The sequence below is a fragment of the Callospermophilus lateralis genome, chromosome X (assembly GCF_048772815.1).
Source record: "Callospermophilus lateralis isolate mCalLat2 chromosome X, mCalLat2.hap1, whole genome shotgun sequence".
Classification (NCBI taxonomy): Eukaryota; Metazoa; Chordata; class Mammalia; order Rodentia; family Sciuridae; genus Callospermophilus; species Callospermophilus lateralis.
In genome coordinates, this window is record NC_135325.1 from 74,774,686 (window position 1) to 74,918,864 (window position 144,179).

At 34.4% G+C, this 144,179-nt stretch overlaps 2 pseudogenes; both read left to right on the forward strand.

Moving 5' to 3' along the window:
• The first annotated feature begins 1,355 nt into the window (after window positions 1-1,355).
• LOC143638602 (small ribosomal subunit protein eS4-like) lies at window positions 1,356-70,803 on the forward strand (annotated as a pseudogene).
• A 46,513-nt stretch (window positions 70,804-117,316) lies between these two features.
• On the forward strand, window positions 117,317-117,632 carry LOC143638603 (cytochrome c, somatic pseudogene; annotated as a pseudogene).
• The last annotated feature ends 26,547 nt before the right edge of the window (window positions 117,633-144,179 follow it).

Consider the following 144,179-nt stretch of genomic DNA (forward strand, 5'->3'; position numbering starts at 1 on the left):
ATTCTGTTATTTGTCGTGGTTTGACTATTGCTTATATTCATTTTATTTAATCATCTAAAACCTAAAGATTTTTTAGTGCCACAAATGTTTTCAAATACTAGTATCACCATAATACTCCTTTGAGTTTTATATTACCAATATGGGCTAGAAGCAGAGGGGGAGTGTTGGAAATTAGGAAACTGAAGTATTTGTTTCTGTTCAGTTATTAAAATTTAATAATCTTGGAGAACCATTTAAAATTCCAAGATCTTAGTTTTTGTGACTATAAAATGTGATTTACTATTTTTAAAAGTTTTTGAATTTAACAATTATACTATTACCCCTAAAATAGCTTATATGCAACATCAGTACATTATAAAGAAAAAGCAACTGGGTGTTGTGGTGTATACTTGTAATCCAAGCAGCTTGGGAGGCTGAGGTAGGAGGATGGCTAGTTCAAAGCCAGCCTCAGCAAAAGCAAGGTGCTAAGCAACTCAGTGAGACCCTGTCTCTAAATAAAATACAAAATAGGGCTTGGGATGTGGCTCAATGGTTCAGTGCCCCTGAGTTCAATCCCCAGCACCCTAAATAAATGAATAAAATATAGAAAAAGCGGATTTACTGTGATTAAAGTAGGAATAGAGGGGCTTGGGATCAAACCTTTAATCTCCTCCTTCTCATTAACTCTTCAGAGTGGTTGAAGCATATGGATAGTCTCAAATGTATCTTTGCCTAACTATGACTTTGTGAAGCACATATGGAAAAACAATTATACTGAGTAATATAATTCTGATTTTAGGATTATACAAAATATAAGTGAAAGCTTCCCCTTATTTTTTAGAAGTTTGCACTAAATCCATTAGATGTGCCCATCAAAGAAAATATCCATAATGAGGATGGAAAGTAGGCTGAACTGTGATTCTTCAATATAGGATATAATAATATGAAAAAAAGTGAGGATAACAACTATGGTGGAAGTTTTCTTAGTATAGGATGTTCGAGCTTTTGAGTCATCTTCATAAGAGAGTGGCTTTAATAGGTACTAGAGTTTCAGTTGAAAAGGAGAACACTCACTGTGGAGGTGGGGGTTTGTCCTAGAGTCTCACAATCCAAATGAGATGAGGGTGGTTCTAATGTGTTGTTTCTAGCACAGGCAGAGGAAACAGGGCTTCCAAGTGTACTGTTGGATGTGTTTAAGTCTGAGTGGGAAAAGGAGAACATTTTTTCTGTGTACCAGACAGAATAATTTTTGATACATTGAGACTAAAAGAAAAAAAAATTCAAGAAGATGGAACCAAATTTTTCACTGAATTTAGAGCTAAGTTAATTTTCTGTACAGAGAAAAAGATAAAATTCTTTCCATGTCTTGAACAGCCATGGATTATGATCCCAAGAACCATCTGAAGAGAGTAGTAGCTCCAAAGCAGTGGATGCTAAATAATTTGGCTAGTGTGCTTGATCTTTATTCATCTTCTGGTCCCTAAAAACTAATAGAAAACTTCCTTTTATATTTTTTTCCTAAGGAACAGACTTAAGTATGCCCTGACATGAGGTGAAGTATAAAGAACATCTGCATGTAGTATTTCTTTAAGGTTGGTGGCAAAGTCTGAACTGATATAACCTACCTTGCTGCTTTTATGGATGTCATCAGGATTTAAAAGTCCACAGATAATTTATGCCAGATTATGATACTAAGGGTCACTTTGCTGTACATTATATTATATCTGAGGAGGTCGGGTACACATTGTATAAAATAAGAAAGAAATTGTGGACACAGAAGTGATCCTTCCCCTGATGACCTATGATGCTCACATCGTTCACTACCCTGCTTCCATCATCAAGGTAAATGACACCATTCAGATTAAATGGAAGCCTGGAAAGGATATTAATTTCACCAAATTTTACACTGGTAACCTGCATATGACTACTGGAAGAATTGGTCTGATCATCAACAAAGGGAGACATCTTAGCTCTTTTAATGACCATGAATTAGGCCACAAAATAAGTCTTAATAAATTTAAGAAAATAAACCACAAATTATGCCATTTATTTTCTCTTACCACAATGGAATAAAACTATAAATTAATAAGAAAAGAAACCGCAAAAACTGTGATAATTCATGAAGACTTAACAACATGCTACCAAACAAATCATGGGTCATTAAAGAAATCAAAATGAAATACAACATACGCAAACTTATAAGATACAGCAAAAGCAATACTGACATAAATTTATGGTAATAAACACCTACATAAAAAATAAGATTTCAAATATACAACCTAATCAAGCATCTCAAGGACCTAGGAAAGCAAAAGTAAAACAAAGTAAAATTAGTCAAAGACATAAATAACAAAGATAATAACAAAAATAAACACTAAAAAAGCAATACAAAAGATCATTAGATGAGGAATTGGTTGTTTGAAAATATAAACTCTACAAAACTAGCTAGATTAAGAAGAAAAGAGAAAAACCCAATAAATAAAATTAGAGATGAAAAAGGAGACATTACAACTGATATCACAGAAATAAAAGGATCATCAAAGACTGTTACAAACAACTATATGCCAATAAATTGGAAAACACAGAAGAAATGGGTAATTTATGGAAACATAAAATCAAGAAAACAAAATTAAACCATAAGGATGTGGAAAACATGAAAAGACCAATAAGGGATATTGTGATTGAATCCTTAATAAAAAGTCTCCCAATAAGAGAAGTCCAAGAAGAGCCCTTGAGCCCAGGAGTTGGAGATCAGCCTGGGCAACACAAAAAGACTCTATTTCAAAAATAAAAGAAATCAAAAACAAAACATTAAAAAGAAAACAAAAAAATTCAACTGGAAGTAATAGTTCATTGTTATATATATGACAGGCTAAGGAGTCCAAAAATAGTGTATGTCTTGTAATGTCATTGTGATATATATTGTAGTTGAGATAAATGTTAGTTTCATGTGTCAAAAATGATCAAAAAAGAAACTGTGTGCCCTTTTGTGCCCTTTGAAAATAAGTTGCTCAAATAGAAAACCAAGATAAATAACACAGTAAACTCTAATAATCAATGATCAAAAGTTGTTAATAAATCAATTGGGATTAAGATCTATCACAGATCTTTTATGTTTTGAAATCAGAATCCTTCAGGGATTTACTTTTTTAAATAAAGTCATAAATGGATAAAACAAAAGAACTGTTATTTCTACAACTGTTCTTTCATGGCATGATGGAAGGAAAACATTAATAAGTGCGGAAATGGTTTCCAATACTAAAACATGAGTGCATTTGTCTTATAATTTATATCCTCACATTTCAAGCTCCTTTCATTTAAGCAAAAAGCAACAGAATGAAGAGACAGGGCAAGTTTTCATGTTAGCATGTGTCAGATGAGAAAATGGTCAGTGTCCAAATTAAACACGTGATTCAAGATATGGCAATCAAACAGGAAAGTCCCAACAGAAACCTCATGCTCACTATCCAAGGTTACACTTGTTGGTAAAAATATGAACCTACTTAGCTGTGTGGATACCATCCATACAAGCCACATGTTGTGAAATTGTGTGTTTAATGAAGGTTAGATTGATCTATATGACAAAACCCTATATGATAAAAACTGAAACTTACAGTATACATTGAAGATGTTCATTCTGTTCAATGTTTTCTTAATACAAATATTGTGAGATTATGTTTTATTTTTAAAAAGTAAACTAAAATTGTTCATCATTACTTCTATGTAGTTATTTAATCTAGTGTGTAGTTATTGTTCATCTAAATGGGCAATTTTATTTACCCTGTGATGTTAATTAGATTTTTTTGGTAAAATTACATATACATAGTCAAAAATAATGAAAGAATATTTTTATAATAGGACTTTATTGTAGTTTTTCAGCACAAGGTTTGAACCCTGCAGTGCTTAACCACTGAGCCACATTCCCAGCCCTTTTTATTTTATTTTATTTTTTTAAATTTTGAGATAGGATCTTACTAAGTTGCTTAGGGCCTCACTAAGTTGCTGAGGCTTGCAATCCTCCTGCTTCAGCTTTCCAAGTTCCTGGGATTACAGGTGTATCCTACTATGTCTGGCTAAAAAACATATTTTAAATGATGAAAAATTTAAGAAATATTTCATATTTTCATATAAGAGGTCTTCTACCAAGGATAATTTTTGTAGAAAATAGAAAAACAGTTTAAGATAACCATTTATTTATACTTATATTTATTTATTTTGGCAAATATATGTATTTTATTTATAATAAAGAACTGATTTTTAAATAACCATTTTAGTATCCTTAACTTTTAACTACTAATTTGCTTAACTTGTCATCTGTTTGGAAGGAATAACTTGCTGAAATTTTACAAATATATTTTTCAAATTACACACAGTTGATTCAGTCAATATATGTATATAGACATGACTAGAGAATCTATTGGCATCATTAATAGTAGAAACAATTGACTATTTCATAATAAACTAGTCGCAACTGAATTTTATTCCACAATTAACCTAATTCATTATGAAAGAGGCCCTAAAGAACTATGCCAGTTTGCTTGACTTGAAGTAAATCATCAAAAGCTAAAGAATTTAATTTCAAGTCTTTCAAAACAGATCCTAGCTGCTGTTTTAAAAAGCAGAGGTACTATCTTCTTTATCTGAATGTCAATTAGTGTACTTGCAGTTAAGATATCAAATGTCAAAATTTTTATGTCTTCATAATAGTTAATTATTTCTGAGTTTAGTTTCTAGATTTTGTTTAAGGATGTAGAATAAAAAGTTACTGCCCATCAACATTTAATATAATCAAATTATACATGGGAATTGGGGGGAGAAAAGTAATTATCAGCCATGCAAACAAAATTAAAATAAATTTTGAAGCTTGTATAAAGCTCAAATATTGTTAATGCAAATATTTGATGTAAACATTTTTTATTTAAAACTAACACAAATAAGTATTTATCATCTTTAAATTTTCATATCTATTCATATAGAAAAAATATTCCTTTCATGGAGAAAATGCTACAGCATATGTTTCAAAGGGCCTCAATATATGCCAGCTAAATAGAAGAAGAAGTAATGAACTGCACAGAAGAGAATAGAAAGCAAATTTGCTCTGAATATTTTCTGATATGTTATGTCAACTTTTGACAGATGTGAATGTTGGCTAATCTGGTAAAGGAAACTTTTCAGAGAAGCTTCAGTTAATTATGCCTATGTGAATTGAAAAGATTGCTGCTGTCTTGATAACCATTCACCTACTTGGGTATTTCAAAATTGTTGATATCCATGAATGATTCTAAGGAACCAAGAACAATTTTTGCAATTTTTTTTGAAAATTAATATCACTTATTTAGAGTCAGATCATGTGTGTAGTCTGAATAATGTCAACAGAGTCAAAATTCAAACTACAGAATTTTGCAAAAAATAGGAAAATGTTGAATATATTGCATCCATTTATTTCCTGGAACCTAGATTCATTTGAAGAGGGGCTTTCTTCTTTTGTTTCATTTGTATTGATTTTGAAAATAAAATAAAACTAGATGCATAGCAATCATTTTGGAATTGCTCAGTTTGAAGAATAAATGCAGAAAAAAAAGAGAGGCCAGGGCAAAACTAAATAGTATCTAATACATGACCACTATCTAAAGAAAATTTTCTTGGATACATACTTTAGATAGTGGTCATATATTAGACCACATACACACATATATGTATATGTGTGTATGCATATATTTATATGCATATATATGCATATACATATATGTGTGTGTAATAAAATGGTCAATTTTACCTAGTAACTTTATATAATATTGACATATGAAGAATAATAGATGCTTCCTTTTCTAGTACTAAAATAAATGAAAGCAAAACATTTTTTTTTCATAGAAAAGACCTATAATGGATATTTTTATTATAACAATATGGAGAAGAATTTATTTTTACATCCTGATTAGCTCTAGAGGTAATTTAAATAAAAATTGGCAAATGGCTGTCTGGTTAAAGGCCTATAAAGAAGAGGATTGGAAGATTAGAAAATGGTATTTGGGATAGAAACATGTGAATAGACATTTGGGATTGGGTGGAAAGTGTGATGACTTATATAATACATAGTAACATCTACCATGAAGGAAGTACTGAAAAACTGAGTACATCAAATTCTTGACCAATTGATGTTCATCAGCTTTTATCACTGGTTACCCTAAAGCAAGCACAATGAGCATATGAATGGAATGGAGTGGCCATTAGGCAGATATGGTGGATTATGTGTATTTGAAAATATCAACTCTCAATTGTGAAAACTGATTTAGCTACTGCTGCCTCTGAATGCTCCACCTATCAGCCATAGAGAACAATGGTGAGTCCACCATATTACACTGTTCTTCAAGGAGACCAACCACTCATCTGATGGCAAGTTGACTAATTCAAGCCCCCCTATTCTGGAAAGGACAGAGATCAGTCATCATAGGGATAGACATATTTTCTGGGTATGGGTCTACCTTCCCTATCTGCAAAGCAACAGCCAGAACCACTATCTGGGAATGCCTCATTCATAGCAATGGAATCCCACATAGCTTAATATCCTACCAAGGAACCTAGTTTACAGTTTAAAAGTGTGTTCATGAACATGAAATCTATTGATAATTAATTATTTTATACTGTATCACTCAGAAACAACCCACATGGCAAAGTACCGAAAAGGTTTCCGGAGAATAGTTGAAGCACTAGCTTAGAAAGGAAGACTCTGAGAAGATGTGGCATTGAATAAGAGACCTCTATATGATGCTGTGTCCTTGGTAGGAAAAAAATTAACTCTGAGAACCAAGAAGTGGCAGGAGAATTGAGCCTTCATTATTTATATCAGTGATGCACTGGAGGATTTTGTGCTTCTTCAACCTGGAAACTCCAGGCTACTCAAGGTTAGTGGTCCTGGTTCAGGTACCATGACAAGAATCTCATTGAAACACAAGCTATAGCTGACCCAAGGCACTTTGGACTTTGAGTCTAATAACAATATGAAAAATAAGAGGCATTGAAGTAACAAGGAGGAACATATGTGGAACCCAGAAGATCCGTCTGGGTGGCTTTCAGTGCTTCCTTATTCCATTGTAACTATAACTGGACAGTTATAGTCTCTAAGTCTGAGAGGAGGAGTATGATTACCAATGATTCAGAACTCTAAGCAGTGAAGGTTTGGATCCATTTCCAGATGAGCCACCAAAATCTACTAAAGTCATAGCTGAAAGTGAAGGATATTTATACTAGACAATGGAGGAAAAGAAGGAAAATGAAGTATATCAGCTGTGGCTCCAAGACAAACTATGGTTACAGTAGTTGTAGTTCATCCCATTAATATACCTCTAATTCTTCCCCAAGGAAGGCAGGTCCACAGGAACTATGGAGAAACTAATTCTTCAAACTGCATGGAGAAATATCAGTGTACCATAAAGTGTGGCATTTGGAAGTCATGAAAATACCATTAAGATCCCCTGATATGGGAGCATATTAGAAAAAGGACCCTAGATACTGCAGCATCAAATCTACCATTGTGTTTACACCAAGGTCCATATTTCCCATGGGCTACTTCTAGCCACTGACCAAGCATAGAGAGGTTACTGGGATACTAAGGTGGATCATTTCCTCCAGTATATGAGACTTCTCTAACAGACAATTTGGGTTTAAGACTCCGCAGATTTGGTGAAATATTCTTTGAAGACTTACTATACAATCTTCCTTCCTTTCCACTATTATTATAGAGATATCAGAAATTCATTAATTATGAACACTCTTGATCTCTCCACTTTTTCTTGTTATCTCTTCTAATAAATGTCTTGCAAATCTAATCCTGGTTTGGCATCTGCTTCTCAGCTGATCCAGATTCTCATAATTTCTTTATCATTAATATTTTTTTCATCATGAAAAAACACAAAACTTCAGATTTTGAATATTCAGTTGAAGTTAAGCAGTAAATAACATAACTAATAAAAGAAGAATTTTTCTCTCTACTACTTACAATCAGTTCTCATTCAAATTTTCTTTTTGGCTTTTAGTGACTAGATAAAAATAAATTTCTTTCTGGAACACAGAAATAGATAACAACTTTAGTTAAATTATTTGGATAATTACTTAATATCCAAATTGAGGTCATTGTTGTTAAGGTCAGGATAAATTGTATCAATACTCAGAGTTTAAGTTTCCATTTACCCACTTGACCTGCTTTCTAGGGTTTGAGTATATTTTACAAGGGGGACTGTCATGGTAAATAATTGTGCAATTTTGAAAGTAAACTAATTGTCCCTTATTATCTATTCACAACTTTTTTCAATGATCCTGGTTTTTAGTGGAGCATATGTCTATTCTGAATATGTATGGCTTCCTTTTCAGGCATTTGTAAGGCAAAGAACTAGAGCAAATGTGCAAATGTGTTTTCAAATTATGAATAGTCATTGAAAGGAAAGAGTATGCCTATCTATTATGTAGTGAAAGTTTGTGTGGCCTCCCAAATCCATAGAGTGAATTCCTAATCCCTAATGTGTGATGTCCAAAGGAGAAGCTACTTAGATTTAGATGAGGTCATGAAGGTGAAGCCCCTCATTATGATAACAATGTTATTATGAAAGGATTCTACCCTCATAACCTAAAGATTATCTTTAAATACCATCACACTGGAATTAGAACTTAAACATATGAATTTTAGTAGGACATAAACATTCTGTCTACAACAGAGGTCATATATCTGATGACTTGCTGAAGTTACAGCATTAATCCTGTGTTCCTACCAATACATTTATTTGAAAGAAAATTAAAACTTTTGACGTGCTGTCATTCTCAGCCAAACACAGTATAAACTAACAAAATTATCAAAGTGTTGTTAGTGCAATCATCATGTTAAGTGTTTTAAAATACATGATCTCATTTTATTTCCAAAATGGTTATTTTACCTGAATGCTACTATAAGCTTAATTTTACACATGAAGACACTGAGACTTAAAGAAGTCAGCATAAGTGTCTAAAGCCACACTTCTAGTAACTATATGTGCCAGAGTTCAAATGCAGATAAGAAGTTGGGCATGATGACACATGCTTGTATTCCTAACAGCTTTGAAAGGCTGAGGCAGGACTGTAAGTTCAAGGGCAGCCTCAGCAACTTAGCCGACCTTGTCTCAAAATAAAATAAATTAAATAAAAAGGACTGGGGATGTAGATGAAGTAAAGCAGTTCTGGGTTAAATCCGTGGTATGTATGTATGAATAAAGAAAGAAAGAAAGAAAGAAAGAAAGAAAGAAAGAAAGAAAGAAAGAAAGAAAGAAAGAAAGAAAGCTGATTACACAAATGGAACACTGTCCATAATTCTCTAATAAATCAGTAACAGAGGAAAGTGATTATAAACATAGTTACTTAATCTGTTGACCTACTGAGACAAAATTCCTAGTGGATGCACTCTCCTATAAATTTCTTATATTGGTGTAGGAAACTGAAAAGCTTTTATTCCTACTTGGTTGAAGCACAAGTAAGGGAACCAGTAATAGAATACTGGAGAATATCATGCTTATCCAACTCAGTGTAAAGATATGTTGCAGGAAATTTGACCACTCTTTTATTCTTTCAGCACACCAATTTCTTACTCAGCATGGAATTATGAATTACTGTAATCTAATTCTAGAGCACTGGCTTAATGATTTTTCCTATATATCATTCAATTCTGTGTCATAATAATCCTGCTCAATGAGCATTACCATCTCTTTTACTGAAAATTTTTGGTATTAGTATACATATTAACTGACAAAGTCAATAAAGATATAAGGATTACATGATAATGAAAGGAACAATCTTAGAAATTGCAAAGGACAGAAATTCCAGCTTTGTAAAAAGCTGAACTTACAGAAGTAGAATAAGATAGTTGTTACCAGAGCATGACAACAGGGAGGGGATGGAGAGAGGATGGTTAAAGGTTATGGGATACAGTTGGATAGGAAGAATAATTTTGAATGTTCTACAGCACAGAAGGATAACTATGAGTTGACAACAATTATTTATTCTACACCTTGATCTTATCCTGTGTGACACTGAGCAGCAAACCCAGAGACATCAGGCCCAGATTTCTGACATACAAGTTTAGGAGATAATTAGTATCTATTGTATTAAGCCCTTAATTTTGTAGTAACTTGTTATTCAGTAATGAAAACTAATATTTAATTAACTATACATTCCAGAATAGCTAGAGAGAATTTTTTAAATTTTGCCAGGACAAATGTCTGAGGTGCTATATATGCCAATTACCCTCATCTGATAAAATTTGCATATTATATATTGTAATATTATACCATACCATATACTGTAATATAACATATGTTGTAATATTACACCATACCACATAAATATCTAAAACTATTATGTGCTATTAAAAACTAAAAATAGCCAGGCATAGTGGCACATGCCTATAATCCTAGCAGATATCTCAGGAGGCTGAGGCAGAGGGATCCAAGTTCAAGGCCAGCCTCAGCAACTTAACAAGGCCCTAATCACCTTTGTGAGACCCTGTCTCCAAATAAAACATGTTTTTAAAAATGGCTGGGGGTGCAGTTCAGTGGTTGAGTGTCCTGGGTGTTAAATCCTCAGGGCCAAAAAAATTTTTTAAATTATATATATATATATATATATATATATATATATATATATATACACACACACACACACACACACACACGCACACACGCACACACGCACACACACATATATGTAAACTATATTTATGTATATATATATATATAATATAATATATGTATATAAATTCAAACCTTCTTAATAATCATGTTACTTAAAATTCCTTAGCTATAAAGAGGAATTTTATTAGTTTTCTATTGCTGAATATCAAATTACTACAAACTTAAGGGCTGAAATCAACAGACATTTTTTTTATTATTTATTTATTTATTTATTTTTAGAGAGAGAGAGAGAGAGAGAGAGAGAGAGAGAGAGAGAGAAAATTTTTTAATATTGTTTAATCTTTGTTTTGTATGTGGTGCTGAGGATTGTAACCGGGCTCCAGGCATGCCAGGCGAGCGCGCTACGGCTTGAGCCACATCCCCAGCCCAACAGACATTTATTATGTTCTACTTCTATATGTCAGAAGTCTGAGCCTGATGCCTCTGAGCTTGTTGTTAAGTGCCACAAAAGGATAAAATCATGGTGTAGAATGAGATGCATTCTCATCTGAAGTTCACAAGCTTTTTTCAAACTCAAGCAGGTCACGGGCATAATTTGGTCACTTGACATTGAAAATGGAGGTCCGTGATTCTTACAGATTGTCAACTGGGAACCTATCTCAGCTCATACAGGTCCCTGATCTGCTTTTGTAAAGTGGCTCAGATTGGTTTTTGAAGTCTGAGAGAAGAGCATCTTTCTGAACTCTTGTTTAAAAAAATTTATACAATTTATTAGCAACATATTGATTGTACAAATTAGTGGGTTTCATTGTGATATTTCCAAACATGCATTTAACATGTTTTAATTGTATCCATACTCCTTTAATGCATACAAGTTAATTAATATAGTACTTGGCACTTTCAAATTGTTAGAAAGCTATTATAGAAAACTAATAAGTTAGAAAACTAATAAATTTTAGCTATTATAACTATTTTGTAAATTTTTTTCCTGTCCTAGTAAAGATGCTTTCAAATCATTGCTACTATTCGAATGAAATTTATTTGTATGATTCAGAGCTTTGCAATGTTTTCTCACCTTGAATATTTTGGATAATTCTTATTTCAGTTGTACAAACAGATGCAAAAATCTTATTTTAAATTTAAATATTCTAAGTAAATCATATGTTTAGAATTTGCAAGAAAATGCCTTAGAGATGCATATAGTCTATTGTACGTTTATTAAATCAAGACAATAGCATTGAGTTAATGGAGTTCACCAAGATATTACATAACATTCTATTCAACATACATTAGCTTTCTTTTACTCATTGTTTATATAAAATTTTAAATTAATTAGTAGACTTTACAGCAGTTATATGTTAATAGAAAATGACCAAAAAGAATTGTTCCCATATTACCCATCATTCCTTCAGTTTCCTATTATTAACATCTTGCATTAGTGTTTTGCATATATTACAATTAATCAGCCAATATTGATGCATTATAATAAAACTCATAATTTACATTATAATTTAAAATTTGTGTTTTACATCCTATGGGGTTTTCAAAGTATAGAATGAGATGTATTCACCAGGTATAGAATAGTTTCACCGCCCAAAGTATCCCTCATATTCTACTTGTTTATGTCTCCATTCTTCTGCCTAATCCATAGCAATGATTGATCTTTCTACTATTTCTATAGTTTTGTTTTTTCCCCCAAAGTGTAACATAGTTGTAATCACATAACATGTAGCCTTTTCATATTGACTTCTTTCATTTAACAGTAAGCATTCAACTTTTCCCACATCTTTTCATTGTTTAATAGCTATTTATTTTTTATCACTTAATAATATCCCATTACATGGATATTTCATAGTTTTATTAAAATCTATTTATCGGTTAAAGTATATCTTGGTTCTTCCAAGTTTGGGCAATTGTAAATAAAGTTTCTATAATCAACCATGTGCAGGTTTTTGTATGGACTGTTTTTTAGGTAACTCCTATGGGGAACAGTTGCTAGACAATATGGTATGAATATGCTTAATTTCGCAAGAAATTTCCAACCTGTCTTCCAAATTGGCTGTACCATTTTTGAATTCCCACTATCAAAGACAGCTTCTGTTGTTCCACCTCCTCAATAGCATTTTGTATTGCCAATGTTTTGGATTTTCACCATGCTACTAGATATGTATTGGTATCTTATTGCTGTTTTAATTTGCAAATCCATAATGGCATATAATATATAACATCCTTTAATATGCTTATTGGCTATTCATATAATTTAGGATCAGTTGTCTGTTCAGAAATTTACTCATTTTAAAATTTGGATTTTTTTTATTGTTGAATTTTAGGAGTTCTTTGTATACAAGTCCTTTATCAGATTTTTTAAAAATATTTTTTCTCAGTCTGGCTTGTCAAAATCATTTTCTGAGCATTGCCTTTTACACAGTGAAAGATTTTTTTTTAAGTTTTTTAAAATTTATTTGTTCTTTCTAGGTATACATGACAGTAGAGTTTATTTTGATATATTATACATGCATAGAATCAGTATAACTTGTTCCAATTAGGATACCATTATTGCATTCTACATGATGTGGAGTTAAATTGGTTGTGTATTCATAAATAAGGATAGGAAAGTTATGTCTTATTAATTCTATTATATTTCATATTCCCTCTCCTCTCCCATCCCTTAATTCCCCATTGCCTAATCCAACGAACTACTAATCTTCCCCTCCCTTTCTGTGGTTTATCATCCACAAAACAGAGAAAACATTCTGCCTTTGGTTTATTGGAACAAGTTTATTTCAATTAGCATGATATTCTCCAGTTCCATCCATTTACTGGCAAATGCCATAACTTCATTCTCCTTTATGGCTGAGTAATATCCCATTGTGTACATATACCACATTCTCTTTGTGCATCCTTCTGTTGAAGGACATCTATGTTGGTTCAATAGCTTGGCTATTCTGAATTGAGCTGCTATAAACAGTGAAGTGGCTGTGTCACTGCAGTATGCTGATTTTAAAACTTTGGGTGTATACCGAGGTGTGGGATAATTGGGTCAAATGGTGGTTCCATTCCAAGTTTTCTAAGGAATCTCCATACTGTTTTCCATAGTGGTTACACCAATTTGCAGTCTCACCAACAATGTATCAGTGAAATTTTTTCCCCACATCCTCACCAACATTCACTGTTACTTGTATTTTTTTTAATTGCCATTCTGATTGGGGTGAAATGGAATCTCAATGTAGTTCTAATTTGCATTTCTCTAATTGTTAGAGATATCAAACAATTTTTCATATATTTTTGACTAATCATATTTATTCTTCTGAGAAATGTCTGTTAATTTCTTAGCCCATTTATTGATTAGGTTATTTGTTTTTTTGATGTTATTTTTTTGAGTTCTTTGTATATCCTGGAGATTAATGCTCTATCTGAGGTGCAAGTGGAAAATATGTTCTACCATTCTGTAGGCTCTCTGTGTTCTTGGTGTTTCCTTTGCTGTGAAGAAGCTTTTAGTTTGATAACGTCCCATTTATTGATTCTTCATTGTACTTTTTTGTGCTTTAGGAGTCTTACTGAGGAAGTCTGTCCCTAAAATGACATGGTTAAGAATTGGGCCTACTTTTTCTTCTAGTGAGCACAGAGTCTCTGGTCCAAGGCCTAGGTCCTTGATCCACTTTGAGTTGAGTTTTTATGCAGCATAAGAGATAGAGGTTCAATTTCATTCTACTACATGTGGATTTCCAGTTTTCCCAGCACCATATATTGAAGAGGCTATCTTCTCTCTAATGTATGCTTACAGTGCCTTTGTCTAGCATGAAGTAACTGTATTTATGTGGCTATGTCTCTGTGTCTTCTATTCTGTTCCCTTGGTCTTTATGTCTGTTTTTGTGCCAACACCATGGCGTTTTTTTACTATAGCTCTGTAGTATAATTTAAGATCTGATATTGTGATGCCTCCTGCTTCACTTTTCTCATTAAGGATTGCTTTGGCTATTTTTGGCCTCTTATTTTTCCAGATGAATTTCATGACTGCTTTTTCTATTTCTATGAACAATGTCATTGGAATTTAATAGGAATTGCATTCAATCTGTATAGGGTTTTTGACAGTATGGCCATTTTGCTGTTATTAATTCTACCTATTCAAGAACTATGGTAGAATTTTCCATATTTTAAGGTCTTCTTCAATTTCTTTCTTTAGTGTTCTGTAGTTTTCATTGTAGAGATGTTTCATCTCTTTTGTTTGATTGATTCCCAAACATTTTCCTCTTTTGAGGCTATTGTGAATTGGATAGTTTTCCTGAATTCCTTTCAGCTGATTCATTGTTGCTGTATAGGAACACAACTGATTTGTGGGTGAAATTTTACACCTTGCAGAGCAGAAGATTTTAATTTTACTGAAGTTCAATTTATTAATTGTTTTTCATGTATTGTGCTTTTTATATTTTATCTAAATTCACTATTCATAATAATTTCCCTTGGATTTCATCCCATGTCATCTCTAGAAGTTTTATGATTTTGCACTTTACGTTGGTTGAGATCTTTGATCCATTTGGGGGTTAATATTTGTGAAAGAAGTAAAGTATATGTCTGTGTTTTAATTTTATTAGATGCTTAGTTTTTCAGCACAATTTGTTAGAAATATTATCTTTTATCATTTGTATTGCTTGTAGTCATTTTTCAAAGGTCAGGTAACTATGTTTATATGAATATATTTCTGAGATGTCTATTCTTCTCCATTGAGCTACTTATCTATTCTTTTTAAGTGTATCACACTATCTTGACTACCATAGCTATATAATAAATCTTAAGGATGACTAGTGGGAGTCCTCCATCTTTATTGTGATTCAATGTTTTCTTGCTTGTTTTTTTTTTTGTTTGATTGTTTGGAATCTCTACATAAATTTTAGAATCAGTTTGTTCATCTCCACAAAATAATTTGCTTGTATTTTTGAGTGTAAGCTCATTGAACATTTAGATCTATTTGGGCAGATCCAACATATTGATAAGACTGAGTCTTCCTACCCATGTATGTGGAAAATCTCTCCATTTATTTATTCTTTGAGTTTCATTTACAGTGTTTCATATTTTTCCTTATATAGAGGTTTTATAAATGCTGCAACATGTGACTAAATCAGTCAGAGTCACTCCAGGTAAATTGGGCTGGCTACTAAATAACCACACAGAGACAGAAAATACATTTTTTTCTTGGGATTCAGTGGTGGCTCTTTGACCTCAGCTCCCACAAGGGAGAGCAGAAAGGTAGGCAAAAGAGAGAGGGAGCATGCCTGAAACCATCCTATTTGTTGGGGGGAAAGACATTCAAGAAAGTCCAACCCAAATAAGGCAAGGGATTGGGTTTCAGGAAGTTTCTTGGTGATGTCTTGTGGTCAACAGATTAACTGACATCTTGGAAAGCCACACTCACCTCAGATTATATGTGGAATCAAAGGAAGAGTGAGTTAAAAGAACACATGTGTTATACAGCCCAGTCAGAGCAGCAACACCAGTCCAGTAAACTCATGTGCTCAGATGCTCATAGCTCACACACAGTCTATGGCTGACTCGTGACATATAAATATTCTCATTTTTATACCTAAGTGCTTCATTTTATCTGTTCTAATTTATATGGCACATGGTTTTTAATGCAAATTGCCTTATTCATCACAGATATAAAAGAGATTTTTATATATAATCTCTGTATTCTACAGCATTGTTAACATTTCCTATTAGTTCCACTTTGTTGTCATTTTATTTTTCCTTATTTGATGACTTTTGGGGGAATTTTCTAGATAGACAAATATGTCATTTGTAAGCAAAGCCAAATTTATATCTTCCTTCCTAATCTATGTACCTTTTATATTCTTAGCTTTTTTTCATTTTCTAGGATTTCCAGAGTAGTTTGAGTATTACTGCTATAAGCAGAAATCCTTGCCCTGGTTCCTGATTTTAAGAGGAAAGCATAGAGTTTTAAATCATTAAGTATGCCATTAGTGTTTCTGTAGTTGTTCTTTATCAAGCTGAGAAAGTTCCCCTCTATTCTTAGCTTCAGGGGTTTTAGTGTAAATGGACATTAAACTTTTTCCAATTTTTTTCCTGCACATGTTGATATGATCATATAATATTTCTTAATTACTGTATTGATGCGATGGATTACACAATTGTATTTCAAATCTTCAACCAGCCTTGTATACCTGGATCGTATCCATCTTCAGAGTGGTATAGAATTCCTTTTATACATGGTTGGAGTCAATTTGCTAATGTTTTGTTAAGAATATTTGTGTTAATTACCTGATAGGGCATTAGAGCAAGGTGTTTTTGATATCCTACCTAAGCATATCAAAACTTGTAATGATTTAGATGTGGTTTCCCCAAAAAACTCACATGTGAGACAATTGAAGGCTTGGAAGAGAAATGATTGCTTATATCCTTAACCTAATCAGTAAAATGACTTCCTGATGGGATAGCCGAGTGGTAACTGGAGGCAGGTGGGGTGTGGCTGGAGGAAGTGGTTCATTGAGGGCCTGGCTATGGGGTGTATATTTTGTATCTGGCAAGTGGAGTCTCTCTCTGCTTCCTGATGATATTGTGAGCTGCTTCCCTCATCTACACTCTTCCACTATCATGTTCTGCCTCACCTCAAGCTCCAAGGAATGGAAACTGCTGGTTGCAGATTGAGACCTTTGAAACAGTGAGCTTCCAAATAAACTTTTTCTTCTCTACAATTGTTTTGATCAGAACCCTTAGTCACAATGGTGGAAAAGCTGACTAAAACAAAACTTAACATAGAATTTAGAAGAAAATAAAGCAAAAGCTCAATGAATTACAGGTGGCTAAATGGGCATTAGTTATATTGTCTTGAACTTAATGCCACGATGGTCTAAATAAAGGAATTGCTCAAACTTTAACCAATCAAATAATTTCTTTGTTCTGTTTCTACCTTCACCCTATAAAAAACCTAGCTCTCATGCCCCTTCAATGAAGCTACAAATCACTTGCTATATGTTGCTACCCAATTTATGTTACTCAATTATTTGAAGTGAATCTATGTATAGTCAAACTCTTTTTGCAATAATGTCCTAATAATGGTAATGAAGTTGACTACAGAAAATTACAATAGCCACATAAAACATGTTTCCTCCAATCTGGAAAAACAGTTTACTTTTCTGTAAATACTAAATTACATATGAACTTAGAAAATACATCTTGATTTTAATTTCCTTTTAAAAATTATTTTAATTGATAAATAAAACAGAACTTATTCATATTTATGTGGTACCATGTGATGTTTGAATACATGAATACCCTGTGTAATGTTCAAGTCAAGGTAAACATCTGTCTTCTTAAATATCTATTACCTCTTTATAGTAAAAGTATTAAGAAATTATTTCTTCTTGATTTTTGAAATATGCAGGACCTTATAATTATCTCTAGTCATTTTATTGAGCAATAGCATACCAGAAATTCATAACCCTATTGAACTATAATTTATACCCATCCCAGGGATGAAGCCTTTCTCTATTCTTTATTCTACTCTTTACTTCTTAGAGATGAAATTTTTTAGATTCCACATGAGTGGCATTATGTGATAGTTGTCTTTCTGTCCTGTCCATGTTGTTGCAAATGACTGGATTTCACCCTTTTTTATGTATGCAAAATATTTCATTGTGTATGTGTGCCACATTTTCTTTCTCCATTTATCAGTTGATGAACACAGGTTGTTTCCATTTCTTGGCTATTATAAATAGTGCTACAATAAACATAGAGTTTAGATGTCTGTTTCACATACTGATTTCAGTTTTTTTGAAAATATAACTTGTAGTGGGATCAATGGATCCCAAGGTAGATTTTTTAAAATTTTTTTGAAGAACCTTCATTCTTAGAAGTGATTATCTTATTGTGGCTATGATTTTCATTTCCCTGATGATTAGTGATATTGAGCATTCTTTCACAAACCTGTTGGTAACTTGACCATTTGTATATCTTCTATTGAAGTGTTTATGAAAATTCTTTGCCTGTTTATTAACAAGATGTATAATAACCCAGTTATTATGTATACAGTATATATATATATATATATATATATATATATATATGTGTGTGTGTGTGTGTGTGTGTGTGTGTGTGTGTGTGTATGTGTGTGTGTGTGTGTGTGTGTGTGTGTATTCCCCTTATGGGTGGGTTTGCTTCTTGGCTCTTTATTCTGTTCCATTAGTTTATGTGTCTGTTTTTATGCCACTGGCATACTGTTTTGATTACTACAACATTTTAGTATATTTTAAAGTCAGGTATTGTAATGATTTCTGCTTTTTTTTTCTTTTCCAAAATGGCATGGGGTCTTCATTTTGTTTATTTTGTAATTCCATACAAACTTTAAAATTATTTTTTCTAGTTTCTGGAATATTGGTAAGGATTGCATTCAGTCTATAGATTGATTTGGGTAATATTGACAAAAGCAATGGGACCGACTGACCATAGTGAAACCTCTCAAACTGAGTCAAAATAAACCTTTTATTTTTATATATCTATCTCAAGTATTTTGTTATAACAACAGAAGATTGATTAATGTAGTGGCCAAGGGAGTGCCTTCATCAACACTACCCCCACATTGGGAAGCTTGGCATGGAAAAAGATTTCATATACTGGGTATAGGACAAAACAATAAGCATTGGACTTGCCTTGGTACTCAATGCTGGCCTGGAAAAACTTGATGATGTAATATAGTTTTTATAAAAGCTGTCTCTACCCAAATTTGAGGCCCTTATTAGAGACAGCTCAATGTCCTTTCATGAGCAGGGAACCTAATAGTGAGTCTGTAACCTCAACTCTCTCCCTAATCAAGTTCTGACACTCTGACCCACTATACATCTTGCATAATTGCTCCAGGACCAAGTTCTAGATGACCAGGGACAGACCCAATGTTCCTTATTCCACTATTTTTTTTTCAAATTTACCAATCCTAAACCTGCTTTCACTGCCTTGCCCATTTCTTCCGATAGAAGTTACAATAAATTCACTTGCCCACAATCTCCCCCAGCCCCTACTTCCCATTTAGTAAAGGACTCTAGTGATTCCCCTGAGTAGACTTACTTGATATGTCCTCCCTAGAGACCTGTGAGTATAAGAAAATGTAAAATCCTTTTCAGTTTCTCACTCTTTACCTGTATGTGGCTTTACCATACCTCCTTTAAGAAAGTATGGTTAAAATAAGAGGTTTGTTTAATTTATTGATCTTTTCAAATAAGTAGCTTTTGGTTCTGTTGTATTGCTCTATTGATTTCCTATTTTAAATTTTATTAATTGTGGAGGGAGAGGTAGATTGAACCCAGGGTATGATTTATCACTGAGCTATACCCTGAGTCTTTTTATATTTTATTTTGAGACAGGGTCTTTCTAAGTTACTGAGACTCTCACTGAATTGTTAAGACTGGCCTCAACTTTTAGTACTGTCTCAGCCTCTCGAGTCACTGAGATTACATTCATGCACCACTGTGCCCAGTCAATTGCATTGATTTGTACTGTAATTTTTATAATTTCTTTTTTTCTACTCATTTTAAATGCAATTCACTCTTATTTTTCTTGGTATAAACCTAGATCATTTATTTCAGATCTGTTTGTTTTACTATTGTGTTCATTCAATACCACAAACTTCTACCCAGGAGATTTTTGTTGTATCCCACAAAAGCTGATAAGTTATAGTTTCATTTCATTTAGTTCAACTTATTTTTAAATTTCTCTTCTAGTTTCTTTGACTCTTCAGTTTTTCATTATCCTCATATAGATATTTTGTATATTTTGTCACATTATCTTTTTTATTTGAAGTGATATTAATGAATATCATTGTGTTTTTAATTTAAAATTTCACTTGTTCTTTGCTGGAATATAGAAAATGTTTGATATTACTGTATTAATATTGTACACAGAAACTCTGGTATATTATATTAGTCTTTTTGTTGTTGTTCATTCTTTTGGATTTTCTACATAGATTATCTCATCATCTGTAAATGGTTTACTTATTCCATTCCCATGTGTAGATTTCTATTTCCTGTCCTTGTATTATACATTATCTAGGATTCTGGTATAGTGGTGAAAAGTAATGGTGAAAGGGAATATATTTAATGTTCATGATTTTATTTGGAAAGCTTTATATTTTTCAATTATTATTTTTAACTCATGCTGAAGATTTCCTGCAGGGGTGTAATAACTTTCTTAGAGAAGAGTAAATATTTAGAGATAAAAATACAATTTCCTACCCTTTATGTTTGAACAAACTACAATGGTAATTTGGAGAATTAAGATTACAAAATAAGCCCTATCTTACCTGTATTCAAAGTGAAATGTGTCTTTGAAAATTATTCAAAAACGATTTATTACATATTTCAAGACTATATTAAAAACTATCCAATAAATGATTTACATAGGAGTATCAAAAATATTACATAAAAATAACCAAATTTTTAGTTTTAAGCAGCCTGTACATCAGCTTCTCAAATATTATCCTCTAAATTGTCCAAAGTTGATCCAATTGCTTCAATAAGTGTTTCTCATATACTTATCTTACCATAGCAAGCCACTAGAAAATTCACTACTAAATTCTACACTCCCACTCTATAAATCTAAGGTTTACTATCATTCTACTTTCCATGACATTTCCCCTTATATAACACATTTCTTCTGCTTTATTCAAATTAATGTAGTGATATATTAAAAGTTTTGTTTCATAATAGCTATGCATAAATGTAATTCTTCTACTACCATTTTCCAAGTTATTTCTTTCTACGAACTTAAAATTATTATCAAACATTATATTAAAATCACAAAAAAATGCCAGAGTGAGGAAATGTTTTATTTATAATTACCTCTCCAATACAATTTCTTTTTATGTGCATTGCATATGCTAAAACATCCAAAATTTTTTCATAAGTAAAAAAAAATACAAATGAGCCCCAAAAGGCATAGGACATTAAAAGGATAAGTTACAACATCCATATTAAGACTTCTTCAAAAAAGAGGGAAGAAAGTTATCGAGGAATATTGTTTTAGATAGCTTTGTGTCTCTGTGACCAAAAGATCTGATAAGAACAACTGGAGGAGAAAAAATTGATTTGGAGCTCATGGTTTCAGGGATTCAGTCCATGGTCAGTGGACTCCATAACTCTGGGTCCAAGATAAGGCAGAACATTATGGTGGTAGGGTGTGGTTTGAGAAAGCAGCAGAAGATATGGGAACCAGGAAGCAGAAAGAGAAATCTACTTACCAGGAACAAAATATAAACTTCAAAGGTACATCCCCAGTGACCTACTTTTTCCACCCACATCTTACCTTCCTACAATTACTACTCAGTTAATTCATATCAGTGGATTAATCTATTGATCACATTACACCTCTCATAATCTAAACATTCCATCTCTGAAAATACTTGCATTGTCTCACACATGCACTTTTGGGGGACAACTTATATATAAATACTAACAAACACATATATCCCTGGAAACTCATATGTTTTTGAGGTATATGGGTGAATGCTGACAAGGTCCATTGCACTCTAGTTGAAATACAAGGGAAGAGAGATAACTCAAATTAATAAATATTTTATGAAAGCACACAGAAATCAGCGTAAAAACATGTAGGAGGTATGCTTATCTCTGCTTATAAATTGACAAGATTTCACAGATGAGAGAACAACTTATTGATCAATTATCTGTTCTCAGACATGTGTATTCAACCACCTACTCAACATCTCTACTTAGATTTACAATAAGCATACAAAAAAAAAAAACCTCAACATATTTCAAACTGGTCTCCTAAGTCCTGCACAAAATCGTGTTCTCCATACATATATGCCCTGATCTCAATCTTACAGACTCAAATCAGTAAATGACCCTTAATTCATTTTTATCACTCAGCCCCAGATGCAACCTGTCAGGAAGTTTTGCCACCTTTATTTCCCAAATATATCACCAATCCATCATGTTTCTTCACACATCTATCCTCCTCACTGTATTTCAGAGAAAATCATCTGTCAAATGAATTACTGAAGAGTCTCCAAGTGGATTTTCCACTTCACTTCCACACTTAACCATCAACAATCTCCTCTCCACAAAGAAGATATTATCTATGACATAAACTAAGCTACTATGAAAAAGGTACTTCAATTTGCAATGGTTTAAACACAATATGCCTCTATTTATGTTTATATTTCATAGGAAGGTAGTTGAAAGTTTATATTGTAAGTCTTCCATTCTCAATAGTTAGCTTCCATTTATTAGTTTAAAAGCATATATCCATGTTTTCATTATCTGTCAGTCATGTGGAAGAAAGGAAAAGCCCAGAAAAGTAAATATCCAACCCTTTTAAGAGGAACTACAAGTAATTTACATTCCTTCTCTTCCACTGGCCTGGATCAACATAAATGCAAAAATCCTCAACAAAATACCAACAAAAAAATTCAACACTACATAAAAAGAATATATGTGATCCAGGTGTGGTGGTGTCCATCTGTAATCCCAGCGCCTCTGGAGGCAGACGCAGGAGGATAGCGAGTTCACAGCCAGCCTTAGTAATTAAGCAAAGTGCTAAGTAACCCAGTGAGACCCTAATAAAATACAAAAATAGGGATTGGGATGTGACTCAGTGATTGAGTGTCCCTGAGTTCAATACCTGGTACCCTATCCCCCCAAAAAGATCATATGCCATGATAAGGTGAGATTTATCGTTTAAATGCAAAAGTGGTTCAACAAACCCAAATCAATAAATATAATACACTACATTAACAGAATGAAGGATCAAAATTTTATGATATAGAAAAAAAACATTCTACAAAATTTGACATTGTTTTATGATAAAAGTTCCAAAAAATTAGATATAGAAAGTACCTTAACATAGTAAAGCTTATAGGTGATAACCCTAGAGCTAATGCCATAGTCAATGATGAAAAGCTGAAAGCTTGTCTTTTAAGATCTGAAGGAAGACAAGGTTTTCCACTTTAACCATTTCTGTTTTATATAGTTTTGGCAGTACTACCTGAAGAAATGGGAAAGAAAAAAAATAAATAAAATGCATACAAATCTGGAAGAAGTTAAATTATCTGTTTGTAAATGATATGATCTTACATATAGAAAACCATGAAATCTCCACCCAAAACAACAATAAATAAAGACTTCAACTAATGAACAAATTCTGTAAATTTGTATGACAAAAAAATTAACATACAAAACTCCATCAACCACTGTGTTTCTCCCAGATCATTGGTTTCTCTTAAGCAGCTGCATTTGCTAATAGTTTCTGTTCTTTATTATGACAGCATATCAATGTGCAACAAGACATATGTAGCACTGACTCGACTACATGCTTTTATGATTTCAATTCCTTCTCTTAACTTCATTCCCTAAATTTTTAATTTCTAGATTCCTAAAACAAAAAGGGTTTGTTGTTGTTGTTGTTGTTGTTATTGTTTTGTACTAGGGATTGAGCCTAGGGGTTCTTAACCACTGAGCCCTATCCACAGCCCTTTTTGTATTTAATTTAAAGACAGGGTCTTCTTAAGTTGCTTAGGGCTTTGATAAATTGCTGAGGCTGGCTTTGAACTCTCTCTTCCTGCCTCAAGCACCTGAGCCACTGGGACTCCAGTGCACCACCATTCCTAGTCCCCTCAAAAAGGGTTTTGATATGGCATTATATCTTTCAATGCCAAACTATGAAGGTTATAAGTCTCTGAACAGATATTGTTGCAAAGTTTTATCAGTTTTTCTCCCTCTGTCCAATCATGTGTAGTTAGGAATGGAGTCAATTTGTCCACTTACCCATTAGAAGAGCCTGTTATTGTTTATGATACAACATTTTAAATAATGATATTAAAAATGGAACAAATGGTGAATTATATCTCACAATCAAGGGTATATATAAATATTAAAAGTTTTCATTTTAAGTTATATTAAACCAAGCTCAAATTGCTTTCTATAATAAAGTGAATTTATTGGCTTTCATAACTGAAAAGATTATAAGCAGACAAATTTTAGACATAGTTTATACAAGATTCTGGCACTATTTATTTGTGATCATATTCCCTTACATAGTGGCAATGGCTGTAGTAATTTCATTTGTACCCCATATCATGTTAAACAAGGAGTTCTTTGTTTCTCCATAGAAACAAAAATTTCATTCATTTTGCCCTCATTTGAACAATTTAAACTGATCCCTGAAATTCACCATTTGGATTACCAGGTCAAATGAGGAAGAGAGATACAATTAGAGAATCATGTACTGTACTGCCTGAACAAGGACAGCAAGCACTAAGAAAACATATCACATATGCTCTCTCTCACATCTAACAAATAAATTAAAGCCATTTAAATTGGTGAGACAAGTGATCATTGTTGAGAAGAAACTTTTTAGTTTGATTCCATCCCATTTATTGATTCTTGGTTTTACTTCTTGCGCTATAGAAGTCTTATTAAGGAAGTTGGGGCCTAATCCTACATGATGAAAATTAAGGCCTACTTTTTCTTCTATTAGATGCAGAGTTTCTGGTTTAATTTCTTGGTCCTTTATCCACTTTGAGTTGAGTTTTGTGCATGGTGAGAAATAGGGGTTTAATTTCATTTTGACGCATATGGATTTCCAGTTTTCCCAGCACCATTTGTTGAAGAGGCTATCTTTTCTCCAATGCATGTTTTTGGCACCTTTGTCTAATGTAAGATATTTATAATTTTCTGGGTTAGTCTGTGTGTCCTCTCTTCTTCTCAGCAAAAAAAAAAAAAAAAAAAAAAAAAAACAATCTGTGAGGTGAATAGAGAGCCTATATCCTGGGAGCAAATTTTTACCCCTCACACATCAGATACAGCACTAATCTCTATGGTATATAAATAACTCAAAAAGCTAAGCACCAAAAAAACAAAAAACCCAGTCAATAAATGGGCCCAGGATCTGAACAGACACTTCTCAGAAGAGGATATACAATCAGTCAACAAATATATGAAAAAATGTTCATCATCACTAGCAATCAGAGAAATGCAAATCAAAACTACTCTGATATATCATCTCACTCCAGTCAGAATGGCAGCTATTATGGAGACAAACAACAATAAGTGTTGGCAAGGATGTGGGGGAAAAAGTACACTCATACATTGCTGATGGGTCTGCAAATTGGGGCAGACAATATGGAAAGCAGTATGGAGATTTCTTGGAAAACTGGGAATGGAACCACCATTTGAGCCAGATACCCCTCTCCTTCATCTATACCCAAAGGACTTAAAATCAGCATACTACAAGGACCCAGCCACATCAATGTTTATAGCAGCACAATTCACAATAGCTCAACTGTGGAACCAACCTAGACGACCTTCAGTAGATGAATGGATAAAAAAAAATGTGGCATATATGCAATGGAATATTACTCAGTAATAAGAGAGAATAAAATGGCATTTGCAGGTAAATGGATGGCATTGGAGAATATAATGCTAAGTAAAGTTAGCCAATCCCTCAAGAAACAAATGCTGAATGTTTTCTCTGATATAAGAAGGCTGATTCATAGTGGGGTAGAGGGGGGCAGCATGGGAGAAATAGATGAACTCTAGATAGGGCAGAGGGGTAGGAGGGAAAGGGAGGAGGCAGGGGTTAAGCAAGGATGGTGGAATGTGATGGACATCATTATCCAAAGTACATGTATGCAGACACGAATTGGTGTGAACATACTTTATATAGAACCAGAAATACAAAGAATTGTGCCATGTATGTGTAATAAGAATTGTAATGCATTCCACTGTCATTTATTTTTTAAAAATCAATTTTAAAAAAGTGATCATTGACCTTTATGACATTAGTTAAACTTCCTGGCTGCAATAGCATCTAAAATTCAGAGAAGATAACAACAACAATTACATACAAACACACACACAGATACAAAACTGATTTTAAAAAATTCATATTTAGAGGGGCTGGGGTCGTGGCTTAGCGGGAGATGCTCTCATCTAGCATGTGTGAGGACCTGGGTTCTATCCTCAGCACCATATAAAAATAAATAAATAAAATAAAGCTATTGTGTCCATGCACAACTAAAAAATAAATATTAAAAAATTAATATTTAGAAATTAAACGAATACTTATATAAAAAATTGCTTACATATTTGTAGCACCTATAGATCAATATAATCATCCTGAGTTTTAATTATAAATTATATTGCAGAATTTCCTAAACCCTTTGTTGAATTATGCAAGCCTTGTAGTTACTTGCCAGTGTATTTCTCAATTCCTCAATCTTAGTTGTCTTTATAACATTCTTAATAATATTTTTAATATAGAAATGTCTGTAGCAGTGACGATAAGAGTGATTTTAGATTAAGGAATGCTGAATAGAAAGTTTTTGATAAATTATAGGCAAGCTTAGTAATTCAGCATGCTGACTGCCAGATCAATTGAAGTAACCTGCTTCATCTATTGGCAGGCTCCATTAAATAAGAGAAGTATGAAATATCTTAGACTTGGTTGTTCCTATTGATTTACAAAGTGTATTTTTAACAGCTAGAGTTTGAGCTGCAAAATCAAATTTAATATTTCTGGGGCATTTTTCCTAATTCATTTTCTGTCACTTAGGAATTTCAAAGTTTGTATTATCCACCAGATGTTATCACATAGTTATTTCCCACTAACAGAATAGGGTGTCAGAGTATATTTAGATTTTTTCACTTCTTAAATTGAAAGGGTAAATTAGCTAGAAGTTGTTTTGACAACATGTCCTTTTCTTTCTATGTTAAGGTTTACCTTTTATCTGTCGATTTTTTTCTTCTGAAACTTCCATTTACTTGGCCTTTCTTCCTCATATATTTTTAAAGTACATTTAAAATTTTTCAGTTAAATTAAATAAATATGTTTTACTATTATCATAAGGTAAATTATATATTACAAGAACTAACAAAGTAGCATAGTTAAAACCTATTATTTTTTTACTTTCAATCATTAAGGTGGATAGTGGAAATTGATCATTTGTTTTCATTGTGCAACACAGAGAAAAGAAAGTTTAAAATTAGTTTAAAATAAAGATAAGGCTTTATATATTTTTAAGACAATGTCCAAAGTCTTAGTCAAGAACAAAACAGGTAAATGCAAAAAGAAATAATTTTTCTTTGTATTTTTAACCTTCTATTACTCATATATAAACAGAGAAAATAAAAGAGGGCATTCAGGTAATTATCTAAATAAAGAAAAGTGTGAGATTTAAATTTGTTTACATTTCCACATTTTTAGTTATTGTTTGACTTATTAATTACATGGATTATTTTTATATCCTATTGAAACTAATTGCCATGAAGACCTTGTGATTCCTTATGTATTATTTTGAAGGAAAGCTGAGCACAAATACAGCTCTTACTAAAATGATATCTTTTTTCTTTTTTTTTTATTTTCTGTACTGGTGATCAAATCCAGGGTTGCTTTATAACTGGGCTATATCTCTTTAGTTTTTTTTTTTTTTTTAGTTGTACATGACAGTAGAATATATTTTGACATATTATACATACATGGAGAATAACTTCCCATTTTTGTGGTTGTACATGATGTAGAGTTACACTGGTCATTTATTCATATATGAACATTAGAAAGTTATGCCCAATTCATTCACTACATTGCAGAGACTGGCCTTGAATTATCAATCCTCCTGCCTTAGTCTCTTGATTTCTTCAGATGACACATGTGGCACCACTGTGCCCAGCTCACAAGAATCCTTTTAAAAAGGATACAGAAAAGTCTGAGAGTTCATTATGCTATGCTGGTGGCTTTGAGATGGGGAAAAGGGCCTTGAGACAAAAAATACAACTTACAGAGGCTAGAAAAAACAAGGAAATGGATTCTTCTTTAGAGCTTCAAGAAGAAATTCAACCTGACTGACAGGTTGTTTTTAGCTCTGGAACTCTTCTTCTGAACTTGTGACTTCCACATCTAGAAGACAATCTTAGGGTAAACACTAGTCAGTGCCTAGGAACAAGTTTATTGTTCCAAGAAGTGAGGTTAGAAGAACTCTAAAGAATGCAGTAACAAAGGAAATAGAAAGGGGAAACTGGCCACTTCTCTTGTTTCCAATCTTTAGCTGAAGTTGAAAACAGAGTGACCGTTAGTTGTAAAGCAAAACAATGCACTCATAAAACATCTGAAGAAACCCATCTGAACAGTGGATATGCAACGTATTTTATGCATTCCCCTTGCTTGTAGGAGTGGTGGGACCTTCCTGGCCTTCCACCTCCAAGGAATGCATGCATAATAAAATGTCCAAACCCTCTCCTTTGAGTCCTCTACATTTGTTTTTCTTTAGTATCCAAAAGAATATGTTGGAGCCTTTGCAGCCTTAGGGTTGAATAATTAGTGTAGTCATCAGGATCCCAAATAGAAATGTGTTGAATTAATTCTAGAGTTGAAAAAAGGCCATATAGGGTCTGCAGGGGAAATTGTGGGCTGGCTGCAAGCCTCAATGAGGTTTGAAGTAGGTTCCCTATTGGAGGGGTACAGACTACTGCATATATATGGGAACACCTCAAAAATGTAAAGTGGTGTGTTTCAAGTGTTGGAAGCAGCATCCAAAGTATTCTTGGATGGAAAAGTGAAAAAAAAAAAAAAAAAAAGAATGCCACTGCCATAGTGACAAGACCCCTGCTGTGTGCATTAAAATTAACCACAGACCAAGAGTTATGTACTCAGGTTCATCCCTGCAGGGAGTTAAAACAAGAAATATAAGTCTGAGGCTGGGGATATAGCTCATTTGGTAGAGTGTTTGCCCCACATGCCCCAGGTTCAATACGCAGAACAACAACAAAAAAATTAAAAAAGAAAGAGAAAGAAAGAAGTCTGTTTAGCACAGGTTGAGAACAACAAGGATGTGCTATCACAGCATTTAGAATTTTCAGGTGAGTGCCTACAGGACATGGAGTGTCATTACACTAAACTGAGGAGATATTATGGGCCTAGAGCCTAAATTAGGATGTTGGTGACTAGTGGAAACTGAGACACTCAGATGTTGGACCCTTTTAGATAGTCCACTAATTCCAGTGACTCAGAAGTTGAGGTGGAAGATGAGAATATAATAGAAGCTAGCGCTGTAATAGTCCAAAAGTTAAAAACCCAGCAGGAATGGCCTAGGGATTAATCCAGATTTGTTTCCAACTCAAGAGAGATATTTACATAGCACCATGAGATTATATACTCTGGAAGACTTGGAGAAACTGGGATCAAAGTTCAAGTAGAAGATGAAATTATAACATCATGGCTGCTCTGTTTGTGGGACACTGGTGCAGATGGGACAATATTGAATGGTATAAAATTGTCTAAAATGGCTTCAGTAACTGCTTTCTTTGCTTTGCATCAGCAATTTTACACCAGTGCCACTGATGAAAATGTGGGATCATTATATTAGCTTGACTGCTCTTTGCCACTCTCAATGTGTGGCCAAATTTTAGACATATCTCCATGCCTAGAGGCACCCTTGTCTCTATGGAAGTATTACAGGGCTATTTGCAGAAACTGATATGTATGTTCAGCCTTTCCCAGGACTAGAGAGAATAACTTGCTACCAGGGTTAAGGATGCAATGTTACACAGGGCCCCTCCATCCATTCATAGTTACTTGGTATCAATATTATCACCACTATTTGGAAAGCTGGTCCAGCAAGCAGCACAACTTATTGCAGACCTAGAACAGATAGAAAGATTGCAGAAAAGTGAAGTCTGTAAAACCCAGCCCAAACTGGAAGGTCCTATTTAAGTATCCCATAAACAGAGTTGGGTACACTTAATAGTCACAAGAGTGGATGAAAGGAAAATAGAAGAATGTCCTAACATCACCCTGGTACATATATGGAAGCAACTGACAAAGGACAAAATATTTTAGTAATTTTCTTTCAATAATAAAAAGAAAAGGGAGACAGTCAGAAAAGTTAGAATGGATTCATACTCCAAAAGGAGATAAAACCTCTCCTATTTGGAGATGTAATGAAAGTAAATCCTGTGCTCCCTCGGAGAAGTCTCTGAGCTTTTGGTCATAAGAGAGCTAGTGGGGAGGTCAAGGTTCAATGGTCTAACCCATGTCTTGGGACTAGAGGCAAAATATAAAATGTATAATGCAGTGGCCTTCAAAAACTACTCAGAGAGAGATCCAACATGGCAGCGGGCACAGAGAGATCAAGTCTCTGACCTCTTCAGCTGTGCAGGCATAGGGAGTCGTAAACCATCTAAATGCTGTTTGCTCAGGATCACTAGGTAATGCTGAGCTGACGTGGATCTGGGGCGAACAGTCTTGGCCTCTCAGAACACACACCAAGCCCCGATCGGCTGAATTCAAGCTCCCGTTCGCCTGCTTCTTGCAGACAAACTGCTGTGACTCAGCACTAAACGATCTTACTGAAACAACTGCTCGGCCCTTCTGAACCTATGGAGGTAAATGCCAACCGAGCCTTCATAGGCAGTGGCCACAGGATTGAAACTGGGTTTGGGAGAGCCAGTCAGGACCCACCCGTTGCATTGGTCACCCGGCAAAGGGAAACGAACTGTCGCCATTTGCATGGGATACCACCATGGCAGAGAACTGACATCACCAGAATGCGGTGGAGGAGATAACTTCATTGAAACCGGTGGCGACAGGTGTGTAACCCCCTAACCTTCCATTTCCACACAGCGGGGAAACCTTAAGGGCCCCTCCCAGCTCTCCCGTGAGCGCGATAGCCAGACCAAGGGAATCAGGAGTGGTGGGGGACTGGCAGTGCGGAACTCCCGGCTACCGCTCCCACCAGTGCTGACAACTGAGGTCTCTTGCACCAGCTCCCGGGGGCGTGGCTTTTGGAGGGCAAGCAAAATTTGCTGAGGGTTCTCAGCCCCAAGCTCTACAAACTTAGGGTCAGAGGGAATGGCAAACAGGGAGAGTGTGCCCAGGCGTTCATGAAAACTGGGCTCCCGGGAGCAGCAGACCTGGCATGTAGCCAGTATTGTGGTGAGCGTCACTGGTGAGCAGGGCCTGGCTTGAGGAAAAGTGGGGAAGTGACTAGAAACAAGAGAAGGCCCTAGGCACTCAGGATTGGAGACCCGCCCAGTCTGGGAGGAAGAGCTGCTGCACAGTGACTGGTTCCCACAAATTAAGAGGAGAAGCTTGGCCCGGTGGGCACAGCTCCACCTACTGGAAGAGAAGTTAATCAAACTCTAAGACTGCATTTATTATTATTTTTTTTTAAAATTTGGGTTTTTTGGGGGCTGGGGATGTGGCTCAAGTGGTAGCGCGCTCACCTGGCATGCATGAGGCCCAGGTTCGATCCTCAGCACCACATACAAAACAGGGATGTTGGGTCCGCCAATAACTAAAAAAAAAAAATATTAAAATTCTCTCTCTCTCTCTCTCCCTCTCTCTCTCTCTCACACTCTCTTTAAAAAAAAATTGGGTTTTTTTTTCACTTTCATTTTTGTTGTTGTTTTTTAAATTTTTTAAATATTTTTTTTAAATTTAAATTTTTATTTTTTTATTATTTTTAAATTTTTTTTCTTTTTTATTTTCTATTTTTTTCTTTTGTCTTTTCATTTATTTTCAATTTTCTTATTCCCCCTTCCTTGAATTCAACCTGCTTACTCTCATTCTCTTTAGTGACTTCTTCCCTTCCCTTCTAATACCTTTCCTCCCAAGCATCAAATAAATTTATAGGAGTAAACAGTAACTCAGCAAACAGAACAAGAAGTAACATGAGCAGCATGAAAAAGCAAGGAAGAAAAGGAGTACAAACAAGCAGGACAGCCAAATATTCAGGAGGACTTAGAGTCATCAGAAAAATGGTCAAATAAAGAACTCAAGGAATACCTTAGAAAGATGGAATGAGACCTTAAAGAGGATATGAGACAGCAAATTCAAACAGTGAAAGAACACATTGAAAATGAATTACATAAACAGATAAAAGAAGAAGTAAAGCATCTTTATCAGGAGATAGAGATTATAAAAAAATCAAACAATAATTGTAGAAATGAAGGAAATGATAAACTAAATTAAAAACTCAATCGAGAGTATCACTAACAGAGTGGAGCAAGTAGAAGCCAGAACGTCAGATAATGAAGACAAAATATATCATCTTGAAAAGAGTCTAGCCAACTCAGAAATGCTGGTAAAAAATCACGAGAAAAACATCCAAGAAATATGGGATAACATAAAAAAAAACAAACTTAAGAGTATAGATGAATAGAGGAAGGTATAGAGATTCAAACCAAGGGAATGGGTAACCTGCTGAATGAAATAATTACAGAAAACTTTCCAGAAATAAAAAAGGAAACAGATATACAAATTGTAGATGCATACAAAATCACAGTAGACCAATGACAAGACACATTGTTATGTAGATATCCAATATACAGAACAAAGAGAAAATATTAAAAGCTACAAGAGAAAGGAGGCAGATTACATTCAGGGGTAAATCAATAAGGTTAACAACGGATTTTTCATCTTAACAACGGATTTTTCATCACAGACGCTGAAAGCGAGAAGATCCTGGAACAACGTATTTCAAACACTGAAAGACAATGGATGCCAACCACGAATTCTGTATCCAGCAAAATTAAGCTTCAGGTACGACAATGAAATAAAAATCTTTCATGATAAACAAAAGTTAAAAGAATTTGCAGCCAGAAAACCAGCATTGCAAAGCATCTTGAGTAAAACACTACACGAGGAAGAAATGAAAAACAATAACCAAAACCATCAGTGGGAAGTGCCTCAGTAAAGACAGAGGGCGGGGGGAAAGCTAATCATGGAGAAACAAACTAATTTTTAAAAAAAAGATAAATAATCAAACATGGCTGGAAGTACAAACCATATATCAATAGTAACCCTGAACGTTAAGGGCTTAAACTCTCCAATAAAGTGACATAGGCTGGTAACATGGACTAAAAAAACAAATCCAACAATATGCTGTCTCCAGGAGACACATCTGATTGGAAAAGACATACACAGGCTGAAGGTGAAAGGTTGGGAAAAAATATACCACGCACACGGTCCTCGGAAGCAAGCAGGGGTGGCCATCCTCATATCAAATAAAATTGACTTCAAGACTAAGTTAATCAAAAGGGATAAGGAAGGACATTATATACTGTTAAAAGGAACCATTCACCAACAAGATATAACAATTATCAATATTTATGCACCAAACAATGGTGCTGCAACGTTCATAAAACAAATTCTTCTCAAGTTCAAGAATCAAATAGACCACAACACAATAATTACGGGTGACTTCAACACACCTCTCTCACCATTGGACAAATCCTCCAAACAAAAGTTGAATAAAGAGACTATAGAGCTCAATATCACAATCAATGACCTAGATTTAACTGACATATATAGAATATATCAACCATCATCAAGTGGATATACTTTTTTCTCAGCAGCACATAGATCCTTCTCAAAAATAGACCATATATTATGCCATAGGGCGATCCTCAGTAAATATAAAGGGGTGGAGATAATACCATGTATTTTATCTGATCATAATGGAATGAAACTGGAAATCAATGATAAAAGAAGGAAGGAAAATTCCTACATCACATGGAAAATGAACAATATGTTACTGAAAGATCAATGGGTTACAGAAGACATAAAGGAGGAAATCAAAAAATTCTTAGAGATAAATGAAAATACAGATACAACATATAGGAATCTATGGGACACAATGAAAGAAGTTTTAAGAGGGAAATTCATCGCCTGGAGGTCATTCCTCAAAAAAAGGAAAAACCAACAAATAAATGAGCTTACACTTCATCTCAAAGCCCTAGAAAAGGAAGAACAAAACAACAGCAAATGTAGCAGAAGGCAAGAAATAATTAAAATAAGAGCAGAAATCAACGAAATTGAAACAAAAGAAACTATTGAAAAAATTGACAAAACTAAAAGTTGGTTCTTCGAAAAAATAAATAAGATCGACAGACCCTTAGCCATGCTAACGAAGAGAAGAAGAGAGAGAGAACTCAAATTACTAACATACGGGATGAAAAAGGAAGATCACAACAGATGCTACAGAAATACAGAAGACAATTAGAAATTATTTTGAAAACCTATATTCCAATAAAATAGAAGAGAGTGAAGACATCGATAAACTTCTTAAATCCTATGATTTGCCCAGACTGAGTCAGGAGGATACACACAATTTGAACAGACCAATATCAATGGATGAGATTGAAGAAGCAATCAAAAGACTACCAACCAAGAAAAGCCCAGGACCGGATGGGTATACAGCAGAGTTTTACAAAACCTTTAAAGAAGAATTAATACCAATACTTTACAAGTTATTTCAGGAAATATAAAAAGAGGGAGCTCTTCCAAATTCATTCTATGAGGCCAACATCACCCTGATTCCGAAACCAGACAAAGACACCTCAAAGAAAGAAAACTACAGACCAATATCTCTGATGAACCTAGATGCAAAAATCCTCAATAAAATTCTGGCGAATCGGATACAAAGGCACATCAAAAAAATTGTGCACCATGATCAAGTAGGATTCATCCCTGGGATGCAAGGATGGCTTAATATACGGAAATCAATAAATGTTATTCACCACATCAATAGACTTAAATATAAGAACCATATGATCATCTCGATAGACGCAGAAAAAACATTCGACAAAGTACAGCATCCCTTTATGTTCAAAACATTAGAAAAACTAGGGATAACAGGAGCTTACCTCGACATTATAAAAGCTGTCTATGCTAAGCCTCAGGCTAGCATCATTCTGAATGGAGAAAAATTGAAGGCATTCCCTCTAAATCTGGAACAAGACAGGGATGCCCTCTCTCACCACTTCTATTCAATATAGTTCTCAAAACACTGGCCAGAGCAATTAGACAGATGAAAGAAATTAAAGGCATAAAAATAGGAAAAGAAGAACTTAAATTATCACTATTTGCGGACAACATGATTCTATACCTAGAAGACCCAAAAATGTCTACAAAAAAACTACTAGAACTAATAAATGAATTCACCAAAGTGGCATGATATAAAATCAACACACATAAATCAAAGGCATTTCTGTAAATCAGCGACAAAACTTCTGAAATGGAAATGAGGAAAAACATTCCATTCACAATATCCTCAAAAAAAAAATAAAATACTTCAGAATCAACCTAACAAAAGAGGTGCAAGATTTATAAAATGAAAACTACAGAACACAGAACTCTAAAGAGAGAACTAGAAGAAGTTCTTAGAAAATGGAAAAATATACCTTTTTCATGTATAGGCAGAACTAACATCATCAAAATGGCGATATTACCAAAAGTTCTCTATAGGTTTAATGCAATGCCAATCAAAATCCCAATGGCATTTCTTGTAGATAAAGCAATCATGAATTCATTTGGAAAAATAAAAGACCCAGAATAACAAAAGCAATTCTAAGCAGGAAGTGTGAATCAGGCGGTATAGTGATACTAGATTTCAAACTATATTACAGAGCAATAGTAACAAAAACAGCATGGTACTGGTACCAAAACAGGAGGGTGGACCAATGGTACAGAATAGAGGACACAGAGACTAATCCACAAAGTTACAACTATCTTATATTTGATAAAGGGGATAAAAGCATGCAATGGAGGAAGGATAGCATCTTCAACAAATGGTGTTGGGAAAACTGGAAATCCATATGCAACAAAATGAAACTGAATCCCCTCCTCTCGCCATGCACAAAAGTTAACTCAAAATGGATCAAGGAGCTTGATATCAAATCAGAGACTCTGCGTCTGATAGAAGAAAAAGTTGGCTCCGATCTACATATTGTGGGGTCAGGCTCCAAATTCCTTAATAGGACACCCATAGCACAAGAGTTAATAACAAGAATCAACAAATGGGACTTACTTATACTAAAAAGTTTTTTCTCAGCAAGAGAAACAATAAGAGAGGTAAATAGGGAGCCTACATCCTGGGAACAAATCTTTACTCCTCACACTTCAGATAGAGCCCTAATATCCAGAGTATACAAAGAACTCAAAAAATTAGACAATAAGTTAACAAACAACCCAATCAACAAATGGGCCAAGGACCTGAACAGACACTTCTCAGAGGAGGACATACAATCAATCAACAAGTACATGAAAAAATGCTCACCATCTCTAGCAGTCAGAGAAATGCAAATCAAAACCACCCTAAGATACCATCTCACTCCAGTAAGATTGGCAGCCATTCTGAAGTCAAACAACGTCAAGTGCTGCCGAGGATGTGGGGAAAAGAGTACTCTTGTACATTGCTGGTGGGACTGCAAATTGGTGCGGCCAATTTGGAAAGCAGTATGGAGACTCCTGGGAAAGATGGGAATGGAACCACCATTTGACCCAGCTAATGCCCTTCTTGGACTATTCTCTGAAGACCTTAAAAGAGCGTACTATAGGGATACTGCCACATCGATGTTCATAGCAGCACAATTCACAATAGCTAGACTGTGGAACCAACCTAGATGCCCTTCAATAGATGAATGGATTAAAAAATGTGGCATTTATACACCATGGAGTATTATGCAACACTAAAAAATGACAAAATCATGGAATTTGGAGGGAAATGGATGGCACTAGAGCAGATTATGCTAAGTGAAGCTAGCCAATCCCTAAAAAAACAAATTCCAAATGTCTTCTTTGATATAATGAGAGCAACTAAGAACAGAGTAGGGAGGAAGAGCAGGAAGAAAAGATTAACATTAAACAGAGACGTGAGGTGGGAGGGAAAGGGAGAGAAAAGGGAAATTGCATGGAAATGGAAGGAGACCTTCATTGTTATACAAAATTACATATAAGAGGTTGTGAGGGAAATGGGAAAATAAACAAGGAGAGAAATGAATTACAGTAGATGGGGTAGAGAGAGAAGATGGGAGGGGAGGGGAGGGGGGATAATTGAGGATAGGAAAGGTAGCAGAATATAACAGTCACTAATATGGCATTATGTAAAAATGTGGATGTGTAACCGATGTGATTCTGCAATCTGTATATGGGGTAAAAATGGGAGTTCATAACCCACTTGAATCTAATGTATGAAATATGATATGTCAAGAGCTTTGTAATGCTTTGAAGAACCAATTAAAAAAAGAAAAAAAAAGAAAAAAAAACTACTCAGAGAATAACAGCTTTGATATCCACAGGAGCTGAATGTACATTGATATATGGTATCCCAGACACATTCTCAGGTGGATTTGATGTATGTGGGGGAAAAGCAGTGAGAATTCATTCTGTAATATTGACACTGCAGCTTGGACACCTGCCACTCATTCCCTACCTGGTGTGCATAGCTCACATTTCTAAATACATTTTAGGTGTTGATATTGTAGGGACAAATGTCTATGAACTAACATGGAAGAGTTCCATTTGTGTTGCAATGAGATTAACCATGTGTCAGATGTAAAGCCAATATTAGTGGAGTATGCTAAATATTCCGCTGTTGTTTTGCTTGCACCCCACCAAACCACTGCCACCAAACAATATCATCAATCTATTGGTCACCAAGAGATAATGGAGACCATACATAAATCATCTAAGATAAACACAGTTCACCCAGCCCATAGTTCTTTTAACTCCTCTGTGTGGCCAGTAAAAAAAAAAATATGAATGAAACTTGGTGCATGACACTGGATTATAGGGAATTAAATAGGGTGATCCCTCTATTGTATGCATCCATTTCCAGTGTAGCCATAATTGTAGAAGAGCTCAGCACTCAATTCGAAGAGTATCATTGTGTATTAGATCCTGCTATTTCATTCTTTAGCATAGATATAGCCTCTGAAAGCCAAGACCCATTTGCCTTCACATGGGAATGCCAACAATGGATGTCTATGGTTGTACCTCAAGGATATAGACCCACCATGAGTAATGATATGGTAATGAACCTGGTCCTAACCTTCTCTGGTAAAAATCTTTCATTATATTTATAACTTTCTGTTCATTTCCTATTATTTTTTATTTTTTATTCTGGTGATTGAACCTAGAGGCACTTTCAGTGAGCCCTGTTTAATTTTTTTTTTTTTAATTTCAAGACAGGGTCTCACTAAATTGCTTAGGACCTAGCTGAATTACCAATGCTGGCCTCAAACCTGCAATCCTGCTTCAGTCTCCTGAGTCACTGAGAGTAGAGGCATGTGCCACCACAATCAGCATATTTCTGAATCTTTTCCAATACTCCCTGAAGCTACACGGATGCTTCTGACTCATTTGCAAGGGAGATATGGGCCATAAATCCTGACTGATGAAGTACAGAATATTGATATATCATAAAATTCATGGGTATTGTCTGGTCAGGTAAGACAAAGATTGTACCTCAGACTGCATTTCCACTTCCCAATGGAGTAAAGGAAGTTCAAGTATTTGTTTGGTTACTAGGTTATGGAAGTGCTTTTCATCCTTCGTCTGGTTCACTGATTATGATACCTAAATTTAGTCATCTGTTTATTGCTGTGACAAAAATACCTGACCGGAACAAATTAGAGGAGGAAAAGTTTGTTTGGGGTTCATGGTTTTAGAGGTCTTAGTCCATGGTCAGTCAACTGTACCACTGTGAACCTGATATGAAACAGAACATCATGATGGGAAATAGCTTCTCAGCTTATTGAAGCTGGGAGGGAGAGGAGTGGGAAAGCAGTCACAAGGAAGAAGAACACTTCTAAGGCAGTCCCCCAGTGACCCACCTCCTCTAGCCATACACCACCTGCCTAAAGTTACAACCCAGTTAGCTTATTCAAACTAAGAAGGGTTAATTAGATTACAGCTTTCATAATTTAATTAATCCACCTCTGAATATTCCTGCACTAACATAGGAGCTTTTGGGGAACATGGCATAGCTAAACCATAATGACTATATAGTTTGTGTAGGAGGGGCAAAGTATGAGCTGAACTGACCAGAATACTGAGGCATTAAATATGGCCAAATAAATAGTAAAACAGGAACAAACCCTTGGGATTCTAGATATATCAAAACCTGCTGAATTTACTATTCATATCACTTCAGATGGTTTTGCACTGGGCTTATGGCAATGGATTAAGAAACCTAAGACCCCCTTATATTATTAACAGTTATATAAAGGAGCAAAAGAACAACATAGCCTATTGGAAAAACAACTATGTGCCATATATGCTGCCCTTCTTGCCATAGAGCCCATCACCAGAGAAGCATCAAAGTCATACAACTGGGAAAGACAGGATGGCTGGAGGAAGTCCCAACAAAGATGTTGCCATTTGGTTACATGATAGATTAAAGCATGCAGATCAGAGACTAAGGGGGAAGCTGTGGTACTCTAGGGACTGCCCATAAAGATATCTTATGTATTACTGCATGTCAAACTTGTGTTGACTGTTCTCAGTGCTTCCCACAAAATTTGATGCTACCAAGGGGCATATAAAATGAAGTATCTTCCCTCTTCAGTGCTACCAAATACACTACATTGCTCCCCTTCCATTACCATCAAGGACGAAATATGCTCTGACTTTTGTGGATACAGTTATAGGCTTGATGCAAGACTTTATCAACAAAAGAGCCAATAAAAAGACAACTATTAAGGGATTGATCCTGCTGAGAGCCATATATGGCATACAACAGGTAATCAAAAGTGACCAAGGAATTCATTTCCCAGGCCATGACATAGAACAGTTGGCTCAAAACCAGGACATATTATTGATTTTCCACCTGCCATACAATTCAACAGGAGCTGGGTTAATTGAAAGAATGAATGGCCTGCAAGCCTTAAAGAACAAAAATAACTTCATGAGGGAGTGGGGACTGTTTTCATGCCTGAAGAACTGAGGGCATTAAATGAGAAATCCAGACATTTGTTTGTTAACTCACCAATGGCCACTAGCATTAAAGTTACAGATAAATGACACATCCACTGACATTTTTTCTTAAGCAGTCCTGGGGCCTAAGTGACAATTCACTGTAGCAGGCTACTCACCACATCATCGACAAAGAGCATTAACTGGCAATGGACAGTATGTGTAATCCCCTGGTGGTTTATCTGACTGACCCCTTCGAGGGAGGGAGAGTATCTAATTTACAAGTAAAGCCTACTGTGTTGAAAACCTGGGTCTTCACAAGTACAGGTAATACTACCATTTGATCTCATCACCCAAGGAACACTTTGTATCAGTTTATAACACTTATTTATTCTAGAGGATCTCATTCTTTTTATACCTCTGAAGTACGAACAGAGAGATTGGTATTGTACATTTGCCCAGGAAAGCTTACTGTGCAGGCTACTTTATTAACACAAGATTTTACAGTGACCTGTATACTGTCTTGTGGAGCTGATTTGCCATTATTGGTGCCTATTAAACATTTTCATATTCTCCACAGGCTAACAACAAGTAATCTATTTCTGAACTAGGCACTAGAAGTTACATATCATGCCAACCAGACTATTGAATCTGCTCAGAACTCACTGTGACTATAGCATGAGGACTTCCCTGGGTAGCCTAATCTGCAAATGAGATGGAATAGACTTGCTATCTTAATTACTTTAACATGCTTGCTGACAGGTCCTTGTTCTTTGTACTGATATTGCAAAATATGGATGTAATGTGCCTCTGGCCCCAGTCCTGAGTGTTTCACAGAGAGGCACCACAAAATTGTGAGGGGATATTAAGGAACTTCTGAAGCACCAAAGAGGTGGAGCATTGGGGTAAACACTACACTACTCAATGCTTAGAAAAGCTTGTTTTTTGTTTTTGTTTTTTTTCTGGCAGTGAGATTAGAAGGACTCTAAAGGATATGATCATGAAGGATGTGGGAGGGGAAACTGACCATTTCCCTTGTTTTCAATATTTAGATAATAATAGAAACAGAATGACCTTGGTTGTAAAATAAGATTGTACTCATGAAACATCTGAAAATATTTATCTGTGTATTGGGTATGCAACTTATTTTATATGTTCCACCACTTATAGGCCCAGTGAAGTCCTCCATTTTATCCTGGCTTGCCACAACCAAGATGCATGTGAATAATAAAATGTCCAAACCCTCTTCATTGAATTCTACTTTGGGATTGGAAAATAGTATGCTGGGGTCTTTCCAACCCTGAGCTGGATACCACATAATAACAATCATCCTGTTGAGTTATAAATTCTAAATTTTGCTTCTAAAGGAAAGGATAACTTATTATATATAATTATATATATACATGTGTGTGTGACTTCTATATAGCTGTGATGCTAATTATTACCAACTTCTATGTATGTTAAATATATTTATGCTCCCAAGCCTACAAACCTAAAATACAAAGCTTAGAAAAACACTTTATCAAATTGGGGTGCTCTAAATTAAAAATGTTTTTAGGGAGGGATAGCCTTTTCCAGGTTGTATTTGTGTGCTTCTAATTGTATTATGAATATTGATTTTTAAACAAAGATAATTAAATGTGTCCAAACACTCTGCACTCCAAACAGTGCCACATTAACAAATTGGGCATTGTTCACCCAGGAAATATACTTGTAAAAAATCTACTTTATTTTTAAAACTTTTCATTTACTCTTAAAAAATAAATTAGCTGGATATTTATTTATTCAATTTACTATTTTATAATTAGATAAAAATAAATGTTATTGTTAAGATACAAATTTTGAAATTATTCGATTTTTTACACTAAAATGAATATATTTGTGTATTTCTGGAGAAATAAGGAGAGCTTGATGGTCATAATGTAATGGTATTAGTCATCATTATTCGAAAATGCTGTATACAGTGGAAATAACTAGATTGCTTAGTGATTTGATAAACTTTTGTCAAAATTCTAATCATGGTTGCTCTGAAATTTTATCATCCACAGTTTTTACTCCTTTCTAAAGCATTTGCTATCAGATTCATGGAAAATAAAACTCTCAAGTACTCTTCAATAAAACGTTCTAACAAAACTAGATTTATTTTTCAAACAAATTGGCTTTTGCTTAAATTTATTGGATAAAAATCCATGTTACTATAAAATTTGCTTTTTGGTTCAGAATTATTCTATTTTAGATTTGTTTTGCACTTATTAATTTTGTTTTATATTTTCCTTTGAAAACTTTGTATCTGTTCCCTTTTAACATTGTGTAGAATTACAATCAATTTCTAACAGAACAAATTGAACAATATTATGAGCTAATAGTCATTACCTATAATAGGCTATGATGCTGTGACTCCCAGTACTAGTACTGACACTTATTTGATGGAAGGGGTAACTATAAGATTACAAAAGAAAACCCTCTACTTTCACTTAAAGATTGGTAGAATTAGCATTCTGGGTGTTCAACAACAGAGACTTAAGATGGCCAATATTTTGGCCCTTACCCTTCAAGGTCAACTTAACAAAAGAGGAGAAAGACCTCTACAATGAAAAGTACAGAATACTAAAAAAAGAAATTGAAGAAGACTTTAGAAGATGGAAAGATCCCCTATGCTCTTTGATAGGCAAAATTAATATTGTCAAAATGGTCATACTACCCAAAGCACTATACAGATTCAATGCAATTTCAATTAAAATCCTAACATCATTCCTTATAGAAATTGAAAAAGCAACCATGAAATTTATTTGGAAAAATAAGAGAGCCAGAAGAGCCAAAGCAATCCTTAGCAAGAAGAGTGAAGCAAGAGGCATCACAATACCAGACCTTAAACTATACTACGAAGCTATAGTAACAAAAACAGCATGATATTGGCACCAGAATACACGTGTAGACCAAAAGTACAGAACAGAATACACAGAGACAAACCCACGTAAATGCAGTTATCTCATTAGAACAAGGTGCCAAAAACATACAATGGAGAAAAGATAGCCTCTTAAACAAATGGTGCTCGTAGAACTGGAAATCCATCTGCAGCAAAATGAAAATAAACCCTTATCTCTCACCGTGCCCAAAACTCAACTCAAAGTGGATCAAGGACCTAGGAATTAGTCCAGAAACTCTGCACTTAATAGAGGAAAAAGTAGGCCTAAATTTTCATCATGTCAGATTAGGCCAAAACTTCATTAAAAAGACTCCTTGTCAGGGAGTCTGACCGGCAGGAGAAGCGGGGGGGGGGGGGGGGGGGGGTGCGGAACGCCAGGAGCAGCCAAGAAAGCTAAAGGTCGAGTGGCAGCCCACACCCAGCGCTCCCTCGCCAGAGGACAATCAGACGCGCCAGGGAGACAAGTCAAAGCAGGATCTCATTTATTGAGGAAGTAGGCACAAATCAGAATAAAGGTCAGAAGGGTGGAGCGAGTTCATGTGTACACCCATCCCATCGTCTGTAAGGGAAGGCACGAGCTGTCCAAGAGGGCGGAAGAGTCCTGGACCTAACTTGGAGGTGGTCCGCCTTTTCCGTCACCACCCATAGCACCGCCTCCTGGCTGATCACCACAGCGCCATCTCAGCCACATGTGCGGCCCCAAGACCGGGAAGCAGGCAGCAAGTCATGCCCTACAACTCCTAAAGCACAACACATAAAATCAAGAATCAATAAATGGGATGAACTCAGACTAAAATGCTTCCTCTCAGCAAAAGAAACAATCAATGAAGTGAACAGAGAGCCTACATTTGGGGAGCAAATTTTTGCCACACACACACACACACACACACACATCAGATAGAGCACTAATCTCCTGGGTATATAAAGAACTCAAAAAACTTAACACCAAAAAAACAAGCAATCAATAAATGGGCTAAGGAGCCGAACAGACACTTCAGAAGAAGATATTCAACAAATATATGAAAAATGTTCAGCATCTCTAGTAATTAGAGAAGTAAAAAAAAATACTATAAGAATTCATCTCACACCAGTCAGAATGGCACCTATCAAGAATACAGACAAGAATAAATGATGACAAGGATGTGGAGGAAAAGGAACACTCATACATTGCTGGTGGGACTGCAAATTTGTGCAACCACTCTGGAAAGCAGTATGAAGATTCCTAACAAAAACTTGGAATGGAACCACCATTTGACCCAGCTATTCCTCTCTTCCGTCTATACCCAAAGGACTTAAAATCAGCATACTATAGTATTACAGCCATACCAATGTTCATAGCAGCTCAATTCACAATAGGTAAAGTGTGGAAACAAACTAGATGTCCTTCAATCAATGAATGGATAAAGAAACTGTGGTATATATACACAATGAAATATTACTCAGCCTTAAAATCAAATAAGATCATGACACTTGCAGGTAAATGGATGAAGTGGGAAAATATCAGGCTAAGCAAACTAAGCCAATCCCAAAAAAGCAAAGGCAAATGTTCTGATAAGTGGATGCTGATCCATAATGGGGAGGGGGAAGGCATGGAAAAAATAGAGGAACTTTGATTGGGCAAAGGGGAAGGAGGGAAGGTAGGGTGCATGGGGGCAGGAAGGATGGTGGAATGAGATAGACATCATTACCCTAGGTATATGTATGACTGCACATATGGTGTGATGCTACATTGTGTACAACCAGAGAAATGTAAAGTTATGCTGCAATTGTGTACATTGAATCAAAATGTATTCTACTGTCATGTGTAACTAATTAAAATCATTAATTAAAAAATAATTTATAAATTTAAACTTTTTTCTTCTGCTTATCACCTGTCTATAATAAAATATCTACTGATATCTTGGCATGTTTTATATTCTTATGAGATTTGTGTCTTCTATATTTTACCAGTTCTAAGCCAAGATGATATGTGCTTCAATTTTCAACTGTCCTAAACCAAAAGTCTGTGTTGCCAATCCTGTCCTCTTTAGATGAGGCAATAAGAGATCATATAACTTCCATGGATAGGTAGAATCAACATGTATGTGTCAACCCAAAGTAGCTACAAGAAGTAGGAGATACATGTCTCTTTCCCCTTAAGGATAAGGAAGATAAAATCTTTCCATCTCTGAGTGGTGGGGGATTGAGATAGGGACTAAACCAGGTAAAAAATGTCAGGGGACACAATTGTGAACAAAATCTTGGACATTCATTCATAATCTGTTGCTAAATGTCCTTTCTCACTCTCCAACACTCTCAGTATACTGAAAGTACCCTTTCTTACCCTCTGATTGTTAATTAATTCAACTGTAAACATCAGATGTATGGCCATGCCAAGAGATTCAAGAATCTCTTTCATGAGAAATTTCTTGAAGGAATTATAATAAAAACAACAGACACTTCCTACCCCAGGCACTCCATAAAATGTTGAATCATTCCTTTGTTTGTGATCAGTTTTGACTACTCTCTCAGTCAGGGCTATCCCCTTCACCCTGAGGTCAAGAACCCTATCAGTTTTCTAGATATAAGCTTTGCCTGTACAATCATGCTCACTCACTTGACTTGATTTTTTTTTATCAACATCAAGCCAAAACTTCTATCCCTGGTATCAAAACTAGCCACTATTTTTCATAAAATAACATTTTCAATTGAAATAATGACTTAAAGACAGACTAGGGTATATTATTTTACTATGATACCATAACAAAGTACCAAACATTAGTGGCTCTAAAAAAGAAAAAATAATATTGTGTCGCATTTCTAGTTTCTGGTTTTTACCAATAACCACCATATTCCTTGGTATGGAGATGCATCACTCCAGTCATATTGTCATATTCTTCCTGTGTGTCTTCACATGATCTTCCATCTATGTTTATCTATCTCTGTCCAAATTTCCCTTTCTCATAATTTACATTAGATTAGGGTCCACGTAATTGACCTCTTCTTAGCTTGATAACTTCGATACAGACACCAAATTTTATATTAACTTTTTAGTTTTTAGGTGGACACAACTTTATTATTTTATTTTTATATGATGCTAAGGTTTAAATCCAATGCCTCATGTATGCTAGGCAAGTGCTCTACCACTGAGCCACAACCTCAGCTCCCCAATTTTTTTAAATGTCATATTTTTATTTACTGGGGTTAGGATTTCAACATATCTTCTTTAGGGTATACTATTTAATTCAAAACATATAATTATTTAGAGATGAGTATTTAACAGACATGTTTTCTAAAAGGGATAAGATAAGCATGTCGAGCAAGTTGCTTTAATTAAAGCAAATCATAGTGTATGTTGCAAATTATGAAATTTGTGCTTTCAAAAAAATGATGGTAACATTTTACATCTTCAACACAAAAATATGAGTGATCCACTTTCTCTGAATCTTTGCCAGTATTTTGTGACATTACTTCTTTTTAAAGTTTTGCTATTCTGATAGGCTTGTAGATTCCTGGCAGTGTGGTTTTAATTTGCATATGAAAGACTTATTTGTTTCTTATTGTCTCTAAAAATTGGCTAGTCTGGGGAAGTGCAGTCTTTCAGATTTTTTAAGAGGTTAAAACATAATATGCAGAAAATTTTTACACACACACATTAATTGTAATCAATCCCCTGATTAAATTAGATAAATTTTGAGGTGATTGAAGGATATGGAAAATGATAAGCCCCAAGATAGGGAAATGACAACCCCCCAAACTCTCTGACCCAGAAAAAGAGGGAGGAGGAAGGTAATCATTAATCCTCTCCCAGTAAATCCTTTCCCAGTAACAGTGGTCACCAAGGAAAGAAAGAAAAATTTCATCCCTTCCCAGGTTCATCTTGGATGGCAATAAGTAAAGATATTGTCTGGAAAGATATTGTACCATGGCAAAGCTGTTGAGCTACCTTTGGGTGTCAGGAGTGGTGACTGAATTATGGGTCTTAAACTGTCCTGTGACAGAGGCAATGCCTCTCTTGGGAACTCTTGTTGTGAATAAACTTGGTGGATTTGAGACTACCCAGTTGCTATGGTGATGCCCTGTTCAATAAGAGGTACTATGCTAGCCACAAAGCTATTCAGTTCTTGACCTTGAAGTTCAAATGTCAGCTGCTGGTGCAGAGTTAGAAAGTTATGAGCACAAGCTGATAATCATAATCAAGCTGCTCATACTCATGTCTTTGGTTCTGTTTACTTTGAAGGAACTTTTTCACAATAAGTATGCTGAGCTTGTTGTATGTCATTACATCCCTATCAGGATTATAGTCAACCACCAAGACCCAGCTTTTTCTCTATTTGTGTGTCTGTCTTTTCTCCATCCCCTCACCACCTTATTGGAGACCCTAAATTAATGGCCATGCAGGTTGCAACACTTGGGTAGCCTGCAAAGGATATATTATGTTCTTCCCATAAAGAGATTTAAGGAGGTCTCTCCAGAAGCAGAGGATATATCTACTTCATATTTTCAGGCTCTTCACAAATTACAGAAACTAATTTAAGAATGTATCAGGTTTTAGCAAATAGAGGAGCAGCTTTATTAAAAGAAGGATGAAGAGTAAAAAGAAGGAGGAGGAGAAAAGATGGAAGGAAGGAAGGAAGGAAGGAAGGAAGGAAGGGAGGGAGGGAGGGAAGGGAAAATGTAATGATATGCACTGTCAGTGAAGAATGTGGGCTATTTCCAGAGTTTAAAGTCAGTTTTGTTTGTTTGTTTGTTTTGTTTGTTTGTTTTTGGGTTTTATTAAGGTATATGACTAAGGGGGATATTTGTGATCCAAAGGAGCTGGACTTCCCTTGGGATTTAGAAATATTGAACATGATCCTGTTTTCCCATTGAGGAGTCAGGTTTATCATGTAGATTTTAGCTTACATCAATATCTTTGGAAGTTTGCCCATCAGGTGATCTTCCAATCAAATGTTAGCCCCTGGCTTCAAAAGGTTTATGGTCTCTTTCTATTCCTTTTGCTCCTTTGTCTGGTAATTATTCATAAGCCACCATTCCATATTCCAACAGGGTTATTTCTCCTTTAGACTCAGTTTTCTCTCTGTATTTTAACATTTCTAACTCATTGGATATTGGTTATGGGGTAATGACTACAGTGTTATGGTTGTAGTAAACCACTGTGAAACCATGTTCATTTCTCTGATTTAATAAGATTTAAAAATGAGATGTCAAGTAGAGAAGCAGTGGATAATCACTCTTATATTCATCATGTTTTGTACAATATACTTTAATCCACAAATATTCTATTTTAGTTTATATTGGGCCATATTAATTATTTTATTTTTATTTTAACTGGAGGAGCATGCCAGAGGCTGTTGGTGTTCTGAACTTGTTTTGGTCATCTACTAGTATCAGAAATAAAAGAAAACAATATAAAAAGCAAAAATAAATTTAATTGCAGCTGGGCCCCAAATGGGAAGATAGCTAATCTGCCTTCGCCCAACAGATAAGTTAAAATTTTTAGGAATAAAAACCAAGGAAATATAGACATGTAGATTTAGCCAGGCCTTACTAGCTCGAAATATATTAGCCTGGGCCAGAGTTCTTGGGGGCAGTTACTTCTTCTTCTCAGTATGAGATGATGACCTGTAGGGAGTTGGTATAGAGAAAATAGCTTAACAAACAGGTTAGCAAGAAATGGCTGGGGATCAGGGGCAAAAAATACTTTGGGGCTTCTTTTTTTTTTTAAAGAGAGAGTGAGAGAGGGAGAGAGAGAGAATTTTAATATTTATTTTTTAGTTTTCGGTGGACACAACATCATTGTTTGTATGTGGTGCTGAGGATCAAACTCGGGCCACAGGCATGCCAGGCGAGCGCGCTACTGCTTGAGCCACATCCCCAGCCCCTTGGGGCTTCTTTTTAAATGGGTGACATTAAAAACAAAAGGAGTCCCATTTTATCAAATTAATTTGTAACTGTCAAAGACATAATATAATTTTAATTTATTATTTATTATATTAGAGCATTTATACCCAGTGTGAGATATTTTAGGACAATGGACATCATGACTGTGAAAAAATTTATGCAAAGCTATGGTTAAAATGAAACATACCTAGTTTTCTGCTATTCTATATTAAGTTACTTTTTTTAAGGTTTTAAGGGTATAATGTTTAAATTGAATGAGCTCCCTAGGTATAATTAGAACTTTAGCCCCAAAATTAAATCTATGAATTGTTTGTTAAATAAAACTTATGTTTTAGAAATGCAAAAGTCAATCTGAATCCTTTTAATATTTGTGTTTAATACATTCTTTAGTATATAATTTCGTATATAAGCTTGCCGCTAGGATTACACCCAGTTTATACTTTTCTTAAAAATGGCAGCTGTCACTTCAGATGACCATCCAGATGCTAAGCAAGGACCTTATAGGTATTGAAAGGATAGGAAAAGGGGAAGGGGATACTCTGAGAGATTGGATCCTCTCAGAGAGGAAAGAGACAATGTGCATCTCCTGTACTCCAGTTTTATTGGGGATCCCAGAGAAGTTTCCAGAGAGTCCCATACAGTTTCATCTCTTGACTTTTGCCTGACAGCAGGGTGACATCATACTTTCAAGACTTTCATGACAACTCTGGGTCAACTGGACTCATGCTGACCAGTTCTAACTGGATTCTTGACAGTATATATTCTTACAGATTTTATGGTTAGGAGGAACTATCCTTACCTCTCAGAGTTTCAGGATATAGTCACAAAAATCTCCTGGGTTCCTCCCATCAACATTATTTGGGGCATGCATTTCTCCTGCAGTGAACAGATAGTTTGCTTAGCAATGTGCCATATACTGTAGGCCAGGAAGGGCTTCAGATAAATGCTTCTTAGAAAAGAAAGCATGTAGGGGTCAGTAGAGTAGGCTCATTCTATAAAATTAGTGTTTTAACCTCATTTGCCAACCATCCTCATCTGTCTGTTCCCCAACAATATCAGTGAGAAACTTCTTCTATTATCTTAGGAGAGAGAACAAAATGTTTTTTTTTCCATTGTCAACATAAATAAAAGAATCAACCAGAGGAAGATTACCTCCACCCCCCCCCCCAAAAAAAATACTGATATTTATTTGGGAATAGCGAAGCATTGCAATGGGAACATTCATGCCAGAGTGAACTATGGGTCTTTTCAAAGGGGTTGGGGTAAGGGAAGTTTTCAAAGACAAAAATGAAGAAGATTACCTTGTCATGGGAGAAAGGGGAGCTGAAACTCCAAACCTTTGTTTTTGTATTCCAAGGAAAGAAAATTTAAACTCAGACTTGAAAAGTCAGCTGATGAAATTCATTACAAGTGAAAGTAAAGTAATGCTTAAGCTAAAAGCCCTCTGGAGAAAGTAAATCTCCAAGCAGAGAACAACCAAAGAAACTAATGCTGCTTCCAAATTTATTACTGTTTGAAGTTTTCCAGGGCTCCACCTTCTGTAGGCTTTACCAGTTAGATATTTATCTCCTACTTCATATTGTGTGTAGGAATTTTCAACCTCAGTTTGTCCTCTCTTAAACTGTCATGGCAAGCATCCTATTTAAGAAGGCTTCATCTACAAGTCAATCCTGTGTTAATGAGGGTACTTGAATCAGGCAGACTTCATCTTACACATCTGCAGTATTAAAGAAATTCCCTCCTAAAATACATTGAGAAACCCATGGCCATAAATTCTAACTTCACAATGATCACAGTATACCCTGTTAGGAGTTAGCCCCATTGATTTTTCCTGTTTTGATGTATTTCTTAATTGACTCCCTTTGTTTCTTACTGTTTATTCTCAGAGTTAGTATACCTATTGTTCTTCTACAAGTTACTAGATTGTTAATTAAAACAACTTCAAAGAAACCCTGAGACCTGAGGCTGGGGCTGTAGTTTAGTGGCACAGTGCTTGCATAGCAAGTGTGAGGCACTGGGTTCAATCCTTAGCACAACATAAAATAAATAGAATGAAGGCATGCTGCCAATGTACAGCTATTAAAAAAATAAAATAAACAAACTCTATGATCCTGCCACATTACTGGTTCACATTTCACTGCTCATTACTAATTACTACCTAACAACATCAGATATTTTGAAACATTAATCCTTGGCTACAATGATTAATAAAAGGGGACATTGATAAGGGACAGACAGCTGTGAGCAATTGGGACATAAGATTCAGGAAATAATTCTATAAACATTCCCACTGTGCTGACCCTCCACATGTTTTTCTTATAAGAAGCAATTTACCTGCAGCCCTGCATGGATTAAATAGACAGGATATGTTACTTTCCTCAGCAAACTACCTTTTATCTATGGGAGGAATGTAGGCCCAGAGTGCCAATAAGAACACAAGTTATTGTGAAGGAGGGAGATTTTTGTGACCTTCACACAGACCAGATCCCACATATCCTATACTTTGGTGACTTGAATTATGTCATTCTGTGGCCAGTCAAAAGCCAGAAGGTGAAGTTGGAAAGATTGCTGGATATTTCCCTGAGACCCCCAATAAAACTGGTGGGCAGAGGGGCATGTTGTACATCTCCTCTCTGAGAGGACCCACTATCTCCTTTTGAAATTGTCCCCTTTACCTTTTCCTATGTCTTATAATGAACTCATGCCTGTTATTCTGAGTTGCATGGCTGAAATGTTTTTGGCCTGATAACAAGAATCACAAGAATCAAGGTGAAGAATGGGAGGCCTTCTCACTGCCTTAGTTTCATGGAGTGTCCATGTTCTGTAACAGTATCAGTTGAAGGTTAATCTAACAGTTGCTGGGCAGATGTCCTTGTAAAAGTACTTTTGTTTATAAAGTTTATAAGTTTTGGTCTTGTAATGCAGCAATTCAGTGAGGCATTTTTAAAATAAAATTATTTTCTCCAATTCCTTTAAGAAGATCTTAAAAAACATCTTTTTCACAATGTATTATAAATCCTAAAGAGAGTCATCTGTAATGCCTTGCTTGTTTTCTCCTCAGCATAAAAGTTAACTGTCTCTAACTAAAAAGAAAATGTAGATGCTGCACCCAGGGGGTCGAGGTTCAATTTGATGTAGTAAGAAAACAGAGATTCAGAGGGAGGCAGTGGAGGCCTTGATAGTTTTTGAAAGAAGATAGCCTGGTTTGTGTATTTCCTGACTTTTGTCCAATCACACTCCCTTTTTCACCCATAAAAGCTGTTTATACCCCACAGCCAACAAAGATAGAGATTTGTCTCTTCTTCAAGGCTGACTCTGAATAAACCTGTTCTCCTTCAACAACCTTTTTCTCTGGAGTTTTTGATTGAACAGAGGAGAAAGAGGAGAGGCTCAGGAAAAAAATAACCTTAAAAATCAAAACAAAACAACATATATTATGCTCACAGGTCCTATAATCAAGAGACATTGAAACCCGAGTTTTGAGATGAAACTAAATTCCCCACTTTGCTGATTTCTTCTGGGTTCTTGTATTGCAAATTTTGAAGAATAAAATCTGTAATCAAAATAATCAAAATGGTTTCTGCAGGATTATGAAAGCACAAATAACCTCTGGAAGACCTCAAATGGATCAGCAGGCAAGCTATTCTTTATTCCACAGTGGAGCCAATCAATCAGGAGCTGGAGGTGCTCATTTTCTGGGTAGAAAATGGCCACAGTTACTGAAGGGTGTGGATTTTATAGGGTAAAATGAGGGTGGTTTAATCATTGGAAACTGAGGACGTGCTGATCAGATAGTCAGGAAGCTAGTTGTGCAGGTTAAAAATTTAACACTTGAAAGCAGTTGAAAAAAATTTGAAACTCATTGTTATAAGGAAGACATAAAAGCTCAGATTCTGAGAGATGAAAGCTCAAAACTCCACCCTCACTGTTTATTTCCAGGATTATTACCCAAAGCTTCACAATTTACTTTTTTTTCCCTCCAGGACTCATCAGCAATGGGAGAGGGTTAAAGTTCAGTGTTGGGTACTCAGTATTGCCTCCTCCCTCCAGGACCCATTTTTGTTGGGAGAGGAGGAATATCTGCCCTTTTCTCTTGGGGCCCACTGTTACTGGAAAAAGATTTACTGGAAGGGGTCTAATGTTTGCCTTCCTCCTCCACCAAGTCAGACAGTTTTGAGGGATCATCATTTTTCATTTTGTATATCCTTCAAAATCCAGGGACAATCATGGAAGGAAAGAAAAGTAAACAGAGTCGGATTTATTTAAGCAAGAAGAAAAAGAAACCCTGCCATGAAAGAGAGGGCCTGATAGCTGAAAAGCCATTTTGGTGTGCCATCTTACATATTCGATTCTGGATAGATCATGGAGCAAAATGTATGTAAAATAGGCACTGAAAAAGAATCAAGACTATCATCTGAGTTCACCTTCATTCTCCTTTTTGTAATCCATCCTCTTTTCTGTAACTTCCATCTGGGTTCACCCACATCTTCTGTTTTCTACCTCTGGGACAAAGGAGTTGGCTGGAGGTGTTCCCACAGGTGAGCCTCAAAGCCTTCCACATTTGAAATAGGACTTTATAGTGCTTAATAACATGTCTAGGGATTAACCTCCAGGTGTGCTTAAATGGGACTCATTATCTTGACTGCTTGGTCATTTTAGTATGTATTATTTTATCTTCATTCAGCATTCAGTATGAGAAGCTACACAGGGTAAATGGTTTATGATTTGCAAATTTAAATACTTCTCTGGGCTGCTAAAATATACTGGTGGGCCCCAGTTGTCTGGTAGTTATCCCTGAAAGGATTAAGGCAGAAGAATATTGTCTCCTGGAATATAAGGTTCAAATAGAAGACATGCTCTGGGTTGGTTAATTTGCTTATTAAAGGCATGCCCTTTGATATCTCTAAGAATTGGCTACCCCAAGGAAAATCAATCTCACCATTCAGAAAGGTACCCCCAAGGCCCTTGGTACTGGGGATTAAACTCAGGAGTATTCCACCACTGACTTATAACACAGAACTTCTCATTCTTTATTTTGAGATAGGGTCTCATTATGTTTCTCAGATTGGCTTAGAATGTGCTATCCTCCTGTCTCAACCGCCTCAGTAGCTTGAATTACAGACATGAGCTACCAAGTCCACCTCAGAAACATTTTCTTAAGTCAAAACCTCATATATACATAAAAACAACCACACACAAACACACACACACACACACACACACACACACACACACACTGCATTTTTCAGTCAAATGTCCCTTCACATATTTGCTTATTTCTTTCAGTCCACATCTTGTGTTTCCATTATCTTATCATAATATTTCTCAGAAAAAAACATTTTAATTTTGATGAGATTAATTTATGAGTTCTCCTTTAACAGACTATTTTTTGGTGTTTTTTTAAATATTTTTATAGTTGTCAATGGACTTTTTTTTTTTCTGTTATGTTGTGCTGAGAATCGAACCCAGTACCTCACACATGCTAGGCAAGCACTCTGCCACTGAGCCACAACCCCAGCCCTATTTTTGATGTTTTACTAAGAACTCTTTGTTTAGTCCTACATCCCATGAATTAAGCTCTATGTTGTTTTTTTCCCTATATTTTTCACTTTTATGTTTTTTAATCTATCTGTGACCCTTTGAGTGAGATTTTCTGTAAAATGTGTGATTTAGGTAAAGATTCATTTCTTTGCTTATGGATGTACAATTGTTCCAGGAGCATTTACTGAGAAAGTTTATTTCCTCCTCCACTGAATTATTTTTGCACCTTTATCAAAAATCAGCTTGCCATACTTGTTAGGGGATATTTCTTGGATCTTTATTTTGTTTGATTGATCTATGCATCAATTTCTCTGCCAATATCACTCACTCTGAAAATCATATAGACTGATTCCGCATAACTCACATACACATTTTTTTAAAAAATTGATTTACCTATTTTAATTATTTACTTTTTTATACAAAGAAAAATAACAAATAATCTTGCTTATATCTTAAAAAATCTTACTAGGGATTTTGTTAGGAATTTGTTCAACCTATATTCAATGTGGGGACAATTGATATCATTATATATTGAGTATTATGATACATGAATACAATATATATCTCTATTTATTTAAACCCTCTTAATGTGTTTCATAAAAGTTTTGAAGCTTTTTTGCATATAAATACTGTACATGTTGTCTTAGTCACTGTTCTCTGGTTAAAATCATGCTACCACAGACTGGTGTAGTTATAAGAAAAAGAGGTTTATTTTGAGTTACAGTCCTGGTTCGATGTCAAGAAACTACATCTGTTAGTGTCCTTCTTGCTGGCAGAGTCCCAACATAGCACAGAGCATCACATGTTGAAAGATAGGGACTTTATGAGAGACCTAGCCAAATTAGCTTGCATAGCAGAACCATTTCAAAGATAACCTATTAGCCCATTTATCTATTAATCTATTAGTTGCATGGAAAGCTCAATCCCTTCATGAGGAGAGAATCATGATCACCTCTTAAAACCCAACCTGGTTTTATCTCAACATAATGAAAATAAAATTTCAACATGAGTTTTGGAAGGAACAATTCATACTCAAACCATTGGTCAAATTTTGTTAGATTTATGCCAAAGTAATTGCCCTTCTTCCTCCTCCTTCTTTCTTCCTCTTCCTCTTCCTTCTCCTCTTCCTCCTTCTCTTGTTTTTTTTTTCTTTCTTCTCTTTCTTTCAACTCTCTCCCTTTATGAGATATTGTAACTACACATGGGGGAGGGTCATACTACTCCTTGCAAAGATAGAGTTACTGGCCTTATTAAGTCTTTTTATAAATATATGCTTAGTTGTGGATGGACATAATACCTTTATTTTATTTATTTATTTTTATGTGGTGCTGAGGATTGAACCCAGGGCCTCATACATGCTAGGCAAGCCCCCTGCCACTGAGCCCCAGCCCCAGCCTCCTTGTTCAGTCTTTTATGAATAAAGTTGTAAGTAGTAAAGAACTTGGCTTTGTAATCAAAACACTTTCCTCAAAGAAAAGCCTAGGCAATGATAGCCTGTTAAATTTAACCAAACTTTTAAAGAATTGACAGCAAGTTTTCAAAAAGTTTTAAAAAATAGAAGAGGGAGAATACTTGTCATTGAAGTTTTAGCCAGGGCAATTGGGAAATTAAATGAAATAGAAAACATCCATGGGCTGGGGATATGGCTCAAGCGGTAACACGCTTGCCTGGCATGCACGTGGCGCTGGGTTCGATCCACAGCACCACAAACAAATGAAGATGTTGTGTCCGCTGAAAACTAAAAAAAATAAATATTAAAAAAATTCCCCCCCGTCTCTCTCTCAAAAAAGAAAAAAAAAGAAAACATCCAATTTTTTTTATTGGTGGTTCAAAACATTACAAAGCTCTTGACATATCATATTTCATACTTTAGATTCAAGTGGGTTATGAACTCCCATTTTTACCCCAAATACAGATTGCAGAATCACATTGGTTATACATCCACATTTTTACATAATGCCATATTAGTAACTGTTGTATTCTGCTACCTTTCCTATCCTCTACTATCTCCCCTCCCCTCCCCTCCCATCTTCTCTCTCTACCCCATCTACTGTAATTCATTTCTCTCCTTGTTTTTTTCCCATTTCCCTTACAACCTCTTAAATGTAATTTTGTATAACAATGAGGGTCTCCTTCCATTTCCATGCAATTTCCCTTTTCTCTCCTTTTCCCTCCCACCTCATGTCTCTGTTTAATGTTAATCTTTTCCTCTTGCTCTGCCTCCCTGCTCTGTTCTTAGTTGCTCTCATTATATCAAAAAAGACATTTGGAATTTGTTTTTTTAGGGATTGGCTAGCTTCACTTAGCATAATCTGCTCTAATGCCATCCATTTCCCTGCAAATTCCATGATTTTGTCATTTTTTAGTGCTGCGTAATACTCCATGGTGTATAAATGCCACATTTTTTTTTATCCATTCATCTATTGAAGGGCATCTGGGTTGGTTCCATAGTCTAGCTATTGTGAATTGTGCTGCTAGGAACATCGATGTGGCAGTATCCCTGTAGTACGCTCTTTTAAGGTCTTCAGGGAATAGTCCGAGAAGGGCAATAGCTGGGTCAAATGGTGGTTCCATTAAGGATAGCATCTTCAACAAATGGTGCTGGGAAAACTGGAAATGCATATGTAACAAAATGAAGCTGAATCCCTTTCTCTTGCCATGCACAAAAGTTAAGTCAAAATGGATCAAAGAGCTTGATATCAAATCAGAGACTCTGTGCCTGATAGAAGAAAAAGTTGGCTCCTATCTACATATTGTGGGTCCGGGCTCCAAATTCCTTAATAGGACGCCCATAGCACAAGAGTTAATAACTAGAATCAACAAATGGGACTTACTCAAACTAAAACATCTAAATTTGACATAAAAACATGAAACTATCTCTATATCCACATGACATGATCTCTTATATATAAAATAATAAGGTATCCACTAAAAATCTCCCTATTAGAACTAATAAATGTCATCAATGAAATTATAGGATACAATATTAAAAAGCTAGTGTCTTTTAAAGAATTACTGCAATCTCAATCAAAATCTTAGCTGACTTTTTACTGGAGAAATTGTCAAGCAGATCACAACATTTTTGTGAAAATTTTATGGACATAAAGAGCAAAACAACCTTGAAAAAGAACTAAATTAGAATAATTAAACTTGTGATTTTAAGACTCATGACCTATGTGTGTTAATAAAAGGCAGTGTGGAATTGGCATAATGATAGTCATAAAGATTAAATACAATAGAAATGATAATTCAAGAATATGTTTTCACATTTACAGACATCTGGATTTTGAAAGTTTCCAAGACATGGGGGGAAAACTTGTATTTTCAACTAATGATCCTAGGACAACTGTGTGTGCGAAAGAATATGAAGTTGAAATTCTACCTCACACCACAAAAAAAAGAATTGGTCCAAAGGGATCAAGAACCTAAATTTCAGAATTAAATATATAAAAATCTTAGAAAAAACAGATGTTAATCTACATGTATTTGGATAAGGAGATGATTTCTCACATATGACTTCAAAAGATCAAGCAACAAAAGAAACTATATGGAAATTATAGATAATATTTAAAATTGTACTGTGAATCAAATAATACCATAAAGAAAAGGAAATGGCAACCTAAGGAATGCCACAATTTTTGTAAAAATAAATAATATGATAATATATTTTATATGTTGAGTATATAAAAATTATTATAATTAAAAAATAAAAAGACAAATAACCTGGTTAAAAATGGGCAAAGTATATAAATAGACATTTTTCTAAAGCAAACATTATTAACCAGTAGGGAAATGCAAATCAAACCACAATGAAATATTACATATTCATGTCTAAGAGTAAATAATTATCTCCATTAATCATCAGGGAAATGTAATAATACACCACATTGAAATATCCCTATACATACCTAAATTCCTAAAATTAAAAGGAGTAGTAACAGTATACAAGTAACAGTATAGAAAAGTAACAGTATAGAATAGTAAATTAGTGCAAATGGTTTGGTAAACTGGAAGTTTTGCTGACATTTTTCTATGCATTTTCTATGCATCAAAATTTCAATTTTATTCATATTCCCAGAAGAAATGCATACAAGGATACCTCAAAGTTTTTGAAGACACATGATTTGTAATGTCTTTAATTTGGACATGATCACCACTGGTCCATCAATAGCAGACTAAAAACAAATTTCTGCATATTCTAGCAATGATTGTGACTACACTACATATACTGGCAGAATCACAAACATATTTCACACATGATGCCAAATAAATAATAAAATAACTTAGTTTCATGTATGCAAGTCTTTACACAAAGCAAAATACATCTATGATTTTTATGCCAGGATGATTGCAACCTTTAGGGACATATTTGTTGGTAGTGATGGAGGGGAAAAGAGATTCTAGCTTATAGCTAATGTTTGATTTGAGGGAATAAATTAGAGGTTCCATGGTTATGTACAATTTTGGATATACTGATGTACACACTTTTCTGTGTGTTTATTTTATTTCAGTTACAAAATTGTAAGATAAAAGTTTAAGTAGATCAATATTTTAGTCAATATTTCACCACTGTGACCAAAAACCTGACAAAAACAATTTTTGATGAGGAGACATTTATTTGGCACTCATAGTTTCAGAAGTTGCTATCCATAGACAGCCAACTCCATTGCTCTCAGCCTGGGGTGAGGAAGATGATTGTGGCAGAAGTGAATGATGGAGGGAATCCACTCAAGACACTGTAATGAAACAGAGAGAACTTAACTAACAGGAACAAAATATAACCCCCAAAGGCAAACTCCCATTAACCAACCTCCTCCAGCCACACCCTACCTGCCTACTGCTGATTAGGTTAAGGCTCCAATAACCTAATCCTTTTACCTCGGAAAATCCTTGCATTGTCTAACACATGAGATTTTAGGGAAAACCTGTTTTCAAAACCATAACAATTAGTTAATAGCAACTTATATACAGAATAAAAGAAAAATAGTTAATTGGAGTACAGGTTAGAAGAAAATATTTGGAATGAATACAAGAAAAAAAAAAAAAACAAGATGAAATCAGTTGTTAAGCCATTTGTAAGCTAGAAAGAGAAGCTTTAAGCTCCTGTTGCCTAAGAAGATTAGGAAGACAGTGTTTTCTTCTGCTAGTTAATTGTTCTTGAATATATCCACTACAGGAAGGAGATGCCTGCAGAGGATCTAGGAAGTAAATATCTTCCAAATTAACCAGTGAATCCTAACAGGCCTTCAGAGAGCACCTGTGCAAGCACCTGGGACCCCCTAGCAGAACACACCTGGAATATAAACCTTGAAGAGTTCTTTTAAAATCCCCTTGTTCCTTCTGATGGACAGAATCACAGCCTCAGAATCAGGAGTCCCTTATATTTCTCCTATGCTAGCAAAGCAATAAAACAACTTTTTCCTTTTTCTCAAAAGGCATTAACTGGCATTGGGTACAAGGATGGACTTTTTGGTTATAATTCCATTTATATGAAATATGTGAGTAAAAATAATACATTTTTTGTTCATTGTCAGGATGTGTCATCTATTCATGAGCTTGTGAAGTCATCATGTTGTTCATAAACTTTATATTCAACTTAAACCTGAAAAACATCTGAACTTGTTGATTTTTGGAATGTTATGATTTTTTTGTTTCTTTACTTTCAATAATTTTCCTTATTACTTATCATCAGTCTAAGTTCTACTTACCTTATCATCAGTCTAAGTTCTCTTTTCTGCTGCCAAATTTGGTAACCAAATTGCTCAGAGAGAAAAATTTCATCATGTCATGTGACATAGCTCCCATACATGATTGTCTACTTCCTACATGTTGATGAGTATTCCCTACACCATTCATGCATATGTAGATCTCCTTCATTTTGTTTCAAATTCCAAGTATCATATGTATTTCATTTCAAAGGTTTCATTTTGTTAATTTTGTATTCCCTAAATATTTTAATTGCTATTTCTTTAAATATGTTAATTTTTTTTGGTCCTGGGAATTGAACTCAAGGGCCCTCGACCACTGAGTCACATCCCCAGCCCAATTTTGTATTTTATTTAGAGAAAAGGTCTCACTGAGTTGCTTAGTGCCTCCATAAATTGCCCAGGCTAACTTTAAACTCATAATCCTCCTGCCTCTGCCTCCTAAGCAGCTGGGATTACATGCCTGGCCTAAATATTTTTATTTTAAGTTCTATGCTTGATGATTCTAATATATGATGTCTTTAAGGGTCTGTATATACCTTGTATTGTTTTTTCCTTATTATTAATAGTGCTTTGTTTCTTTATGTAATTTTTTAACTGAATTTTATAAATTCCTTGGAATATAATTTTTAGAAAATCACTGAGGCCTGGAATAAAGCAATGCTCTTTCCTTAAATGTTTTTATTTGTTCCTTAAAATGCTACACATCTAGAGTCATTTAAAACTAACTGTAAAGAAAAGTGATTCTAAAATTTTACTTTTAAACAATGAATATCCCCATATCAAAATTTTAGTCACTTATGAGTATGTCTAAATACAGGTAGAAAACGTAGTGACTAAATCTGTTGAAGTTAATGTTTTTTTTTTTTTAATTCTACCAAATTTACCTTCAAGACCACTAAGATTGTCTCAAGAAATCCTCACATAATGCTTTTATTTTAGCAACAGCTTCCAAATGGTTTCTCATCTGCAATTTTATCTCATTGTGATTCATTATCTGAACTTCACACAGTGTTCTTTCTCTCTAAAGTACAAATTGTATTGTCCTATATATTGGTACTGCTGTGCAAGTGAAAATAATCATAACATACTTTCAAAATGGTGATAAATGTTCTTTCTTTTCCCATCTTTTCTTACTCTGTTTCTCTTGGTTACATACTTAATGGAAATAAACTTGTTTCTTGAGGGTGATGAAGATGAATTTGAATGAAATCCTTGAACTATTAATCATTTGATTGTTTAAAAAGGATAAGATGCTCATCTGCAAAAAGAGCCACAACTATGAATAATTTCAAAGTTAAAGCACTGTTTGAAATATAGCCATTTCATATACCCAAGTAAAATGTAAATTAAGTGAAAAGCGATTCCCAAATTACCAGTTACTACCCTACATTCTATGGGGATGGTTTCAGGAAGATTGACTTAGTCATTCTACTTCCTCCTGACATTTTTTCATTCTATGTTGCCTTTTACCCAGACTATACTCTTTGTTTAAAATGTAAGCCAAGTCTCATACTACCAGATTGGACCACACTTCAGAGTTATCCTTAGCTTAAAAAGATCATAGAAAGACTGAAACAGTATCTGAGACGATTCCCAAGAGCTAGTGTTTCAAAGCTGAGTCTTTTCAAGTTACAATAGCTTGGGAAATATCTTGGAATGCTACAGAGCCACACTAACAAAATATAAAGCAAAGTCAATACAAACACGTTCATGGCACAATTAGTTATCAATTAAACCAGTCACCTGTTAGAACATGAATATTTTTTCAGAAGATAATATATCCCAAAATCTGTATAACATATCATACATGATGTTCAATATTAATTTAAAAACTATAGATACACAAAAGACTGGAAAATATGATTCACAATTAAGGAAACAACAATAATAACAAAATCCTGTCAATAAAAAACAAGTCTACTATGCATAATATTTGTACTTAAAACTGTTAAAATAAAATGATATATCCATGAATAAATAAAAAATAAATTAAGTAAAATATTTCTTGTAGAAATATAAATACAAGAACCAAATAGTGTAATAAGTGAAATGAAAATGACATGGGGTCTGTTTAAAGGAAGCTTTCAGTTGGCAAAAATAGTTAGTGAATTCAGAATCAAATTAATAGTAATTATTCAATCTAAAAACAGAGAGACAAAAAAAAATTAGAGAGTCACAGGGAATTGTTGCACAATATCAAATAATCTAATATACATACAATCAGAGTCAGCAAAAGAGTAAAAGTGAGATTATTGCTGAAAAACATGTTAGGAAATAATGGCCAAAACATTGCCAAACTTAATGAAAAACACAGACTTGTAGACCCAAGATGCTCAATGAACCCCTTAACAGTACAAATGGAAAGACATGTATGTATATGTACTATACGTATCAGATAAAAATCAAAGAGAGAAAATTTTCAAAGAAGACAATAGAGGGAAAACATGCATAGAGGAACAAGGATAAAAATTCCACTGAATTCTCTTCAGAAACCAAGGAGGCCATAATTTTACAAAGGGTTTCTTTATCGGCCTCTAACATGCCATGTGACAGATAAGTTAACTTCTTAGGGCCACCTTAGGTCTTTACTTGATTAATATAATTATGAATTCACAGGCCAAATTAAGAAATAGAGCATGGTCAATACCTTAGAAGCATTGTACTTACTCTTAATCATATTCCCCTCTTTCCAACAAAAAATAAACCTTAACATGAATACACCATTCTTTTTAGTTTTACTCTGTTGTTTGATATCACAAAGTCACATATTGCTCAAAATTGTATGCTTTGGAACTTTTCATAAATATAACCATGTATTGTTTTCTTTTTCTATAGCTTTTTCACTCAACATAATGTTTGTGAGAATATCCTCATTAATGTCTTCTGGTACAGCTAATTAATTTGCACAATTTTATGCTTCCATCATAAACCACAATTTATGCATTCTACTGCTAATGGTCATTTGTTTTCCCTTCCAATTAAATTGTCATAAACACCATTGCTGAAATTACCATCATACAATTAAAACTCTGGGGGTGGGGGACAGGAAGCACATGACATATTTCACTTAGTTGGCTTATCGTAAACACCAGTTGCACAATCTGTTTTGATTTTGAATAATCCTACTTTTGTAGATTGGTACATCCAACTCTAAATTAGGTCATCTTGTCCCTGAATTTCCATTTTGTACCAAGGAAAAAGAAGAAACAGCTAAACTATTTTTCTGTGATCTTGAATCTGACTTGGTTCTTATAAAAATCTCAGGGAAAAAAAGTTTATTGTATTAATATGGAAATCGCTAAAATAACATAATTTCTTAAATTTAGAATCTTTTTATCAAGAATTCTGCAACAGGCTAGTTAAAATGTTTTATTCCTATAAAATTATTAAAAATAAAATAAAACTGATTTCTGCTTTGACATTCTGTCAGTGTATATTTAAATGAAAACTTACCATTCTGTTTTGTGCCTCTTTAGATTTGTCTTTCATATTACATTTATAATAGATGGATATTCTGAAAAAAGTTTTAAATATGAATTATAAGCCTATTCTGATATATTTTTAAGTCAGATATAAGGGAAATATATATGTTGTATTGTCAAAATTGAACATGCAAATTTTTGTATATAAACAATATTAAATAAAATATAGACATATATCAATTGATATTATATATAAAATATACTATATATAAAAATTTTATATGACATATTCCATATTCAATACTCTTATTCTAACCTATGGTTGAGAGTAAAATTTTGTTTCTTTTCTGGAATTTTGCATAATCCAAAATTGTTAAAGTATTTTTAGTGGAATTAACATAACTATGAATATTTCTTTCTTAACAAAATATAGGTAGTTCTTGTTCTATTTACATTTAGCAATTGTTAAGGTAAATGCATCTTTAAAAATCATGTACATTTTTCTTTTTATTTAAAACAACTTTGTTTCTCTTCATATGTGTTATCCCTAGGAAAAATGAATAGGATTAAAACAAACAAACAAACAAAGTCAGCCTGAGAAAATTCATGTTAGACTTCATAGAAACTAGAATATTTGAAGGGCTATTGATTTCTATTATGTATTTTGCTCCATGTAATTGAACTGTTTCAGGGATAAAGAATCTCCTTTAATGTAAAATTATTAGGGAACCATCAACTCACATTGCTGAGAAAAATTACAATTTCATGAGGGATAAATAATAATTCATATATTTTTCAGAGCACAAATTTCACAAAAGTTGCATAATCTTTGTAAAAACAAATGTACTGAGGCTGGGGCATAACTCAGTGGCAGAGCACTTGCCTAGCACGAGTGAAGCATTGGGTTTGATCCTTAGCATCACATAACAAATAAAGTAAAGGCATTCTGTCCATCTACAATAAAAAAAATTAAAAACAAAAAATTCATAAATTTTCTAAATAAATCATCATTTTTATTTCTAAGATAAAGATTAAAAAATCAGATAGCCAAGGATTTCATGCAATGTTACAGCTATGCATAATTCCTGGAGATTTCAATTTTAATATTAAGTTCCATGTAATTGTGTATATTCAGTATGAACACTTCAATGAAAAATTTAGGGGTTGAAGATATAACTCAGTTGGTATAGTGCTTGCCTTGCATTCACAAGGTCCTGGGTTCAATCCCCAATACCACAGGGAAAAAAAAAATTGAAGACAGAGTAAAGAAATAACATCTTATTTATAAGACTGTAACACTATCTTCTTAGTAGCAGATGCATTAACATTACAGGATCAATTCACTTACCTAATTTTTTTCTAAAGGAAAACACTATTTTTAAAGTTAGACATTCATTTGTGCATTTCATAATACCTGATTTCATACATCTAAGTTAAATGGAAACATGTACACTGTAGTAACTGTCTTAGTCTCTTTATGTTACTATAACATTATCATAGACTTGGAAATTTATAACCAAAAATGTTTTATTTCTCACAGTTCTAGAAGCTGAGAAGTCCACAGCAGGGGCACTGCATTTGGTGAAGGTATTACTACTTCTAAAGAGTCTAGTGTCTCAGGGAAGCCCAGGATATTAAATAGTGACCAGGCTAACAAAAGAAGGCCAAATGGGCTTTTGTAAAAGTCCCAATCTTGTGACAATTAACGGACTCCCTTGATAATCCATTAATCCATGGATGAGAGTAGAGCCCTCATGACTCAAATGCCTCCCAAAGGACCTACTTCTCAGCCATGCTGCACAGGGCACCAAATTTTCAACCCATCAAATTTGGAGAGATGCACTGAAACCATAACAATCTCCCCTGGGAAAAGTATCTTTTTCACTTTCCCTTTCAGCGTTTGTCTAAGCCAAATTAGTCACATTTTCCCAATAAATTATCCATTGCCTACAAAGATTTAGGAAATAGATACATCTTATTATTATGCAATTTTTATTATTTTTTTCCATTTCTTGATCCATAAATATTTTTGTGATTTTATTTATTTTAGCTCTGTATTACATTTTATCTATTTAAAATTGAAAGCTAAAGAACTTTTTTTGTGATTTTCAAAACTGCACCTAGATAAGCATCAACTCCAGTGAAGAGGGAGTTTGACTCATACACAAACTTCCAAAGTCGATAGTTTAGGGATGCAAAATAATTCAAAGATTGATCTAATCAATGTTATCATTCACCTTTTTGGAGAAAATAAAATAATGTTGTTATAAAATTTATACCAGGCACTCATAATCATGTACAATTTAGGGAAATTTCGGGTATGTAAACCAGGTGGCATGATTATACTTTCAGCTATTCAAAGTATAGATCATCTGAGATCACAAAGCATGTGGAACCCTTATTTACTTCTGATAGAAAGATAAAACAGTGAAGCTAATTTGTAAAATCATTTGACTGTTTCTTATAAATGTAAACACATGTCTACTGTATAACCCTGCAATCTCACTGCTTGAGATCTACCCAAGAGAAATAAAAGCATACTCACACTAATGCATTACATTAATGATTATGGAAGTTATATTCATATCTATGAAAAATATAGCAATCAGTAAGTAGAAAAAAAAATATGCTGCAATCACACTATGGAATAATAGCAATATAGAAGATGAACTATTGGTTTGTGTGATATGAATTAACCTAAAATGTGTTATGTTAACTGAAAAACAAGCCAGATTATAATGGCTACATACTGTATAATTTCATTTACATGACACCTTACAAAAGGCAAAAATTTAGAAATGGAAAAGACATCAGTGATGCCAAGGGTTATAGGATGGGAGTAAGGATTGAATATATGGTAGCACTATGAGGGAGTTTGGGGTAAGATAGATTATTTTGTATGAAGCTTTGTTGTGTATACATGATTCTATGCATTTTTCAAAACCCATAGGATTGTTGTTATGATTTAGATCTGAAATGTCTGCCAAAGTCCATGTGCTAAAGGTTTGGTCAACATCCTGTATTATTATTGGGAGATGGTGAAAACTTTAGGATGTAGGGCCTAGTTGGTGGGAATGGGTGACTGAGGGCATGCCCTTGAAGAGGGTATTTTGTCCCTTTCCCCTTTCTTTCTGTTTCCCAGCAGTTTCACTCCACCATGTACCCCCTGTCCTAATGTTCTGCCTCAACACATGCCTAAAAGCAGTGAAGCCAGCTGACCATGGGGTGAAAGCTTTGAAACTTTGAGCTAAAAAATGTTTCTCTTAAATTGCCTTTCTCAGATATTTTGTTATATTGATGGAAAACTAACAACTGTATACCAGAAATAGAAAAATTTTCTGTGTATAATTAAAAAAAAAACTAGGAAATGTATGCAGGAATAGAGTTCAGACATTTACAAACTAATCTCAGTGCATTACAAATATAAGATAACTACACAGAAAAGTTTGGTATGGGGTAGAGGAACTCACTTAAGTAACATTTGAGAGTGGTGTTTTGACTAGACACTGTAAAGCTAATGGTCAAAAGAAGTGCACACATACACATTGTGCTATATTGGTAAATTTCTTTTTTAGAAGTATATAATATGGAAATTCTAAAACTATAGGAGGTTTGAAAAACTATGTAACTACACTTAGATAATGAGAGGCAGGTTTCTTTGTTTTGTTTTGTTTCTATTGGAGAAAGATGCTACAAAGAAGTAAAAACATAAAAGATTTCTTTTAAAGAGAGAGAGAGAGAGAATTTTAATATTTATTTTTTCGTTTTCGGTGGACACAACATCTTTGTTTGTATGTGAGGATTGAATTTAGGCGGCACGCATGCCAGGAGAGCATGCTACCGCTTGAGCCACATCCCCAGCCCAAAACATAAAAGATTTTAGAGGGCTCAGTGGCCCATGCCTGTAATCCCAGAGTCTTGGGAAGCTAAGGCAGGAGGATCATGAGTTCAAAGCCAACCTCAGCAAAAGTGAGGCATTAAGCAACTCAGTGACACCCTGTCTCTAAATAACATACATAAAAAGGGCTAGAGATATGCCTCAGTGGATGAGTGCTCCTGAGATTAATCCCTGGTTACCCCCCACACGAAAAAGAAAAGATTTTTAAAAGTAAGAATTAATCCTAGGTTGCTGGATGGATTTAATTATATCAATACTGAAATAATTTAAAAAATATGTATATAGATATGTAATAAGGAATATAGATGTATGTAAGCATAGTTAGTATAGATGCATGTATTTCAAATACTACTTACCAAAAGGGAGTAGAATAAGTTAACTCTAGTAAAAATGAAGAAACCTAGTGCCCATATGTTATTTCTAAATACCATTCCCCAATAAAAGGAACCAGGACACGAATGAAAACTTGCATCAAACAACAGAAAATTATCATTTTCACAGTTCTGGATGCCACAAGTCTGAAACCAAACTTCTCTGCTCCTTCTGAAGGCTCCAGGGAGAATCTTTCTTTGTCTCTTCCAGCTTCTGGTGGCTTCAGGTGCTCCTTGTGTCAGTTTCACTCCCATTTTTCCCTCAATCTTTGTATAGCCTTCCTTTATTTGTCCTCTCACCTTCTGTCTCTTATAAGGACACGTAGGGCCCACCTTAAAAAGCAGGATGACTTGGGGCAGGGGCTGGGGCTCAACAGCAGAGCACTAGCCTAGCATGTGTGAGGCCCTGGGTTCAATTCTCAGCACCACATAAAAATAAATAAAAATTAAAATAAAGAAGGCAGGATGACCCTATTTTGGGATTACAAAGATGCTTTTCCAAATAAGGTTACATTCACAGGTCCTGGGGTAAGGATTGGACAGCTCTTTAAGAGGTATCATTTAACACTGTACAGCCTGTATCCAAAAATAAGTTGAGATAATAGATACATTATATCTCATTTACACATTATATAATGTATACATGTATTGAAATATCAAATTACCTCATGTGTAATTTTTATATTTTTGTGTATTAATTTAAAAAATATATTTAGCCAGTTGGAGTGATGCTCTCCTATAGTTCCATCTACTCCAGAAGCTGACATAAAACAACTGCTTGAGTCCAGGAGACCTGGTCCTGACTGGGCAACATAGCAAGACCCTATATCTGAAAACAAACAAACAATAAATAAGATTTCATTAAAGTTATACAATCCAGGAAAAAAAAAACAAGTTAAAGTGACTCCAAATCATGTTTCATTTCTTTCCAAGGAAGAAAGACAGTGCCTCACAGGATGCACCTATGCATGGATGAGCTGCTAGGTGACAATGGAGACCTGGTTCTGATGAACTTCCAAGACCCACTCTGATTTCTTGTCCTGCTTTGGCTTCTTGGTGAGAGCACAAGTCCAAGTATTTCTGTTAAAGTCATTGCTCCTGTTTGCTGCTGAGTCAATCTGACAAGACCTGGCACCTGGGAAAATGATTATCCAAAGAAACTGTTTGCTTCTGTTTTAAGTTTTGTTTCTATGGAAACCTCAGACTCTCAGAGCCCACTGGCTTGAAGGCAGATGCCTTTCACCATGTGGCAGGAAGTGCCTGACACCCAGCCAGGGTTGAGGAAGGAAAACTGCTCAACTAGAGAACTGTAAGAAACAAGGGGCAAAAGACAAGTAGAAGCAATATCACCTCCTATGTCCCAGAGACACTGCTGAAGCCTCAGTTTCTCAGCATGGGTCTCTTGGGAAGGAACACACTGTCTTTCCTCCTTGTTTTTTTGTGCCTATATATCTACATGGGGCTTCATCTTAGGAAGACTGCCCAGACAGGCAAAGAAAACTGTTGTTTGAGAGACTCTATAGACTACAAAAGAAGGTAGGGGTATCACTCTTGGAGTTGCAGATTTAAAAATATGGCAATAGATGAAGGATGAATATCACAGAAACAGAGCTGTGGAAATAAATATGCAGTTGGTGACTCTTGATAGCAGCTAACAGTATTCTCACTTGCTTGGGTTTCACTCTGAAGATCAACCAGCTTATGTGTGGATAGCAGGGACTGGAAACAGGAAGGATACTCTGGAAAGCCCAAGAAGCCCAGTAGCAGGGGTCTGGGTTGCTGATTGTGTAGAAGTGTCACTGGGTATGGGAACTGTGAGCTCATTAGCTCACCTCAAAACAGAGGGTGTATATAACTCCTGGCGGAGTTTGTATACAGTTTTCCAATGCTAAGCACTTCCTGCTTTGATCCTCTTAAAGTGCTCATGTAGTTCATCCTGCTGGCCCCTCTGTTCACAGAGAGGACCCTAAGGGTCACATCAGTGAACCAATTCACTGTGGCCAGTCAGTGTGTGTGGTGTGGGCCTGGAACCCTGGTTGTGGGCCTGGAGTTCACATCCCATATCGTGCGGCTGTGAGACCTTGGTTCAGTCACCCTCACTGTGCTCAGCCCCATTGAACTAGTTGTAGTAATTTGCCCACATCTTCTAGTATTGTGACGAAGATCAAATTGGTCAATCAATATGCAATGCTGACCATAGGTCCAGCATGACTGGTCCTCCTGGAGTGTGAGCAGGAAGCATTTGTCTCAGTCCCTCCCAGTACCTCCCAGTTCCCACCCTCATAATTGCTGTCTTTTTTACAGTTTCAGAGATTTCAAAAAGTGAAGTTAACACATCTGCAGGGCATTGCCAACAACTACAAGGCATCCCACAACATCTCTGCCTGATTCCAGAGCCTACCAGGAAAGGCACAGGTCATGAGTCTGGTGGTCAACCTGCCACAGGTTGCTATTCAGGGGTCCTGGCCTACATGAAGGCCTGGTTGAGGAAGATGAAGCTTAGAAGCCAGAAGGTGTATACACTGATGCAGGCCTTGGACCTTGCCCTTAAAAAAAACGCAGGCACTAAGAATGAGAAAGGAAGGAGCCGAAGGTACAGATGCTATCTGGGCTTGGCCCTGTACATGCTGGCTCTGCAGGATGTGTTCACCCACCTGACATATGAAATCAACAACCTGTCTGCTTTTGAGGACAAGGATAGGGAAATAACAGGATAAAATGGGAGTATCTATGATACTAGAAAATAATAAAATATCCTAGCCCTATTCCTCCCAAAATAAGTAAAATAAAGGTGGAAACACCTCAAAAAAGCAAAGAAACCAATCTAAAAGAACTCCAATGGTCAAACAAATAAATCATATTTTATACTCCTAAATAAAATCAATATCTGAGTGTCTACTGTTAAAAATAAATGATTGAATAAATACATGAAGAGAATAAACAAATCTTCCTTACAAATTCACATCATCAAATGATGTGAAGCCCTTAAAAGTCAAGTTTCCAGATGTCATCTAACTTGTTCTCTAGAACGAGTGAATTAAATTTGTTGAAATTGTATTTTCAGGGGCTGGAGTTTTGGCTCAGTGGTACAGCACTTGCCTGGAATGTGTGAGGCCCTGGGTTTGATCCTTAGCACTTCATATAAATAAATAAGATAAAAATCTATTGACAGCTAATCCAATTTCATATATGTATACACACACACACACACACACACACACATATATATTGTTTATACATATATGCCTTCTCCAGCTATAATCTACAAGCCTTCAATTAGCACTCATATAATCTGTATCAGGGGATTAATGCACTAATCAGATTAAGGCTTTCATAATCCAATTGTTTCACCTCTAAATATATATATATATATAAAGAAATTGGATTTTCAGAGGATCTTCTACTACTTCTAAAGCTTCATTTTATTTTATTTCCTTAGAAGCCTCTAGGGAATTTGCTAGACTCTATCAGTTTAAAAACTGAATGTTGTATAATAAAAGACACTATCATGAAAGTTACGGTATCTGAAAAAGTTCTTTGAATTTGTTTCTATTTTCAAGTCCCAAATTTCAATAAGATATTGAAGGCCTAAATTTGTTACCAAAAAATGGCAATTTTTGATAGGATAAGTAACTCTGTTAGGTTTTAAATCAGGGCAGACACAGACAAAATATTTGCACTTTATAGCTGTGATTTAAAATTAAGAATACAGGTACAGAAGATACCAGGTAGAAATAATCCAATTAAATTAGTAAACTATAATTGAAAAGAATAAATACATATGAACAGAAACACATAAACTGTGGTCATGATATTTATTTGGACACTTTATATTGCAAAGTAAAATGCATTAAACTTGTTTACCAATATTTGTAACGGAAATTAAGTGGGCTATAGGAAATAAAGAAAATAAATGTAAGATAAAACAAAAAACGGAGTTTTGCATAGATCAGTGGTGATAACATACCATGAACAGAGGAGAATGATTGATCAGTGGTGATAACATACCATGAACAGAGGAGAATGATTGATTCAACTCCATGCATTTGAAAAATTCTATACCCATGCTAATGAAATAAATACTAGTCATTTGAATACAGAATTCTAAGAAATGGTATTTTATTATAAAACCTAGAAAATAAATAATAAGTTACATGATGTCATATTCTATTTTTATCTCTAAAATTTGATTATTAGTTTCCAACATTTACATTGTCTTTACATGTTCATTTAATCACTAGACTATGGAAAGAAACAGACATATATTTCTACAGATACAATGACTTGATTTTCTCTGATTTTCATTACCATAAAAATACACATATAAACAGATTACCTTTAGGATTTTCTCAGTGATGATTTCTTCCCTCACATATGCTCAATATGCCACATTTTTTTAGCTCTAAACCTGGGTCAGAGCTTTTAGGATTGCCTTAATTTAGTTTACACTAACTGAAATTACGAGATATTAAGGGGAGAAAAAAAGATGCAGAGTGGGGAGACAGAAAGAGAATCCCCACATATGGTTGTTTTAGTTAGCTTTTTTTTTTTTTTTCTACTATGACTAAAGAACCTAAGAAGAATAGTTTTAAGGAGGAAAAGCTTATTTGGGGGCTCATACTTTCAGTGGTCTCTCCATAGCTGGCCAACATCATGGTGCAAGAGTGTGGTGGAGGATAGCAGTTCAAGACATGGTTAGGAAGCAGAGAGAGAGAGAGAGAGAGAGAGAGGGTGCTAAGCTTAATGAACAAACTATATATCTCAAAGGTCGGCCTCTGGGCACCCATCTCCTCCAGATATACCCTACCGAACTTCAATTAACATCATATAATTTGTATCAGGGGATTAATGCACTGATTAGATTAAGGCTTTCATAACCCAATTGTTTCACCTCTAAACTCTCATGAATTTTCTGACACATCAGCTTTTGGGGGATTCTTAATATCTAAAATATAACAATGGTCTTTGATAAACAATTGCAAAATAATAATAATAATAATAATAATAATAATAATAATCACCTGAAGTCCTGATGTATTAGCTTCCAGAGAATTCCATAACAAACTACTATAAATGGCATGGCTTAAAAAGCAGAAATGTATCCTCTCACATTTCTGCAATCAAGAAATCCAAAATCAAGATATCACCACCACATTCTCTTTGTAGTTATAGGGAAGAATTTGTTCTTTGTCTTTTCCGGCTTCTGGTGGTTGTGGTCTTCTTAGTTTGTGACCAAATCTCTCTCCTCCATGCTCACATTGTCTTCTCCTGTGTCGGGTTCTTTCTCCCTTGTGTTTCTTTCTTTTTGGGAGGGGAGTGACTGGTGATTGAACTCAAGGGCACTTGACTACTGAGCCACATCCCCAATCTTATTTTGTATTTTTTATTTAAAGACAGGGTCTCACTGAGTTGCTTAGCACCTTGCCATTGCTGAGGCTGGCTTTGAAGTTGCAATCCTCCTGCCTCGGCCTACTGAGACATTGGTATTACAGGCATGTGCCACTGCTCCTGGAACTCTTGTGTTTCTTATAAGAGCCTTTGATATCAAATTAATGGCCCATATGGATAATCCATGATGATCTCATCTCAAAATCCTTAATGATAGCTTCAAAGATCCTTCAAACATTTCCCATTCATTGATCCCAGTGATTTTTGACATAAACATATCTTTGAGGAGAGGGTACTCTCCAACCCAATGGAGTTGGCATTCTGATTCTCAAAAAGTTATATCTGTCCCATATGCAAAATACATTCATTTCATCCCAACATACTCAAAGGTCTCAACCCATTAAACCAACTATAAATCCAAAGTCTAATCTAAATATTATTAGTTCAAAAGTCCTAAATCTTAACACCTAAATCATCTAAAAAAGTGATGGATGAAACTCAGAGTATGGCTTATTTAAGGATAGAATTTCTCTCCATCTGTGGACCTAAACTAAAATGCAAGTTATCTGCTCTCCAGAACAACTGATGGTATAGGTGGGCTTACAATAACAGTTTCAGACATTCCCATTTAAAAAGGGAGAAAGAGAAGCAATAAAGAAGTAAGTGGTTCAAGTAAGCTGGAAATCCATCAGGACTAATTTCAAGAAATTGCAAGGTCTGAGAATGATCTTCTATTGCTGTGTTCCTGATCCCTGCTGCTTTTGTGGGCCATGTCTACACTCATATGTTTGACTTTTCCTGTCTATGTGCCTGTGTGTTGAAGCCAGTCTTCCTTTTCCTTAAATAGTAGAAAGTTTGCTTTCGAGTAGCTCTATAAGCCTAATTCTTGCTTGTATAATTTTGGAAATGCAATACCCTTCTCTTATTTCATCTTGCCTTTGTCCTTTGCAATCCAACAGTGGTTCTGCAGATATGTTTAAAATTTTCAAGGATTCTTGTCTATATCTTGGAGTTCTATACACAAGACAATAAGGCCCTCCAAATATCTTTCTTAGATAACCCCATCATTATTTCTGGCTTCCTCTTAGATGTGGAATGAATCTATTAGTCATACAGCCTTAACTTTTTCTCCAGAGAATATTATCCTAATAGTGAATTTCCTAATTTTATCAGCCTTTACTATCTGAATGGGCCAAGAACTTTCTATATCATCAAGTTTGGGATCTTTTTTGCTTTATAATACCTTTCCCAAATTATCTCTTTAACTCTCACATTTTATTATAAGCAACATTCACCTTCAACATTCTGCTTGAAAATTTCAGCTAAATAAAAACTTCATTGATTAAAGTCCTGTTTTGCAAGGAGTATAGAACACAATCTGGATACATTTTCTGCCACTACATGACAATGATTACCTTCCCTCTAGTTTCTAAAAATGCATCCCTCATTTTCTTCTGAGCTCCCTTGGGTGGAACCCTTAATGCTCATATTTCTTCTAGCATTTTGTTTATAACATCATACGTTTTCTCTCAGAAGACAGAAGATTTTTCTACTATGTTCCTCATCTTTTCCTAATCTCTCACCAGTATTGCCTTTAGCCTCATATTTCTATCAAGTTTTTTCCAGATATTTTCTAGATGTTTTCTATCATGCTTCTCAATATTCTCCCATTCTCTACCCATTATTTCATCGCAAAGTCACTACCAAAGTTTTAGGTGTTTTTCTAGTAGCACCCACTTCTCTATATTAGTTTCCTGAGGTGTCCATAAAAAAGAAAAAATGAGACTAGGAAAAAACTGACAACAACATAAAAACATAAAATCAAGGTATCAGCAGGAGTGCACTCTCTGAGGCTCTAAAGGAGAATCCATTCTTTGTCCTTTGAAGTTCTGGTAGTTGCTTTTTTCCAAGGCTAAATATCATATCATGCTTTAGATCAACTTCTCTGTGTGTTTATGCCTTCTCATCAATATTTCATAAAACACTTGTCTTTGACTTTAGAATATATTTGAGTAATCCTAGATAATCTCAACAGCCTTAACTGAATTAGATCTATAAAGACACTTTTTTTCAAAGAAGGTTATATTTACAGATTTCAAAGATTTCAACATGGACATAAATTGTGGGGAGACCCCATTTGACTCACCACACCAGAAAACCCCAATAGTAGAAAATTGAGTGGATTATTAAGGATAAATAAACATCCTGAGAGAGAAAGAGAAAGAGGGGGAGAGAGAGAGAGAGAGAGAGAGAGAGAGAGAGAGAGAGAGAGAGAGAGAGAAAATGCAAGCACTGATTAAGAGCTAGCATTGTTGGGCCTAAGAATGAAAATAGTAAAATTTTATCCTTCCACGAAGGCTTCCACTTTAGTTTTTGTTTGTCTACATTTTGAGGGAACTTAACATATAAATAACTTAACACACTGAATATTATTAATGATCAGATGAATAATCCTGGCTCCAAATAGGTTGTACTCACTTGTGTTCCAAATAACTGTCTTCCAAGATGAGGTAAAGCTCCAAATTCAATGATTTCAATTCCTGGCTACCTATTACAAACACCTTGGGAGGTTTTTATATATTTTTTTTTCTTTCTGGGCTCCATCCCAGACCTATTAAATTAGAATTTCTGGGGGCTGGGCCAAAAAATTTGTATTTTTGAAAGCTCTTCAGGTAATTCTAATGTGCAGTCAAAAATGAAAACCTGCCTAAAATCTTCATTTGATAGAAAATCAAGCACTAAAAATGGTAACCCTTTAAAACAATTTACCAAAAGGGCTTGAAGAAGATTTTTGGGGAAATGAATTATCATAAGTAAATACATATAAGAAGTCATTAAATGGAGCCATATAGTAGAACTGACATATTCTTGCTATCCCTTCACAGTTTATAAATTCTAAATGTATTTGAATCTCCCAAGGTTGGAGTCTTCTTAAAACAAAACAAAAGCTTATTTAAATTGACTTATTTAAAAAGTCAATTTGTGCCAGGTACAATGGCACATGCCTGTAATCCAAGTAGTCTAGGAGACTGAGACAGGAGAATTGCAAGATCAAAGCCAGCCTCAGCAACTCAGTGAGGCCCTAAGCAACTTAGCAAGACTCTGTTTCTAAATATAAATTAAAAACGTTTGCAGATGTGGTTCAGTGGTTAAGTGCCCTGGTGCTCAATCCCTGGTACCAAAAAAATGCCAATTTATGAAGAAGTGCAATGCAGCAGTTAAGAGGGTTTAGGTTGGAGGTAAATAGCTTAAGTTTAAATACTGGCTGATCACTTACTACCTAAGTCTCCTTGGCAAATTAACATACTTCATTTTCTGTACTATAAAATTGGAATAAAAATCGAACCTGCCCCTATGCTATTGTTGCAAGTGTTAGTAAAACTAATACAAATAAAATGCTTAAAATGCTTAAATGTACACTTTCTAAGCATGTTAAGCACAATGGACTAGGGAAGAGCAGGGATCTAAGGAAGAGTCAAGAAAATGTTCAATTTAAAAGCTTCAAAGATTCTAAAACTTCTATAAACACTTCCACATCAAATATGCATTTTTATATAAATGAATGAAGCTCAAAATAATGTCTTTGAATTAAAACACTAAATGGTTAAATACTTTCAGAATTTTAAATATATCAAATTATGCTTAAAACAATCATTTAATAGAAATGATTAAATGTCCCAAAAGAGATCATCAAATTGAGCTGTAGAATTCCAATCCAATCAAAACAGTTAGCAGACATCGTAAATATCTCTAAATCTAATTATTTCCCACAAATAATTTGTTTTATTTGAGGTGTTGGAACCTTAAAAAAAGCATTCAGTATGTTCTATGAATCGAGGATGCAGTTAGCGTTCAATAGGCTCCGCTCAACCTCTCTGAGCATACATTTTCTAATATGCATAATAGGAATGATGACAGGTTTTTATTTCATAAGCATGTGCAGAAGCTTAAATGAAGCAATTCTGGTACATCAGTTAACACAGAACATAGCATATTTAAGCACCTAATAAATGGTAGAATTCATTATCTCATTAAGTCTCTATAGTAACACTATGACTTTAATTTTTAATTCTTATTACACAAAATGAGGACACTAAGCTAAGAAATGTTAAGTGACTTCTTGAAGTGCAGTCAATTAATAATTGATAAAGGTCTTTGAACACTAAGACCAGTTTATTTTGTTTCTAAATAGTATCTGCTTTTTCTTTTTCTCTGAATATTTTTGGCAATTGATAATGGGAGCGGGGATATATAAAAAGATTAATCCAATAATATTTTTCTCTGGTCTTGGTAATGAGCAATATAGTACTGCTAGAGAAAAATCATAGAACAAGGATGATTCAGTAACTCATATTCCTGTGTATGTGCTTGTAAAATTGTATATTTATATATATATTATACATGATTGCATATAAATTTATGTATATTTTTTCAAGCATCTAAATTCTCGATGTAATTATATATTTAAATTCTTCTCAGTGACTGAAAAACCTTAATAGTCTCTGTGGATCATGTACCCTCAGTCTTCTTTTCCAGGAAAGATCCTCCTGAGGTTAAGTAATGACTAGGATAATGAAAAATCACAATGTAGAAAATGCCTATTTAAAACTATGCTTTATGGTTTATTTCAATTATTTTATTTAATTTATTTAACTAATCCTACTAGACTGGCATTATCCTCATCTTACATCTGAGGAAACTGAGTCTCAATTAAATGAAATAATTTGCCCAAAGTCAATAATTAATAAATATTACATGTCTTTTTCAACTTGAAAGAGAAATAGGAGCCAACAGTATGAGGGACATTTATTTTTTTAGACCTCCATTTCTAAAATCACATATCCTTTGTTATTTCCCCATGTCTCAAAGAAAAGACATTCAGAAATTCATTTCAATAAGGACCCTGAGGAGATGGCATTGGAATATAAAATAAGAATAATGTAAGAGCCCAGTAATTCCATATTCTAATCTTTAAGATGTACTTCATGGACCTTCTACTCTAGTACCAGTTTCACTGTAAATGCTCACAAATATGGACTAAGTGACAAAGAATCTGCTGGAAGGTGTTCTGTATGGACAAAAGTCTGACCAAATGAGAACAGTCAACTATAAAATTAACGTGTCTATGTGGCAGAAAGAGCATCATTTAAATAGAAGATACTTCATTCAAAAGGTATATTTTGGAAAGCAATCTGCAAAGCTAGTGTGATAGTCATCTATTGATTCTGAGGTCCTCCTCTGTTCCTGTTTCTTCCTGTAGCAGTAATCTTTTATTGCAGATCTTGCTCTGATAAACTTGGGTGATTTATTAGGATGCCCTGATTGGCCTGTCCATGAGACAGATATAGGAGCCATGCTAAGCCAATGAATCTAATATCTAAAATATGTGATCCTCCCCATATGTTCCAAAACAGGACCCAATGGATATTTAAAAAAAAAAAAAAAAAAAAAAAACCTTTATACTGGAGTTGCTATCATCTTACACATTACATTGTGTATCATCTTACATTCTTCAAGACATTTCACTTCTGTCTACTATGAAATTGTTTTCATAGATTATCTTTGATGGCTATATTATGAATGGAACATCTCCTTAGATATGGTGCCAATCTGCTCAGCTGTACATAGTTCACCTCTCTGGAAAATTCCTTCTTAGCAGACTGATATAGTGAAAATGCTCCCGCCCGCTCTGATCTCCAGCAATGTAATCCTACAATTCTGTGAACAGCACATAAACACTAACTGATGTTCTGCCTCCTTTTTCAGATAGCACTTTGGTAAGCAGGGTGTAATTTATTGCTTTGAATAAATAAAAAGCAGTAGAAAATGAAATTTCTAAGCATTTTAAATAGGGGTCTTTATTTGATCACCTAGGAATCAGATGCTTTATAATCAACACGTCCACAACAAAAAAAGCAGTTGAAAGGTTAAAGAGTATTTCATTATTTAACCACAAGTCTCTGTGCATATACTTGCATTAATAGACTTATAAAAGCTGTTAGATGGCAGTTGCCATTGTCTTATCAAGTTGTAATTACCATAGACTATGTACTCAATGATAATTACTGCTTTATTGGTAACATTCTCTGGTGAAACTGTAATTGGATTAAACCAGAAAAGCAAGGTCATTAACCAGTGGCTTTCTGATGTCATTGCACTTTACTGGTTTAGTTTCATTTATATTTTAGTGCAGCACAATTATACCTCTTGAATTGTCTGTGTCTTCAGAAGGTAAGCGTTTCTTAAACTTGATGTTTTGAGTTATTCAGCAAAGAGTTTGCAAAATTGGTAGGCTCTTGGCAAAGTTGTAGAACAAATTTAGTGTATACAAAATATTCATGTTCACCTGTTTTTTCTAGTATTTTTCTCCTTTTTGTAATCCCTTATTATCTCTTGTGTTGTTAACAATGATGAGAATCTCATAAAATAATTTAAAAAAGGCCCCTGTGGTTTCTGTTGAAAGACACCTTGATTATCCCAAGATGTTTAGCTATTAAAAATAAAGCTGCTATGAATATTGTGTAAAGGTATTTAATGTGATTAATTTTTCTGGCATAAGTGCCCTGGAGTGCAATTGATAGTTTATATGGCAGTTACATATTTTGTTTTTTTTTTTTAAGAAAATGTCAGTCTGTTTTCCAGAGGGGTTCTATCTTTTATATTTCCATCAGCCATGTATGCGGGATGAAGTTTCTCTCATTTCTTGCATCTGGTGCCATTAAAATTTTTGACTCCTCCATTTTGATCAATGTGCAGTGACATATCATTGTGGGTTTTTTTTTTTTTTTTTTTTTTTAGAGAGAGTGGAGAGAGAGAGAGAGAGAGAGAGAGAGAGAGAGAGAGAGAGAGAGAGAGAGAATCTTTTAATATTTATTTTTTAGTTTTTCGGCAGGCACATCTTTGTTTGTATGTGGTGCTGAGGATCGAACCCGGGCCGCACGCATGCCAGGCGAGCGCGCTACCACTTGAGCCACATCCCCAGCCCCTCATTGTGGTTTTTACTTTCATTTCCCTACTGATTAATATGTGCTATTTTCTTTTTGTATATCATGTTTAGTAAAATGTGTCTTCATGTCTTTTTCCCCATTTTCTAAATTGAGAAGATTTTCTGGTTTGTTTTTACTGCTGAGAATTCTTTATATATTCTATACACAAATAATTTGTCAGATATGTGGTTTGCAATGTTTTCTCCCAGATTATGTTTCCTTTTTGTACTCTTAATATGATTTTTCACACAACAGTAGATTTTAATTTTAATGAATTTCAGTGTATCAGTACTTTTTAATGGGCTATGCTTTTGATGTCAAGTCTAAGAATTCTGCAACTAAATCCAAAAGATCCCTCATATTTTTTTCTAAAGCTTTATAATTTTACATTTGGTATTGGAGTCTGTGGTCCATTTTGATTAAGGGGTGTGAGTGAGATTGTTGTTCACTTTTAAAAAAATATTTATTTTTTAGTTGTAGTTGGACACAATACCTTTATTTTATTTATTTATTTTTATGTGATGCTGAGGATCAAACCCAGGGCCTCACACGTGCTAGGTGAGTGCTCTACTGCTGAGCCACAACCCCAGCTCTGTGGTTAACTTTTTAAAATTGTTGTTCTAACATTATTTTTTTAAAAATTGTTGGTTGTAGATGGACAGCATCCCTTTATTTTATTTGTTTATGTGGTGCTAAGGGTTGAACCCAGTGCCTCAAATACTCTGTCCCTGAGCTATACCCCCAGGTCTAGCACCCTTTTTGACAAGATTATCTTTGTTGCATTGCACTATATTTGTACCTTTTCTGAAGTTACAAGGTTGACTATTCTTTATTTTATTTTATTTTATTTGCAGTGCTGGGGATTGAACCCAGAGCCTTGTTTATGCAAAGTAAGCACTCTACTAACTGAGCTATATTCCCAGCCCCCATTGGTTGACCATTCTTATCTGGACTATTTCTGGTGACTTTTTCTACTCCACTGATTTATGTGTCTATTCCTCCACTAATAACATACACTCATCTTTGCTAGAGCTGTATAATTAGTCTTAAAATGGCTCACAGGAAGATAATAGGAAAATCAGTGACTGCATTGAAAACCACTTTATTCTTATTTTTCAAAAAAATTTAGCCTGCTTGAATTTCCATATATTTTTTAAAACAAAATTGTTTTTTATATATAAAATATCTTGCTGTGATTTTGGTAGGAATCATCTTAAACCTATATCTCAATTTTGGAAGAATACATTGAGTCAAGTCTTCTAATCCATGATCACAGTATATGTCTCCATTTATTTAAATCTCTTTTGATTTATTTCATCATATTTTAGGTTTTATTACACAAGTCTTGTACAAGTTTTGTTAGGTTTAAACCTAAGAATTTCTCTTTCTTTTTAAAAATATTATTGGGGCTGGGATTGTGGCTCAACGGTAGAGTGCTTGCCTAGCAAGGGCGGGAACCGGGTTTGATCCTCAGCACCACATAAAAATAAAGGTATTGTGCTGTGTCCATCTACACAAAAAATAAATATTAAAAATATTATTGTATTTTAAATTTCTATGTCCACATTGATTGATCCTTATATAGAATCAAAATTTATTTTGTATATTAAACTTTTGTGATTTTTTTTTGGTGTGTGTGTGGTTTGTGCTCTACCACTGAGCTACATCCCCAGTACTGTATATTAATTTCATATTCTGAGATCTGTATAAATTCACTCATTAGTCTTTCTTTTTGTAGTTGTTTTTTGTTTGTTTTTGAAGACTGATTACAATTTTCTAAGCAATCATGTCATCTGTAAAATAGAGTTGTTTAATTTCTTCCTTTCCAATCTGTAAGACATTTATTTATTTATTTATTTATTTATTTATTTATTTATTTATTTATTTATTATTTTATTGTACTGGCTAGAGCTCCCTGCACAATGTTGAAGAGAATAAGGAGAGTGAATATTGACATTTCCTAGTCTTAGGTGAAAAGTGTTGGTCTTTTATTGTATTAAGAAACATAGCAGCAGCTGAGGTTTTGTAGATTCTCTTTATCTAGTAGAAGTTGTTCTTTACTTTTCCAATGTTGAGAATTTTTATCATTAATGAATGTTGATTTTTTCAAGTGCTTTTTCTGCATTAAGATAATTGTGTAATTTTTATTCATTATCCTGTTTTATGGTGGATAATTTTGATTAATTTTCAAATATCAGACCAGACTTTTAACACTGAAATAAGCTCTATTAGATCATGGTGTATAATTCTTTTCATTTATTATTAAGTTTTATATACTAATATTTTGTCAAGATTTTTTTCATCTATATTTATGAGGGATGTTGAACTATTGTATTCTTTTTATTCTTTCTTTATCTTGTTTTATTATCAAATTAATGCTACTCTCATAAAATTAATTGGGAATTTCCTTTGTTTTTCTGAAAGAGATTATACAGAATTGATGTTAATTTGTTTTTAAATGCTTAGTAGAATTTTCTAGTAAAACCATCTTTGACTGGAGATTTTGTTTTTGTGACTCTTTAACTAAAAATTCAATTTGCTTACTCATGGGTATTCAAATGATCAGTTTCATATTGAGTCAATTGCAGCATTTGTGGGGTTTTTTTGAGAAATTGATTCATTATATCTAATTTGCTAAGTTTAAGTGTTCATGATATTTATTTTTATTATTTCAATGTTTACAATGACTATAGTGATATCTCATGTTTCATAACCTCTGTTGGTGATTTACATCTTGCCATTTTTCTTGATTGTTAATTTTGCTAGAATTTTCTCAATTCTATGATCTTCATAAAGAATGAATTAATTTCAGATCTTTTCATGATCATTTTAGTTTTTTGGTTTTATCAGTTTATGTTCTTATCTTTATTTTTACTTTCTTCTGCTTGATTTGGATTTATTTTGACATTTTGTTGTAAGTTCTTGTGGTGAGAGCACATATTATTGATTTGAAAAATCTCTCTCTTTTATAAGAGATCAATTTAATGCTGTAAATCTCCTTCTTAGCACCACTCTGTTGTATATCACTAAATTTTATATATTGTATTCTCTTTTGATTTAGCTCTGTGTATTACTATTATTGTTTCATTTTCTTCTGGATTTTGTCTTTCACACATGAATTATTTAAAGTGTGATTTGTAGTTTCTGAGTGTTTGAGAGACTTTCCTACTGCTTTCTGCTTATGATCTTTAGTTTGCTTCTGTTCTGGTCAGAGGACAAACTCTGTGTCATATCTGTTATTTAAATTTGTTGATGTTTTTACATCCAAGGACATCTACACCAAGACACATCTGGTATGTGTGTACTACAGAACCTTGCATATCCTATTGCTGTTGGATGGAGTGTTCTATAAATATCTATTTGATCCTATTGTTTGATTATGATATTGACTTTTTCCATATCATTGCTGAATTCCAGTCTAATTGGTTCATCAATTGTTGAGAGAGGCTTTGTTGCAGCCATTAATACTGATTTGTTTTTTTTTCTTTTTCAGATCTATCATTTTTTGACTCATATGTTTGTAAGTTTATTGTTTAGTACATACACTATGAAGCTTGAGTGTTTTGAAAATTATGAGACTCTGGGTCTTACTTACTCAGTTGATATATACCTGGCTTTCTGTTATACTCCTGTGGAGGGGAAGAGGAGCTTCTACATCATTTCTATTTAACGAATGTGAGACTCTAAATTCCCAACTCAACATTTATTGACATTCATGAGACTAAATCTCCTCATTGTTTCTGAGTATTGGTGAAGGTTTTTGGGTACCCACTAGGCCTCCACTAATACCTTACCTGGGAATTATAAGAGATCTTGGTGCCTTCCCTTAAAACTTCATCTTTTAATATCTTTATTTTTATTTCATTTCTTAAGAATATATTCACTGCATCTAGAATTATGACTTGACAGTCTTTTAAGGAATTAAAAAAAGTGCCTCTTTCTTTGGCCTCCATGGTTTTAGATAAGTGATCAACTTTCATTTAAATTATTTCTTCTCTATTGGTAAAGTTTTTTTTCTCTCTTGCTGTTTAAACATTCTTTTTACTTAAGTTTTCAAAAGTTTGTCTATAAATGTTCTTGGAATGAATTCTATAACTTTAGCCTGCTTCAGTTTCACTTAGATTCTTAAATATGTAAAGTTATGGATTTTGCCACTTAAGGAAGTATTCAGTCATTATTTCTTCAAGAAGTATTACAGTCTCACTCCCCTCTACTCTTTTCTGGGACTCCAATAACAAGATTGTTAGATATTTATTATAGTCCCACAAATACTCAAGGTACTTGTCATTTTTTTCTAAGGCAATTTTCTTTCCATTTTCACATTGGGTAATTTCTATTGCTTCTGTCCTCAAGGTTTATTATTATTATTATTATTATTATTATTATTACTATTATTATTTCCTCTGTCCTATTGTTGAGTTCATCCACTAATCTTTTTATTTTAACAATGTACCTTTAGTTCTAAAATTTCCATTTGGTCTGTCTTTATTTGTTATATTTAATTCATGGACTTTCTAATTTTCAACTTATTTTAAGTGTGCTTCATAGTTGCTCATCAAAACATTTTCTTATAGTTGTTTTAAAATTTCTGATAACTCTAGAATTTTTGTCAATACATCACTAGCACTTATTATCTCTTTCATTCAGTTTGATAATTTCTTGGTTATTATTATTATGGTGAGTAATCTGCTATTGAAATCTGGGCATTTGGAGTATTAAAGTAAGATAGTTTGAATATTACTTAAATCTGTTTTGCTGATTTTCTGAAACTATTCTGACAATTGATAATAGAAGTGAAGATACTACCTCAAAATTGTCAGACCAGAGTAACAATTCATGTTCCCCACTCAGTCTCTGTCGAAAAGAAAGAATGTTTGCTACTGCTGAGTGGGTATAAAGGTCCTTGGTCTCCACTAAAACCATGCTGGGAGAGGATGTCTTTATTATTTGTTGCAGTGAAAGCCCCAACTTCCTATTCAGCTTTTCTTACCTCAATAGGGTCTTATGACATCTCACTACAGCTTGGCAAGGTTGAAAATGTAGGCTCCTCTCTCAGTCCTTGCTGCTATGGTTGGGAGTAAAGTCACAGTTTTTCTGTGTTGATTGCTTGGAACATCTATTCTCCTACCATTTCATGTCTTTGTAGGCTCCCCCTTTTTTTTTTTTACTAAAAAAGGTAGATTTATTTGGTCAATGTCCATAGTCATTTCTTGTTTTCCAGCTTGTCTGAATTACATAAGGTAATAAAAAAACTGAGGGATCTGGGCACCGTGTAATTCCAGTGGTTTGGAAGGCTGAGGCAGGAGGATAGAGAGTTCAAAACCAGCCTCAGTAAAAGTGAGGTGCTCAGCAACTCAATGATACCCTGTCTCTAAATAAAATACAAAATAGGGCTGGGGATGTGGCTCAGTGGTCGAGTGCCCCTGAGTTCAATATACCAGGTACCAAAATATGAACACAAAAACAAAAACAAAACAAAGGGAACTCACTACCAGGTCATTTATTATGATCCAATGTTCCTAGATTATCTGTTCTTTTCTTCACATTTCAGTCTTCTTATATTTGTTTTAATGTCCAGGGATTTCAGCTGTATTTGGAGGAATAAAAATAAATTTGTGTATTATATCTTTCAGAAACTGAATTTCCCTAAATATGCACTAAATACAGCTACCGTATACCTTTCAGCTTGCATTTCTCCTGTAATGGGAGTATAGCCTTTTAGTTATTTAGAATTCTGTGGTCTCCATTAGAAATTACTTGGTAAGGAAAGAAAGAGTTAGATTCACTGTGCCCTTTTAGAACAGAAACTAAAGACTGAATCTTTGCCATTGCATGGATAAAATGGAGAACTACATCATTATTTAGAAAAGATGTAATTGGAATTTGTCCCCCAATTTTAATCTTTGAGTCTCTATTCACAATTTTAATAGTCAAATATAAAACTTAATTGTCACAAAATTAAAATAAAATGTGCTAACAATGTCTGAAAATCATTTTTGGGGGGAGGGGGTGTGATACACCATTTCCATTTTCTTCAATATTTCTTTGCTTATCTCTCTCTCCAAGTGCTTGACTTCATAACTTAAGTGAAAGTTGTAAAATGTAAATATAATTACTTCCTTTTTATATTCTTAGTAATTTTGTACCTCCACCTATTCTCTCTTTACTTTCTGCTGATTTTAATGTAAAGCAATTTAAGTGCCAAGATTCCAGGCAGACATCTCAGTTTGAATTCTAGCTTTGTCTCTTACCTGATTTGTGATCTTAAGCAAACATTAACAGGTCTAATCTTCACTGTGCTGATGTGAGAAATGAAGATAATAATTGTACTTAGCTGCAATGGACATGAAAGTTAGAAACTATAGCAGCCATGAAAGTGACTGGCTTGTTTCTCCCTTCAATAAAAAAAAAATAAGTTCAATTGGAAGTTGTATATATTGCTGACAGTTTCCAAGCTGTTATTGTCTTGAAGATATGCCACAGATTTTCAGGTGAGGACACATCCTTTGTGAATGCCTCCAGTCAAAAAGTGTATGCTGAGATACTGAGAACAAGATCACCTTGCATCTGCTCCTATCTTGAGTTCCTTTCACAGGTCTCATATCTGTACTACAATCTGCATTATATTCTGAAAACTTTCATTGCCAGATCCTACTGTTCCCCATTTGATACTTAATAAACCTATCTGTCAATAAACTTGGAAATACTAACTCCATCACTGTATCTGCTTGACAAATGACTTAGCTGGCACACTACCTCATAAAAGGTGCAATAAAATTATATCAAATCATTTCTTCAGATAATACTTAACATATAATAATCAGTAAATAAAAGTTAGCTTTTATTATGCTTTTGAAAGCTTGACTTCCGCTCTTTCTTGGGTGTTCTTGACCATAGTTATGGTTTGGATTTGGAATTTCCCAACAAGGCTCATCTGTTGAAAGCATGGTCTCCAATGCAACAGTGTTCAGAGGCAAGGTTTGGGGGAAGTGACTGGATCATGAGGGCTCTTGTCTCATCAATGGATTGATAATTTTATGTTGTTACTAAGAAGTAATGAAAACTGCAGAAAATGAAATGTATCTTGGTGACTATATCTTTTCCCTCGCCCCTTCTCTCTTTCTGTTTCTTAGCTGCCATAGGGTGAGTAGCTTTCCTCCACTGCACCCTTCTGCCATGATGTTTCTGCAGTGGAGATATCTGAACATGGATTGTAACCACTGAAACTATGAGCCAAAATAAATCTTTCTTCCTCTAAGTTTATATCCTTAAGTATTGGTTACAATAATGGAAAGCTGACCAAGGCAACCATATTTTAACATTACTTATTAGCTTTTTTCCACCAATTATCTGTCTGCTTGCCTACAAACTGACAGTTTTTAGTGTCTCCTTAAGTAGTACTTTTCCCTAGTTTTATCAAATGTGTTTGTCTCCAAAGGCTTAAAACAACACCAGCAACACCCACATCTGCAGCAATAAAATACAATTTCTCTTTTTAGTTATTTCTCTGAACCATGCTTTATTGTTGGTTCTATTTATTTCCATATATATTTATTTCCATACCAGGGTTTGAACTTAGGGGCACTTGACCACTGAGCTGCATCCCCAGCCTTATTTTGCATTTTTTTAGAGACAAGTTCTCACTGACTTGTTTAGCATTTCGCTGGTGCTGAGGCTAGCTTTGAACTCTCAATCCTCCTGCCTTAGCCTCCTAAGCCACTAGGATTACAGGGATGCACCATCGCCCCCTGGTGGGTTTCCTAAATTCTTTTCAGCATTTCTGAGAAGTCATGCTTTACATAAATCTGATTCATTTTCATTTAACCCATTATTTGTCAAATCAATTCAATTCTATAACAAACACACAGCAGAGACACATACCTCTGATATTTTGGGGCATCAATATAAAAAATTTGCAAGTAAATATAACACCTTGATTATTAAATATGACTAATTAGAAATAAATGTGAGTAATCATCGGTATTCACTCAGAACTTTAAATTTCTTAGGCACATTAGAGTAATTGTGGATTATAAGAAAGAAGCCCAAGCTATGCTTAGTACACCTTAATAAATAGTCAAGAAAAAATTCAGGTACACACACACACACACACACACACAAAAAAAAATGAACAAACCTTAACTATCAATATGCTATGCATTCCAGGACAACTTAATGGCTTCTTAGGTAAATTAGAAAGTGTCAATTGTTCTGGAAGAGCAGAGAGGTGATAACTACTCATTCCAAGGATAAAGCTTGCTCTGTACCTGTCAAATAACATTAATCTCTACTTAATAATGTGAATTTCCCAAGAAAAAAGAGAGTCTAAATTTTCTCAACACATAGAAATAATAAATATTTAAGGACATGGAAATGGTAATTACTCTGATTTGGTCATTACACATTGCATACATGCCTTGAATTATCATACTCTTCCCCATAAATATACACAAATATAGTATGCCAATTAAAATGAAAAATAATCCAACTAAAAGAGCAAGAAATTTCAACATGCCATCAAATCTTCTGTTCATCTTGGTAGTTATATAATCTCTCAGATCCTCAGTTTCCTTATCTGGAATATAAGGTTAATAATAGTTATTATTAACTATTAATAATAATTAACATTTTAAATATTAAATTTTCTAATGAAAGTACAGCTCATAAAATAGTCCTAAGTACTGCCCAATGAATGTTAGTTATTATTAGCAGAAGTAACATTAATTAGTGATTAATACTATGACCTGATCCTACTGTCTATAACTTGGGTATAACATGAGTTATGAAGAAGTGAAAAACAAACTAGAAACAGTATTGCTACTTTGAAATGTTCTGAATATTTTTTCCTAACTTGAAACCTGAATCATGTCGTTCACTAGTTCAATGTCTGAAGTGTCCTCCTATTTCTATTAAAAGTAAATGAAAAATTAGATGGCTTACTACCACATTCAAGGCCATGCAGACTGTCCTTTAATCTAAATTTCACTTTAAATGCTGCCAATTTTCTAATGAAAAGCCTCTGCTCTGGGAGATTTTCGCTAGTAGATGGTTCCTAAACATCTCCTGTATTTGCTTATTGCTGTGCCTTTTTTCTTTACCTTTCTCTTGGGTTTCATGTCATTGTCTTTACCTGACATATTTCCACTCCTCAAACTTTCATAATCAGTTGACTATTCTTTTTCATGTACTCACTCATCCATTCTCCCAGCTATCAACAACTACTATGTAAGCAGCAGAAATATTCCTTATAAAGTAAAACTCCACTAAGAAATATAGTTATTTGAGCCAGTCACAGTGGCTCATGCCTGTAATTCCAGCGGCATTGGGAGGCTAAACAAGAAAAATTATGAGTTCAAAGCCAGCCTCAGCAACTTAGTGAGGCCCTAAGTAACAGTGAGACCCTGCCTCTAAAGAAAATATTTACAAGGGCTGGAGATGTGGCTCAGTGAATAAGTGCCCCTGGATTCAATTCCTTGCACCAAAACCAAAAAAGAAATGCAGTCATTTAACAACTCATGAAAAGTTCGACTCTTGTTTAAAAAAGAGAGGATATATATATATATATATATATATATATATATATATATATATATATATATGAATGATATATATACCATATATTGTATATAGTATATACATCATGTATAATGTACATCATATATATAATGTATATGGTATATTGTATATGATATATGATATATCATATATAATATATAACATCTCTCTCTGTCTCTCTCTCTCTCTCTCTCTCTCTCTCTATATATATATATATATATATATATATATATATATATATATTTTGCAGTTGAGCTAACCTACTTTGGGGATGAAAGATTTCTAAGAAAAGTACACATTTTTATTAACCCAAGTAGGAACAAATGTTCATTACAAGTTAGTAAAATGGTGTTAGCACTTGGGAGTGAAAGTAGGAGTTGGCATGGAGATGTCCCATGCAGAGTGAACAACTATGTGAAGGCTATAAGGTGAAAAAGAGCACAGATATTTACAAAGAATAAATTCAGTATGTTCATATTAAGTGTGATGAAGAGAATATATAATGTGAGGACAGTGCAACAAAAAAAAGACTTTTGACATAAAAATTATAATATCTTTGTTTTTCTGTTAGAATGTCCTGTATTGAGCTAGGAAAAATGTATCAATTGTCTTTGTTTTCAAAATTCCTAGTGCAACAAACGTGGACTCTAAGCAGATCAAATACCTGGGAATTAGACCAGAAACAATTCACATATTAGAAGGAAAATAGAGGCACAACACTTCAACATATTGTCACAGGAACTAACTTCCTGAGCAAACTCCTAAAGCACAAGACATAAAAAGAATCCATAAATGGGATGGCAGCAAATTAAAAAGCTTCTTCACAGCAAAAGAAATAATCAAGAGCATAAAGAGAGTACCTACAGAATGGGGAAAAAATCTTTACCACCTGCATCTCAGACAGGGCGTTAATTTCCAGGATATATAAAGAACACAAAAACCAATCAACAAATGGGCAAAGGAACTGAACAAGAACTTAACAGAAGAAGATGTATGACCAGTTTCAGCAAATATATGGAAAAATATTCAACATCTTTAGCGGTTAGAGAAATATAAATTAAAACTACACTGAGAGGCTGGAGCTGAAGCTCAGTGGTAGAGTGGCTGCTTCACAGGTGTGAGGGACTGGGTTCGATCCTCAGTACTACATAAAAATAGATAAATAAATATATTGTGTCCATCTACTGCTGGGAGCCACAGCCAATTAATATGATGCATGGCATTTTTGATTGAAAGGTGATGCCAGCTAGCCATTGAGATGATATGATTATGTTAAAAATTACATTCATATGGATACCGGATTCCTGCTGCGGGATTCCTGGAGAGTTCCCATTGGTTGGGAAAGTACAATAGGAGGGAATTCCGGGGGAGGCGCTTGCGCTGGGGTTCTGGGAAGGAACCGGCGGAACGCCGCGTGGGTGGATCGGGAATCTTCCCGGGCACAAACGTGGCATTGGCGGTTTTTTCAAATAAAGTTTGTTCCTGTTTGAGTGGCTCGTGATCTTGTGCCCAGCCAGACTGCGGCAACTGGTGGCCCTGTACGGGGAGCGCCTGAAGCTTGGAGGTGAGTAAAATTGCTCGCCCCTGAGGGAAGGCGACAGAATGGGTGACCATTTCAAAAACAATGTGTTCTTCTTTTGATTTATTTTGTTTTTGTTTCAAGCTGCCTATCCCTAGAATTTTCTCAGGCAAACTGGGAAAAATGGTTGGCTCAAGGCTTGAAGTTGTTTGGCCCGGAGAAAGAGAAAATTGATACAACTATTCTTTGCTCCGTTTTTGTTTCATTCTGTTTCGGTTTTGTTTTATGCTACCTTATTGGGTTGCGTTACCTTTATAGTAGATTAGAAACTAGTAAAAAACAAACTGAAAAACTGTTAAGTAAATTGTTAGAGGTCCAAACTGTGGTAGAAAACATGTCAGGTCAAGCAAAAGAGAAGGTCTCTCCAGCTAGTCAGACAGAGGAAAATTTGAAGAAAGAAAGCTTAGAGGAAAAACGACCATCAGTTGGGGAGTTACAACAGGAGGCTGCTACTAACTCCGTTCTATCACCAGAGGGCGTAATTCAACCAACAGCTCCACCTACAGCTGAGCGGCCCTCAACTCTCGTAGTTGATGCACAAAATCCTAAGGCAAGATCCCAAAGACTAGCATGCCCTGTACTTGAGCAGGCAGGAGGGCAACGAATTCACCGTGCTTTAGATTTCAAAACAGTAAAGCAATTAAAGGAGGCTGTAACAACCTATGGCCCGCAAGCACCCTTCACCATAAGCATGGTCGAATCTATTACCAACTTAGACATGACACCAGCAGATTGGGCTAACATGTGTCGATCTGAGCTAAATGGAGGACAATATTTGTTATGGAAGGTTGCCAATGAGGAATTCTGCATGGAGACAGCTAGGCGAAATACAGCAGCCGGTTACCCTCAAAGAAATCTGGAGATGTTGTTAGGAAAGGGACCTTATGAGGGTCAACGGCAACAAATTGAATATGATCCTGGTGTATACGCACAAATTGCTGCAGATGCAGTTAGGGCATGGAAAACTTTACAGGGGCATGGAGATTTACAAGGACAGTTATCTAAGGTAATACAAGGAACTAACGAACCTTACGCTGAATTTGTAGATAGGCTTATTCAGACAGCTTCTAGAATATTTGGAGATGTAGAACAGGCAATGCCATTTATAAAAAAACTGGCTTATGACCAAGCAAATCGTTGCTGCAGAGAGGTCATTAGACCATGGAAACATGAAGATTTAAACACATATATTAAATTATGTAGAGACATTAATGAACAAGGACAAGTCTTAGCAGCAGTACAACAGGCTTTAGATGCCAGGCCAAAAACATGCTACAATTGTGATCAGACAGGACATTTTAAAAGGAATTGCCCAATAGGAGGAGGGTTTAACAAAGCTAGGTATCAAAGGAATAGAATACCAGGTATTTGCCCACGATGCCATAGAGGGAGACATTGGGCTAATGAATGCCGTTCTCAAACCACCATAGAGGGCACTCCGTTATCAAAAAACGGACAAGGATCAAGTGTTTACCCACGATATCGTGGAGAAAGGCATCAGGCTCCATTGCCAAAAAACGGACTGGAGGGCCCAATGCTCCGGGGCCCAAAACCACAAATATACGGGGCAATGGAGGAACCCAGCAGCACCATCAAAGTAGTGCCCAGGACACATTATTCATTAAATCCCTCATCAGACAAACTAGAGGGAGCGCAGGGCTGGACATCTGCGCCTCTGCAAGAGCAGTACTAACTCCAGAGATGGGAATTCAAATCATTCCCACAGGAGTAAAAGGACCTCTTCCCCAAGGAACGGTAGGCTTATTATTGGGACGCAGTTCTTCTACACTAAAAGGACTTATGATAAGTCCCGGGGTAATTGATCCCGATTATGAAGGTGAAATAAAAATTATAGCTAGTTCTCCAAGAGGTATATCAGTAATCTCACCAGGGGATAGAGTAGCACAGTTACTAATAGTACCCAGCCTACATGATAAATTTTCCAGTCGTACTGTAGAAAGAGGTACCAGGGGATTGGGCTCCACAGGTGTAGATTGGGCTATGCTGTCTTTAAATTTAGATTCTCGCCCCATGCTAAAACTAAATATTCAAGGACACGACTTTAATGGGCTACTGGACACAGGTGCAGACCTTAGCATCATATCTAGTCAGGAATGGCCAAAACATTGGCCATTACAACAAGCCACTCAAACGCTTCGAGGCCTAGGAGTGGCTACTAATCCCCATAGAAGTGCAATGGTATTAGATTGGAAGGATCCTGAAGGATGTGAGGGAACTATACAGCCATATGTATTGGATCATCTTCCTATAAATTTATGGGGACGAGATGTCCTAGATCAATTAGGTTTGACGTTAACAAATAACATCAATCCTAATGCGCCCACTACTAGGGCTAGACAAGGTTTTAAAAAAGAAAAAAGATTAGGAAAACAAGGACAAAATATAGCAGCACCAATTCAAATAGATCAAGGAACAGACAGACATGGGTTGGATTTTCAGAAAGGGCCACTGAGACAATAAAAATTACTTGGAAATCAGAAAGACCAGTGTGGGTTCCTCAGTGGCCCCTAACTAAAGAAAAGATACAAGTAGCCCATGATCTGGTCAAACAACAATTAGCGAAAGGACATATACAACCTTCCATATCTCCCCATAATACTCCCATTTTTGTCATTAAAAAAAAATCTGGTAAATGGAGATTATTACAAGATTTAAGAGCCATTAATAATGAGATGGTTATTATGGGACCTGCTCAATCAGGGATTCCCCAATTGTCTGCTTTACCAAAAACCTGGTATATTTTAGCTATAGACATTAAAGATTGTTTTTTTTCAATTCCAATTCATCCTGAGGATAGTCCACATTTTGCATTTACTATCCCTGCACTAAATCATGAAGGTCCTGATCAGAGATATAAATGGAAAGTACTACCTCAGGGGATGGCTAATAGTCCAACTATGTGTCAAATTTATGTTAACAAAGCAATCCAACCACTTAGAAATCAAAATCCTGAACTACAAATATTTCACTATATGGATGATATGTTATTGGCACATAAAGATAAAAACACACTGCTAGAATGTTATGCCACACTTACAAATTTATTAAAAGGTTATAATCTAGAGATAGCAATAGATAAAGTACAATTAAGTCTTCCAATTAATTATCTAGGAGTCCTGTTATCCTCAACCATGGTCCGTCCACCAAAAATTCAAATACGAGTAGATCAACTCAAATCACTTAATGACTTTCAAAAGTTATTGGGAGACATAAATTGGATAAGGCCTTATCTAGGCATACCAACAGGAGAGCTAGGACCTTTATTTGATATCCTAATAGGTCCATCAGATCCAAATTCACCCCGCATGTTAACGCCTGAAGCAAGAAAGGCATTAAAAATCATTGAAACATATATGGAAAATATGCACTTGGATAGAATTGATATAAGTTTGCCTTTATTATTTATTGTACTACCAACAAAAAATATTCCTACAGGAGTATTTTGGCAAGAAGGTCCATTATTGTGGATACATTTATCTTATTCTCCTAATACTATTCTTACTAGATATCCTGAGGCTGTAGGACAATTAATACTCAAAGGAATAAAAGCAGCAAAGGGAGTGTTTGGGATTTCTCCCAATAAAATTATTACTCCATATACTATGGATCAAATTGATGAGTTAGCCAATGAGTTAAATACTTGGGCAATAATCATGTGTAAATCTAATGTTTCATTTGATAATCACTTGCCATCTAATCCTTTGTTGTCTTTTTGGTCTAAGCATCCTGTAGTTTTTTCAAAAATGACAAGAAAGACCCCTATCATGAATGCTCCAAATATATTCACTGATGGGTCAAATAATGATACAGCAGCAGTAGTTACCCCTGATCAAACTTTTACATTTTTAGTACCCAAACAATCAGCTCAAAAGGTAGAGCTTAATGCAGTATTACAAGCTTTTATGATGTTTAAAGATTCTGTATTTAATTTATTTTCTGATAGTCAATATGTAGTTAATGCAATAGTATCCCTTGAAGATGCTGGTAGGATTTCCCCTTCTTCTACTGTTTTCTCTTTGTTTTCCACTATACAAAGTCTAATCTGGGACAGAAAAGATCCATTCTTTATAGGACATATCAGGGCACATACAGGATTGCCTGGAGCCCTTAGTTTGGGCAATGAATTAGCAGATAAATCTACACATGACATACATATTTTCTCCACAATAGAAGAAGCTATAAATTTTCATAAAAGGTTCCATGTCAATGCTAATACTTTACAAAAACGTTTTAAAATAACTAAAGAACAAGCCAGACATATAATAAAACAATGTCAAAATTGTGTGACATTTTTACCACAAGTTAATCTTGGAGTCAATCCTAGAGGACTGATACCTAACCATATTTGGCAGATGGACGTCACACACTTGCCAGAATTTGGAAAATTAAAATATTTGCATGTTACAGTTGATACTTCTTCTGGATTTTTGATGGGCTCCCTTCATGCCGGAGAAAAAACTAAAGATGTTATAGCTCATTGCTTACAAAATTTTGCCACTGTGGGCGTTCCAAAACAGTTAAAAACAGAAAACGGTCCTGGTTATGCTTCTACCTCTTTTAAACAATTCTGCTCATCATTTGGCATTACTCACATAACAGGAATTCCATACAATCCACAGGGACAAGGCATAGTTGAAAGAGCTCATCAAACTATTCAAATGTACTTATTAAAACAAAAGGAGGGAATTGGAAAGGGGTATATATCCCCCAAAGATAAACTTAAAATAACCCTCTTTACTCTAAACTTTTTAAATTTGGATTCATCAGGACTTAGTGCTGTGGAAAGGCATATGTATCCAAAAAATGTGCATAAGCCTAAAGTTCTTTGGAAAGACATTCTAACAGGACAATGGAAAGGTCCCGACCCAGTAATTGTCTGGAGTCGGGGCTCTGTTTGCGTGTTTCCACAGGGAGAACAGCAGCCGATTTGGATTCCAGAAAGACTAACCAAAACGATTTCTACAGATAGAAAAGAAGATGATTTGACTCAAATCCATAACAGCTGATATCCAGAACTCCAGCTTGGCCATTCTTACATCTGCGACAGTGATTAACCAGGATGCTTTTTTCAATATCTATTTTATTATTGCTTTTTCCCACATCATAAAGTTCTATTTTATTTTTGAGCTCATACAGACCTAGGTTGATGTTTTTCTGATCAGTTTTATTTTTTGACTGTGGAGTTTTTAACATTGCAATGGAGATTTCACCTAGGTGAAACTACAAGGCCTTTACTATTGTCTTATGTGTTGTATGTTATATGTGCACACTTCTGTTTTGTGTTATATGTCTATATGTGCGTATGTCCATAGATCATATATGAGGAGTGCTCATAAAAAAATGGATCCAAGTACTTTTTATTATTCACGTAATTTTAATGGTTTAATTTAAATTGGGTAAACAGCTGTTAAAAATTATTTTAATATGTGTACAAATAAGCAGGTTAACAAATCTGTTTGTTTATTTTCATCTTTCCTTTTCATTATATTTAATAATTCTGTTCAAGATAATGTAAATTGTTCTAAAAAAAAAATGTTTTCTTAGTACCTGTTAAAATGTTACATTTTTTTTTTCTTTCTCTCTTTAACATCATTGTCAGAATTCCTATTTTTCATCCCAGAGCCGGTGAAGACAAAGATGAAACCAAACTACAACTTCTTCGATAATTATCACAACAAACTGTATAAACTGATACATCAATGATCTTGGGAGGAAATGGACATATTGATAGATTCCTCCACTTTGAACTTCTTACAAAACTTGCCTGGACTATGTATCACTTGTATGCACTGTGATCATTCTGTTGATACAACAAATTATGGTAATGCTGGCGTATCTTTGCTGATGTGTCACCAGTGATTTGGTGTTGTGGCATTTCTGTATCCTCCTCCCTTCTACTAGTGATGGTCTAATTTTGGGGGCCAACAGAGGTGAGGCAAAGAACCTCACCCCCCCACTGGCACCAAGGCCAAATCTGGGGGCCAACAGAGGTGAGGCAAAGAACCTCACCCCCCCACTGGTGAATAGGCCTATCCACAAGTATGGCTATATGCTGGACCGGTAGTCAGTGACGGGTATGATCCAATTGCAGTGGTATCAACCTAAGACAGGAGGCTGACGCCTAAAGGTCAGTTTTCCAATGACAGGTAAGAACCATATGTTGAATTGGATAAACCTAACAGGCACGGTCCCTAGCCACATTACTTGTTGCTTAATTAAACAGAAGGGGGGAGATGCTGGGAGCCACAGCCAATTAATATGATGCATGGCATTTTTGATTGAAAGGTGATGCCAGCTAGCCATTGAGATGATATGATTTTGTTAAAAATTACATTCATATGGATACCGGACTCCTGCTGCGGGATTCCTGGAGAGTTCCCATTGGTTGGGAAAGTACAATAGGAGGGAATTCCGGGGGAGGCGCTTGCGCTGGGGTTCTGGGAAGGAACCGGCGGAACGCTGCGTGGGTGGATCGGGAATCTTCCCGGGCACAAACGTGGTATTGGCGGTTTTTTCAAATAAAGTTTGTTCCTGTTTGAGTGGCTCGTGATCTTGTGCCCAGCCAGACTGCGGCAATCTACAACTAAAAAAAACCATTTTTAAAAAAAAAAAAACTACACTGAGGGGCTGGGGATGTGGCTCAAGTGGTAGCGCGTTTGCCTGGCATGTGCATGGCACTGGGTTCGATCCTCAGCACCACATACAAATAAAGATGTTATGTCCGCCGAAAACTAAAAAATAAATATTAAAAAATTCTCTCTCTCTCTCCCTCTCTCTCTCTCTCTCTCTCTCTCTCTCTCTCTCTCTTTAAAAAATAACTACACTGAGATTTCAACTCACTCTAATCAGAATGGCAATATCAAGAATATAAGGAATAATAAATGTTGGTGAGGATGTGGGGGAAAAGGCAAACTCAGACATTGTTGGCAGGACTACAGATTGGTGTAACCACTCTGGAAAACAGTATGGAGATTCCTCAGAAAACTTGGATTGGAACCACCATTTGACCCAGTTATCTGGCTCTTCAGTATTTACCCAAAGGACTTAAAATAAGCATGCTTATTTTTTAGTGATGCTGCCATACCAATGTTTATAGCAGCTCAATTTGCAGCAGCTAAACCATGGAACCAGCCTAAGTGCCATTCAACACATAAATGGATAAAGAAAAAAGTGGTAGGTACACACAATGGAATATTACTTGGCCATAAAGAAGAATGAAGTGATGGCATTTGTCAGTAAATGGCTAGATCTGTAGACTATCATGCTAAGTGAAATAATCCATTTCCCAGATTACAAAAGCTGAATGGTCTCTCTGATATGTGGATGTTAACACACAATAAGGGGGTGGTAAGGAAGACTAGAAGTTCATTGGATGAGACAAAGGGAAATGAATGGAAGGGAGGGGGAATGAGATTAGGGAAGACAGTAGAATAAATATAACATACTATTTCTATGTACACATATGAAAATACCTAAGTGAATCCCACCATCATGCTCACCTACCAGAATGGAGTCCTAATTAGAATAAGATATATTCCATGCTTGTGTAATTTCATCAAAATGGATTATACTACCATGTATAAGTAAGAAAAAACAATTTAAAAATTCCCAGTGCAGTGCCTTATAGAGAGAAAACATTCAGAAAATAATCAATGAAATGAATTTCTTTACAGGAACTTATTTGAAAATTCTCTAATATAGAGCTAGTTCATTTCCTGAAACTTTCCAAAGATATTTACAACTTTTACCTTTGTTCACAGGATTTTGTTTTTCATGTATTAAAAATTATATTATGTACTTTCTATAATATTTCTGTATTCTTTTGAACTGCATCAAAGAGAATCTCCTTTTGATTACACTGAAATTGATGTTTGGTGTGAAAGAAATGAGATTAAATTAGGACCAGTTCATATTGACTTGTTCTTAAAACAAGTCATAGTTTGCTAGGAGAATGAAATGTGCAATCTGTAGCTCATAGAGACCAAGCAGATAGGAACCTATGAGGCAAAGGTGTGCTTATCCAAATAATAATAAATCTTCTCAAATTTCAGAGGAAAAGTCTACTGCAAGCTAAGCTTGTCTTGTTTTATATATCAAATCATTTATTCTGAGCTTTCACAAACACTTTTAGCAAGTTACCTAAGACTTGCCAACATGATTCTCATAAATATAACTGTCTTTTTCATTATACTGGCATTTGCAGTATTTGCTTTATATTTGAGAAGAAAGCACTTTATATTCAAACAAACTGAAACTGTTCTTAAAATTTTATTTCTATGTTAAGAAGACAGTATAAAGGCAGAAATTTGAAATGATTTTAACATGCTGAATAAAGAAAATACTCTTTCCTTCCAAAAGTGCCTTCGTGGTGTTTCAGACGTGACTGCCCTGATTGAATCAGAGAATAATTTTGGTTTTGTTCATCTTCTGTATTATTCCATTATTTTAATTATTATTTGTTGAAACATGAATTATATTAAACAAAAGTCCACGATTTTAGTGTATAGCTCTATGAAATTGAAAAATACATCTAATTGTACAATAGCCACAATCAAAATATTAAATACTTTTATCAAAATAACCAATTCCATCTCATCCCTTTCTAGTCAGCCCATCCTGACACTTACTCTCCACCTCTGACAACCACATATTTATTCTCTATCAGTATAGTTCTGTCTTTTACCAAAATGTTATAGGAATGATATCCTAGAGTATGTATCCTTTTGAGTCCAAAGGCATTTGAGAGTTATCACTGTTGTGTGTAAAATTAATATTTTTCTTTTTAATTTTATTTCACTTCCATGAAAACCTATGGTTTGCATTGTCTGATCTCTATATTTTTGATTCTCATCTGAAAAGTAAGAAAATTCTGTTTGTTTCTTGTTTGTACAATTTTGTATTCAGATTTTTTTTGTTTTTTATTGTGGCTATTTGAATGAATTTTAATACTATTCCACTATAATTTAATTTGTATTATCCTATGACTAATGTAGTCTCACATCATTCATGTGATAATTTGCTGTCCATATATCCTCTTTGGTGAAGTGTCCAAATGTTTACATACATTTAGTTGGATTTTTTTCTTATTATTCAATGTTGAGAGTTCTTTGTATTTTTTGGTGATACGTTCTTTGCCTAATATGTGACTTTCAAATATTCTCTTTTATTTGTCTTTTCCTTTTTTGCCTAAGTTATTTTGAAGAGTAGAAATTCTAGTTTTGAGCAAGAACAATGTCTCATTTCTTTAATGGGTTATAGCTAGGAATGTTTTGCCTAAAGCATGGGCTTAAGTATTTTTCCTGTGTTTTTGTTTTCTTAGACATTTTATATCTGGGATTTTTTTAATTAACATTTTTGTGTGTGTGTGGTAGAGAGCATGGCTCAAATTTTATTTACGTGTGTGTGTGCACACATTTTTTGCATGTGTATTTCTAATAGTTCCAGCACTTTTTGTTGTAAATATTAATCTTTTTTAAATTGAATTGCCTTTTTATTTTGATCAATACATATATGTGTGGGTTTACTTCTTGACTTTCTATTCAGTTCCAATTCATGTATGTGTGTATTCTTTTGCCAGTACCACATTGTCTTGATTACTATGGCTTTATATTATTTTAAACAAGATAATAGAAGTCCTCAAATTGTGTTCTTTGTATTTTTTAGATTGTTTTTGGCCTTTCCACTTCTATTATCTTTTCATATGATTTTTAAATCAAATTTATTTCAATTAAAAATTGTCCTGCTTGGATTTGATTTGGATTGCATAGAATATATAGATCATGTTAGGGAAAACAAATGTCTTAATAATATTGATTATTTTCATGAACATGAATTTTCTCTATACTTAGGTAAAAATTTTATTATTATTTTTATTTATGTTTTATAAATTTCACCATAGAAACATACATATTTTTCTAAATAAAATATACTGTTTTTGTTGGGTTTAGATGCTAATGAGATGATACATTCTATCAAATTCATCTTCTGATTTTTCACTTCTAGTACCTAGAAAAATGGTTGACTTTTATATATTGACCTTGTATCTTGCCACCTGGCTGAAGATGCTTATTAGTTATAATAACTATATTGTATATTTCTTTAAATATTTCTTTTTTAATTGTAGGTGGACACAATATGTTTATTTCACTTTTATGTGGTGCTGAGGATCAAACCCAGTGCCTCATGCATGATAGGTGAACACTCTACCACTGAGCCACAACCCAACCCCTATATTGTAGATTTTAAAGAATATTTAAGTAGACAATCAAGATCCCTATGAAATAAGACTTTTATTTCTTCTATTCTCAACTGTATGTCATTTATTTATGTATTCCCTTACTTGTTTACCTTCTTATTTATATATGTGTGCATTTAGACTTATTGAACTAAATAGACTTCCAGTATGTTGTTGAATAGGACTATTCATACAATAGGACTTGTATTCCTTCCAATCTTAGGAGGAAATAATTTTTATCTTCAACCATTTACAGTGATGTTAGTTGCATGTTTTGTAGATGTTCTTTATGGCTCTAAAGAAGTTCCCTTCTATTTTGTTTGCTGAGATTATATTGTGAATGGATACTTAACTATTGTCAAATGGTTTTCCTAAACCAGTTGTACTGATCACATGATGACCATATCTCTTGATATGGTAATTTATTTTCATTGATTATTTAACACATTTATTGTGGTATATTTTACAAATCACACATTTCACTAATTTCAAGTATATAGTTTGACTATTTTAAGTAATTTACCAAGAAACACGATGATCATTTCAAGTCAACTTTAAAATATTTTCATCCCCTAATAAGACCAGTATACCCATTTACAATTAATTCTTATTCCAGTTGCCAACTCCAGGCAAACAATAATCAACTTTCTATATCTATTAATTTGAATTTTCTGGATATGTCTTATAAATAGTATCACATAGTATCTTGTTTTCAGTTTATTGCACCTTACAATCAGCAAAATGTTCCCAAGGCTCATCCATACTCTAGTATGAATCATACTCTAGTATATATTGAAAATATACCTCGTATATTTTCAAGACTGAATAGTATCCCATTGTATAGATACACCATATTTTATTTATTCGTTCATTGATTGGTGGACATGTATTTTTTCACTTTTAGCAATTCTGCATATTGAATATAATACAATTGATATAGAAGTTTTGTGTGTTTTGTGTGAGCATGTTTTTATTTGACTTAGATACCTACAAGAAAAATTGATGAGTAATAAGTTAGTTCTATGTTTAACTTTTTGAGATACTGACAAATTATTTCCTACAAGTTTGAACAATTCTATACCCCCACCAGCATTGCATGAGGGATCAGTCTTTGCCAACACTTGCTATTGTCTTTCTACTTGATTATAACCATCCTATTTGGTGTGAATTGGTATCTCATTGCGAGTTGGAATTGCATCTTTCAAACAATTAATGATATTGTCTTTTTGTTTGCTTATTGACCATTCATATATCTTCTTTGGAGAATTATCTACTGAAATCCTTTTATGTTTGTATTTAAATATGTTTCTTGTTGATGTTCTAAGCATTTTATAAATTTCAGTACTAGGCTTTTATTAGATAATATAGTTACAGATTTTTTTCTTTTAGTCTGTAATTAGTTGTTTTTTCAGTTTGTTTATAGGGTTTATTTTAACTAGATTTATTATTACCTAATATATAACATAAATATTGTATATGATAATGGGGAAATGTGGTGTTTCAATACATATCTATGTTTTGTTATGTTTAAATTAAACATTTCTATCTCCATCAATTATCTTTTCTCTATAGTATTCTCTGAAGGATAAAAGTTTTTAAGTTTGATAAAGTCAAATTTATTTTTCCTTTGCTTGTGCTTGAAGTGTCATATCTAAGAGACCATTAACTGATACAAAGTCACAAAGATTTACATATATGGTTTGTTCTAAGGGCTATTTTGTTTTAGGTGTTATATTTAGGTCTTTCAGTTATTTTGAGTTAAATTTTGTGTGTGGAAAGAAATTTTATCACTGTTTGTAGGGAGAAAAAATCAATTCTCCCTTCCATTGAATGGGTGTATATTATTGACTATGAACATGAATATTTATTTCTGAAAACTTTAGTCCAATGTAGTCCTTATTTTTTACTATAATTGCCAATAGGTTACATGTGTATACTATGAGTTTATAAACACATTTTACAATAATAGCTGTAAGTAGTTATCTTTTAATTCAGATATGAAAAGCAAAGAATTAAGAACAAAAATACATTTATACTAACTTTATATTTACTTTGTATTTACCTTAAACAGTATTCTTGTTTTTCCTTAAAATTTGTGTTATTATCTTGTACCTTTCATTCCAACTTGAGGAGCTCACTTTAATATTTGTTAGTTTGTTTGTACTGGGATTGAACTCAGGGCTTCAAATGTGTTAGGTAAGTTCTCTGCTACTGACCTACATCTGCAGCCCTTTTTATTTTATTTTTAGAGGTGCTCTTGCTAAGTTTCACAGGCTGGCCCTGATCATGTGATCCTCATGCCTCAGCCTCCTGAGTAGTTGTTATTATTGGTGTGCACCAGTGCACCTTGTTCAATATTTCTCACAGAGCAGTTCTGCTAGGAATAAATTCTCTCAACTTTTGTTTATCTCAGATTGTCTTAATCTCTCTTCTCATAGAAAAATAATGGAATTAATTATTTGTTAATATTCTTTGTTTTTCTTTAAACACTTAGTATATCACACTTGAATACTTTCAAATATGCTTATTGGTAGGGATGTCTTTTAGTTTATCATACTTTGACCTGATTGAGCCTTTTGGATGTGTGAACTGATTATATTCATCAAACTTAAGAAAATTTCAGCCATTATTTCCTCAAATATTCTTTCTCACCCTTTATTTCCTCTCTTTGTAGGACTTCCATTAAATATAAGGTTTGAATTCCCTATTCCTTTTTCCCCTTTCTTTCTTTCTTTGTTTCTTTCTTTCTCTCTCTCTCTTTCTTTCTTTCTTTCTTTCTTTCTTTCTTTCTTTCTTTCTTTCTTGTCTTCTTGTTTTTTTATAGTTCTCCCTCCTTTATTTTGGATTAGCTTCTTCATATCAAAGAAAATATTTGACCTTTGACTTTTGGGGACTGGCTTATTTCACTTATCATAATAGTCTGTAGTTCCATTTATTTACTGGCAAATTCCATAAAGTCATTCTTTTTATGGCTAATACTAAATAATGTATATATACCATATTTTCTTAATTCATTCATCCACTGAAAGACACCTAGATTGGTTTCATACATTGAATATTATGAATTGTGCTGCTATAAATATTGATGTGCCTGTATTACTATAATATGTTGATTTTAAATCACAGCTGCACAAGCTCTTAATTTGGATATATTCCAAGGAGTGGGATAGCTGTGTCATATGGTGGTTCTCTTCTTAGTTTATTGAGTAGACTCTGTCATCACACTCTTGTTTCCTTTGCTTTGCAGAAGCTTTTTATTTATTTAACTTTTATTTATAATATATATATATATATATATATATATAAAACATTAGGATTAATTTAGACATGATTATAAATGCATGAAGTATAGTTTACTCCAGTAAAGTCCCCAGTATTAATGTTGCCCTCTTCCTTCTCTATCACCCGGTTCCTTTACATCTACTTTACTGTGTGTGTGTGTCTGTGAGTGTGTGTGTGTGTGTTTGTGTGTGTGCTAGTTGTTGTTTGAGTTTTTCATATATTCTAAATATTAATGCCCTTGGGAGTAGATGGTAGCAAAGATCTTCTCCCATTATGTAAGTTCTCTATTCAAACTCTTGTTCACTGTTCAGAAGCTTTTTTAGTTTGTGTCACACCTATTGATTTTTAGTTATATTTCTTGCACTTCAGGGGTGGTAATTTTCTTCTAATTGTTACAGAGTATCTGGTCTAATTCCTAGTTCTTCATTGCTTTTTAAGTTTTTCTACAGGGTGAGACATATGGGTCCATCTTCATTCTTCACTATATGTATATCCTGTTTCCCAGCACCATTTGTTAAAATTATCCTTTATCCAATATACATTTTTGGCATCTTTGTCTAATATCAGATAACTTTGTTTATGTGAGTTTTATCTCTGTGTCTTCTCTTCTATTCCATGAGTCTTCATTTCCGTTTTGGTTCCAATACCATGCTGTTTTGTTACTATAGCTTTGTATTATAATTTCAGATCAAATAGTGTGATGCCTCCAGCATTGATTTCTTGTTTTGCTCAGGATTGCTTTGGCTCTTTCTGGGACTCTTATTTTTTCATTAGAATTTTATTCCTGATTTTTCTATTTCTGTAAAGATTGTCAATCCAAATAGGAGCTGCATTGAATATGCATAACAAGTTTTGTAGTGTGGCCATTTTGATGACATTAGTTCTTCTTATCCAAGAACAAGGGGTATCTTTCTAACTTCTAATGTATTTGATTTGTTTCTTCAGTGTTCAGTAGTTTTCAGTAGAGAGGTTCTTCACATCATTCATTAGATTAATTCCTAGGTCTTTTTTTTAAAGATTGTTTTGAATGAGATAGTTTTCCTAATTTCTTTTTCAGCAGATTCATTATTGGAGTAGGGTAAAACAAGTGATTTATATATATTGATTTTGTATCCTGCTACATTGCTAAATTTGTTTATCAACTCTAGAAGTTTTCTGGTGGAGCTTTTAGGGTCTTCTAAATATAGGATTATGACTTCAGCAAGCAAGAATAGTTTGACCACTTTTCCTATTTGTATTCCTTTAATTTCCTTCTCTTTCCTATTTGCTTTGACTGAAGTATCAAGGACTATGTTGAATAGGAGTGATGAGAGTGAGCATTCTTTTCTGGTTTCCATGTTTAGAATAAATGCTTTCATTTTTTTTTCTCTGTTCAGTATGATGTTGGCCTTGCGTTTGTCATATACAGCTTTTACAATATTGAAATAAGTTCCTTCTATCCCTAGTTTCTCTATAATTTTTAATTTAATGGGTGCTGGACTTGGTCAAATGATTTTTCTGCATCTATTGATATAACCATGTAATTCTTGTTTTTACCTCTATTTATGTGATGAATGACATTTTTTTATTCAAATGTGTTGAATCAACCTTGAATCACTGGGTGGAAACCCATTTGATCATGGTGCACTATCATTTAATGTGTTTTTGTACGTGATTAGCCAGTATTTAATTGAGACTTTTTGCATCTGTGTTCATCAGAGATATTGGTCTGAAGTTTTTTTTCCTTGATGTGTCTTTGTCTGTCTTAGGTATAAGGGTGATACTAGCTTCATAGAATGAGTTTGGATGGGTTCCCTCCTTTTCTATTTCATGGAAAAATTCGAAGAGGAAAGACTTTATTTCTGCACAAGCTTTTAATTTGATGCCATCTCACTTATTGGTGTTTATTTTATTTCTTGCACTTCAGGTGTTTTGTTAAGGAAGTAGGTTCCTGTGCCTACATGTTGGCGAGTTGGGCCTACATTTTCTTCTAGCAGTTGCAGCATTTCTCATCTAATTTGTAGGTCTTTAACACACTATTAATTGACTTTTATGCAGGCTGAGAAGTAGGAGTTCAATTTCATTCTGCTACATATTAATTTCCAGTTTTCCCAGCACCATTTGTTGAAAAAGACTATCTTTTCTCCAGCATATGGTTTTGGCACCTTTGTCCAGTATCAGATGACTGTGTTTATATGGGTTTGTCTTTGTGTCTTCTATTCTATTCCATTGTTCTTCATGCCTGTTTTGGTGCCAATATCACACCACTTTTTACTACAGTTCTGTAGTGTAATTTAAGGTCTGCTATTGTGATGCATTGTGCTTTGCTTTTCTCACTAAGAATACCTTCTTCAAAATAAGGAAAGGATTAGTACAGTAGATGAAAGGGATTGAGGAAAAGGAAGAAGACATGGGAAAACGGAAGTACAGTGAATTGAATCTGACCAAAATTTCATATGTACATATATGGATGTGGCATGGTGGGTTCTGGCATTGGATGTATTCACAAGACACTAGTTAAAAAATTTTTAAAAAAGTAAACTGTAAATGAATTGAAGAGGGGATTAATAAAGTGGAGAGAGGGGGCGGGAAGCAGGAAAGTGCTGGGAATTGAATGGGAGATGGTTGTGTTATATTGTTTTATGATAATGTCAAGGTATTTCCATCCTGGTTTTATATATAACTAAAAAGAATAAAAATAAATAAATAAATATAATAGTGGTACATTAGTGTTGTCCTACATTTTTTGAGTCTATTCTTTTTTTTAATTCATTATACTTTATTTTCCTTAGACTGGATAATCCCAAGACACCTAGTTTTAGGTTTGCTGACTATTTCTTCTGCCAAGTTGAATCTGAGATTGTTTAATTTATCTAACAAATTCTCCATTTCAGTTATCATTCTTTTCAATTGTAGAATTTCTATTTTTATTTCTGTGTTATTAGTATTGATATTCTCTAATGAATGAGAGAAAATTCCTATATACTCCTTTAATTCTTTAGAAATGTTTTTAGTTATCTGAATGTACTTTTAACAGTTGACTTAATGAATTTGTTTGTTAAATCTGACATCTGGGCTCTAACATAAGCAATTTCTGTTGTATGATTTTATTACCTGTGTTATAAGCCATACTTTCCTGCTCTTTACATGCATTATAATTTTGGAAAAAAAATTGACATTTTAAATAATATAAATAATAGTATGTGAATGTGGAAATGAGATTATGCTTGCTCTGGACTGTGTTTTGTTACTGTTGTCTTTTTATTGTTTTGATGAAGTTGCTATTGTTGATTTTTTTCTGTTAATAATCTTTATGGACTACTACTGCAACTTCTGTATTCTCTTAGTGAATGGCCACTAGAGTATGTTTTTAGGTAGCTTAGAGGATAGATAATGATTAGTTACATATTTCCTTAAATGCCTTGAATACTTCTTTGTGTGTTTGAGGGCACGTATTCATCACTCAGGAGTTTATGAATCTGCCTTAATCTTAATTCACTGCTTTTACAGAGCATGAATTTCAACTAGAGGTGTTACTTAGCTTTTTCCATATATTTTCTGGATAAAAGCACAACTCTGAAATTTCACATTGCCTCTAGATCACAAAAAATATGTCAGAGTTTCTTGAAGCTCCCTGTGGACATCTTGCTCTCCAGATCTTCCTTATGAATTTTGGATATGATAGTTTTTGTTCAAACTGGTACAGTTTAGGTAATTTTGATATTTATCATTGCCTAATTATTTTTGGCAAATAACCTGAAAGTAGGTAGAGTCTTTCCCATGGAACCAGATCTGAGTCATGTCAAATAAAATGCAAACCTCTCAATCAGTGTCTTCTTTAGGATGCCAAAAGAAAGAAAAATTAATGATCATACTCTGGGGATAAAAGTAGTCATAAAGCAAATCATAAAGGCACTGTCTAGGAAAATCCTGACTGGGGACTGGGAGTTCAGCCGGTGTGTAGGGAACAAGAAAGAGAGAAACTTTGGGACCTTAATGTCTGTTAAAAGGTCAATGGAAATTAGCCCTTAGGCTTTCCTGTGAAAGTTGTGGGTTGGCTAAAGAAAACTCGAATGGTTTGGTGCATGCCTATAATCCCAGTGTCTCAGGAGGCTCAGATATGGGTATCAGAAGTTCGAAGCTAACTTCAGCAACAGTGAGACACTAAGGAACTCAGTGAGACACTGTCTCCAAATAAAATGCAAAATAGGGCTGGGGATGTGGCTCAGTGGATGAGTGTCCCTGAGTTCATTTCCTAGTACCAAAAAAAGAAAAAAAAAAAAACATGAGTGAAAAGGGTAACTTATCTCCATTACTAGGTTTGATTGTGGTCAGCAACTGTGGGATGTGTTGGGTTTAGGATCTGTTAAATTTGTCCTATAGGTATTTCCATATTTTGAATCCCTACATAATAATCTGCAACTTAACTTAGTATATAAACAAACCACAACCCAAAAGTATTTTATTGTAATGAACTCAGCCAATCTCAACAGCCAAGCTTTAATTAGTCATAGACTGACAACTAATCAAATCATGTCCATAAAAAGAAAATGCCTCTTTATATTATTCCCATATAAGGAAAATGTCCTGCTGTAACCAATATATTTCTATATATCACTTTTTTTTCTATCTCTAAGTACTGCCTATCCACATTTCTGGGTGAAACTCTTAAGACTTATGGTTCTGAGGTTTGATTCATGAATCGTTCTTTGCTTAAATAAGCCCTGCTAAATTTAATTTGTCTGGAGTTTTAAAGGCCCATAGGATAAAGAATAATCAGGCTATATTACAAATAACCACACAGGGAAATGAAATTTTAAGTAGACCAAAGGGAATAGGGTATGACTATATTTCATATAATTTATATCAAGCCTAAAAATGGAAGTTGAGGCAGCAACTATATTTAACAAATTATGACAAAATTTAATTGAAGCTTCATTTAAAAATTAAAACTTCCAATCTCTTTAATTGATTTGCTTAGATTACAGTTTGAAAATATTTTTCATAAAAGAATAGATAATGAATAGTTCAGGATTTCCAGGCCTTACACTCTCTTTCCTGCATGGAAGCAGCCACAGAAATAGATAAATTTGTGATCACTGCTATATTCAAGTAATCTTATTTACAAAAGTAAGTTTCAAGGCAGATTTGTGTTGAAATGATATAATATTTTAATCCTTGATTTAGACCATTTATTTTTATTTTTTTAATTTTTTTATTCTAATATGTTATGTATGATAGCAGAATGCATTACAATTCATATTACACATATAGAGCATAATTTTTCATATCCCTGGTTGTACACAAAGTAGAGTCACACCATTGGTGTCTACATACATGTACTTAAGGTAATGATGTCCATCTCATTCCACCTTCTTTTCTAACCCCGTGCTCCTCCCTTCCCCTCCCTCTCCTTCGATATATCTAGAATTCGATTTAGACCGTTGATATTAATGTCATTACTAGTATGATTGACACTAAAGCACCATTATCATAATGGTTTTCTCTTTACTCCATTGGTTCTAATTTCTCTACCTCCTTCTTTTTCTGTCTGCTATTGGATCATTTGACTGCTTTTATTATTCTATTTTAACTCCAATTATAATCAACTGTTTATACCACTTTGTAATTTTTAAGGTATTGTCTTGATGTTTATAATTTTTATCTTTAATTACCAAGTTTACTTTCAAAAAATTTTATACTGTTTTACATGTGGTACATGGACCCTAGAATATTATACCTCTGTTTGTTCTGTTTCCCATTTTGTGCTATTATTATCATAAATTTTATTTTTATAAGCACCATGAACCTTCAACATGTTATTAGAATTTATTTTATTTTATTTTTTAAAGGTATTTACTTTTTAGTTATACGTGGACAGTGTCTTTATATTATATTTATGTGGTGCTGAGGATTGAACCCAGTGCCTCACACATGCTAGGCGAGCCCTCTACTTCTGAGCCACAATCCCAGCCCCATGTTATTAGAATTTAGATTGTCAATTGCACTCTTGAAAAAGGTATCTATTAGTTTTTTGAAGTTGTTATTTGAATATTTAATAATTATGGAAATATCTTGGTCAGTATGTCTTCACATATTTCAGCCAACTTATATTCTCTTAACTTTACCTCTTGAATTCCAATTTTATGTTTGTTAGATCATTTGATAATTGTTCCACAGTTGTTTACTGCTCTATGCTCACTCATTCTCTCTTTCTTTTTACTTTTTATGTTTGAGTTTGTTTTTGTTCCTCTTGACCATTCTTCAAATTAACTGATTATATCTGTGGTTATATTACATATACTGAGAATACCATCAAAGACATTGTTTGTATTTATTCTTACACCTTATATACCTAATATTTTCATCTTGTTATATTTCTTGAAGATTCCAACTCTCTACTAAAATTTCCCAATTGTACATACATGTTGTCTACCTTTTCTACTAGAATCTCGGACATACTAAATATTATGATTTGAATATGTGTCTTCTCCAAAATTTTGTGTTGAAACTTACTTTCTTTTTAAAAATTTTTTAAAGATGGACACAATATCTTTATGTATTTTATTTATTATATTTATGTGGTGTTGAGGATCAAATCCAGTGCCTCACATGTGCCAGGCAAGTGTTCTACCACTGAGCTTTAACCCCAGCCCCGAAATTTACTTTCTTTGAATATTTTTTTTAGTTGTTGAAACTTTGTTATTTATTCATATGCAGTGCTGATGATAAACCCTAGTACCTCACATGTACTAAGCAAGTGCTCTGCCACTGAGCTACAACTGCAGCCTGAAACTTAATTCTTTTATGATTGTATGTTCAGAGGTAGGGTTTTTTGAAGAAGTAAATAAATTATAAAGACTCCACCCTCATGAATGAATTATTGCCTTATATAATGAATGGAAGGAAGTAGCTTGGGTACTTTTTCCTTTCTGTCCCTTCTTCCATGTAAAGATAAATTGTTTCTCCTCTCTGGAAAAAGCACCAACAGGTATCATATTGGAAAGAGAGACCTCATGACCCTTCATGCACACTGAACATACCAGCACATTATTCTTGAGTTTTCCTGCATCTAAAACTATGAGAAATAAAACCTGCTATTTATTAATAACCTAGTATGTTATTTTATTATAGTAACACAAAGAGTCTGGGACATTAATCTAAGTTACATTAAGTTTCTTGTCTTATATTTTCATGATCTGCATCATCTATGTTGTTTTCTTGATTACTTTGTACTATGCCAATGTTCTTAATATTTCTATTGTTATTCATAAGTCTCACAATTTTTATTACATGTTAGACTTATTGTGTAGTATATACTGGAGTAAATTATATTTATTCCAGGAAATAAGTATGTGTCTTCTAATAATAGTCTATTAGGGTTTTAGTGTCTATGGTAGAGGGATTGAATCAATCTTTTTAGAAACTGAGCAGGGTTTGTGCTATATTGTGGTGATGGTTACCCTAAGTACAAATACAAATACAAATCTTTTTAATATTTCCTTGAAATTATGGCTGGACCTTGGGCTCCACTCTTAGCATTTGCCAATCCCTATTTGCCTTTAAGAGGAATCTTTCCTTCATGTATTTGCCTCTCCTCCAATGATAGTGTAATAAGCTATTGCTATCAGTGCTACATCTTTTTTATTCCTGTTTTCTCTCTCATTCCAAAGATATGGACTTCACTCTGCATTTCAGAGTATCTTACCCTCAAGATAAGAATAGAGATGATTGGGACATTATCACCTCTTTGTCAGTGTCAAAACACCAGATTACCTCATTTAAGCTCCTGGGGAATGGCAAATTCTGCATATAGTTTCTAATCTGGTCCTTATATAAATATTCTCTATTTCCCCAAAGACTTGAAATGTTGTCTTGAGATATTAAAGCATCTGCCTCCTTCTAGGTTGCTTAGAAAAACCTACGCCCACCCCCCCAACTCTCTCAGGCACTGAATTTTCTGTGAGGCAGGCTTCCAAACCTGAGCTCAGAGCAGTGGACTACCATCCGTTGTCATTGGCTGCTAGTGCTAGCTTAGTAGTAAAGTACATAGGCATTCTTTGTTATCCTGGTCCATCCTTTGTGATAGACAGGCCCCATTTCCTTGTTATCTCAGGTGTAGGGTTTTCTGAGTAGCCCTGCCACTTATTCCATTGACCTTAAAACTTTGAACTGTATCCTTGGGTAAGGGGTATCCTTTGCAGATGAGTTTCCTCCCTCCTTCCTATTATTAGGAAAATTCTAATGATTTATTACTAGAATAATTTCCTCCTACTACACCCTAGGTTGAACGTTTTGTTGTTGTTGCTGTTGTTCTCCTGTCTTCAGCCACATGTATATTCTCCTATGTACTGGAGATGACAGAGTGGGCTAGCCTTTCTCAAACAGCTTAAGATTGGGCTGGAGGTGTGGCCCAAGCGGTAGCGCGCTCGCCTGGCATGCATGCGGCCCCGGTTCCATCCTCAGCACCACATACAAACAAAGATGTTGTGTCTGCCGAAAACTAGAAAATAAATATTAAAAAAAAATTCTCTCTAACTCTCTCTTTAAAAAAAAAAAGCTTAAGAGTTTTGTTCTTTATAAAAATAAAGTCTGAGTGAGAATTCATGAATCGCATGCAGTTGTGATACGTCTCTCTTCCAGACCTATACAGCTGTATAAATCTTCCTGTGTTTCTTCACTTGTCCCTATTTTTTTCTTTTAAATAAAAAATGTTAATCCTAGAGAGAGTAACCACAAACTCCCCTTATATCTTCAGCTTACCATGGTTTATATATTCTCATATTAAGCCCACTAGGCCTTTAGCAATTTATTAAAAGGTTTAGCAGAATTGTTCTTAACCACTTATATGGTTTTCATTATGTCTTTTCCCTGGGCTCTGTTATAGGCAACTCAGCATTCTTATTCCTTTTATACTTAAAGATATCAGTCTTACTTAAGATCTTTTCAGACTAGTTGCTGGGTGCTGTGGTATGTGCCTGTAATCTCAGAAGCTTCAAAGGCTTATGCAGGAGTATCACAAGTTCAAGGCAACCCTCAGCAACTTAGTGAGGCTCTTAAAAAAAAAAGATTTCAAACTCGTTATTTAGTTATTGTTTTATAACCTCAGTTCTTTTTTAGTTAAAAGAAAATTATGATTTCATATTTTATGTTAATTTTCCTTGTTTTGGGGGTAGGAGAAATACTGCATAATAAGTAGAAACGGAATTCCCCCATTAACATTTAATAGAAGCAAAAATTATCCAGCATGAAATTTTAGGTGTAAATTTTAGTACATTAGATATCATCTCCAAATATTTAACATAATTCCTATTTTGAAAGATGATTTTTAAGACTGATTAATAATTTGTAACATCCTAAAATATTGAACTATTCATATTAAAAGAATTCACAAAGATTATCTATTTCAAGTCTTCAAATGAATAGAAGAGTAAAGTGATTCTCAGAGAAATAAAATAACCTAATAATAAACATGCAGATAGTTAATGGCAGAGACAGAATTTTAATTATCAATCCAATGTTCATCATACTTACTATTTCCGACATATAAAATATCTTTATAATTTATTAGTTGTAAAATTTATTTTATGTTATATAATTATAACCCTGAGAAGTCTGAAAACCTAATTAACTGATCAGAAGATTTGGAACCTTACATAGGAGGTTTTTCAAATTGATCTCAGGCTACCTATTTATATGAGGGGTGTGTGTGTGTGTGTGTGTGTGTGTGTATAAAACTCATTGCCATTGTCTAACTGAAAGTTGTACTTTTTAATCAACATCTCCCCTTTTCCTGTCTCATCCCCTATCCTCTGGTAACTACTATTCCACTGTTTCTATAAGTTTGACTTTTTTAGGTTTCACATATAAGTGAAATAAATGATGTAGAATTTGTCTTTATCTGCCTGGCTAATTTCAAAAAACATAATATCTTCCAGGTTCATTTATGTTTTTCAAATACCAGCATTTCCTTCTTCTAAGAGCCTGAATAAGCTGGATGCAGTGGCACACACCTGTAATCCCAGTGGCTTTGGAGTCTGAGGCAGTAGGATCACAAGTTCAAAGCATGACCCTAAGCAAATTAGTGAGACCCTATCTCAAAATGGAAAAACAAAAAGACTGAGGATGTGGCTCAATGGTCAAGTGCCCCTGAGTTCAATCTCCATTACCATAAATAAATAAAAGCCTGAAGAGTATTACATTGTGCATATACACTATATTTTCTATTTATGTGTCTGTGGATACTTAGATTGTTCCTATACCTTGGCTACTGTGAACAGTGTTTCAATGAAAATAGGAGTGTAAATATTCCTTTGACATCATGACTTGGATTCCTTTGAATAAATACACAGACGTGGATTTCTGGGTCATATGGTAGTTTTTTTTTTTTTTTTTAGGAACTTTCATATTGTTTTTTGTAATGTGTACACTAATTTATTTTCTCACCGAGAACATATAGGCATTTCTCTTTATATAAATCTTCACCAATGTTTGTTACCTTTTGTCTTTTTGATAATAGCCTTTCTAATTAGAGTGAGTTGATATCTCACTGTGGTTTTGAGTTGCATTTGCCTGATGATTGGTGATGTTGAACATTTTTTAGTATACCTTCTGGCCATTTGTATGTCTTCTTTTGCCAAGTGTCTTTTCAGGTCCTTTGCCCAATTTTTAATGGGATTATTTTTTCTTGCTATTGAAATGTTTGACTTCCTTATATATATTCATATTACTCCCTTATCAGATGTATGATTTGAATATATATTTTCCCAATCTTCAGTAGATGGGAAAATATATATTGACTCTTTTATTTCTTCTTCTGTGCAGAGCTTTTGGATGTGATCCAATTCTTTTTAATCTATTTTTGCTTTGTTGCCTGTGCTTTTGGGGTCCTATCCAAGTATTCATTGCCCAGAACAATAAGTGTGATCAGAATGATCAAATATTGCTGAAAAGTTAAGTAAAATGAAGACCAAAAAATGTCTATTAGAATTAATGACAAAATTCTCTAGTGACTTCCATGGGATGATAGGGGCAAAAATAAAATTAGATTCAGTTGAGTAATGAGGGAGACTTTGGTCATTTAATTGGTGAAGAGGGATATAATTAAGGGATATTGTTTGCTTTTGTTTTTGTTTTTGTTTTCATAGGCAAGGTTAGACTTCTCATCCAGTTACCAGTAGCCTAGGCCAGAGCCCTGCCTGGATTCTGGGGTGCAAGATTCATCTACTTGCCAGCATAATACAGACAAAAGATGGAAAAAGAAAAAAAAAGAACTTTATGCAGTTTGATCAAACTGGGGATAATCCTGTTAGATTGCATCTCCACAGGTCCCACAGAAGTGGTTATAATTTATAGAAACCAAAGCCAGGTGATATACATATGTAGTTTTAGCTAGCCAGAAAACTTGTCAGTCTTAATTTCCTTGTTGTCTGCCCCCAGCATGAGAAAGTTCAGAACGAAGAAAAACAAGGAAGTTTTATCAGGAAGTTGCCCTTATTTCAAAGGGAGTCAGTTTGATTCCTGCTACCAGATCTCCTGCTTTGCACAGTTCAACTATCCTTTTAAAAAGGTATGCTTTTGTGATTTCTTACCTGCATTCATAAGTCTCTATGTTACAGAAATTCTGCTTAAAAAACAAACAAAATTTTACTAAGCCTTTATGCAATTTACTTTTCACAAGTATTTAGATATTTAATTACATTTTTCATCCCCAGGATCTTGGAGATTATTAGAAAAGTAGTAGTTCTTGGCTTTCCACAAGGACACTTGGAAAAGGTTCTATGCCATGTACTTTGTGTCCCAGAAAAATACGTAGTTAAGACTTCCATGGTGTAGAAAAGGCATAATGACATAGGTGACATGCTTGATCAGATTTTTAAAAAAATATATATATTTATTTTTTTAGTTGTAGTTGGACACAATATCTCTATTTTGTTTATTTATTTTTATGTGATGCTGAGGATTGAACCCAGGTCCCCAGATCCCCGCACATGCAAGGCAAGTGCTCTACCACTGAGCCACAACCCCAGCTCCTCAGATTTAAAATGATCTACATTTGTTACTCACAACTGAATTGGTCTTGTTAAGTGGGATTTTATTTTTAAAGAAAAAAAATGGTAGAACAGCCTGTCCTTGGGTAAGGGGGCAGGATGTCTAGCTTCTGAGCAAGAAACTTCCTTAAGCTAAGAAGAAAGAGCTAGTTAAAAATGGGAGATGTTGAGAAGGGCAAGAACATTTTTATTCAGAAGTGTGCCCAATGCCATACTATGGAGGCAAGCACGAGACTGGGCCAAATATCCATGGACTGTTTGGACAGAAGACAGGTCAGACTGCTGGATTCTCTTACACAGAAACCAATAAGAACAAAGGCATTACCTGGGGAGAGTATACACTGATGGAGTATTTGGAGAATCCCCAAAGTACATCACTGGAACAAAAATATCTTTGCTGACCTTAAGAACAGAGAAAAGAGACTTAATAGCTTACCTCAGAAAAACTACTAATGAGGGTTTGGGAATTTAGCTCAGTGGCAGAGTGCTTGCCTAGCATGCTCAAGGCTCTGACTTCAGTCCTTGGCCCTGAAAAAAAAATTACTAATGTATTAATGAGTACTAGCCACTACCTTATTTATTACCAAACAGAAATGTCTGATTTTTTTTTATGTGCACTACAATTTTTTTTACTTTTTATTTATTTATTTTTTTGGCACTGTGGCTTGGACCTTGGGGTTTCTTATGACTGAACCAATCTCTAGCCCTTTTTATTTATTTATTTTTAATTTTGAGATAGTCTCTTGCTAAATTACTTAAGGCCTCACTAAACTGCTGAGGCTGGATTTGAACTTGGGATGCTCCTGCCTCAGCCTCTGGAGCCACTGGGATAATAGGTGTATGCCATAATAACCAGCTATACACCATAATTTAACTGATGTGATACACCAGAATTCAGATGATGGATGACCTACAGAACACTTTTTTTGGCCAGTCCTGATTTAAGTAAAATTAAGTTATAGTTAAATAAATATGATCTTTTAAAACATTTGATTGTAATCCCAATTCAGCAAATAATATCATAGTTTTTCCTTCCTAAAATTATGGTTGGATTTTATTAATAATTGTTAATATTTCACAAAAACCGTGAAATCAATCTCAAAATTGGTTCTATATTTAGGTTTATATAACTAGTTATGTGAATGAGTTTGAATATGGGTGAAATCCCTTTACTGTCTCAGAACCAAGCAAGATTCACATGTGTTTCAATTTGTGTTGATTAGTCTATTAAAGTCAATGGTTGAAGTTAAGGAAGCAGTGTCTACTTAATATTTTTGTTGACCATGCCAATTTAATTAGAAATCCCTATATCAAAAATTCTGTCTTTTCCTTGTGGAAAGACATTTAAGTATGGTGTATACATAATATTAAATAAAGAATATTTAACACTTCTCACATTTGATAGTTGATCTAAAATTTCAGATGTTTTTAAAAATCAACATGAGAGCTGGGCATAGTGATTCTTGCCTGTAATCCCAGCAGCTTGGAAGGCTGAGGTAGGAGTATTGAAAGTTCAAAGACAGCCTCAGCAACTTGTGAGGCCATAAAGCAATTTAGCAAGACCCTGTCGCAGAAAAAAAAAAAAAAAAAAAAAAAAAAAAACTTTAAAAGGGGCTGGGGATATGAGTCAGTGGTTAAATGCTTCTCTGGGTTCAATCCCCAGTTCTAAAAAAAAACAAAAAAACAAAGTTAGCATGATACGACAACAAGGTAGATTTTACTTTTTAATTTTTTTTTTTACTTTATAAAACAAAATTGTAATTCAGGGCTGCCTTTAAACAACTATTAAAAGACACACAGTGTGCACATTATTAACCCTTTTGAATCAGTTGTAATTCACCTAGCTCTACCCTGTATGCCAAAATTTGGTCAGCACTTCCTTTTCTGTTTTCTTTGCCCTTGTGAATTAAAGAAGTTTTGTAGCTTTACTGAAGTGTTTAGAAGAGTGTACATTTTTAAAATTAATAAATTTTTATTTGTTCTAATTACTTATACATGACAGCAAAATACATTTGGATTCATTGCAAACAAATGGAGCACAACTTTACATTTCTCTGGTTGTATAAGATGTAGAGTTCCACTGTTAGAGAAATCTTACATGTACCTGTGGTAATGATGTCCATCACAGTACACAATCTTTCCTATTGCCATGTCCCCTCCCCTCTCCTTCCTCCCCTTTGCCCAATCAAAAGTTCCTCCATTATTCACATCTCCGCCCCCACCCTGCCATTATGGATCAGCATCCACTTACCAGAGAAAACATTTGGCCTTTGGTTTTTGGGAATGGCTTACTTCAGTTAGCATGATATTCTCCAATGCCATCCAGTTACCTGAAAATGCCATAATTTTATAATATTTTAATGCTCAGTAATATTCCATTGTGTATATATACCACGATTTCTTTATCCACTCATGTATTGAAGGGATCTAGATTTGTTCCACAGTTTAGCTATTGTGAATTGAGCTGCCATAAATATTGATGTGGCTGCATCACTGTAGCATGCTGATTTTAAGTCCTTTGGTTTAGGTTGAGGAGTGGGCTAGCTGGATCAAATGGCAGTTCCATTCCAAGTTTTCCTAGGAATCTCCATACTGCTTTCCAGAGTGGTTCCACCAATTTAAAGTTCCACCATCAATGTATGAGTATACCTTCTCCCCACTTCCTCGCCAACACTTATTTTTGCTTGTATTCTTGATAACTGACTATTTTGACTGGAGTGAGATGAAATCTTAGAGTAGTTTTGATTTGCATTTCTCTAATTGCTAGAAATGATGAACATTTTTTCATATATTTGTTGATTGATTGTATATCTTCTTCTGAGAAGTGTCTGTTCGGTTTCTTAGCTCATTTACTGATTTGGTTATTTGGTTTTTGTTGTTGTTATTGTTGTTGCTTTATTTTGTTTTATTTTGTTATTTTTCTGGTGTTAATTTTTTTGAGTTATGTGTATATCCTGGATATTAGTGCTCTATCTGATGTGCATGTGGTAATGATTTTCTCCCATACTGTAGGCTCTCTCTTCACATTATTGTTTCCATTTCTGAGAATAATATTTTTAGTTTGAATCCATCCCATTTATTGATTCCTGATTTTATTTCTTGTGCTTTAGGAATGTTGTTAAGAAAATCAGGACCTCATCTGACATGATGAAAACTTAGGCCTGCATTTTCTTCTATTACATACAGGGTCTCTGGTCTAATTCCCAGGTCCTTGATCCACTTTGAGTTGAGTTTTGTGCATGGTGAGAGATAAGGGTTTATTTTCATTTTGCTGCAGTTTTCCCAGCACCATTTGTTGAACAGGTTATCTTTTCTCCACTGTATTTTTTTTCACCTTTGTCTAGTATGAGATAACTATATTTATGGGGGTTTGTCTCTGTGTCTTCTATTCTGTACTATTGATTTACATATCTATTTTGGTGCCAATACCATGCTGTCTTTGTGACTTTATATTATAATTTAAGGTCTGGTATTGTGATGCCTCCTGCTTCACTCTTCTTGCTAAGTATTTCTTGGCTCTTGCAGGTCTCTTATTTTTCCATTTGAATTTCATGATTTCTTTTTTTATGAGGAATGTCATTGAGATTTTCATTAGAATTGGAATAAATCTGTGTAACACTTTTGGTAGTATGGTAATTTTTACAATATTAATTCTTTCTGTCCAAGAACATGGGAGATATTTTCATCGTCTAAGGACTTCTTCAACTTTTCATTGGTATTCTGTAGTTTTTATTGTAGAGTTCTTTCACCTGTCTTGTTAGGTTGATTCCCAAGTATTTTATTTTATTTTTTAGGTTATTGTGAATGGGGGTAGTGTTCTTAATTTCTTTTTCAGAGGGTTCATCACTGATATTTAGAAATGCATTTGATTTATGGGTATTGGTTTTATATCTTGCTATTTTCCTGAATTCATTTATTATTTCTAGAAGTTTTCTGTTGGAATTGTTTTGGACCTTCTAAATATAGAATCATGTCATCAGCAAATAGTGATAGTTTGAGTTCTTATTTTCCTATATTTATTCCTTTAATTTCCCTTGTCTGTTTAGTTGCTCTAGCTAGAGTTTCCATGGCGATGTTGAATAGAAATGGCAAAGGAGGGCATCCCTGTCTTGTTCCAGTTCTTAGAGGGAATGCTTTCAATTTTTCTCCATTTAGAGTGATGTTGGCCTTGGGCTTAGCATAAACAGCTTTCACATTGTTGAGGTATGTTCCTATTTTCCCTAGTTTTCTAATGTTTTGAATATGCAAGATTGTTATATTTTCTTAAGTGCCTTTTTCTGCATCTATTTAGATGATCATATGATTTTTATATTTAAGACTGCTGATGTGATGAATTATGTTTATTGACTTCTGTATGATGAAGCAACCTTGCATCCTTAGGGTGGATCCCACTTGATCATGGTGCACTATCTTTTTTCATAATTTTTATGCAATTTGCCAGAGTTTTATTGAGAATTTTTGCATCTATGTTCATTAGGGATATTTGTCTGAAGTTTTCTTTCCTTGATGTGTCTTTGTCTGGCTTTGGTATCAGGATGATATGAAGCTTATAGAATGAGTTTGGAAGGATTCTCACCTTTTCTGTTTTATGGAATAATTTGAGGAGTATTGGTATTGATTCTTCTTAGAAAGTCTTGTAGAACTCTCTTCTGACTCACTGTTGTTTGATGTCCACTTTACCTGAGAATCCATCTGGTCCTGGGCTTTTCTTTGTTGGTAGGCTTTTGATGGTGTCTTCTATTTCATTCCTTGCAATTGATCTGTTTCAATTGTGTATGTCTTCCAAATTCACTTTGGGCAGATCATATGTATCTAGCAATTTGTTGATGCCTTCAATATTTTCTATTTTATCATAGTATAAGTTTTCAAAATAGTTTTTGATTATCTTCTGTATTTCAATACTGTCTGTCATTATATTTCCTTTTTTATCATAATTTTTACTAACTTGGATTTTCTGTCTCCTTCTTTTTGTTAAGGTGGCTAAAGAACCAACATTTTGTTTTGTCAATTTTTTCAATTGTTTCTTTTGTTTCAATTTCATTGATTTCAGCCCTGATTTTAATTATTTCCTGTCTTCTACTACTTTTGGTGTTGATTTGTTCTTCTTTTTGTAGGGCTTTGAGATGTAATGTCAGGTCATTTAATTGTTGACTTTTTATTCTTTTAATGAATGAGCTCAATGCAATAAACTTTCCTCTTAACACTGCCTTTATAGTGTCCCAAAGATTTGATATGTAGTATTGGAGTTCTAATTTACTTCTAGAAATTTATATTTTTGTCTCTTCCCTGATGTCTTCTGATATCCATGCATCATGCAGTAGTCTATTTTTTAATTTCCGGGTGTTGGAGAAGCTTCTATTTTTATTTTATCATTGATTTCTAATTTCATTCCATTTTGGTCTGGTAGAATGCAAGGTAGTATTTCTATTTTTTGGTATTTGCTAAGCCTTGCTTCACTAGTTGATGGATGAAATATTTTATATGTCTTTTAAGTCCAAATTATTGATTGTAGTATTGAGTTCTATAGTTTCTTTTGTTTAGTTTTTGTTTGGAAGATCTATCCAGTGGTGAGAGAGGTGTGTTAAAGTCAACCAAGATTATTGTGCTGTGGTCTATTTGATTCTTGTCATTGAGAAGAGTTTGTTTGTTATACATAGATGCTCCATTATTTGGGGCATAAATATTTATGATTGTTATGTCTTGTTGATGTATGATTCCCTTAAGTAGTATGAAATGTGCTTCTTTATCTCTTCTGACTCACTGTTGTTTAATGTCCACTTTATCTGATATGAAGATGGAAAACTCTGTTTGTTTGCATGGCCCATGTGAGTGGTATGTTTTTTTTTCCCATCCTTTCATTGCAGTCTGTGGATGTCTTTTCCTGTCAGATGAGTCTGTTGAAGGCAGCATATAGTTGTTGGTTTTTTTTAAATCCAAACTGCCAGTCTATGTCTTTTAATTGATGAATTTAGGCCACTAATATTCAGAGTTATTATTAAAATGTGGTTTGTATTTCCAGTTATTTTGGTTTGATTTTGTTTTTTTACTTGACTTGGTTTCTCCAGGTCCTGGCTGTTGTCCCTAGATGGAAGTGGCCATGTCCCTAGTTGTTGTTTGTGGTTGTAGCATCAAACTTGTAAGTACCTTGGTGTTAGGCCTCCAGTCCCCTGCTGGTGTCCCAAGATGGAAGCTGCTCCAACTAATGATGGTAGTGGTGGCAGTGGAGGTAACCCAAGATGGTGGTGTAGGTGTCCCAAGATGGAGGTGACTACTTTCAGAGATGGGGCAGAAAGGGCAGGCTGTGCAATAGAGTTGGGCACCCTGTTCAGTAATGCAGTGCTGAGACATGTGGTATTGTGGCAAGCAGCTGCCTGGAGGCCCTGTCTGTTGTCCAAAGGTGGAACTACTATGTGAGTAGGGCTATGGTGATGCTGCAGTGTCCCAAGATAGAGTTAGCATGCAGGAGCTTGGCATTGGTAGATGGAGAGCCACAGCACATTTTTTTTCCACGTGGGCAAAGACCTCCCCTCAGCTTTGGCAGGTGGTCCTGGGCTCTGCCTAGCAATTTGGTATACATTTTAAGACTTAGTTAAAAAAACAAAATTGTGCTGTGCTGGGCAAAGTGGAGCATTCCCATAATCCCATTGGCTTGGAAAGGTGAGGCAGGAGGATATCAAGTTCAAAGCCAGCCTCAGAAATGTAGTGATGCCCTAAGCAACTTAGTGAGACCCGGTCTCTAAATAAAAAATGCAAAGGACTGGGACTATTGCACAATTTTTAAAAACACCTAGGTTCAATCTCTGGTACCAAAAAGAAAGAAAGAAAGAAAGAGAGAGAGAGAAAAAAAAGAAAGGAAAAAAAGCTGTCTTGTAAGTGTAATTTAACAAAATACTTTTTAAAATAAAGCACCTTATTAGTAAGTCTCATTTCAGAAGACTGCAGGTTTTTTAACTTTTTAACCAACAATTTGTATATCCTAGTGTCATCTATTATGAACCTGTTGAAAAGTACTCCTTAAAAAACTCATTTTACATAGTAATATATTTTTATAATACTTGAATGCATAATTGGATTGGGTACACTAGCAACTTCTTATGAATCAAGAAGCACAGCTTACTTAAAATTGGCATCATTATTATCCCTAATAAGTTAATTATTTTAGTCATATAATTTTTATTTAAGTCCTTTAAGAAGAAAACTAAATGGCAATGTAGAATGAAAAAAAATGTAGAATAAAAAAAAAGATGTCTCATAAATTGAGAGGTATTTTATTTCATTTGTGTATTACAATTTGAAATTAGTTAACATATTCAAGCTAGAAGTGAAGTCCACATGGCAATAAAACTGTTAAGAAATTAATCAAAGCATTTCAAAAGGCTACATATTCTAAACATGTACTTTTGCAATGACATGCCAGTCAATGGGAAGTCACAGTTTATAGGGTTTTCTCCCATTTAAATTTCTATGGTAGGATTGAACAGACATTTTTATGAAGTCAGAATTTTATGATTTCATTTAAGTGAAGGACAAAGTAGATAATACACACAAGTACTGTAAAAATGCACATAAGCAAATGCTTATATTTTCAGGGAGAAATTGAAAATAAATTCATGTAGACCAGTCCTAAGAAGAAACTCACTATCTTAATTAAAACATTTAGTTACATGGTTTTTGCCTTTCATTCTGCTACTTAATAAGTATAAGACAGCATTGACTGTAATTTCATGTTATCACCTAGAACAAACAAGAATATCAGTCCTATTTTCTGTTTTTTTTTCCTTATTCAACCACAGATTCACAAATGTGCTTCATTCTCATGTGAAATCTTATCAATATTATATGCGAGCTCTCCTTAATCTTAGGAAATAGTACTTGATCATTGGGGAGGAGGCTTAGAGTCTGAGGCTTAAAAAATGAAAAGAAAACACAATAAAAACAAGAAAAAAAACTCAAGGAATCCACTAACTGAATCAATATTCCCTGCACCACATAAACATTTCAAGATAGTAAGTTATCCTCAGTTAGCTATTCAATGCCAGTATGAGTAGGATGGTTAAAAACAGGGACAAAACAAATGCTTAAAAGTGTAGGGAAGCATATCCTTTCTGTGGCCAATTAGGTTAAACCAGCAGCTCTGCTGAACAAACTCAGCACTCAGCATTCAAGGCAGTCTTGGTCATCTTGGGTAATGATTTGGAACAAATTTAGAGTTTGAGAGATTGGCAAGTGTTTCTACTGACAATTTTTTTTCTGATTTCAACTGCTAACCTAACTGGAATTGTAAGCATGGTCTGCTTCTAAATTCTTTGTGTCTGTGTTCTGCCCATCTGTCAGGATAAAACAGTGCCCATTCACACTGTCCTAATTAGCTGCTATGGTAGGAGAAACGGGCCTCAGCACAAAGCTAACCAGCACTTTCCAGCTCAATAAGATTTATGCATTCATTTTATAATGATCCAGATATTTAAAACATTACTGTAATGACTGGTTGTTTAAGAGGTGCAAAACAAGTAAAGGTTGACCAAATACTGAAAGCATAACTTACACAAGGTACATTTGACGAGTACAGATATAACTGATAATACATAGTCATGTGCCCTATAAAGATGTTTCCTTTGATGTTGGATTGGGTATTTGATGGTGGTCCCATAAAATTATAAGGGAACTGGAAAAACTCCTATCACCTGGTGACATCATAGCCATCATAATGTTATAGCACAATATATTACTCATTTGTTTGTGGTGATGCTGGTATAAATAAACCTACTGTTAAACAGGCATATAAAAGAACAGCCCATGAGGCTGGGGTCTAGTTCATTTGTAGAGCAGATGCCTAGCATATGTGAGGCCCTGAGTTCAGTCCCTAGCACTGTGAAAATTATATATTTGTATATGCATTTGTCTATGTGTGTGTATGTGTGTGTATATATGTATATGTGTGTACATATATATGTATATACACATATGTATGTGCCTGTATATGTGTGTATGTGCATGTACAATTAGGTGTAACATGTAATACAGATTATTATAATAAATATTACTATTAAAATGTTTACTACACTATGCTATTTACCAATATTTTAGAGCGTATTCCTTCTACTTATGAAAATTTTTACTATAAAATTATATGCTGTGTTATGCCAGCATCAGCCTCATATGTGTCACATTTAGCCTATACGTTTCATCATTTTGTCTTATGCTTGATTAATCTCATGTCATATGTGAGCTCTCCTTAATCTCAGCAAATAGGACTTGATTGTGATGGAGAATCAATAGGCCATATCATTTAGTTTTGTGTAAGTATACTCTATGATGTTTTCCCAACAACAAAGTCAACCAACAATGCTTTTCTCAGAGAGTGTCCCATTGTTAAGCAATACAGTAATTTATTGTTCAGCATATTTTAAGTGATTCTGGAAATTAGACTTTGTAGCAGTTTAGTCAATCTTGGATTAGAAATACGAAATTTAATTTTAATGATTGTTGAGAGCCACAGCCAAAGGGGCTCCAGCAAACTTTCAGACTGCCAACTGATGATTGGCTCACAGCGGCCCCAGCAACACCTAGCTGATTGGCTCCTCTGTGGAGATGCTCATTGAGCTGTTTCCCTGCCCTTTCAGACTACCAGCTGATGATTGGCTCACAGCAGCCCCAGCAACATCTAGCAACATCTAGCTGATTGGCTCCTCTGCGGTGATGCTCATTGGGCTGTTTCCCTGCCCTTTCAGACCACGGAGCTGCTCATTGGGGGACTTTTTTGGCTCCGCCCATGCGACCCAGCCAATCGGCCTCAAGAGCAGGAGGATTGTGGGAGGAAGAGGTTGTTGGGGTGTGTGGCTTGTGGGAAGCCGGTGGTGGCAGTTGGGCTCTGAGGGTTTTTTCCTGAGGAGCTGTTTTGTTTATCTTGAGTGGTTCTAAAAATAAAGTTAGTTTCTTTTGACAAGTGGCTCCTGAATTGTGCCCAGCCAGACTGCGGCAAATAATATCCGATAAGATATTTTATTACTATACAAGATGTAGAAATAAATGAACAGAAATCTGTTTTGTTAAGTGGGAATTGGTGCACATTAACATATAAACATATGGAGAAGGCCTGTAGTTACAAGAATTCTGTTTAAACTGCTTCAAGTTTATTTGTACTGGTGAGGAGTTGTTAAATATGTAGAAGTCTTCTTTAAAGCCAGTTATATATAATGATCTTGAATGAATCAAATATTTTTTATTCTCTCAATTCTCTGATCAAGATTTTCTGGAATAATATTAAATTATTTATGACAAACCCATGATATTATAGCCAGATTTTAAAGAAAATTCTATCATTTATCTTCATGAATAATTTAGTTTGATATTGAAATAACACTGGGTATTAAATGTATTAGCCAATTACCATTGAAATGTTTCACTTTCACAAGCCTTAGTACAGAGCGTGAAGGTTCTGACTTTCAACTATTAGGTTTTATGAACTAAAAATTTCACCACAGAGACCCAATGTTAAATTTTGTTCAAGATTATCACTACTAATATTTTTATCATCTTCCTAATATCTATGGCTGGCTTAATTTCCCATTGAACTGCATTAACCTTATGGTAAAGACAGTTCAGAGTCTTAATTCTCCCCATGCTACATAGTATTTTTTTTAATGTTGAAATTGTAATACCTAACTTTCTATTAAGATAACAACAGATGATACAAAAACTTTCAATAAAGTATTCATTAACCTTAAATTTAGGGTTATCATTTTATATATTTTTTAAATTAAACAATTTAAAGAGTAAAATATGGCATTTTAAATATTAACCCACTTATTGCTGTGACTTTTCTTATATAACATAGTTATAGACTCCAAGGTAATTAATGGCACTCTGCCAAAACATCCCATTTCAATAAGAAGTTATCAAGAATACAAACAACAATAAGTGTTGGTGAGGATGTGGGGAAAAAGGTACACTCATACATTGCTGGTGGGACTACAAAATGGTGCAGCCAATATGGAAAGCAGTATGGAGATTTCTTGTAAAATTGGGAATAGAACCACCATTTGACCCAGCTATCTCTATCCTAGATCTATACTCAAAGGACTTAAAAACTGTATACTACATCAATGTTTATAGCAGCACAATTCACAATAGCTAAACTGTGGAACTAACCTAGAAGCCCTTCAATAGATGAATGGATTTTAAAAAACATGGCATATATACACAATGGATTATTACTCAGTAATAAAAGAGAATAAAATCATGGTATTTGCAGGTAAGTGGATGGCATTGGAGAAGATAATTCTAAGTGAAGTTAGCCAATCCCAAAATAACAAATGCTGAATGTTTTCTCTGATATAAGGAGGCTGATTCATAGTGGGGTAGGGAGGGGGAGCATGGGAGGAATAGATGAACTCTAGATAGGGCAGAGGGGTGATAGGGGAAGGGAGGGAACATGGGGTTAGAAATGATGGTGTAATGTGATGGAAATTATTATCCAAAGTACATGTATGAAGACACAAATTTGTTTGAATGTACTTCGTATACAACCAGAGATGTAAAAAATTATGCTCTATATGTGTAGTAAGAATTGTAATGCATTCCACTGTAATATATAAATAAAAAAATAATTTAAAAAATGGTTTCAAGGGGCTGTGTGTATAGTTTAGTGGTAGGGCACTTGCCTAGCAAGAGCCCAGACCTGGGTTCAATTCCTGTCACCACACAACAAAAATAGATATCATGTGTATACATTGCGCAGTGATCAAATAGATACAATTATTATGTGTCAATCAAAATTTTAAGAAGCCAGGTGCAGTGGCACATGCCTATAATCCCAGAGGTTAGGGAACCTAAGGCAGGAAAATTGCCAGTTCAAGGCCAATCTCAGCAACTTAGTGAGGCCCTAAGTAACTTAGTCAGATACTATCTCAAAATAAGAAATTAAAAGGGTTGGGTATTTAGCTCAGAGAGCCTCAAGTTCAATCCTCAGTATCAGATAAACAAAAACAACAAAAAACAAAACAAACAAAAATCCCAACAGAATAAAAACTTTTAAAGAACAGGTCTGAAACTTTTCAAAGAAGTAACAATATAAGTGTAAAGTAACACTTGGATCACTTGAACTTCTGTGTTTGTGTGTTAGACATAATGAGGCAATACTTGAGCAAAAGGAAAATAGTATGTCATAAAATAATTTCTTCAAATTAGAACAATAATTTTAAAAAGTGTAGAAATTATAATATACATGTTACATAATTTTAAATCAGTTCACTTCAAATGGGTCCAAATGCTTCTAAGAGCCATGAGAGTTGTTTTCAGGATAAGTTAGCAATTATTTGTCAACACAACAAAGTACAGCAATATTCCACTTCTTAAAACAGGAAAGTAGAAGATACTCTCCTAAAGCAACTGAAAATAAGTAGTGTTTTCCAACTCTGCTGCATTGCAATATCTTTGATTATATTCAGGGACTGTGCATTAGCCATCTTTGTGTTCTCAGAATCTTGTTTTCACATTCTAAAAGAAATAATATTTTTGAGGTGTTCAACTGAATTTACTTTCACATTTTCTAGATAAAAGGACTTAACTTCAGGCATAATTGCAACTAAACTTAGTTGTTAATAGTATGGTAATGGGATAAATGTTTCCTTAAATGTTAAATATTTGTGGAAATTCCTTGACATATATTATGTTATTTTTCAGTATGGTCAGTATTTTATTTTCTTTGTCATCTCTTATTTAGAAATAAATGAAATATCTTCAAAAGAGTATTAAAATATTGTATATATCACACTAAATGATATAGTTATTTTTCAAAACAAGTACTGTATTGTTTTCTGCTTATGTTTTTTCCATTAGCACTATCTCATGGTATGATACACTTTCTGAGAAAATCATTCCATTGTTGACATGAGTACTGCATATTTATGTATCCAACATTCAGGATGCCAGTTTTATAGCCTCCACACATTCACTTTATCAGCATAGTGGGATACATATAGGCAGTAATCAGTTGACTAATATAATTTATTTATATTCAGTAATTTATAATTTTACTGATAATTTAATTTTAGTTAATATTTCAAATGTAAAGTTAGTTTGAAGATATATTATCACAGAAAGAATCAACTTAAAAACAAAGTCTATAAGCAACTAATCATGAACTGTGAATTGCAAATAAATGGTGGAGGAATAAATTTAGTTTTAACTGCTAATTACTCTTCAGTAAACACAAGATCCTCTTCTCATTTGTTCTATATCTTTTTTTAGAGAGAAAGAGAGAGAGAGAGAGAGAGATAGAGAGAGAGAGAGAATTTTTTAATATTTATTTATTTTTCGGTGAACACAACATCTTTATTTCATTTTTATGTGGTGCTGAGGATTGAACCCAGCATCCCTTGCATGACAAGCAAGTGCGTTACTGCTTGAGCCACATCCCCAGCCCTGTTCTATATCTTAATCTTCAGGTCTCTTAAATGTCACATGGAAATTTATAGACTGCTTCCCTAGTGAACTCAACTTAAGTTATTATAGCATGAGCATTTTAATAATTAAATTATTAAATTTTAATATTAAATACTAAAAATTATTAAAATACATTTTTCTTCAGAATTCTTGCAGATATTTCAAATAAGTCTTTACATTTTCCACCACCTATTCTATTACAAACAGTAGCCTATATATTTTTATGCAAACTGCAATATCTGTAAAGTCGTTTTGTTTTACATCCAATAATCTAAAAACCTTCATTTGACTAAGTTTGAATATATATATATATATATATATATATATATATATATATATATGTGTGTGTGTGTGTGTGTGTGTGTGTGTATGTATATAGATATTTCAATGATATACACAACATTTTATACTATTTATGCAATATTTAGTAATATCTTTCCCTTTTTGTTTTTAAATAGTTTTTTAGAGCAGCATTAGATTCAAAGAATAATTGAGGAGAAAATACAGAGTTTTTCTATATCCCATATTGTCTTTCTCTCACACAAACACACACACATGCACACACACATGCACACACTCATTATCAACATATCACACCAGAGTAATATGCCCATTATAACTGATGAACCTAGTTTTACACATCATTATCAATCAAAGTTGATAGTTTACATTTGAATTTATCTTTGATTTGCACATTGTAGGGGTTTTGAAAACTATATAATGGCATTGTTTTAGTCAGCTTTGCATCCCTGTGACCAAAAGACATGACAAGAGCAACATAGGAGGAAAAGATTTTTCTGGTTCACATTTCAGAGGTTCAGTTAATAGACAGCCCACTCCATTGCTCTGTGTCTGGGGTTACAAAGAATATCATGGTGAAAGAGTGTGGCAAAGGGAAGTAGCTCAAGACATCACACCAGGAAGTACAGAAAGAGTTCCCCTCATAGACAATTTTTTGGGGGTGATAGGTACAGGGGATTGAACTAAGGGGAACTTAACCACCGAGTCACTGAGCCACATCCCCAGCCCTATTTTGTATTTTATTTAGAGACAGGGTTTCACTGAGTTGCTTAGCCTCTCACCATTGCTGAGGCTGGTTTTGAACTCCTGATCTTCCTGCCTCAACCTCCTGAGCTGCTTGGATTACAGGTGTGCATCACTGTTCCTGGCTTATAGACAAAATATAAATCCCCAAGGCATGCCCCCAGTGACCCACCTCCTCCAGCCACACCTGTATTCATGTACCTGCATAGGTTACTACCCAGTCAATCCATATAAGCAGATTAATTCACTGAATAAGTTAAATGCTCTAATAATCTTGTCATTTTACCTATGAGCCTTCTTGTATTGTCTCACATATGAACTTTTGGGCAACATCTCATATTTAAACTATAACAGGCATATACCCACCATTATAGTATCATAAATAATTGTTTCACAACTCTAAAATTTTCTGTTTTTCCCATTTATCCATTCCTTCCATCCTGACCCTAGAAATCACTCAATTTTTTAATATCTCCTTAGTCTTGCCTTTTCCAGAATGTCATATATTTGGAATCATACAGTATTTTCAGTTTAGCTTCTTTCACTTAGTAATATTCATTAAGGTTCCTCCGTGGCTTTATAGTTTATTTCATTTTAGTATTAAATATTATTCAGTTATCTGGATGTATCATAGTTCATTTATCCATTCTGAAGAACATTTTGGTTGTTTCCCAATCTTATCAATTATGAATGAAGCTGCTATAAATATCTGTGTGCAGGTTGTGTGAGGAAACAAACTTTAACTCCATTTGAATAGATATCTAGAAGTATGACTGCTGGATTGAATAAGACTGTACTTAGCATTGTAAGAGAGTGTCAGCCTGTCAAAATAGATGTAATTACTTTCATTCTCATCTAAAATGAATGAGACTTTCTATTTTCTCACACCCATAGCAACATTTGGTATTGACAGTGTATTGGATTATGGCTGTTGTAATAGGTGCATAGTGGTAATATATTCTTGTTTTAATGCGCAATTCTCTAATGGCAAATGATTGCATCTTTTCATATATTCATTTGCTATATCTATTTCCTTTTTATGTTTCTTTCATTTTATTTTCTCCAAATTAAATCATTGCAATATTACACTCATTCCTTTGCACTAAACACCTATATTTTAAGAGTACAGATGTTTTCATACTATATTTTATACTGTACTTTTGTATTGGTTTCTTAGTCCTGACTCAGTACTTAAATTAGGTCTTTACTTTCTGTGACCTTCTATCATTTAGTTGGGAATAACTGGCTTCTTATAAATACTTTGTATATTTTTCTAAAAAATAGAGATGATATTTTGCAGTTTCCACAGATTGAAGAATTTTAAAAGTTGCTACTTACCATTATAAATGACTCTTTAGCATTTTATCTACTATTTTTATTGAACATGATATGTGGGATACACAGGAGTTTGATTCTCCTTCTGAGGGTGATTATAAATAAAATATTAAACTCACAGGAATAATTGCAATTGATATATTTCTGCATGGTTTTTTTCTTCAACAATAGGTTTCTAAGCTTCCATCTGATTTAAATAATTTTTACATATAGTTACCTTCTCCATTTCTGAACAGTCTCATTTTTCTTGGAAGAAAAATGGAAATTTCTGGAATATAGTACCAAGATTCCTCTGAGTAATCATGAAAAGTGTTTCAGCAAATGTTTATTGACATAATTTCTTTCAGCTATCTTGAAAGCAAATAAAAAAATACAGTCACCAGCAAGTTTGGGTGATGAGTTACAAATCACTAAAGATGAGTTCTTTATATTCATCAACAATTTTCTGGCAATTCCTGCAAGGTATAGCACTAAAATAAAAATTCTGATATAAGCTGCTAACTTGACATCTCTCTTAGTGGTTTTATATGATATCGGAGCATGATGTGTACTTATCATTTGATTCTATGTCTGTTCTCTGATGAAAGATCAACTTCAAGAAGAGTCTTTCAGGGTTATTTAGACCAAAATCTTCAGTAAGAAATGAATTTTACATTTCAAACCATATATATAACACACATATACAAAAAAGAAAAAAAAAAACTTTAGCAGACAATACTTACACTTACTATGATAAATTCATTATGGTGTTTTCTATTCTATTCAATTTCATTTTTTTTTTTTAAAAAGATGACTATGGCAAACTTAATGATTTACTCACAAATGGGTTGTCTGGTGCAATTTGATAAACACTTTCATGTGGTTCTTGTTCATTTATGTACATAAAAATTATCTGTATAGGACTAGGGATCTAATTCAGTGGTAGAACACTTGCCTACCACACAGGAGGCTCTGTGGTTTGATTCCTAGCACCACATGCATACACACAAAAATCATCTATATGGCACAGAACAATGCATATTCTTTGAACTTACTTAGAGGTTCAGATTTAGTAGGTCTGGGGTAGAGACAATATAAGTCCTTTTTTAAAAAATAAGAGTGTGTGTTTTTGATTGTCCTGGTACTACTTGTGAAGGAGTTGTTATATTACATAATTGCAAAGGATCCTATCCTATGTGTTTTTAAGTAAACATTTTATTTTACAATAATTATAGATTCACACAAAGATATAAGAAATAATACAAAAGTCCCGTATATGCTTACTCCAATTTTCACTACAGTAACATTTTGAAAAACAAACAAACAAACTATAGTATAAGGTCACATTTGTATAAATCAAGATATAATAGTGTAGTGAGGAGTAAATTCTAGTGAGAAAGTCATTGTGTTAAGCTGGATAATACACCCCCATCCCCCCCCAAAAATGGAACTTATGTATTAACTCCTACAATCTGTGATTGTTTATTTATATGGTAAGTACTTTGCAGATATTATTAAGGATCTTGGGATAGAAAGATTAGTGTATATTATTCAAGTTGGCCCTAGATGCCATCACAGGTATCCTTAGAGGCAGAAGAATATTGAATAGCAGAAAAGAGGTAATGTGACCACAGAGAAAGAGTTTGCAGTGATGTGAATGTGAGCCAAGAGATGTCTAGGGCCACCAAAAACTGGGAGAGACAATAACAGACTTTCCTTTGATTTTGAGGACAGATAGTTATTTAGGACCTCTGACCTCCAGAATTGTGACAAAATAAGTGTTCTTTTAAGTCATTAACTTTGAGGACTGTTGTTACGGCAGATATAGGAAACTCATAAGACAGATTTTCCAAAAAAGATACAGGACAATTCCATGTAAACAAGAATTCCTCATGTTGTCCTTTTGCACCCACACAAGTTATACTCTTGCCATCCCTAACATCTGTCAAGCAATAATCTATTTACCATTTAATTTAAATTCAATAGTAGTATGTAATTGTAATTTTAAACCATGAAATCTTTCAGAGTTGACACTTTTGTTGTGTTATTTTTGGTCAGCACACTTCCTTGGAGATGTATTCAATTGTACCATGTATCCATAGTCTTGCTTTCTTTTGCTGATTCATTGTTTTAGTCAGTTTTTCATTGCTGTGACAAAAAGTCCTGATAAGAACAACTTAGAGGGAAAAAGGTTATTTTCTCTCATGGTTTCAGAGGTTCAGTCCATGGTTGCATAATTCCAGAGCTCTGGGCCTGAAATGAAGCAGAACATCATAGTGGAAGGGCATGGCTGAGTGTGGGGACAAGTGCATGGAGTACTGCATACATGGCATAGGTTAAGGGCATCTGAGTGGCAAACCACTCCCCGTGCTAGGCATGTGAGTGGTCAACCGCTTACCCCATAGGCACAGCCCTTAGCATGAGGCCTCGTGTTGCAGCCCCTGAATTTGCTCCACAGCGCACTCCTTGATTGGTCACTGCAGGAACAGTTGGCCAGAAATTGTATTGGTGGCTGCCTATAATCTGCTTAGATACTGCCTGAGTATATATACATGGTAACTGTGCAATAAAACCAGACCTGCTTCCTGCTTGATCTCCAGAGGTCTTGATTTGTGACTCAGCAGCCATACTCTCCTCTACCTTCTTCCATGGACCTCCTTGCTGGAAGAGAGAGAGCCCACACAGCTGAGAAAAGCATCCCAAAACCAGGAAGCAGAGAGAGCTCACTAGCCAGAGACAAAATATCAACTCCAAAGGCAAACCCCCAGTAAACTACTTCTTCCATCCATACCCATAGATACCACAAACTAGTTCATTCAGATTATTAATTCATCAAATGTATTAATATACTAACTAGATTATAGCTCTCATTATCTATTCATATCACCTCTGAACATTTCTGTATTGTCTAATACATGAGCTTTTGGAGGATACCTCATATCTAAATCATAACATTAGTGTTCTATAATATGGATGTGCCAAAGTTCACCTACTCACCCATCAAAGAACAATTTGTTTTATTGCAGTCATTTGTACTAATACAAGTAAAGTTACTGAGTATATTCTTATATACATTTTGGTGTGAGTTTGAGTTTTCATTTCTCTGGAATAAAAACCCAAAAATGTAGTTACTAGGTCATATATGCTACTTGCATATTTATGGTGTTTTTTAAATAACAAAACTGTTTTATATATTATCTCTATCATTTAAAATTCTACCACCAATTTATAACTGATACAGTTTCTCCATATCCTCCATAGCATTTGGTATTGTCCTTATTTTTTCTTTATTGATAGACTTTATTTCTTAGAACAGTTTTAGATTTATAGAAAAACTGAGATGATAGATGACAATCATGATATACCACAAAGTTTTCTATTTTATTAATATTAATACTTTAGTATAATGCATCTATAACAATTAATTAACTAGTAATATTTATTCATTATATTTACCAAAGATCATGAATTTTATTGCATTTTCCTAAGTTTTTCCTATTTTTTTGTGGTTCCATGATTTCATTCAATTTAGCATACTGCTTTTGTTGTCATGTTTCTTTATGCCATTTTTATTTATGAAAGTTTCCCAAACTTTCCTTGCTTTTAATGTACTTGAGAGTTTTGAGGAGTACTGGTCAGGTACTTTATAGATAATCCTTCAATTGACACATGATATTTCTCATACTTAGAATGAAATTATGGTTTTCAAGAAGGAAGATCAGGGTAATAAGTGCCATTTGAAAATGTAATTTTATAGGTATACTCTATCAATATGACTTACCACTGTTAATGTGACTTTGATCACCTGATTTTAAATAATGTGTTTCTTGTTCCAGTACTGTGAAATTACTCTTATTCCCATTTTCAGTACAATGCACTTTAAGAAAATTAATGTAAACTTCCCAAATTGTGGAATGCGGTGGAATGAAGAGTTATGTTTCATCTACATGAAATATTTGGAATTCAGCACAAGTTTGACTCTGCTCATCCATTAATTGATACTTTAATTTTTTTTCACCATTCTAATAGGTATGTTGTGATATTTAATTGTGGTATTCATTTGCATTCCACTAATGACTAATGAGATTTAACATATTTGTATGTACTCATTTTTCATAAGTATATCCTGTTATGTAAAATGTCAGTTTTTAATTCTAATAGTCCAGTTTATACATTTTTTTCTTCTTATGTATGATACTTTGGGTATTAATATTAAAACTTTTTGCCTATATCTATATCCTGAAGATTTTATCAGATTTTTCCAGCAGGTTTTTAGTTTTCCTTATTTACCTTTGAGCTCCATTTGACTTAACTTTGAACTAGGTGTGAAGATTAGGTTGATGTTCATCTTTTTTTTTTTTTTTTTTTTTTACAGTAATGCTCAATTTTCTCCAGCTTTGATAAATATATGATCCTTTGTGCATTGAATTACTTTTGCATCTTTTTTAAAAGGGTGAGGTATTTCTGTGTGTCTACTTCTATGCAGCAGTCTGGCTGGGCACAATTCAGGAGCCACTTGTCAAAAGAAACTAACTTTATTTTTAGAACCACACACGCCAAACAAAACAGCTCCTCAGGAAAAAACCCTCAGAGCCCAACTGCCACCACCGGCTTCCCACAAGCCACACTCCCCAACCACCAGCCTCCACACCTCCCACAATCCTCTTCCTCTTGAGGCCGATTGGCTGGGTCACATGGGCGGAGCCAAAAAGTCCCCCAATGAGCAGCTCCGTGGCCTGAAAGGGCAGGGAAACAGCCCAATGAGCTTCACCACAGAGGAGCCAATCAGCTAGATGTTGCTGGGGCTGCTGTGAGCCAATCATCAGCTGGCAGTCTGAAAGTTTGCTGGGGCCCCTTCGGCTGTGGCTCTCAACACTTCTATATAATCTGTTTTGTTCCATTGACCCATGAACCTTTTACTCTCTTATAACTCACTATATTAATGATGATTGTAATGATATAATAGATGTTAAAATCAGGTATAGTATTTCCAACAATTTTTCTTCTTTGCAAAGAAATTTTAGCAATACTACAACCTTCTAAATTATAATTACCTTGTTTAAAACTATAAAAATACATTATAGTGTTTTCATAGGAAATATGCAAAGGTATAGATTACTATGGAGATAACTGAAATATTTAGAAGATTGTATCTTCCACATATGAACCTTCTAGGATTATTTTCATCAGCATTATATAACTTTATAATATCTTTAAAATTGTAGATCTAAGTCATTCATTGTCTTTGGAGTGTATGCAAAAATTAGTATTAATGATGAGCCATTGGTTTATAATTTTTTCTTGTCTTATCTTTGTCTGGTTTTCTATTTTCTGGAAGAGTGTGTGTATAATGAATGATAATTCTGTTTCAAATATTTGGTAGAATTTCCCAGTAACACCACCTAGGTCTAGAGGTATCATTTTAGGTTTTTTTTTTTGTTTTGTTTTGTTTTGTTTGTGTGTGTGTCTGTGTTGCTGGGGATTGAACCTAGGGCCTTGTGCATGCAAGGAAAATACCTTTTTGGGGAGATAGGGAGAATACTCTACCAACTAAGCTATAGCCCCAGCCCTGGAAGCTGTATATATATATATATATATATATATATATATATATATATATATATATATATGTCTTCATTTTATTTATTTATTTTTATATGGTGTTGAGGATCAAACCCAGTGCCTTACACGTGCCAGGCAAGTGCTCTACCACTGAGCCATAACCCCAGCCCCTGGAGGTATCTTTTTAAAGAGCTTTTTAATTATAAATTCTATTGTATTGATGGTTGTGGGATTATTCAGATTGCCTATTTGATATTGGTGAAATTTGGTAGTTTGTAGACTTCAAGGAATTCAGAGTCATTGAATTTATGAAAGTAATGTTTGTAATATTTCCTTGTTATTCTTATTCTATTTGTAGTATCTATAATGATATCCCTTTTGTTCATTACTGGGACTGTTGGGTCTTCTCTCTTTTTATCTTTTTCAGTCTTGCTAGAGGTTAGACATTTTATTTAAAGAACCAACCTTTCAATGCATTGATTTTCTCTATTGTTTTCCTGTTTTCAATGTCTACTCTTGTTTTCATTGTTTCCTTCTCTTAGTTTGGGCTTTATTTTGCTTTTATTTTTAGAGGTTCTTGAAGTAAGAACTTAGACTATTGACTTGAGATCTTTCCTCTTTTCTAAGTATAGTGCTACAGATTTTACTTTCAGCACTGTGTTAGTTGCTTCCCACATACTTTTAAATTGTTAATATTTATTTTTATTCAGGTCTATATCATTTTTAAAAATTTTTCTTTGAGCTTCACTTTTTGTTTATGTATTATTTATGACTTAATCATTTAACTTCTGAGTATTTGAAGATTTTCTTCTTATTTATCCCTTGTTGATTTTTAGTTTGATTCCATTAAGAGCAGAAAATATACTCTGTATGATTTCAATTATTTTAAATTTGGGGGGTTTGTTTTATAATCCTAAATATAGTTAATGATTATGAGTATTTGAAAAGGAGTGTGTTCTGCTATTTTTGAGTAAACTATTCTATAAATGTTAATTAGATTCTGTGTTTTGGTAGTGTTGCTATTCTTTTCTATCCTTGCTGGTTATCTGTGTGGGAGTTCTATTAACTGTTGAGTATAAGGTTTAAAAGTCACTAACTGCAATTGTGAATGATTCTATTTCTCCCTTCAAGTACATCAGTTTTTGCTTTATATGTTTTGAGGCTTCCTTGTTTGCTGAATGCATATTTCATATTACTAGGGCTTCCTGGCATATTAATCCTTTTATCATTATGAAATATCTGTCTTAATCTGTAATTATTTTCTTTGTTCTGGAGTCCACTCTCTCCTTTTTCTGACATTGATTCAGTCATTGCTGCTTTATTTTAATAAATGTCTGCATGGTATATTTTTCTATCATTTTCTTTCAACCTACCTATTTCAATTAATTTGAAGTGAGTTTCTTATACACAAGAAGAATTACCTAACTAAAGCAGATCCTCTAATACTCTAACAAGGATTGCAAGTACCTTTCTTGGGAGACAGGGAGAACACTCTGAAGGAGCATGAAGAAAGAAAGAATATGAAAGTTGGGTTCATGTATGGATTCCCACTGCTGCCAACTAGGTCTCAATTCCACTTGAGAATTTCTGACAGACTATCTGGAATAGGCCTTGGACTTGTCCCATCTGTCACTTATTGATTGATTATTGCACAAATGATATAAACTCTCTGCCACTTCTGGACTATTCTATTTTGGAGCAGAGCATACTTCTAGGAGCCAGAAAATCTCCTCAGGCAGAGAAACAAAGGATGCCATCTGTTGTCTTCAGGCTGTATCGAGGATAGGCTGAATGAGAGGAGTGGAGATAGTATCTGTGATAGTTCAACATTTGTACCACTGTAATGGTTTAGATATGAGATGTCCCCCAATAAGCTCATATGATAGACAATGCAGGAATGTTCAGAGGTGAAATGATTAATCATATTATAAGAGCTTAACCCTAATCAGTGGACTAATCCATTTGATAGATTAGTAATTTGATTATTAATCAAATTATTAGTCAAATCATTAATCAAATTATTAATGCACGTGGGGCATGGCTGGAGGTAACAGATCACTGGTGTATGCCGTTGGGATTATATATCTAGTCCCTGTTATCTCTCTCTCTACTTCCTGGATGTCATAAGCTACTATGCTTTTTTTTTATCATGCAATTCCTCCATGATGTTCTATCTTTCCTGGGGACCAGAGTAAAGGAGTCCACTGACTACAGATTGAGAGCTCTGAAATAGTAAGGCAAAATTAACTTTTCCTCCACTAGGTTGTTCTTGTCTAGTATTTTGGTCACAACAAAAAGCTAACACAAACAGTCATATATACTCTTGCCCCATTTGAAATGTATTCTGTCCTATATTTGATCTTTTATGCTGTTATCCAGTTGCAATCCCTGAATGACAATGAAAGACAACAGACTCCTGTTACACAGGACAAGATTTAGCAATGGATGCTGCAATTTTCCTGGTATTCATTTTTATGGCTTGGATCATAAATTTTCCCAAAATGTCATTTGTTGAAGGCTTTGTCACCTGCCTGTGCCACTACTGAATTGTGGTAGAATTTTTAGGATGTGTGGCCGAAGGGAAGGAGCTGGGTTATTGGTGGTGAGCCCTTGAATGGGATATTTAGAGCCTATTATCTTCCTCTGTCTCTCTTTACTTCTCAGCTGCCATGAAAAAGCTTTGTTCTACCACATTTCCCTCACCACAGACCTGAGAACAATGGAGCCAGGAGACCATGGACTTAAATTTCTGAAATCATAAGCTAAAATAAAGCTTTCTTCCATTTAATTTTTTTTTCTGTCAGGGAATGTTTTCATGGTGTCAGAAAGCTGAGTATCATAGGCATCCTGTTTTTGTAAATTATACATTTCTCTTACACTAAGCATGCAGTTTTATTAAACTGATTTTTCTGCCAAATTTAAGGACCTAGACCCTGACCTCTGAAATATATAAGCCTCTAGTTACTTTGTCCTTGTCAGTCTATCATTGCTCTAATTTCTGTTTAACTCTTAATATTCTGTATGAAAACATGAAAAGGAAGATGAAATATTCACAGTTACCTTATGGAGCATCAACCCCAGCTCTTTGTGAAATTAGATTCAATTATTATCACTAATATTATAATCCTTTTCTTTACATGGCATTCTACTGATAGCAGAAAGTCAATGAGAGGGGGCTGGGGATGTGGCTCAAGCAGTAGCACGCTCGCCTGGCGTGCGTGCGGCCCGGGTTCGATCCTCAGCACCACATACAAAGATGTTGTGTCCGCCGAAAACTAAAAAATAAATATTAAAAAATTCTCTCTCTCTCTCTCTCTCCCTTTAAAAAAAAAAAGAAAGAAAGTCAATGAGAGACATTATAGCCATAGATTTAGATTTTATGGATCTCTTAATATGTTTGTTAATGCAAGTTCTTTCTTGTGGGAAGCAGAACTCATAGAATCTAAAATTGCTGGAGAATGAATCATAAATACCTCTATTAGGTCATTCGAAGTAATGATAAATGTTCTATTTCTACTTTTACAACATGTTCCTTGACCCATATATTCAACCTTTTGGTGAAGAGCACCATCAAAAGGGGCATTTCCTTGAGATATATACAACATCCTGAAGAAAAGAAAAGCATGATGACTTCTGAAACTGTCATTTCCAAACTAGTGCCTTAGCTGCCACATCACGAAGCCACTTCAATGTACCACAAGACTGGCAGCTTCTGGGTGATGCAGTACATTGTAGAAGCAATGAATTCTGTGGTCAGGTGCAACTTGAGGCAACTTTCTTTTGCCAAAAACTGGCTCCTTTTCTTCAAAGTGGAATTGTGTGGAACTCATCTACTCTATGAGTTCTTGAGCAGTGGTGTTAGCAGAAATAGACTAGAGAAGGCATAGAAACAATTTATATTTTTCATACTGTTGGTAGAGGGCTTCCAGGTTTAACCCATGGTACAGAAACAAAAAATGAGAGAAACCACTGTCCTCTACCATGTAGAAAGGGTTTTATGTAGTTTATTTGCTATCACGTGACTGAGAAAAGAAGACAATGTAAGACAGAGGCATAGATTAGAGTGATACAACTACAAGGCAAAGAAGGCCAAAAATTGCTATCAACTACCAATCAACCAAGAGAGGAAAAGAAATAATTTTTCCCTAGAGGCTTGGGAGAATGACCCTGTTGATATTTTGATTTTGGACTTCCAGTCTCTAGAACTGGGAGAAAAATAAATTTCTATTGTTTCAAAACACCAAATTTGTGGCAATTTGTTAGGTATACCTAGGAAACTAATACACCATGATTATATTTATGGCATCATTGTATAAGCAATGGGGTATCAGAAAACACAGGCTAGATGAAATCCACAAAGCAGTCACTTTGTCTACCTGTTTGTTCAGTGCCTCATCTTTAATGAGTACTGTCTGTTAGGCACTGACCTGAGACAAAGAAAAATTCCCACAGTTGATGCCTACTCCTGTAGGTCTAGCCACATTCATCTTTCTAAAACTTCATTGCTTTGTATCTTTAAGTTTAGCTCTTTTCAAACATCTGATGATCTGCCAAAATATTCTCTCTCACTTAAGTACACAAATTGTCCTCTAAGGGCCTTCTAAGAGACATATTCAAGTGAAGGATTTTATGGTCCCCTCAGTTAATCCATTCTAGAATGTTCCATATTTTTCAGCAATCTAACCCCTTCCTTAATTCTCTGTCAAATCAAATAACATATATCCATCTCATTTACAATGGAGTCTTTTATTTTTCTACATAGATCCTAATCTGCATAATTTAACTATTTGGTGTAGGCATTGTTCCCTGGCTTGCCCCCTTGCCCAGAAAATACTATCAAGCAGCAAAATACAGGAAGCTTTTAATGTGCCTAGAGATTGATTTCAGGGAATCTGGACAGGGTGTTTGCTACAGGTGTCAACAATTAAATCATGAGTAGTAAACTGAAACACATCCTGGTTTTATTTGTTCACAATGGTATGATCTTGGGCCATTCTTTAATCTATATGAACCTCAAATTTTGCACTGAAAATAAAAATGGAAATTAGCAGAATTTATTTAATTATTTGATGAGAGAATTAAGAGTATGCACATAAGTTTTTTTAAAACAGTGCCTGGGACATAACTACTAAGTATTGGAGTGGGACTAAAACCCTAATTAATTTGTCTCCAACATCTAAGCTCTTGACCATCCTGTCACATTAGCTGGAAAGGAAAGGATTAGCAAAAGTCATATTATATAGCACCTTTATGCTCATTCACTCCAGGATACAGAGTTTCAGATTAAAGCCAGTTTAAATATAACACTGAAAGATTGCAATAATTTCTGATGGCTAAATACACGAATAGAATTCCAGTACAGAAAAACCATAATCTCTTAAGGCTTTATCTCCATTTAGAGATGTCATTCATTTAACTTTCTTGATAGTTTATTCGAAGGGTCTTCAAAAACAGTATCCCAGCAAAACTTGAATAGATTATACGTAGAAATCATCCGATTGATGCTATATGCTCTATGCTTATAAATATATATGAGGAAACAATTGTTTAGAAATTCTTAATTCTGAATTCTTAAATATCTTTGCAACTGACATATCTTATATTCTCCATTAGCTTAAATGGTCCAACGGACTATTTATGCTGCAAGAGATTT